At 38.9% G+C, this 144,179-nt stretch overlaps 6 protein-coding genes across 7 annotated transcripts; 1 reads left to right on the top strand and 5 right to left on the bottom strand.

Moving 5' to 3' along the window:
- Positions 1–3,134: 3,134 nt before the first annotated feature.
- LOC134629711 (arachidonate 12-lipoxygenase, 12R-type-like) lies at positions 3,135–12,046 on the bottom strand. Its single transcript, XM_065471216.1, has 18 exons — positions 12,018–12,046; positions 11,846–11,949; positions 11,440–11,606; positions 11,182–11,325; positions 9,224–9,268; positions 8,629–8,833; positions 8,403–8,484; positions 8,016–8,138; positions 7,820–7,923; positions 7,339–7,505; positions 7,071–7,214; positions 6,394–6,597; positions 6,145–6,231; positions 5,862–6,031; positions 4,843–4,964; positions 4,169–4,269; positions 3,487–3,657; positions 3,135–3,314 (listed from the first exon to the last, which is right to left on the bottom strand). Exons 1-18 carry the CDS (start codon positions 12,044–12,046, stop codon positions 3,135–3,137), a joined length of 2,349 nt encoding a protein of 782 aa, XP_065327288.1.
- Positions 12,047–28,161: 16,115 nt separating this feature from the next.
- LOC134628550 (hydroperoxide isomerase ALOXE3-like) lies at positions 28,162–34,661 on the bottom strand. Its single transcript, XM_063475253.1, has 14 exons — positions 34,481–34,661; positions 34,060–34,264; positions 33,835–33,916; positions 33,461–33,583; positions 33,265–33,368; positions 32,863–33,029; positions 32,605–32,748; positions 31,786–31,989; positions 31,553–31,639; positions 30,615–30,784; positions 29,428–29,549; positions 29,204–29,304; positions 28,654–28,824; positions 28,162–28,499 (listed from the first exon to the last, which is right to left on the bottom strand). Exons 1-14 carry the CDS (start codon positions 34,631–34,633, stop codon positions 28,320–28,322), a joined length of 2,013 nt encoding a protein of 670 aa, XP_063331323.1. The 5' UTR covers positions 34,634–34,661; the 3' UTR covers positions 28,162–28,319.
- A 7,216-nt stretch (positions 34,662–41,877) lies between these two features.
- On the bottom strand, positions 41,878–50,004 carry LOC134628549 (hydroperoxide isomerase ALOXE3-like). Its single transcript, XM_063475252.1, has 14 exons — positions 49,846–50,004; positions 49,407–49,611; positions 49,189–49,270; positions 48,841–48,963; positions 48,647–48,750; positions 48,071–48,237; positions 47,799–47,942; positions 47,303–47,506; positions 47,034–47,120; positions 46,759–46,928; positions 43,291–43,412; positions 43,049–43,149; positions 42,229–42,399; positions 41,878–42,057 (listed from the first exon to the last, which is right to left on the bottom strand). Exons 1-14 carry the CDS (start codon positions 49,996–49,998, stop codon positions 41,878–41,880), a joined length of 2,013 nt encoding a protein of 670 aa, XP_063331322.1. The 5' UTR covers positions 49,999–50,004.
- Positions 50,005–58,299: 8,295 nt separating this feature from the next.
- On the bottom strand, positions 58,300–65,354 carry LOC134628548 (hydroperoxide isomerase ALOXE3-like). Its single transcript, XM_063475251.1, has 14 exons — positions 65,202–65,354; positions 64,051–64,255; positions 63,827–63,908; positions 63,453–63,575; positions 63,265–63,368; positions 62,964–63,130; positions 62,439–62,582; positions 61,406–61,609; positions 60,903–60,989; positions 60,628–60,797; positions 59,544–59,665; positions 59,296–59,396; positions 58,732–58,902; positions 58,300–58,568 (listed from the first exon to the last, which is right to left on the bottom strand). Exons 1-14 carry the CDS (start codon positions 65,352–65,354, stop codon positions 58,389–58,391), a joined length of 2,013 nt encoding a protein of 670 aa, XP_063331321.1. The 3' UTR covers positions 58,300–58,388.
- Positions 65,355–66,483: 1,129 nt separating this feature from the next.
- Positions 66,484–112,139, bottom strand: tbck (TBC1 domain containing kinase). Of its 2 annotated transcripts, none has more exons than XM_063475247.1 (26): positions 112,007–112,139; positions 111,497–111,700; positions 110,333–110,405; positions 110,023–110,137; positions 109,839–109,912; positions 109,133–109,274; positions 108,992–109,052; positions 108,833–108,894; positions 106,980–107,041; positions 106,712–106,860; positions 106,027–106,165; positions 105,828–105,927; positions 105,471–105,520; positions 105,210–105,339; positions 104,971–105,069; positions 104,834–104,896; positions 104,608–104,734; positions 104,381–104,431; positions 104,197–104,280; positions 102,734–102,819; positions 99,705–99,741; positions 96,056–96,217; positions 85,458–85,630; positions 73,440–73,603; positions 70,298–70,457; positions 66,484–66,803 (listed from the first exon to the last, which is right to left on the bottom strand). In XM_063475247.1, the coding sequence occupies exons 2-26, from the start codon at positions 111,687–111,689 to the stop codon at positions 66,693–66,695; spliced, it is 2,667 nt and encodes an 888-aa protein (XP_063331317.1). In that variant the 5' UTR covers positions 111,690–111,700; positions 112,007–112,139; the 3' UTR covers positions 66,484–66,692. The 2 variants fall into 2 exon arrangements, with proteins under 2 accessions (XP_063331317.1, XP_063331318.1); XM_063475248.1 differs by having other exon boundaries at positions 111,497–111,696.
- A 303-nt stretch (positions 112,140–112,442) lies between these two features.
- On the top strand, positions 112,443–132,417 carry LOC134628546 (aminoacyl tRNA synthase complex-interacting multifunctional protein 1-like). The gene is made up of 7 exons (XM_063475246.1): positions 112,443–112,570; positions 120,523–120,650; positions 121,320–121,433; positions 123,108–123,275; positions 126,560–126,765; positions 127,940–128,108; positions 132,138–132,417. Coding segments are annotated over exons 1-7 (954 nt in total). The 5' UTR covers positions 112,443–112,568; the 3' UTR covers positions 132,305–132,417.
- The last annotated feature ends 11,762 nt before the right edge of the window (positions 132,418–144,179 follow it).

Raw genomic sequence — 144,179 nt, 5'->3', positions numbered from 1 at the left:
CTCTGGACAGATCCTAAAAGGAGCAGCTGAAAGAAAGTCTCCCTCCAATTCATGTTAATGTCTGCTTCATTTACTGTGATGATAATTTTAGTTAAAACTGTTTAAGACTGAGACAAAGATAGACTCACTGATGAGAATGTATTCATATTAAGTTACTGTATAGATGATGCTTCAGGATGCATGATTTAATATCAGTGGTTGATATCAGTTATCATTAGGTTGCATACTATGAACAGAACTCAGATGTCATCTAATCATGTTACTAACAAAAGATGAACCAAAACCCAAATGACTGAATAAATAACTCAAATATAAAATATTTGACCTGAGTTGTGGAAACAGCTGGTCTGTCGTGTGGATGTCACACTTTGATTCTCCTAGGCGTGAAACAAACCTGCGTGCTTAAGTTGCAGTACCAGCAGGGGGCGATCATTTATTTAAAGCCAACAAGTCACTACTTACCAAGGTGTGGGCTATTCTACAAAGGGCTATTCTAAAGTATGAAGTACTTTCAAGGGTCCTTCTATGCCAGGTAAGATTAAGCTAGATGGTTGATATGTATTTACATATAAATGTATTAGTAATGTTTCCTTAAAGGTTTGCCCATGACTGTTTTCATGTTGGCTTTAAATAAATTATTGCTGTCTTCTGTTACTGCAAGGTATTGCAACTTAAGCATGTCTGTAAGTTCTCAGTCATCCAGGTCATGGTAGTCTAAGGAGCTTATGGTTTATGTTTCTTGAAGTAGTTTTCACCTTATATCCGAGAAGCTTCATCAAGTCAAAAGCCAAATGATGGAGAGACACAGGTAGGAATTAAAGTTTGTTTTAGAACTGAAGAATCAGAGGTGAAATGCCTTCAAGAAATTTAAAGAAGTCAATTTGCTTTCTTTCCAAGCTCCTTAGGTAAGTTAAGCAGCATATCCATATCACGTCTGGAGAGGCAAAGCGTGACATCCACATGATAGCCCAGCGGGTCTATTACATCCTTTTTCGTGATACTGGGTTGGGGTACAACTGCAAATACTCCTGTGCTGCGTCCCAGGTGAAGCAGAATGAATTTAATGTCTTTAAGGTATTGTTTTTAGCATAGCCTAGTTTGGGCTCTGCATAGACGCCTCAAAAACGTAACCTATTTCCAGTACATGCGTGGTGGTGATGCTCAGGGCAGAACAGTCCAACCTCAGACCGTGAATATACCAAATCCATCTGCGATGTTTCCACTTTGGATATTTTCAATATTCCTCTGTAAATAATAACAAGAACTTTACACACAAATTAGTATTCTTTTATGAGCCACAGAGTCATGTCTGATCTTTTTCTTTTTTTTTCCATATCAGGGTGGAGCTGTATCATAAACATGAGTTCTCTGTGAACTGCTGACTTGCACCATGTCAGTTCTGCTGAATAAAAATAAAGTGTTAGATAATCGATTATAGAAAGAACTTAATTTCGCAGTGAGTTAAGCAAAAGGAAATGAGAATTTTAGGATTAAAAATGTAGTTTAAAAGACTATTCAAAAATCATGATCCTAAGAAAAGGGTTTTGAAGCAAAAGGAACTGAATCATACGAAAAACACAAGAATTCAAGACTTTAGTAATGTTATTCTCCTTCAAACGCAGGGATTATGTAATTGGGTCCATTTGTTTGCATGTTTTTAAGGAATCTAGCATCCAGTTTTCAAGATCTTGTGTTCAAATTTTGTGTAATGGTCGATACGAATAACAGCTTGAGCTGCTTTAATTTTGGTGAAAACCAGGTCAAGGTCAAGGTCACACCAAATGTGAAATCAGTGACCCTGATTGTTAGCACCCAAGATCAACATATTGTAATATGTTGATGTAATCATATCATAATAAAAACAGGTTGAGGTCAGCATGTTGTAATGAAACATCATAAAAAGTTTTAGTGCACCCAGGGTATGTTACACTGTCTGAGTGCTCTTGTTTGGTATTTGAAATGTTGCGCGGGATATTTTATTGGCACATTTTGAGCAGCTTAGTCCCAGCTGTTTGAGTGTTGTTGCTGAATATGTCCATCCCATTATAACCACAGTGTATCCATGGCTGCTTCCATTAGGATAACGCACCTCAAAGCTCAAATAATTGCAAACTGATTTGAACGTAACAGCAAGTCCAGTGTACATAGATGGCTTCCAGAGTACCAGATCTCAATCTAATAGAGCACCTTTGGGATGTAGTGAAATGGGAGCTTTGGATCATGCATGCGTGACAAATCGGCAGGAACTGTGTGATGCTATCATGTTAGCATGAATCAAAATCTCTGAGGAATGTTTCCAGCACCTTGTTGAATCTATGCCAGAAATAACTGAGGCAGTAATGAAGGCAAACTTCTGTCCAACCCAGTAATAGTACACCACCACCACCAGTAGTAAGGTGTACCTAATAAAATGTAAGGTAAGTATATATTAAATCGATTCCTCACATTTTCGCCATTGAACTGATTTCAGAACAAAATACAAAGACCTATAAAGATCAGTTTTAAAGAAATATGCTACACATTCCAACAGCAAGTAAGAATAAGGGGTAATGGAGACCCATAGGTTTTAGGCAAGGTGGCCATTTTATTAATGCCTGTGAACGATGTGCGATTGCTCTCTCTATATGCCATACTTTGAAAATGCTTTGTATAGTGCAAAGTCCTGCTAATTTGCAGTAACCAAACTTGACAATTTACAGAATGATCTAAAAAATTAAAAAATTTCTACAGTGGAACATGAAAAGATAAAATTGTAAATTGTTATAGAAGCTCACCCAAACCCCCCCCAAAACAAACAAAGAAAAAAAAAGATAATAAAGGTGTTAAGACATAAAAAAGCAGAAAAACAACACTTTCCGTTTTTAATGTTTTAATGAAATCAAAGTGTCTTTAGATGTGGGAGTAGCACAGCATTTTTCATTCCTCATCAGAACTTAATGAAGATTGTTAGCTCGACTATCTGTCTGGGAGAAACCCCAGATCTGTCTCATTTGTGTTTATTTTTGTTTAATCTGTTAATTGAAGACCTCAAAATAGATTGTTAATTGAATAATTAAACAATGAACATATAAACTATGATTTTTTTTCCCCATCAATGAAACGGCATCATTTTTAGCAATTAACGGGCCTAATATTCAAATGGCCACGCTGTTTTCTATCACTGCTGGATCCATGCAGGTGTATGGGATTTCTAAGCGCTTGTTTCTGGCTTTGATGACTAAACTCAAATCTTCAAGCTCCATCTGGAAATCCTTTATCAGCTTGCGGGGAATCTCCTCAGTGAAATGGTCCTCCGGGTACTGGCCAAGAGGGACCTGATGAGAACAATGATACATTTAGCTTTTCTTCAACAACATTCAAATTTTTATCAAATTAGTTTCATTATTGTATTCATTTGTAGATTTTTTAAATGACATAGTAATGTACTTCACAAAAATTGACTGTAAACATAATTTCTGTCATTCTTAATGAATCTTTGCTGCTTACAAAGTCACTGGACTGCTTGCTGAGCAGCCACATGGTGGCCATGCCCTGAACTGTTACACTGACGTCAGGGAGGGTCGCCAACATCGTAGCCTCGCTTGTCGTCCCCTTTGTGGTCGGTGGTGGACGTTGCAGGGAGAGGGGAGTGTTGGGCATCCAGCCACCATAGTCATACTGCATTTAATCAATAAGTAAAGGATAACTGATTAATAAGAGCAATAATCAATGTGTTTTATTCCTTCTTTGTTTTTCAGTATTGTTGGTACTTTCTTGCTATTGCAGTCTCTTTGCATGAACATCAGTTTGAGATTATTTTATTGTAGGAGTAATCAAACAATTTTTGAACTTGTATTATATTTAGAAAAACTAACTACTTAATGTAACTTTGCTGTTTCTTGAAATAACACCATATTTTTGTCAAAAGTTTAAAATGAATATTTGCAAAACAAATGTAATTCCCCCAGAATCAGCTGTACGTAGTGTTTGCTGCTAATTGGCAACTGTTCACATAAGATTAGGATTATGCTTATAGAAATCATTATATTAATTAAGTATAAGCCCTTTAAAGCATTACAGCACTACAGAGCTGTTCAGTGCCAGTTAACGCTACAGTTCAGTTTAGAAATAACCTAGAATTTTCTGAACATGAAACACTTGAATAACTCCATGAATTACAGGGGCTCACCTGTCCATAGTTCACAGCTGCATGCTGGGCTGTGCAAGTGAAGATCACCATGGTGACAAACTTGACCAGCTCAGTCACACAAGTGAATCTCTGAGGAATTCCTGTTAATAGGAAAGAATTACTTAAAGGTGACCAAATGAAAGTTAGACTTATGCTTGCTTATAATACACCTATAGCATACAGCTGTGGTAAAAACAAAGTAAACCCAGTTTAATTCTTAAATTTAATGTATTAGAATATAATCCAAATAATCTGATTAGTATTCAAGGCAGTTGCAAATCCTCCCAGAATTGGATGTCCCAGCAAACTCACCCTAATGCAATGCTTAGAGAAACTGCAAAAAACCCCAAAGCCCCATCTAACACTCTGAAGGCCTCAACTAGCATATCATGACAGTTCAATTAAAAAAAACCCCACTGAACAAGTTTGGCTGCTTCTTTTAAACTGTGGAGCACGGTGGTGGAGAGGTGATGATTTGAGCTGGTTGTGCAGCCACAGGACCTGGGCACCTTACAGTCTCAGGTTGTATTTACCTACTAAGGATCATTATAATTTTTTATGCCTTTAGAATTGAAAGAGGGTGTATGTTTTTTTTTGTTTGTTTGTTTTTTTACCATGACTGTATATAGTGTGTATATAGTATATTAAGAATTGAGATATTCTTTGAAGCTTACCTGTTTCTGCCCGAGAAAGGAATCCATGTTCAAAAATATCCAAAATCCACTTCTGAAGTTCAGAGTCCTGCTCGACTTCGCTGTCAGTCTTGTAATAGTAGCTGAGAATTCTGTGCACAAACCTTTGAGAAATGGGAATAAACTGAGTAAAATATGTGTTTTATTATAGATGTTATGCACACATTAGGTAGATGAGACACTCTGTGTGTAAAGTGCTTAAAAAATATAAGGTGAAGCTGAAGACATGATTATGCCATAAATAAATCTTTTGTCTGTGTGTAAATTTAAATAGCACCAATGTGACCTTTTAGTGATGACACATTAGGTGATGATTATGTTTATTCTTGTGTGGACTGTGGATGGACTGAGGGATAGCATTGGCCTTTCAGCTGGTTGAGCTAAAAATGACTCTTAGACAAAACACACAACAAATTTCTTTAGTTTTCTTTCTGTTTTTTGTCAAGTTTGACCAATAAAACTAGTGTGAAGAGGCTTTGGTGCACTTTTTTTCATTTGCTTGTTCAATTAAAAAAAAAAAAATTAACAAGTTTTTCATTAATAAAAACTAAGAGCAAAACTACACTGAAAACAGACTTCACACGACAACAAAACCTAGTTATAAATTAAATTTAAAGAAACAAACAAACAAATAAAAAACATATATAAACCCTGAGCCAGTCTCTTCGGTCTATGTCGGCACAGGGAACTTTTTCAGAGGAAGTGAACGCTTTTCAAGAGTTCACTTCCTGGTTGAATAAAGGTTTTAAAAAAAAAAAGTTTAATAATAGTTTATTTTGATCATTAACCTCACATTTTGTGTGCCGCTACAGGGTGGTAGGAGTGAGGTTTGGTTGGTTATTTTTTGAGTTCAGAGTCACAGGCAGTTGTACTTTTCTGTTACCAGTGGCTGCTTTGTAAGTTATTAATTTTGGATTATTTCGATACTTTGACATGCAACATCAATAACATCATAACAGTTAGCAACATAAAGCTGAGAATAATCTGGAACACAATGATACCTGTGGATGATATCCCAAATCTTTAGTCCATCATCCCTGTAGTAGAAGTTTGGCACAGCCTCCAGGCCACGTTCAGCAATGTCATCTGGCATACAGAGGGAGCTGTAGGTCACTGAGGACACTGACCTCTGCAGGATAGTAAACATGCCCTCTCCACCCGATGCTGCAAACTAGAGAATGGGCAGCTCACGGTTAGAGACAAATGCTGTGCATAACACTGAAAATGAAACAATTCTTTAGTGTGCTGGTCATCGCATAAAATATTAATATTTTTACTGCTTACCTGAGTGAAACTGCCAGTCTCAGATATGAGAAGACTTCGAGCTAAGAGGTTGACATGCAGTGAGTAGCGTGTGTGAGGTTTGAGAAGCTGAGGGAAAGAGGAAACGACATTAGCAAGACGATCATTTAATATGTTGTTTGTACACTTTTTATAGAGTGATGAAATTCATAGGCGGTATTAATATGCCACCCGTTATGGACAAATGCTTTCCACACCATTGAAATGAATGGTATAGCAAACGTCAGTTACCTTGTACAGAGGATGCACCATGGGCACGTTGCGCAGCAGTGACACTGCAAAAACCTCAGCCAGCAAGTGCGTGCGCAGAAGGTGAACATTGAGCTGATGCTCATTGAAATCTGCACTTCTTACAAAAATCTTGGCGATCAACCAGTCGTACTCAGAATCAGTAGGAAGAAAGATTGGATTGTCATCTGATGGAGTCTGCTTCAGCTACAGAAGGACAGGGCGGAGTAGTCATTTGATACAGATGATCAAGTATACTCCTATAATCAAGTACTGATCAAGACTGATGAAATTTCAGTTACTGTTCTATGTTTGACAAGTTTATCTTTAAAGTTTGATATTCTGCTGTTCCCTTATGGGGAATTTCCACTGAATCCCTTCTAACAGAGAGCATTTCTTTGAACAGCTTTACATGAAGCTTTTAATTAGTTTTTACTGATGCTATCTCTCCCTGCTCTGTAAATATGTTGCATCTGTTGAATCTGTGTGAGTGTACTGTACAGAATGAACTGTGAAGGCTGTTTGTGATTTTGGCGTCATAAAAGAAACTGACTTGATTTATCTACGTGTCAGACTCTGCAACCTGGAAATCACTATGGGATGACTTTTTCCACAAGGATAAAGCTCGGGCAGAAGGAGAAAGGGTGTATTATTAAATTAAAGCTTACTGTCTGAATTACCTGAATAGCAATTGGCATTAGCTTATCATCAGGAGCTTTGTGGAGCAGGACAAGAGGAGCCATCAAGTACTGAATCTTCCCATTGATGGTGTTTGCTTTCACTCCATCCAGACGCTTGTAGTCACACAGGAATATGTTCCCTTTCTGTTTGAAAGTTCAGGATATTGTAGAAATCTGAATATAATATTTGCTGTAAAAGTGAATTTATTGAAAAGATCTAACTGATACAAGAAAAAATTCTTTCTCCTTTTTCACAAGAGACAGTCACCTTCATTTCATCTGCCAGGCTGCAACGGCCATGGGGAAAGACCATGTCATCAGTGACAAGAAAGTTACTGGGCAGGGCTGTACAAAGCTGAATCAACATGGGGTTGACACCATTTAGAAACTGGTAGCCAAAGAAAGCATCCTCTTTCCAGTGTTCCTGAACATATTCTGTGAAAAAGAAACATTTAAATTCAATTTCTGACTTCATGTCTTAAATGTTATATCAAATATAAAAAAAAGGTAAGACCTTTCCGTAAATGTGTTGATACACATTCTTTACATTTTTAAACACTTATCATTAATGTAAAATAGAGCTTCACATTCTTCCAAGATCAGATTTAAAAAAACAACAACAAATGAAAACATACTGTCATTAGTCGTTATGCTAGCAGCTTATTATAGGAATAATTTTAGAGTAACAGCTAAGTACATATTATTGTTCATGCTGTATAAGGACTCCATTATGCTATGATGTTAATTACCTGATATTTCATTCTTTTTGCAGCAAAACACTCGATCGATGCTGTCAATATTATCCCACTTCTCCTGACAGTTATCCAGTCCCTTCAGCTTCAGCTCAGTCAGTCTGAAACAGAAGAGCACATTTATTTAACTTCATTATGATACTTAATATACTTTTGATAAGTAAAGAGAAAAATATGTATAACAGAACTTCACCCCATGTAAGCAGTGTAGAAAAACTCTGAATTTTTGGTGAAGGAGAACTGAACCTCATACGGGAGTGACGATATGTTTTCTGCCTTCATGGAGTGAGGTATTTTCTCTGCATATGCATCCCAGCTGATGAAACAAAGAAACAGCAGAGTGATGAGGACGTTAATTACAGTAAGACATGATATACTTTTTCTCTGCAACATATGTAATAGTTTAATTTCTTTTAATTAATCCCAGCAGACAAAGAATATGCTGTCATGCTTAATTTTAAGCTTAAATATATTTAAGCTTTAGGCTTAGTTTTAGGATATTCAGCTATAACTGGAGAGGATTTGCGTTCCAGTTTCAGGAGCTGTAAAGCTAAAACGTGTATAAGCTCTGAATTCTCACCGATAGTCTTCCTCTCGCTGCTGAATCTCCTGCTGCCGACTGTACCTGCCAAGATGATGGTTGTCTTCAAAGACTCTCAGAGCTAAATAAGAAAAAAATGGTTTCAAATTCTTCCTGTAAATATGGTATATTGGGAAATTGCTTTAGACTCGTTACAGACTTTGTGTTACATCTTCTGTGGTCTGTAACCAGTAACAAGATTTAAGATGAGCACAGTTTCCCAAACCTTTTCCATTTCTGAAGCGGTGCACCTTGCTATCAGCGATCCAGCGGTAGATGGGAAAGTTGTAGATGTCTCCTTCAGGGGATTTCACTTCCACCTTGGCACAAAACCAACTGTCCTCCGGGAACAGTGGGAGAGACTGTTTGTCTAACTCTATCTGCACAAGATTTCCAAGGGAAGTGGAGCAGGACACCTTAAACTTTGATACCTAAAGAAATGACATAGCAGTTTGCTGTTGCTGTAAGTCACAGTTAGTGTTCCCCTTACTTCCCCCCCCCCAAATAAGTAGGTAAATAAGTAAAGTTTATTTATATAGTGCTTTTATCAGACATAACAGTCACAAAGTGCTAGACAACAATTAAGACACCATGCTAAAAAAACACAGATAAAAAAAAAACAGCGAGCCTAGGGGCCGCAGACTGAAAAGCTCTGTCCCCCCATAGTCTTGATACTTGTACGGGAGTCAACAGCACTGTGTGTAACAGGAAGTTGTGGCAAATAGTGTGGATGATTTTGAAAAAAGAATTTCATGTGTATATAATGTCATATAGGAAACCTGAGAAACATTTAATCATGGAGGTGCATATTTCAGACTTACTGCTCCTCTGATGAAGGATGAAGCCGCTTTCAAGCCCATGAGCCACTTGTAAACATTTACAATTGTGGCACCACAATAAAAAAGGCAATGGGAAAAGAAATTTAAGAGATTATGTCAAACTTCTTTTTTTTTTTTTTACCCATAATTTCTGACTGAAATCCAGTGAAAAGATCTCTTACCTTTACCAATGACAAGAAGAAGTTCTTCAGAATAACTGCTCTGTATCGCCTCCACAACTTCTCTTTTTATTTAATTAGGCGAGGGGGGCGTGTCCAGTCAGCTGCATCAGCCAGGTCTTGTGATAAAATGCTGGACATATATGAACAATTACTAAACCTGAGAAAACACAGGAAGCTGAGATAATAATGAAGTCTGAAGTAAGCACTACTTTATTCATGATGCATCAGCTCTGTTACAGTGAAATGTAGAACCATCAAAGCCAGCATAATTTGGGAGTATTTGCTTCAACCACAAACATATCCACCTTAACAGTTTTGAAGTCATAAATACTTCTACCATGATAAAATGCTAAATACATAGTACTGTGCAAGAGTGTCAACCCTTCAGTTCTTTATATTTTGCTAATGAAATGGGTAATGTGTGCAGTAATTTATTTAAACAAAAACATACATGGACATACAGTACATAAGGCAAAAACAGAGTTTGTACAAGTCCAATAAGCTTGAACATCAACATTTGGTATGACCAGCCTGAACTCTTTTAGTCAAGCTTTCAGGAATAGTTTTCCAGGCCTTTTGAAGGACATTAAAAGCTCTTCTTTGGCTGTTGGCTGCCTTTTCTTCAGTTCTCTGTCACAATGATCCCATACTGCTTCAGTAACGTTGAGAGTTGGGCTCTGGGGAAGCCAATCCATGGCTGGTGCTGTTTTATTGTGTTTTTCTGTCCAGGTATGATTTTACTGCACTGGCAGTGTCTTTGGGATCATTGTCACTCTAAAAAAAAATAAGCTGCTGCCAGTCAGATGCCTCAAAAAGTTGATTCTGTTCACCTGGACATAGCACTAGCACCACTGAAAAACAATGGGCTGTTAGGTCAGCTTCTTGGTCATTAATATGCAAATTGTCGTGACCATTGTTCAACAACCACTGATCAAAGACTATTGATCTATGATGATTAATCAATGGCCATAAGTACCATTCACAGAAGTTGGGGAATAGCTGCAATCAGAGCATTGTAATGGTAAAAGATGTTTTCTTAGGCCCCCCTTCAATTCAGAGATCGGTCTTTCTCTTTTCACATGTACATCCTCATCATTGAAAGCATGGCCACTGACCTCTAGATTTAAATAGACTGCGGTGTCCTGGCCTGACAAGTTAGCTCTTCTGTGTTGTGCTATCTGCTTAGACAGAGGTTATTTGGTTTCCCCGATCGATAAATCAGACTTAACAGCATACACTATATTACTCTGTTTGTGCCGTGGGACCCTATCCTTGGGGTGAACCAAGTTTTGAGCAGTGTGCTTATGGGGAATTTCCACTGAATCAATTCTAACAGAGAGCATTTCTTCTGAACAGCTTTACATGTTGCTTTTAATTAGTTTTTACTGATGCTATCTCTCCCTGCTCAGTAAATATATTGCATATTTTGCATGTCTTTCTGTACTGAAAGAGGGATCTTTTTTGGCAAACTGTACAGAATGAACTCTGATGGCTGTTTGTGATTTTGACGTCATAAATGAAACCGACTTGATTTATGTACGTGTCAGACTCTTGGATACTGCTATGGGATGAACTTTTTTCACAAGGCTAAGGCTCAGCAAAAACACTTCACAGCTGGTGTTCAGATATGGTACTAGCTATGGTTGCAAATAGAATATCCTTTTATTTTGATTTTACAATGACGTTGTACATGAACAATTGCTTTACACATTAACAGGTGTGCTATCTCTACTGATAAGTTGATAAATACACAAACTTTAACCTTACTGTCTGAATTACCTGAATGGCAATCGGCATTAGCTTATCATCAGGAGCTTTGTGGAGCAGGACAAGAGGAACCATCAAGTACTGCTTCTTCCCATTGATGGTGTTTGCTTTCACTCCATCCAGACGCTTGTAGGTACACAGGAATATGTTCCCTTTCTGTTTGAAAGTTCAGGATATTGCAACAGTGTGGATATAACATTTAGTCAGTGACTGTACAAGTACAATTATTTGACAAAAAATCAATTTATTATAAAGAATTCAGATGATCACCTTCATTTCATCTGCCAGGCTGTAACGGCCATGGGGAAAGACCATGTCATCAGTAACAGGGAAGTTACTGGGCAGGGCTGTACAAAGCTGAATCAACATGGGGTTGACACCATTTAGAAACTGGTAGCCAAAGAAAGCATCCTCTTTCCAGTGTTCATGAACATATTCTGTGGAAAAGAAACATTTGACTTATTATTTTTGAAACTGTGGGCTACTAAACTCTGCTCAATTTCTGAATTAATGTCAGAAGTTCAGGGTCTGATTACGTGAAATGTAAAAGAAAAGTCAGATTTCTCTGGTAAGAATATATATGGTTTACAGAACAGGCTGTCCAATATTCAGCTCATTATTGCATAGAGTGCATACTGTATAAGGACTCCATTATGCTATGATATTAGTACAGTACCTGATATTTCAGTCTTTTTGCAGCAAAACACTCGATTGATGCTGTCAATATTATCCCACTTCTTCTTACAGTTATCCAGTCCCTTCAGCTTCAGCTCAGTCAGTCTGAAACAGAAGAGCCCATTAACAGCAATGCTCAGTGGCTAGTGGATCTGAGGGCAGACCATAGCAACCTCCCTGAACAGGGTCCAGTAACCATCATGGTTGCAGACATCCAAGCAAGGGTCTCTAGTATGAAGAGTTGGACAGCACCAGGCCCTGAAATGGTTCACGTCTACTGGCTGAAGAAGCTGACTGCACTCCACGAGCGTCTGGCAGCACAAATGAACCAGCTGCTAGTTGACGAGAGACACCCGGAATGGCTAACCGAAGGCCGGACGGTCCTCATCCTCAAGGACCCCAAGAAAGGACCGGCCCCATCCAACTACCGACCAATAACCTGCCTCAGTACTACATGGAAGCTCCTGTCAGGCATCATATCGGCTAAGATGAACAGGCACATGGGTCAATACATGAGCGGGGCACAGAAAGGGATTGGCAAGAATACCAGAGGCGCAAAACACCAGCTACTGGTAGACAGGACAGTCAGCCGAGACTGCAAGACCAGACGGACCAACCTGTGCACTGCCTGGATTGATTACAAGAAGGCCTATGACTCAATGCCCCACAGCTGGATACTGGAATGCCTAGAATTGTACAAGATCAACAGGACCCTAAGAGCCTTCATCAGGAACTCAATGGGGATGTGGCGTACAACACTAGAGGCCAACTCCAAGCCCATAGCACAAGTCATCATCAAGTGCGGGATCTAACAAGGAGATGCTCTGTCCCCACTGCTGTTCTGCATAGGCCTGAACCCCCTCAGTGAGATCATTAACAAGACTGGCTACGGATACCGACTACGAAACGGAGCGGTTGTCAGCCACCTCCTGTACATGGATGACAACAAGCTGTATGCCAAGAGTGAACGAGACATCGATTCACTGATCCACACTACCAGGCTATACAGCAATGACATTGGAATGTTGTTCGGACTGGAGAAGTGTAGTCGGATGGTAACAAAGAGAGGGAAGGTAGTCAGAACTGAGGGGATTGAACTACCAGAAGGCAACATTGCAGACATAGAGGACAGTTACAAGCAGGGGTGGGTTTTTATAATCGATTTATCGAATAAAATCGATTCTGGCTTGGATAACGTGAAATCGATTCATTAAAATCCTGAATCGATTTTTTAATATAAATTTATTTTGCCCGAAATGCCAGAATCTCTGGTGAATTCTCACAAAATTTCAACAACCACCAAACAGCTAAGACAGTAAATGAGAGCAGGTACACGGATTCTGCACAAAGACTTAAACACACAGCGCGACCCGCGGATCAGAATCAGTGAGATGTCGCCTTTCTCACGGTCGGGGCTGAAAGCCGACAGCTCGCTGATTCTGAACTGTCGGCGGGTCCGTGCTTTGTGTTTACGCCCTTTTTACGCTGATTCTAAAGCTGTTAGTTTTATCTCTCTCCAAACAATATTGACCGAACCAGCGGCAAAGATCCAAACTATGCTTCACATAAACATCGTCATGAATTCACTCTGACTTTTACTGTTTTGCTGCCACCACACACCGCACAGCTCTCTCTCTCTCTCTCTTGCTCTCTCTCTCAAGTCTACCGTTGTTTACAGCGCTGTCGGCCGCTGTTTTTTTTCCCTTTTACATTCTTCAGAAAAGAAAACCTCATTTCTGCTGTTCAATACTGAACCAATTTAAACTTTTTAAAATTATGCAAAATGCAAAACGCTTAGCCGTGTCTCTAATAAAACCGCTGTAACGTCAGAGGTAACGTTCATATGTTGATTAATGGTTTTCTTTCGTTTTTGATGTACTGCAGAATATTTTTTTATAAAATCCCAGGCTAGGAAAATCACCTTCATGTTTTTCTGTGTTTTATCTTCAGCTACTTTGACACAAAGGCATCTGCTGTGACGCTCACACCTTTGATAAAGTTTTGCGTGTGTCATCTTCCTTTTTATTGATAAAAAAATATGTAAATGTACTGATCTGAATTATAATATTTCTGACTGTCAAAATTTCCCAGATTCAAATCGAATTGAATCGAATCGAATTAAATCGAATCGTGGATCGAATCGATTCGGGACCTTGTGAATCGGAATTGAATCGATTCTAGAAATCAGTGACGATACCCAGCCCTAGTTACAAGTACCTGGCGATCCCGCAGGCAAATGGGAACCATGAAGAGGCCGCTAGGAAAGCTGCAACCACCAAGTACCTGCAGAGGGTACTGGTGAGTGTCAGCACCACAGTCCAGGATGAGACAAGAAACATCCACGAATACATCACGAAGATGGCCCCAACTGACAGCGTGCTCAGTGAATACCTCAGGCAGCAGAAACCCAAGAAAGAGGAGGAAGGCGAGGAACCATCATGGAAGGACAGGCCCCTGCACGGTATGTACCACCGGCAGATAGAGGAGGTGGCTGATATCCAGAAATCCTACCAGTGGCTGGACAAAGCTGGACTGAAAGACAGCACGGAGGCACTAATCATGGCAGCACAGGAACAAGCACTGAGCACAAGATCCATAGAGGCTGGGGTCTATCACACCAGGCAAGACCCCAGGTGCAGGCTGTGTAAAGATGCCCCAGAGACAATCCAGCACATAACAGCAGGGTGCAAGATGCTAGCAGGCAGGGCATACATGGAGCGCCATAACCAAGTGGCCGGCATAGTATACAGAAACATCTGTGCCGAGTATGGCCTGGAAGTTCCGAGGTCAAAGTGGGAGATGCCCCCAAGGGTGATGGAGAATGACCGAGCTAAGATCCTGTGGGACTTCCAGATACAGACGGACAAAATGGTGGTGGCTAGCCAACCGGACATAGTGGTGGTAGACAAACAGAAGAAGACGGCTGTAGTGATCGATGTAGCGGTTCCGAATGACAGCAACATCAGAAAGAAGGAACACGAGAAGCTGGAGAAATACCAAGGGCTCAGAGAAGAGCTCGAGAGGATGTGGAGGGTGAAGGTAACGGTGGTCCCCGTGGTAATCGGAGCACTAGGTGCGGTGACTCCCAAGCTAGGCGAGTGGCTCCAGCAGATCCCGGGAACAACATCGGAGATCTCTGTCCAGAAGAGCGCAGTCCTGGGAACAGCTAAGATACTGCGCAGGACCCTCAAGCTCCCAGCTTGGGTCCTTCAAGGACCCAAGCTTGAAGGATAAACCGCCCGCAGGGGCGAGATGGGTGTTTTTTTTTTATATATGTATATATATATTAGGGGTGCAACGATACACAAAATTCACGGTTCGGTTCGGTTCGGTTCGATACTTTGGTGTCACGGTTCGATATTTTTTCGATACAAAAAAATGTTCATGCCTTTTTAATTTGTCATTTATTAAAATTATAAATATATATTTTAACTCAAAAGTACAGTTTTTAAATTTAATGTTGTTGAAACGACAAAGTAATAAAAAAATAAATATCTGATGGAGAAATCCCTCATCTTTGGAAAAGAGAGTTTATTACAGAGAAATGGCTCTTTCCAAAATAAAAGCTATACTATACGCTTCTTCTGGGGTACACTCTCAGCAGCATATTAAACATATCAGGTCCCCATAATACGGTGGCTGGGAAGTGCAAAGCGCAACAAATTAAAAAACCGCAACAAATTAAAAAACCGCAACAAATTAAAAATCCGCAACAAATTAAAAATCCACAACAAATTAAAAATCCTTGACAGAAAGGGATTGTCTGAAATACCGGAAGTGACACAGGGGGCGTGGCCAGGATTTTTGGTTGAGGCGCCATGTTTCTGGGCCGAACAAAGTGCTAGCGAAAGAGGAGCGATAGTACACGGATAACACCAGCTATGGTTCGTACTTGCTGTGCGGTCGGTTGTAAAGTTAGATCGCACGACCGGCAAGGGAATAAGGTTGAAAATGGTTTATCTTTTCATTCTTTCCCCACCTGGAAGCAACATGAGGCAGCTCATGTATCGGATGTTACCAAAAGAAGGCGTCTAGTCTGGATAGCAGCTGTGAGACGAGCTGATATCCAGTTCTCTTCCATCTCCAAATATCTGTTGGTGTGCTCCAGACATTTTCATTCCGGTAAGTTATAGATATGTTCATATCACTCTTTATCCGGTCTTTAAGTCTGACATCACTAGCCTTGTCTGGGCTCAAACTCCACTGCAGGTCCATAAATCACACGATCACTGTGGCATCACTGAGAGTTGAAAAACTATCTAAAGTCTTTCATCTGTAATAAAATGATCAGCGTTCTGCTCTACCGTGTAACAATTGAGTTTATCATCCAAGCATCCATGAAAACGAAATTAGCAGGAAGTTAGCTCGCTAGCTTCCATCTAAATACAATATAGCATGTCCTAACTGAGGGCTTTTGGAAACAAATTCAAACGTACAGCTCTGCTATCACTTCCAACATAAATGAAGACAGAAAACTAAACAGCAGTGACGTTTGTAGGGTTACTGAAGTTTGGCTAGCTGGTGTATAACGATGTGCTACGTGACCGCTAGTGACACAGATATGTGAGCATAATATAAACACTCTAACTTTTTCCACTTGATAAAAGTTATCGTGAGGATTCTCGGTGGTCAGGAACAAATGTAATCTCATGGCAGGATGCTGTAAACGGACCAAACTTCAGCCAGGAGAACAACTGAGATAATCCATCCACAAGGATGAACAGGATTAGTCATTCATATACTGCTGCATGGGCTGGGCTGTAGCTACATCGTAAGGTTTTAAAAACTGAGCTTTCCAATGATTAGTGGTGATAAAAGCCGAGGGAGGCCAACAGTGATCACTGACTGTTTTTAGGAGCTTTTTGAGATTAAATAGAAGACAATACAAAACATTAAACATGTTAACAACACAAAACCCATATTAAACGCAGACTACTTTAGGCCCGGAAGCAGGATTTGTCACGCCATCACTTAAAGACCAGATAGCCTATTAGTTTTCTTTTCGATGCACTCTAAGGTCATAGCAAATTAGAAAAAAAAAACATCCTAATGAGTGATTTTGCAGAACTACGTTCTATTTATAGACTTGCTAATTATTTGGCATTATTGCAGGCAAACCAGCCAATGAAATGGATGAAACATCGTGACTGGGTTCCAGCGCTACACAAGGGACCTGCTTCAAACATACCACCATGCCAATCAGATTACTTCTTCCATGTGAGGGTGAAGAGGTGACCCTTCTGGATAAGACGGTGAAGGTTTGCTGCCGTTTTGGTGAACAGTGTGGTAGTAAAACCAGGGAAAAATGAAACTTGCTCCTGTTAAATATTCTTAAGTCTTGCGCTGTATAGATAGCGGTAATTTTTCAGAAGATAATTTACTATCAATTACTTCAATTTAAGTAGTGTTAGTAGTGGGTGATATTGTGTAAATGCTGTCATGATTTTGTGTAAACATTTTGTCTTTTATAAACTATAAATGACATTGATTCTACATTGTAACTGATGTGATGTTCTATAAAGTGATTTCAATAAAAAAGAGGCAAAAATTAGTTTGTTTCTTTATTGAACTTTTGAACAGTGGTACTCAGTCAGTACATATTCAGTAAATGCAAATTATTTACATGGCAGTGCACTTCAGGCATAAATCTAGATCCCTATATAAAGCATTATGGGTCATTCCCAAGACCCACAGCTTTACTGTGTTCCAGCAAAGTATCCAATAGCAGTGACAACTCCTCCACAGTAGCAGGTGGGATTTTTCTTTTTTGAGGACGGCTCCTTTTACCTTTCAATACGGATGGTCTGTTTATGTTTTGATCCAGAGCCGTTTTTGGGCAGCTGAAGAGGAGAAGTCTATCTTATGGCCAACCTCTGGCTGTATCTTGGTCATATTACCAGGCAAAACCCAGTATGCAGGTTCATCTGTAACAGCCCTTGTGCCACAGATCCACACTGTTGCTTCTACTTTATTTTTTTTTTAAACTCAGTTTTTATTATAGTCTACAACACTGAAACTTGTACTTGTCAATGTTCACAAGTAGGACAGTTACAGGAACCGCAATGCAGAAATACAGATTTAAGTAAGAACTGCAATTAGGAAACACAAAACAAAACTGGGAAGCAAAACAAAACATAAACAAGCAAACAAATAACAACAAAAACAATACAACCCCACCCCCCAAAAAAAAATGTTATGTAATATTAAATAACATGTAACAATCTTAGCCATAAATGAACAAAACAAAACAGACCTATGCTAAATTATTGAAACAGTAAAGCATGTATGGGTCGCCAACGCTCAGTGAACAATTCCCCCTGAATCCGCAGAGCATATGTTATTTCCTCCATCTGGTAAATTTCTCTTACTTTCTCAATCCACATATTATACGAAGGTGGGTCAAGATTCAGCCATTTAATAGTAATACACTTTAGTGCTGCTGTAAGCAAGATTCTTAAGAGATACTTTTTATTGTTTCCCTCAAAACCATTTGGTAATACTCCTAAAATGGCTAGCTGTTGGTCTTTTGTTAATGGTTGTTGGAAAACTGAATTGAGAACTGTAAATATGTCTTTCCAAAATGAACAGATTTTTGGGCATGACCAGAATATATGTGAGTGGGTTCCTAAATAAGTACCACAATTTCGCCAACAGGTGTCAGGATTTGTAGGCTTCATTTTGGCAATTATCTCTGGGGTTCTAAAATATCTCATGACCACCTTCCATTTAAATTCTCTCCACAGCCCAGAATTAGTCACAAGCTGGGCTTCACCGAACACCTCTTCCCAGGTGTCCTCTGAGATTTGAGTGCCAGTCTCAGCTTCCCACCTTGCCTTAATATCCAAAGTTGCACTTGTATTGAAACTCATAAATGCTTTATAAAAATTGCTGATTAATTTTGTGGAGGAATTACTTTGAAATATTTTTAGAAATATTTCCTCAATGGGTGAGGGCTCCAAAACTTGCCTCCATTCTTTGTGTTTTGTCAAGAAACTTCTTAGCTGCAGAAACCTAAAAAAGTCAGAAGAAGGAAGCTGAAACTGACCTCTCAACTGTTCAAATGACCTCAGGTGTCCATTCCTCACAACATGGCAAAGTTTATGAAGCCCGTTATTTGACCATGCTCTGAAGCCAGAGTCTTCCACAATAGGAGAAAAACCCTGGAGGGAGGAAAGGCTTGATAAAATTGAAATTTCTTTTGGAAGACCAAATGATTGTTTAATTCTACGCCAAATCTTTAGTGTGACCCTTGTCCATTCCCCCATATGCAAATTTTTAATTGAAATGTTAGAAAAAAGCAGGGATTCCAATGATCTTTCGCACATTGTCTTCTCAATGTTTAGCCACTGAGTTTCAGACAAATCCCGCACCCATACAGTCAGGGGTCTCATCTGAGCTGCCCAGAAATAATATTTCAGATTTGGAACAGCCAATCCCCCCTGCAGTTGTGACAGTTTTAATGTTTGGAACTTGATCCTTGGGCGTTTGCCTTGCCATATAAATTTGGAAAAAAGTTTATCTAAGTTATCAAATGTAGAGTTGGGAATGTTAATAGGCAGCATTTGAAAAAGGTATAGAAGTCTTGGCAATACATTCATACGTATACTCTCAATCCGACCCAAGAAAGAGAGGCAGGACTGTCCACCTCTCTAAATCTTTTTTTATTTTTGCAACTATAACTTCATAATTTACTTTAAGTCTGATAATGAGTGAGGAATTTGAATTCCTAAATACTTGATACCTTCTTTTGGCCATTTAAAGCCACATCGCTCCTTGAATGATTGTGAAATGTTTCCTCCTATATCCATTGCCAATGTTTTGTCAATATTAACTTTGTAACCAGAGAGGTAACCGTATGTACTAATAATTTCTTTTAAATGAGGTACACTGACTGCAGGATCTGAAATGTATAAAAGTACATCGTCTGCATAGATGGACAATTTATGCTGTTCTCCATTAATTGAAAGGCCCTGAATTTTATGTTCATCTCTAATCAACTGCGCCAGAGGCTCAATACTTATACCGAACAGCAGGGGCGACAGTGGGCATCCTTGTCTACACCCACGTTCCAGTGGAAATCTGGCTGATATTGTTCCATTTACCCGCACAGCCGCCATTGGGTTGGAATAAAGAATCTGTATCCACTTAATTAAGTTTGGCCCAAATTTGAATCTTTCAAGCGTGTGGCCCAGGTACTGCCAGGAAACCCTGTCGAATGCTTTTTGCGCATCCATAGACAGAATCATTGTTTCTTCTTGTTTGGTCTTGTACAAGGACATTAAGTTCAACAATCTACGAACATTGTCCCCATAGTGCCTTCCTGCAATGAACCCCGTTTGATCTGGATTTATGACATGTGTAATGATTTTACTAACTCTTTTGGCTAAAATCGTGGTGAGAATGCGCAAATCAGTATTAAGTAATGAAATTGGCCTATATGATTGACAATTTGTAGGGTCCTTTCCCTCTTTATGGATTACGACAATTGTAGCATCGTTCCAGGACGGCGCCATAGTCCCAGTCTGCAGAGCGCAGTGGTAAGCTTTCAGTAATAAGGGTGCGACTTTATCCTTAAGTTTTTTATAGAATTCGTTAATAAAACCATCAGGGCCAGGACTTTTTTTAGTTTTAAGGTTTGAAATCACCTGTAAAATTTCTTGTTCTCGAATTGGTTCATCTAACTCCTTTGCTACAGATTCTGGCAGTGTTTTTAAATTGATCTTTTCTAAGAAATCAGATAGTGTATTGTCATCTTTACATGTATCAGAATTTTTGTATAATGACTCGAAAAAGTTGGCAAAGCAACTTGCAATTTGATTTGGTTTAGTAATTAGGGTTTGATCTGACTTCAGCTTTTGGACCATATTACAACTTTGCTGTTTCCTGAGTCTTATTGCCAGCAATCTACTAGCCCTACTACCCTGTTCATAGTACTTTTGTTTAATGAATCTTAAATTGCCCTCAATTTTTTCATTTATTAAACTATGAAGCTCACTACGTAACACTTTAAGATCGGAAAGCAAATTGGCTGTCTGTGCTTTTTTGTGTTGTTGCTCTAGGTGTTTTATTTTGGCCTCCAATTCACACCGCCTAGCCTCTTTTCTTTTTTTCCTGGCGCTTGCAAATGATATTATGCGACCTCTAATGTATGCCTTGGCACAATCCCAGAGAGTTACAGGCGATATCTCCGGAGTTGTATTCAACTCCAAGTAAGTATTTAGTTCAGTATGTATGAACTCACAGAACTGGCTATCATTTAGGAGTGAGGCATTTAATCGCCAAAGTTTTAGTTTTGGTTTCAATCCTAAGTCCCATGAGAGTGATAACGGTGCATGGTCAGATAGTGTAATTGGTAAAATTTCAATATTATCAATTCTATGCTCTTCTGTTTTAGAGGTAAAAAAGAAATCTATCCTGGAATAGGATGCATGTCTATGCGAGTAAAAAGTATAATCTCTGACTCTGGGAAACCTATTTCTCCAGACATCAATTAGTCCCAGTTCAGTTGTTAAATGTTTTAGAGCTTTGCTCATCTGCGACGCATGGCTTTTAGAACTTGGTTGTTTATCCATATAAGGTGACAAGACACAATTAAAATCTCCTCCAAGCAATAAAACACCAGAACACTTTTGAAGCACTAGATTGAAAATAGTATGTATGAAATTTGTCTCATCCTCATTAGGGACGTAGATATTGATGAGGGAAACCAGTACTCCATCAATAGAGCCATTGACCATAATGTACCTTCCATGTGGGTCTCTATATGTAGCGAGTGGGGTGAAGTTTATCTGTCTGTGTACTAGGATAGCCACACCTCTTTTCCTGCCAGATTTGTGAGATGAATAAAACACTTGTTGTGCCCACGACCTTTTTAGCTTGTCATGCTCAACGTCGGATAAATGCGTCTCCTGCAAAAAAGCTATATGACAATTGAAACTTTTTAACTGGCCTAGAATTTTTTTCCTTTTAATAGGGCTGTGGAGGCCTTTGACATTATAACTTATGACTTTAAGCAAATCTATCTTGACTGTTTAGCATTAAGTTTGAAAAATATCTGAGAGGCACAAATAATTTTGAACTCCATGATGACCCAAGGTTTTGTTTAGCATAGGGCAATACAAAAAGAACCATCAAACCAACAAACCAGAAACTAACATATAAACCACTTAGTACAAGCTTTTTACCCATCAAATGATCCCCGGGAGAACAAGGGACCTGAACAAGGGTAACAACAGCAGGACAGAAAGTCAAAGGGAACTCAAGTTTAAATGTCTTCATATGGAATGGCGAACTGAAGTTCGGGGAAAAATGCTGGGCGAGCAGTCACAGTACCACTAATAGTTCTCAGTGCTGTCTGCTAAAACAATATTGGGGACTCAGGCCCCTGCACAACGTAGTTACGACCAGGCACAGTGGATGTAGCTTACTGACATAGAGAACTCTGAGTTACCTTCCACCTTGGGACAGAAGATAAGACAGTCATAGTTCACCATCTGCTGGAGAGAGAATATTTTCCTTGACATAATCCATGGCTTTGGCAGCATCCACAAACTCCTTTTCAACGTTGTTGTAGGAGACTCGGAATCTGGCAGGGTACAGGATGCCAAAGCGGACTCCCGGTCTATCGTGGAGTATATTCCTCACGTCAGTGAAAGCCGCCCTGGCTTTCGCCACGCTGGCCGTGTAGGCGGGGAATATGGCGATCGGGTTTCCTTTGAAGTGTAATTTCCCTCTGCGCGCTCTCCTAAGGATGTCCGCCGCGTCTCCTTCGCTGTTTAATTTAGCAATGATGGGCCGTGGAATATCCCCGGGTCTCCGTTGAGTCAGGCTACGATGAGATCTTTCCACGCGGACTTCTCCTTTAAGCTGAAACACCTCTTTGAGGAGCGCAGAGACCGCCGCCGGAGAGCTGGAACCCTGGGTTTCAGTCACACCGATAATCCGGATGTTTCCCCTTCTCATACGTCCCTCGAGGTCTTCACATTTGTGTTTAAGGGCTTTCACCTCTTTTGTGAGGGACTCCATCGTGTCTTGTACAGCCACCATTTCGTCAGACCAATTCGACAGACCCGCTTCGACAGATTTTACGTTAGCTCTCACCTGGTCCAGCTCGGCTCGAATAGCGGTAGTGTTGCTATTGATTTCTGCCTTCACTTCTTGGATATCCCTTTTCAACGAATCAAAGCTGTCAGCCAAAGCAGACCTGACTTCCTGCTGGATTACGGCGGCGATATCTTGTCGCAAGGAGGTAAGAATATCCGTCTTGAGGTCTGCCACATCCATTTTAGCTATCAGTGCCGACTTCAGTGTTTGGCTAGCGGTGTTGTCACAAGTTTTGCCCGCGGCTGCACTGGTCTTAGCTGTCGACGAAGCCTCGTATTTGTATTTCCGCAGATTTGCCGCCATAAAAGCGACTTTCTTGGAATTTTATGCGTAGGAACTTTGTTTAAAAGTTTAAGATTGTATTCGAGAGCAGATTGGTAACTTAAGTGCCTATTTTTGATGCAATTTAAGCTGAAATGTGCAGAAGCTCTGAGAAAAGCGTGTTCACTCCATTGCGCTCGCTACCGCCCCCCCCCGTTAATGTCATTTAAACGAGATTCGTTGCTTCTACTTTAAAAAGAAGATCAGCGACATGCCTGCAGGTCTGTGCAACTCCGGCCATACAGGTGGAGTGGGCGGCTTCAACCTTCCCTGTGATGCTCACAATGACCCATGGCTGCAATGCTGGTTCATTCAGTCTTTGAGAGTGCAGTACCTGAAACATACAAAGTTAATTTAAAGACAAAGACTCTAATGAGCCAAGGCCAACATAAATGTGTTTTACCTATCCATCTATAGAACGCTGCATGTTATATTCCAAATCTGGCTGTTTTCTTTCAGAAACCTGCCTTCAGAAAATGAAACTAAAGTATGTAATCACTTTCAAGATGGAGAAAGCATAAAGTTTGACTTTAGGTGACAATTATGGACATGTAATATGATAAGGAGATTCTGCAGGTCATTAATCAATGTATTATAGTAAAAAATGTATTTTTTGTGATACAGGACAAACATGGAACCAAGATATGTAATTAGGATTATTTCTAATAAATATGAATAAATAATTGCAATTTCTTTAACCACTGAGAATAACTAAATCCTTCAGGACAATGTCACATCAATGCACTGAACTCACTATGGCTACGTTCACACTGCAGGTCTTAATGCTCAATTCCGATTCTTTTATTTAAATCTGATTTTTTGTCTGCTTGTTCACACTACAAATAAAATGCGACAGCAAACGCGCTCCTTTGTGAACCTTCAAAGTGGCCCGCATATGCAAAAGCAGACGTCACACACAACACGCTCTGTTTAGACCCAGACCAAACAGTATTGTTTGACTGATGGCACTTAATATAAAGACTTGTTTCAGACTTTGCTTTAAGTTATTTTGTTATTTACATATGGCCTAATAATTATCCTTATTGCCGTTTTAGAGAGGAGCGGTGCTTCAAAGGATAGTTGCAGATTTCTGTCAGAATCTGCAGATTATACAGTATAAATAAAATGTTCACGTTGTCTTCCCAACAGTTTCACTAACATCTACACGGGATGGACACGAAGCGCTCATGTGTTCTCAATGTCTTCTCGGACGCTTCTCCAGCGCTGATAATTAGCATATGTTTTGTGTCAGTGACATAAAAGATGGATTTAATGCGACATGACCATTCAAACAGCAGTTGCTTTCTAAAACATGTGTGATATGTATCGGATTCAGTACCACATACGAAAGTGACCCAGATCGGATTTGAAAATATCGGATTTGTGCTGTTTTTACACTGTCATACCATGAATGGATATAGGTCGCATACGGTCAAAAAAGTCCGATTTGATGCGCTTTCGCGTGCAGTATGAATGTAGCCAGAGCCTCCACATGCTCTCACTGTAATTTGTCCCTCATGAATGAATTTATGATTGCACTAATTTTTAATGTTCGGGGGAAAATCAAACGCATTTTACTCACAGTACCCTACAAACGTCACTGCTGTTTAGTTTTCTGTCTTCATTTATGTTGGAAGTGATAGCAGAGCTGTACGTTTGAATTGGAATTGGATGAATGGGATGATAAACTCAATTGTTACACGGTAGAGCAGAACGCTGATCATTTTATTACAGATGAAAGACTTTAGATAGTTTTTCAACTCTCAGTGATGCCACAGTGATCGTGTGATTTATTTGGAGATGGAAGAGAACTGGATATCAGCTCGTCTCACAGCTGCTATCCAGACTAGACGCCTTCTTTTGGTAACATCCGATACATGAGCTGCCTCATGTTGCTTCCAGGTGGGGAAAGAATGAAAAGATATACCATTTTCAACCTTATTCCCTTGCCGGTCGTGCGATCTAACTTTACAACCGACCGCACAGCAAGTACGAACCATAGCTGGTGTTATCCGTGTACTTTCGCTCCTCTTTCGCTAGCACTTTGTTCGGCCCAGAAACATGGCGCCTCAACCAAAAATCCTGGCCACGCCCCCTGTGTCACTTCTGGTATTTCAGACAATCCCTTTTCGTCAAGGATTTTTAATTTGTTGTGGATTTTTAATTTGTTGTGGTTTTTTAATTTGTTGCGGATTTTTAATTTGTTGTGGATTTTTAATTTGTTGCGGCTTTTTAATTTGTTGTGGTTTTTTAATTTGTTGTGGATTTTTAATTTGTTGCGTTTTTTAAATTTGTTGCGGATTTTTAATTTGTTGCGGTTTTTTAATTTGTTGCGATTTTTTAATTTGTTGTGGATTTTTAATTTGTTGCGGTTTTTAATTTGTTGCGGTTTTTTAATTTGTTGCGCTTTGCACTTCCCAGCCACCGTACCATAAGGAGAATCATGTGCTAACGGCTGTCTAAATGACACGGGTAAAGTTTGTAGCATGCGTGCTTGTTGTTTTTGTCTGCTTCCACTTGTCTTTGCACTAGGATGATGTCGGAGTAAATGTGCAGTCATATTCATTGTGTTCCCACTAGTGCTGTCAGCGTTAATCTGAAATGACGTTAACGCCACAACACGGCAAATCTCCGTTAACGAGCTACCGCGGATCGCCCCGTGCGTGGGGCTGGACAGCGTCAACACGTTAACGAGCAAACTGCACTAACGCAGTAGTTCCCACCCATGTAATTGAACACTGCGTGGCACATCCGACATACTGTTTTACTTTTGTCCATGACGCGCTTACCTTCAGGGTCATACTTCACATGAAGACCGAAATAGTTCCAAAGGCCAGATCTGAATGAGGGTGGGGGAGGTTCAATTTGCCATGTTGCAACGAGCTAAGCTTCTGTCTTGCTAGCTTGCGCTGCGCTCAGTGGATCTGCGCTCGACAGTGCAGCCTAGGCGGAGTAGTCGAACGCAGATCCACTGAGCTCTCAACACAGACAGCATCGTCAGAAGAAAAGTTGATAAAATAAATTAAAAATCTTGTATTGATCGATACACATGCGTACCGAACAGAAAGCACTGTATCGAACGGTTCAATATCGATACGAGTATCGTTGCACCCCTAATATATATATATATACATAAGCATATGTGCTACAACAGGAGTTGTTACTTTTGTCCTAAAACTGAGACTACATTTGAGCTCACCAAAACTGGACAACTGGAAAAACATTGACCAATCTGATGAGTCTTAGTCTCTGTTGTGGGTAAACGTGAAAGCATGGATCCATCCTGCTTTGAATCAACAATTTCAGCTGCTGGTTGTGTAACAGTATGGAATATATTTATGGAGAGAATTATGCCTCAAAGTCATTGCAAATGCATACGATATGATCCACAAGCATAAAACAAGCTTTATAATTGTGTACAGTGATTCGTTTGTGACTTTTGAGGAATCACAAATGCGTGGTCCAATCCACACACAAATACGAAGCAATTTGGCCACACGTAAAACTATTCTACAAATGTGTATGAATGCCAAGCGTCATGTCTGGAGAAAACCAATGACCCTAAACACTCAGCCAAGATGACAAAGGAGTGGCTTCAAGACCACTCTGTTAATGTCCTTGATTGGCCCAGACAGAGGCCAGACTTGAACCTGATTGATCTCTCTGGGGAGATCTGAAAATGAATGTGCACTGACACTCACAGCCAACCTGAGCTTGGGCAGTTCTGCAAAGAGGAATGGGAGAAACCGCCCACAAATAGGTGGGCAAGCTTGGAGCATCATACTCAAAAAAGAGTTGAGTCACTAAAGCAGTGTTTCCCAACCACCGTGTCTTGGCACATAGATTTCACCTGATTGGTACTCTAAGCAACCTGCCTGAGTAATTGGCAGAACAATTACGTTCTCTTCCACTAGAGGGCAGTACAACTTCTTGCTCCAATTACATGTGTTGCCAACTGCCAATAAAACAGAAGAAGATGAAGAAGAAATTACATAGTTATGTGAAAATGAAGCACGTAATAGCAATAGATTAATATTTGAAAACAAAAAGTAGTCAATCTGACCTGGACAGAATTCTGACACAGATGAAGGCCCTAGCATGAATAGTGGTCAGAAGAAAGCAAAAATGTTATACTGGGGACAAACTGAGCCAATTCCACTATATCTGGTGCATGGGGGAAAATTGTCAATACGCTTTTTGTGACAATGTTGTTTAGTGGTGTGCCACGTGATTTTTCTAATGTGAAATATGTGCCGTGGCTCCAAAAGGTTGGGAAACACTGCACTAAAGCATAGAAAAAAATGTTTGCATGGATGGGTGTGAATGGGTGAATGAAATGTGTTGTTTAAAGCGCTTTGAGGGTTCAGGTAGAGCAGAAAAGCACTATATAAAAACTAGTCCATCTACCATTTAGATGGACTGTATATTGTGAATTACAGCTAATTTATAGCAATTAGAATTAACAATATACGACAAAACTAGAATTTAAAAATGTTTCTACAAAGAAATGTAGAAAGCGCACGTTAGCTAAAATACAGCAGCAGCTTCAGACAGAGTTTACGATGTTAGTATTATACCAGACACCAAATAGCTGTTCCAAAAAATAAATAAATAAATGAACAAAAAACCCTTTATTGTGTTAAGGCATAAAAGCATAAAACAGTGCTTATTTTTGGTGATTAAAACAAAGGTCAAGGACTAATTCAATAATGGAATTACAATGCTTGTTGATTTGGGAGTAATGCAATATATTTTCAATGAATAAAACAAATCTGTGTGGGAGAAACATAACAAAACATTAAAATAATGAAAATATAAGCAATGAAATTTGGTAAAGTTTTAGTAAGACTCTGGCTCAGAGCAGACACTCTCACAGAGTGATGAAAATGTTACCCAGACATATTTCAACAGATAAGTAAAAATCGCAAATCAGCATACAATGATCAGAAGCAGTAAGTTCATTGCGCCATTTCATCAGTAAAACTCAGAACTTACATTTCTTTCCCTGCTTTCGCTTGAAAAGCTAAATTTGTCTTCTTATCTTCTAATATTCAAATGGCCACACTGTTTTCTACCACTGCTGGATCCATGTAGGTGTATGGCACTTTTAAGTGCTTGTTTCTGGCTTTGATGACTCCACTCAAAATTTCAAGCTCCGTCTGAAAATCCTTTAATATCTTGCGAGGAATCTCCTCAGTGAAATGGTCCTCTGGGTACTGGCCAAGAGGGACCTAATGAGAACAGTGATACATTTAGTTTTTCTTCAACAACATTCAAATTTTTGTCAAAATAACTCAACATTCTTGCATGCATATGTAATTTTTTTCACAAAAATTTACTGTAAACATAATTTCTGACATTCTTAATGAAATCTTTGCTCCTTACAAAGTCACTGGACTGCTTGCTGAGGAGCCACACGGTGGCCATGCCCTGAACTGTTACGTTGACATCAGGGAAGGTCGCCAGCATCGTGGCCTCGCTTGTCGTCCCCTTTGTGGTCGGTGGTGGGAGTTGCAGGGAGATGGGAGTGTTGGGCATCCAGCCAGCATAGTCAAACTGTATTTAATGAATAAGTAAAGGATAACTGATTTACTAAGATTAAAAAGCATAGTTTTTAATTCTGTCTTTGTTTTTTAATATTGTTGTTACCTTCCTGCTGTTGTATGGTATTATTCATACAATTATTTACATTTTCCCTTTGCATGACAATGAGTTCATTTGATTTTGGGAGAAATGTTTCATCAGCTACAGCTTGTCAGTAACATGACTGACTATAAAAAGAGCGTCTCAGGGAGGCATGTGATGTTTTTTTATGTTCTATTGTGAATAAAATTAGGGTTTTTGAGATTTGCAGATCATTACATTGATTGTGTTTTTATTGATATTGTAAACTTTGCCATTTTTTTTTCAGAATTGGGATAATATAAGGACTCACCTGTCCACAGTTCACAGCTGCATGCTGGGCTGAGCAGGTGTAGATCACCATGGTGACAAACTTGATCAACTCAGTCACATTGGTAAATGTCTGAGGAATTCCTGAAATAACAGCATCACTTAAATTCATTTAGGTTTAGGTCAGGTTAGGTTTAGGTTGCAATATATAGTATGGAGAAATCACCACTATCATTATAATAATTGAAGTTAATAATTGAAGCCCACCTGTTTCTGCTTGAGAGAGAAATCCATGTTCAAAAATATCCAAAATCCACTTCTGAAGTTCAGAGTCCTCCTCAACTTCGCTGTCACTCTTGTAGTAGTGGCTGAGCATTCCCTGCACAAACCTTCGACAAATGGGAATACACTGTGTAAAACATGTTTTTATTATTTGTACACAAACTGCTCCAGGATTATTTAAATCATAAAAATTTGCCCTAATTCTTTTGTTTCAAAAACTACATAAAAATAAATGGCACAAAGTACCTTGTCCTGATTAAAAATAGGGAGGTTACAGGTTCATGATCAACACACCAAGTGTTTATAATTTAACTTAGCGAAGTTAGGCTTCTGTAAGTATCAGACACATCTCTCAGTTTAGAGGCGATGCTAACGAATTTTAGTTTCAACAGAAATCTAAATGTTGTTTAATAAGATCAAGGCAGGCTGTACATGTGGTGACAGCTACTGGTATACAAAGGGACATAACTTGTTTAAAAATACACTATTAAAGAACAGGCTCAGGATACTCTTGCAAAACAGAGTCTAGATCTCATAAGTTTTACTTGTTGGCCAATGAAGGTTAAAAAACAGACTAACTGAAGAAACTGATGCAAGGAAAATGTTGGCAAAGACTAGAAGAAGAGGTGTTATGCAAGCCACACTCAGATGTGACATCCACAAAAGAAAGCTTTTGCAATAAAACAAAGAAATCTAGTTAAAAAAGGTACATAGAAAAGGTGTAACATATTTCCGTCCTTTTCTGTCCACATTGGAGATTTGAAATAATATTAATGACAATGATAACAAATCAGTTAGCCAGCACAAAGACATCTCTTAATTCAAATTCCTTCACCAATGAAGACCATAAATACAAAAAATACAAAAAACAAAAAGCAAACAGACAATGAGACAAATGCTTTACACCATGTGCTTTACACACTGTGCAAAGAAATTGTCATTGTTGTCTTTTGCAAAGGAAAGTTTGTTATTACTGTGTGCTCAAATATATGACTTTACAGGAGGCTTTTATTTATTGATTTTCATATTTTAACCAGCCAATACTGTGGAGAAAGATCAGTTCAGTTTTTTATGCTGATTTAAGATAGGATGACCCATTATTTACAAACTCTGAATTGTTGCAGCTTGATGGCCTCATTAGGAGAAAATCAAAAGAAAAGAAAGTGTGTTACCTGTGGATGATATCCCAAACCTTTAGTCCATCATCCCTGTAGTAGAAGTTTGGCACAGCCTCCACACCACGTTCAGCAATGTCATCTGGTATGCAGAGGGAGCTGTAGGTTAATGAGGACACTGACCTCTGCAGGATGGTAAACATGCCCTCTCCACCTGATGATGCAAACTAGAGAATGGGTAGCTCACAGTTAGAGACAAATGTTGTACACGACACTGAAAAAAAAAACAATTCTTAAGGTAAAGGTCTAGTGAGTGTGTTTGGTGTTATTTTTGTGCCTCTACTCTGAGTGCACATTACAAAAAGAGAAAAAAAATTCAAGTGTTGTTGCATTTTGAGAAGAAAAATATTTTGATTGAAGAAAAGTTTAATTTGAGTGAACAAAATTCATTGCTGCGTGCAAGAAATGTATTTCAGTGTTCGCTATTATCCATTTACACACACATAACAGCCACGCTCGCTCGGTTGTTGGCATTTGCTCTTGCTCAGATCTCTGCTCTGTGTGCTGACGGACATCTGTAGACCTGCTCTCAGTGCGTAGGGTGCAGAGATGTTGAGAGCACGCTCAACTCTCTGTACACCGTTATAAATGTGCCACAAAACCAACCAATCACAGACTTGGATGCAAAAATTCTGATTGGCTGTTTTGGTCTCCAATCAGCTCGCTAGCTACAGCATTCCGGAAACACTGTCCAAAGTCAAGCTAAATCTAATGGAGTGGTTTGGTTTAAACTAGATTAAAACCAACAATGGACTTAAACATTTTTATATTTTAAAATAAAATAACATACTTACCACACATACTGCATGCAGCAGTTAATTTTGTTTGGTCAAATTAAACTTTTCTTCGCTCAAAGTAATTTTCTCCTCAAAATGCAACATTTGCACTTGCGGAAACATTTTTTACGCCATAAGTGTGCTGGTCTTACTGCATACCTGAGTGAAATTGCCAGTGTCAGAAATTAGAAGACGCCGAGCTAAGTAGTTGATCTGCAGAGTGTAGCGCGTGTGAGGTTTGAGGAGCTGAGGGAAAGAGGGAACTCTGTTAGTGACATGATTGGGGCAACACTTCATTTTATTGTCCACAACCAGCCGTTATGGACAAATGCTTTCCACACCATTGAAATAATGGCATAAAACAAACTGAAGTTTCAGCAAACGTCAGTTACCTTGTACAGAGGATGCACCATGGGCACGTTGCGCAGCAGTGACACTGCAAAAACCTCAGCCAGCAAGTGCGTGCGCAGAAGGTGAACATTGAGCTGATGCTCATTGAAATCTGCACTTCTTACAAAAATCTTGGCGATCAACCAGTCGTACTCAGAATCAGTAGGAAGAAAGATTGGATTGTCATCTGATGGAGTCTGCTTCAGCTACAGGAGGACAGGGCGGAGTAGTCATTTGATACAGATGATCAAGTATACTCCTATAATCAATTACTGATCAAGACTGATGAAATTTCAGTTACTGTTCTATGTTTGACAAGTTTATCTTGTTTGATACTCTGCTGTTCCCTTATGGGGAATTTCCACTGAATCCCTTCTAACAGAGAGCATTTCTTCTGAACAGCTTTACATGTTGCTTTTTAATTAGTTTTTACTGATGCTATCTCTCCCTGCTCAGTAAATATATTGCATATTTTGCATGTCTTTCTGTACTGAAAGAGGGATCTTTTTTGGCAAACTGTACAGAATGAACTCTGATGGCTGTTTGTGATTTTGACGTCATAAATGAAACCGACTTGATTTATGTACGTGTCAGACTCTTGGATACTGCTATGGGATGAACTTTTTTCACAAGGCTAAGGCAAAAACACTTCACAGCTGGTGTTCAGATATGGTACTAGCTATGGTTGCCAATAGAATATCCTTTTATTTTGATTTTACAATGACGTTGTACATGAACAATTGCTTTACACATTAACAGGTGTGCTATCTCTACTGATAAGTTGATAAATACACAAACTTTAACCTTACTGTCTGAATTACCTGAATAGCAATCGGCATTAGCTTATCATCAGGAGCTTTGTGGAGCAGGACAAGAGGAGCCATCAAGTACTGCTTCTTCCCATTGATGGTGTTTGCTTTCACTCCATCCAGACGCTTGTAGTCACACAGGAATATGTTCCCTTTCTGTTTGAAAGTTCAGGATATTGCAACAGTGTGGATATAACATTTAGTCAGTGACTGTACAAGTACAATTATTTGACAAAAAATCAATTTATTATAAAGAATTCAGATGATCACCTTCATTTCATCTGCCAGGCTGTAACGGCCATGGGGAAAGACCATGTCACCAGTAACAGGGAAGTTACTGGGCAGGGCTGTACAAAGCTGAATCAACATGGGGTTGACACCATTTAGAAACTGGTAGCCAAAGAAAGCATCCTCTTTCCAGTGTTCATGAACATATTCTGTGGAAAAGAAACATTTGACTTATTATTTTTGAAACTGTGGGCTACTAAACTCTGCTCAATTTCTGAATTAATGTCAGAAGTTCAGGGTCTGATTATGTGAAATGTAAAAGAAAAGTCAGATTTCTCTGGTAAGAATATATATGGTTTACAGAACAGGCTGCCCAATATTCAGCTCATTATTGCATAGAGTGCATATTGTATAAGGACTCCATTATGCTGTGATGTTAATTACCTGATATTTCAGTCTTTTTGCAGCAAAACACTCGATTGATGCTGTCAATATTATCCCACTTCTTCTTACAGTTATCCAGTCCCTTCAGCTTCAGCTCAGTCAGTCTGAAACAGAAGAGCACATTTATTTAACTTCATTATGATACTTAATATACTTTTGATAAGTAAAGAGAAAAATATGTATAACAGAACTTCACCCTGTGGAAGCAGTGTAGAGAAACTCTGTAGTTTTGGTGAAGGAGAACTGAACCTCATACGGGAGTGAAAATGGGTTTTCTGCCTTCATGGAGTGAGGTATTTTCTCTGCATATGCATCCCAGCTGAGGAAACACAGAAACAGCAGAGTGATGAGGATGTTAATTACAGTAAGACATGATATACTTTTTATCTGCAACATATGCAATAGTTTAATTTCTCTTAATTAATTCCAGCAGACAAAGAATATGCTGTAATGCTTAATTTTAAGCTTAAATATCATTAGTATTAGGATATTCAGCTATAACTGGAGAGGATTTGTATTCCAGTTTCAGGGGCCGTGAAGCTAAAACGTGTATAAGCTCTGAATTCTCACCGATAGTCTTCCTCTCGCTGCTGAATCTCCTGCTGCCGACTGTACCTGCCAAGATGATGGTTGTCTTCAAAGACTCTCAGAGCTAAATAAGAAAAAAATGGTATCAAATTCTTCCTGTGAATTTGGCATATTGGGAAATTGCTTTAGACTCATTACAAATTTTTTGTTGTCCTCACTGGTTTGTAACTACAGAACAAGATTTAAGATGAGCACAGTTTCCCAAACCTTTTCCATCCCTGAAGCGGTGCACCTTGCTATCAGTGATCCAGCGGTAGATGGGAAAGCTGTAGATGTCTCCTTCAGGGGATTTCACTTCCACCTTGGCACAAAACCAAGCGTCCTCCGGGAACAGTGGGAGAGACTGTTTGTCTAACTCTATCAGCACAAGATTTCCAAGGGAAGTGGAGCAGGACACCTTAAACTTTGATACCTAAAGAAATGACATAGCAGTTTGGGCTGTTGCTGTAACACTCCAGCATACAATTCCTCTTATAATTTACTGTGGTCCATGAAGTGATCTGTTTGCTTTGATCATTTTGATGGTGATAGATTCCCCTTATTTCCCCAAAATGATTTCATTTGTGTATCATCTCATACAGGAAACCTGAGAAACATTTAATCATGAAGATGCATATATCAGACATACGGCTCCTCTGACGAAGGATGAAGCCCCTTTCAAGCCCATGAGCCACGTGCGATCACTCTCCCCATCTGTGCCCACCAGCTTAATGAAGACATTGTTAAGAGTAGTGGAATTAAGGAGATCGCCAGTGAATACAGTCACTTTATACTGCACCATTTTTCCTCTTGAATGTGTTCAGATCCTAGTGGAGAAGTTCCTTAGAATAACTACTCTGTCAGAAGTTGCCCCCACAATCGTCTCTTTTTATTTATACATTTCAGTGGGAGTGTCCAGGCAATTGCATCAGGTAGGTGTTGTGTTGAAATGCTGGACATGTATGAGCAACTGCTGTAACCTGAGACACCACAGGAAGCTGAGCTGATGATGAAATAACGAGGCTTTATCTTATTCAAGAGAAATCGCAGCCACTGTGAAATGTAGAAGTATGCAACTATTTGCTAAATACACATACCAAAAACGTTTTGTAGAATTTTAACAAACCTTAAAGTCAATATTTGGTACGACCCTTCTCTTAGATAGGCTTCCTTGTAATTTCTTTCAAGTAACCTTCAGGGATAATCAAAATATGACAGAGCCCCCATTGTGTTTTACAGATGACTGTAACACTCACTGCTGTACCTCTCCTGATCTCTTTCCTCAATACATTGAGGATTTGAACCAGAATTTTTTCAAATTGAATTTTCAATTTGGATTTAGCTCTACATGTGACCTGTTTTCACTGATGTTCTTTCCCATTCTTGTGTAATTTGGCCTACCTCAGCCTTTTCTCCCTGTTTTGCTTCCTTAAGAATGACTTGACAGTCACACTTTCACTGAGACTGTTATGGCTCAACGTGGGGACTCAAGCGCAGGACTCCAGAATCAGCTGTACACAAGAATTTATTTACAGAATCCACCAGGTGTTTATACAGGAAGTGCAGGGCAGTGCTATATACAACAAGTGAGGGACGGGGCTCCAGAGAAATACAAAGGGGTAGTCACTCGTTCTCCAATTCTCCACACTCACGACCGCAGTTCCACTCTCCACACTCAACACAATGATTCACACAGGGAAGGTATTCAGGAGGTCTGTAGACGAGGAAAGGAGAATTAATTACAACATTCACAATAGACTCTTGACTTAACTGAGCTGTAGCTTTGACTCTCTCTGACACGTGGTAGACAACGATCCAGCGAAGACCAGCAGACTCCTCCTGGCTTAAATGCCGATGCCTTGATGGGCATCAGGTGTGTTCCCCTTCCGTGGGCGTGGGCCGAGGGCGTGGACCCACAATGAGTTCCGCCACGGCGACACAGAGTAGGAGAGAGAGAGAGCGAGAGAGAGAAAAAGGTAGAAATGGCCGATCAGCGTCCTGCTGATCCCCCAGGTTGTGACAGAGACCATTTATGATGAAGTTTTGATAAGGTGAATCAGCTGAAGGCCCAGATGCATGTTTCAGGTCCGGTGTCAGGTCTTTGTTGAATTTATTTATATATGTTATACATATATGTTAAAAAGATGACTTTCAGATGTTGATCTGCTGTAGATAGTTTCTTAGGCCTGCTACGTTCTTTTGTCTTCCACTTGTTCAATTACCTCAATGTTTTGGAGGATACACTGCATACCATATGCCAGATTTTTGGCTAAGAGCTAAGGCATTTTCTATAAATTCAGTGAAAGATATTGGAATAAACTGTATTTTACAAGAGGCTACCAGTAATAAAATGTAAAGAAAAAGTTAATAGTTAAAATACCCTCTTTGCTAAGTTGTGTGTATGTAAATGACCACGGCTGACCCAACGACATGAAGATGCTTTCAAGTATCTTTATTCTTTTATTTACTGGTTGCTGTCATGTTACATACACAGCTTGCAGCTGAACACTTCTACAACAACAACAAACAGCAGGCAGAGAACTAGTGATGTGCGGATCGATACTGAAATATCGATTCCTCCGATACCAGTCATTTATGTTCTAGAATCGATTCTCACATTAAAATATCGATATTATAGTAATTTAGGGTAAATTTGTAGTTTATCATTAACAGGAACACAGTGGAAAGAAACTATATCATTCGGATTGTCTACATTGGAAGGAACTACTTCGTCTTCCGCCTTTCATAGTCATGTGCGAAATACGGCTGTATAAATGTGTAGCAGCCCCTTGGCGTGCGCACTCACAACAATGGCTGAGCGTAATTGGAGTTATGTGCGGACACATTTTACATCTACAAACAGCCGAGACGCGGTTTGCGATACATGTGGCAAGAAAGTGAGGTGTTGTGGCAACACCACTAACCTTGTCAAACACCTATGATGAGCGTATGTTGAGGCGAACTGAAGAGGAGTGGACAGGGACAGGTGATGCTAGGGCGAGACGTCTCACCCTAGCAAGTCCTGAGCAAGTCCTTTAGTGCTGCAGACAGGCAAGGCGTTCAAATAGCGCACAACTTCAGTTTTTTTATTTCTATATGATGAATTCTGCATTATTAAGTGATAAGAACAAGTAAAAGGGGAGTTTCCTTACACGAGAAAAAATATGCTTGCACAATCATCAGTCAACACTCACTTTGCTGTAATGTGTGCAGCACAATAGTTTCTGTGTTAAATATCAGTAGAGTTAAAGAGAAAAGGATTTTAAATGTGTCTGCACATGCATAATCCTCAGGTAAAACCAAAACTTTCCTACTAATACTTATCACTCTAGTTTTCTTTAGTAACTATTGGCACATGCTCTGTTAAAAGGCACTTCAGTGCAGTAACAACACTAAATTGGTTCAACAACCACCCTGAGACAACCTAAACATTAGACCAAAGGATTAAAAATACACTGATTCGGGTACCACTTCCTGCTACAGTGTAAGGTTAGAGCAGGGGTGTCGAACTCCAGGCCTCGAGGGCCGGTGTCCTGCAGATTTTGATATCACCCTGGGTCAACACACCTGAATCAAATGATTAGTTCATTACCAGGCCTCTGGAGAACTGCAAGACATGTTGAGTAGGTAATTTAGCCATTTAAATCAACTGTGTTGGATCAAGGACACGTCTAAAACCTGCAGGACACCGGCCCTCGACGTCTGGAGTTCCACACCTGTGGGTTAGAGTGAAAAGGTGTTTGTTTGATTGTGGCTTTCACTGAATTTGTGTTTTAGAAGGTGAAACGAAGTGTGAGAATAGGATTACAAAACCTGCCTCTGTTAGTCATGCAGAACAGGTATGAAGTGACTCGTATTCACGGAACTGCTGTTCTCTCAATTCCAGTAAAAGGTTAGAAATTAGGATCAAATCAATAGCAAGAACAGACTCGCTTTAAAGTATGAAGTATAAAGTTATTTCATGACCTGCATGATTCAACGGTCTTAGAGATTTCTGATGTGTAGAACTGGTTAGAGTGTTACGTCTCTGACATTAAATCCACAAATCTAAACAGCTCATTTTAAAATCTCCTAATTAAATTTTTTCATTGATTTTGTCTCATGTTTAATTGTCAGCACACTTATATGATAACAATAACAAAAAATCATTACGCTTTAATATTTGCCTTAAGATGAAAGCACACAATGATTATAATGCAAAGCACGAGAGTCACGAAGCCACTGTTTTTTCGAACTATAACAATGTGGTGATTATGTCGACCATTGAAGGGTTTAATGTATATTTATATAGATACACGACACTCTGAATCCTTCCAACATCATAACAGAATTCTGATGCTCCCTTTAAAAAAAGAAGAAAAAAGGCAGGATTGTCTCCTTAGTTAACAAGAAATATTATATTTCACTTTCCAACATTTGGTAGGGGGGCATCTTTTCTAATTTGGGATTTTGCCCGAAGCGCTATCCCTGCTGAGTTTATAAATGCCAGTTTGGCTAATTTATTCCAAGAGGAGCACAAAAGAAGAGTTTATAATGATCAGTGTAGTTCTCTGTTGTGCTTTGCTGAAGTGAGCAAAGTTACTTTTGTACACTAAAATATCAGATGGTCATTTATGTAAAATATAATCTTCTAATATTCTGATTGTGCCAATGAAGTTTTTATTACACTGTACATACAACAGAATAATAACTTGTCAAAATAGCTTCCATTAGTTGCAGAAAAAAACAAAACTAGTTTACCTAAACTTTAGTTTACCTAAAATAAAGTTTACCTAAACTTTAGGTAAGCTAAACTATGGATCAGAGCGTCAGGAATGTAGTAGGTTAACTGTAGCTCAGGAGCCAGAGCAGCCAGTATTCTTGGGTAAGATACTGAACAATAAGTTGCTTTTTAATGCATTCATCAGAGTGTGAAGGTGGGTGAATGCTAGCTAGAAACCACTTAGGGTGGCTGTAGTTCAGGAGGTAGAGCAGGATCTGGCTCCCCCAGTCTGCATGTTGGGCAAGATACTAACCCTAAGTTGCTCTCTGATGCATCCAGGAGTATGAATGAGTAGTAGTTAGTTAGTGAGAACTTAAAAGCACAGAAGAAAGTGTTTGTGTGATTGGGTGAATGCTGTGTAAAGCGCTTTGAGTGCTTTGAGTAGAAAAGCGCTATATAAGAATGAGTCCATTTACCACTTACCATTTACTTAGGCACAGAAAGAAAGTGCTTGTATGAATCTGAGTGACTAGATGAATGAGGTATGCTGTAAAGTGCTATAAGTGCTCAAGTTGAGTAACAAAGTGCCATGTAAGAACCAGTCCATTAGTCATTTACCAATGTGTGAAGGGCAGAAAGTAACACATTTTGTCACTTGTTAGCTGGATTGCAAAAACAAATGAGAATTAAAATTCACTAAGAAGTTGAGGAGGCCTGCAAACAGTCAAGGACAAATTAAGTTCATTCAGCACTAAATGTGTGATTAGGTGAGAGATTAGCTGAGTTCAGGAGTATTATGACTACATGGTCAGCAGCAACCTCGAAAAGCAATAAAATTGGTATCATAAAAATATCTCACTTTTTTGCAAGAGCAACACCGCTACCGGTCTGTGCCCAACATAGACAGCAAAATCTATAATAGTGACAGCCATTGAAATGTTTTGCTTCTGAGTTATTCAGATTCTAAATACTGCGCATACTGAGGTGCTGAACAAACAGTACAATACATGGTAATAGTCCTGTTTGTAATCTGAACAAGTTTATTACTGTGCTACACGGGAAAGTTCCAGATGTCTCCTTGCAGGGACCGCAAATTTCAGGGAAATTTCAGCTTTCCAGAAGAGATAAGGCAGCGTAAAATGTTGCATCCTACAAACAGACAGAGGAAGTGAGAGAGTCTGTATGTGAACAGATCCACAGACTGTTGAAACTTCAGCACAGTTACAAATTGCAAATACTCTTCTGTTAAAATGAAGACAATTTCCTTCCCCCCAAAGGGGTGCTTCAGGTTTAGATTTTGCTGCACGTGTCACAGACCACAAGTGAACAGAGCAATTTTAGTCTCTTATTTAGCAAAACAGATCTTGCATATATTACACAGAACTCAGAGGGCATCTATTCATTTATGCATTGATTAATGAATACCTTTATTCATTATTAAATGAATAAAGGTATTAATTTAATAATAAATATCATTCAAAAACCTTATTCTGAGAAAAGATATAACAGATTTTTAAGAACAAAACAAGAAATTAAGAATTTAGTCCCAAGATTCTTATTATTTTTTTTAAAACATTTTATTATTATAACTGCTTTTCCCTCCCTATATCCTTTATAAGGATAGCATAACACATGTAGGTAAACTACTGTATACACTGGCCAGCCACTTTGTTGTGTGCAACTGTTCAGCTTCTCTTTAACATAAATATATATATATATTTAAAAAAACATATGGCAACAAAGCAACCTGCAACCTGAAGTTCAAACCAAGCATCAGAAAGGGGAAGAAAGCTGATTTAAACTTTAGACTTGGCATGGTTGTTGGTGCCAGGCAGAGTATTAGAAATCAGAGGGAAAATGCCAGACTACTACAAATAATTCAAGTTAGGACTCATTTCAAGCAACACTTGTAATGAGTCATGTCTAATCTTGAAGCAGATGGGCTACCACACCAGGTGCCGTTCCTGTCAAGACAGGAAAATGGGGCTTTATTTGACATGAGCTCACTCAACTGGACAGTAGGAGATTGGAAAAACACTGCCTGGTTTTGGTTTCTCTGCTCCAGTATTTAGATGGTGCAAACAACATAAAAGCATAGATCCATACAGCTTTGTATCAGTGACTATAATGGTATGGGAGGATATTTTCTTGTCAGACGTTGGTCTGCTCCTTGGTACCAATTGAGCCTTGTTTAAACACAGCGACCTACTTGAGTGTTGTTGCAGATGATGTCAAGCCCTTAATTATCATAGTGTACCCATCTTCTGATGGCTGCTTCCAATAGAAGTCAGCCAGCAGTGCTGGTTTGACACCAGATCCCGGCCAGACCTGTCTGCTATGTGGGCAGTAGGATAATGTTTCATATCACAAAACTCAGTTCATCTCAAACAGGTTTCTTGAGATGACAATGAGCTGTACTCACAGTCATTGGATCTCAAGCTTTGATTCACATCATGGATGTGTAGCTGACAAATCTGCAGCAACTGAAGAATATTTCCAACACCTTGTTCTAGCTTTGTACTAGCAAGGTGTACCTAATAATGTGCCCAGTGAGTATAAAGTAAATTGATATTATCACATTCTGGCCACTGAATTGAGATGACTGTTGTTGGGATTTGGTGCTATATAAATTCAACTGAATTGAATATAATCACATTTTTGCCACTGAGATGGTATCTACACAAAATACAGTGGCCTATGTAAACATCACTCTATTTTGCAGTGTTAAATAAATATGCTACACATTTCAACAGTATAAGCAGGCTAATGTGGATAATGCAGACCCATCTTGTTAATGTCTGTGAGTCATGTGTGTTTAATCTGTGCCATGCATTAAATGAGGCTTTAGAGAACTGATAATTTAGAGCATGATGATAAACTACAATCACAAAAGATTTCTGCAAAGAAACCAAGTGCACATTGGTGGCTGAGATGAAATAACAGTCTCAGACGAAGTTTAGGGTGTTCATGTTGTCTAACTCACCAAAAAGCTGTTTGTGTTTAGCTCAAGAAAATTGAAACATTAAAATAATGAAAATATAAACAATGAAATGCAGTAAATGTTTTCTAAGAATAAAATACATCATGTTCAGGAGATCAACTGTCTCAGAACAGACACCCCAAAAAATCAAACATTTTTCATTTCAAATCAGAAGATGATTCAAGATTGTAATGCAAAAAAAAAAAATCACATTTTAACACAGATGAAAAGAATTTACAGTTTAGTATATAAGTAGTAAGTTCTTTGTTCTATTTCATCAGTAAAAGTCAGAACTTAGAGGTCTTTCCCTGCTGTTGTTTGAAGAGGGAACTGAATTTTGTCTCACAGCTGAGTCTTCTAATATTCAAATGGCCACACTGTTTTCTAGCTCTGCTGGATCCATGTAGGTGTATGGCACTTCTAAACGCTTGTTTCTGGCTTTAATAACTAAACTTAAATCTTCAAGCTCCATCTGAAAATCCTTTAGTATTTTGCGAGGAATTTCCTCAATGAAATGCTCCTCCGGGTACTGGCCAAGAGGGACCTGATGAGAACAATGATACATTTAAGTTTTCTTCAACAAAATTCAATTAAAAAATTCTTTGTTTTTAATCAAAATAGGCTCTTGGAATTATTGTTTACAGTTGTAATGTGTTTACAAAAATTAAATTCAGACATAATTTCTGTCATTCTTAATGAAATCTTTGCTGCTTACAAAGTCACTGGACTGCTTGCTGAGTAACCACATGGTGGCCATGCCCTGAACTGTTACGTTGACATCAGGGAAGGTCGCCAGCATCGTGGCCTCGCTTGTTGTCCCCTTTGTGGTTGGTGGCGGGAGTTGCAGGGAGATGGGAGTGTTGGGCATCCAGCCACCATAGTCATACTGCATTTGAACAAGAAGTAAAAGATAACTGATTAAAAAGTAAAATGATGGTGTAATAATGAAATTTAATGTATAATTCCTTCTTTGTTTTTTTAATATTGGTGATGCCTCGCTGTAGTTTTATGGTATTATTTATATAATTATTCACATTTTCTCTTTGCATGACCAGTTTAGTTTAACTTCACTGATTTTGGGAGAAATGCCTCAACAACTGCAGCTTGTCAGTACCATGACTGGGTATAAACAGAGTATGTTAGAGAGTCAGAGTTTCTCAGATGTAAATATACATAAATACAGGTTTGGTTTTAGAGCAACACATGCTCCCATCCAGATGACATCTTTTTCAGAGAAGGACTTACATATTTCAGCAAGACAGTGCTGAACCCCATATTGCATCTATCACATCATGGCTTCATTATGGAAAAGTCTGGGTGCTGAACTTGCCTTGCTGCAGACTAGACCATTCACCAGTTGAAAACATTTGATACATCATGAAATGAAGAACAGGATAAAGACCCAGGACTGTTGAGCAGCTAGAATCCTAAATGAGATGGATCATCATTGCTCTCCCAAAGGTCTCCTAGGTTCTCAGATGTTCATGCACTGTTGTTTAAAAAAAATGTAAAACTGTGTTTATACAAGGACTCACCTGTCCAGAGTTCACGGCTGCATGCTGGGCTGAGCAAGTGAAGATCACCACGGTGACAAACTTGACCAACTCAGTCACACAAGTAAATGTCTGAGGAATTCCTGTTGAGCAGAAAACCCCCCAGCATCAATTGCATTGAGGTGAACAAACAAAGATTGGATTTATGTTTGGATTATAATCATATATACTAAGGATCAATCAACTTTATCATAATAAGAACTGAACATTTCTTTGAAGCCAACCTGTTTCTGCTTGAGAAAAGAAACCATGTTCAAAAATGTCCAAAATCCACTTCTGAAGTTCAGAGTCCTGCTGGACCTCACTGTCACTCTTGTAGTAGTAGCCGAGCATTCCCTGCACAAACCTTTGAGAAATTGGATGAAATGTGCTTTCATTATTTATTTCATTCATTTTACTTAGGGATGGTAGATATCTGTAAGTAATAGACACACCTTTCATTTTAAGAGAAGTACTAACATCTTCTGAGAAACTTTAATTAAAAAAATTGAACAATGTTTAACATTAGTCTGTACTTAATATACTAATCTCTCATCTGAGTGTCTACGGGAACCACAGAACTTCCTGTGGTACTTGCTTAGCTTGATCATTCTCAACCATCCTAGGCGGCGCCTCGGGACCTCGGGACTTCCAGGCCATACTCCGCACTGGCCACTTGATTATGGCGCTCCATGCCCCTGCCTGCTAGCATCTTGCAGTCTGCTCTTATGTGCTGGATTGTCTCAGGGGCATTTTTACACAGCATGCAACTGGGGTCTTGCCTGATGTGATAGACCCCAGCCTCTATGGAGCTTGTTCCTGTGCTGCCAAGATTAGTGCCTCTGTGTTGTCTTTCACTCCAGCTTTGTCCAGTCACTGGTAGGATTTCTGGATGTCAGCCACTTCCTCTATCTGCCGGTGGTACATTCCATGCAGGGGCCTATCCTACTATGATGGTTCCTCCTCTTGCTCCTCTTTCTTTGGTTTTTGCTGCTGAAGTATTTACTGAGCAGTTGGTTGGGGCCATTTTCCTGATGTACTCCTGCATGTCCGTTGTCTCATCCTGGACTGTGCTACTGACACTCACCAGTCCCCGGCCTCCTTCCTTCCGCTTAGCATACAGCCTCAGGGTCCTTGACTTGGGGTGCATGCATGGTAAGGAGCTTCCTTGTCTTGATGTCAGTGGCTTCTATCTGTTCCTTTGGTCAGCTTATTATCCCAGCAGGGTACCTAATCACAGGCAGGTTCTAAGTGTTGACAGCCCGGATCTTGTTTTTACTGTTCAGCTGACTCCTCAGGACTTGCCTGACCCTCTGCAGGTATTTGGTGGTTGCATCTTTCCTAGTGGCCTCTTTGTGGTTTCCTGTTGGATTCCCTGGTATTTGTAGCTGTCCTCGGTGTCTGTAATGTTGCCTTCTGATAGTTCGATCCCCTCAGTTCTGACTATTTTCCCTCTCTTTGTTATCATCCGACTACACTTCTTCAATCCGAACGACATTCCAATGTCGTTGGTGTACATCCTGGTTGTGTGGATCAGTGAATCGATGTCTTGTTCACTCTTGGCATACAGCTTAATGTCATCCATGTAGAAGAGGTGGCTGCAATTGCTCTATTCCGTAGTCGCTATCTGTAGCCAGTTTTGGCAATGATCTGAGAGAATTCTGCCCTATTCAGAACAGTAGTGGAGACAGAGCATGTCCCGCACATGATAGTGAATTGTGCTATTGGCTTGAAGTTGGCCTCTAGTGTTGTTCGCCAGATCCCCATTGACGAAGGCTTTTAGGGTCCTGTCGATCTTGTACAGTTCTAGGCATTCCAGGATCCAGGTGTGGGGCATTGAGTCATAGGCCTTCTTGTAACCAATCCAGGCAGTGCACAGGTTGGTCAGCCTAGTGTTGCAGTTTTAAGCGACTGCTCTGTCTACCAGTAGCTGGTGTTTTGCTCTTCTGGTATTTCCATTTTGAGTGTCTCTCATCGACTAGAAGCTGGTTCATTTGTGCTGTCAGACACTCATGGAGTGCAGTCAGCTTCTTCAGCCAGTAGGCATGAATCATGTCAGGGCCTGGTGCTGTCCAACTCTTCATACTGGAGACCCTTTCTTGAATGACTCTGTTCACGGAGGTTGCTGTGGTCTGCTCTTAGATCCACTAGCCACTGAGCATTGATGCTATGGGTTGGGTCCTTCTCCCATATGCTCTTCCACTATTGCTCTGTTTCCAGCCTTGGTGCTGCTGTTCTCATATTGTTTCCCTGCCATTAAGAGTACACCATGGCTGGTTCTGTGGAGAACAGCTGGTTTATTCTCCTGCTTTCTATCTCTCTGGTGTACCTCTTCAAGTTTGCCAAGGCTGTGAGTCTTTGCTTGGCTGTAGCACCTTTTTCATTGCACCTTTCTGCAGCTCCGATAGTTGGCTAACCTCCCTATGTGCTACCTTTATCTTGGCCTCTAGTCTCCTTCTCCATGGAGGGCACTGCTCCTTGTGGCTGTTGAACTTGTATCGAAGTATCTCACTGATCAATGTTGCCGTGGTGTAGATCAGCTGGTTAGTCTCAGTTTTGTCCATAGTGCAGCATTCACATCATCTAGTATAGGGGTGTCAAACTCCAGGCCTCGAGGGCAGGTGTCCTACAGGTTTTAGATATCACGCATGTGAATCGAATGATTAGTTCATAACCAGACCTCTGGAGAACTTCAAGACATGTTGAGGAGGTAATCTATCCATTTAAATCAGCTGTGATGGATCAAGGACACATATAAAACCTGCAGGACACCGGCCCTCGAGGCTTGGAGTTCAACACCCCTGATCTAGTAGATCTTCTGAGGGTACTTCACATAGTCTTAGTAACCAGCCATGAAGGATCCAGGTTTCCAGCTTTGCCATGATCTTATCTCTCAGGTCAGTTCCTCTCGTGCTCAATGATCCTTCTTCCATCGCACTTAGGGCCCCCACCTAATCTCAGGTGGAGGTGATGATATCTCCCCCTTGACCTGTCATCCTGGCTTCCCCTTGCCGTAGCATTTGTGTTGTACCTCGTCAATCTCTAGCTGTGTGAGCAGTTCCATCTTCTGAATGTTGGAAAACATTCCCCAAGTTGTTTCACCATCAATCTGGATGCTGGGTATCGAAAATTCCATAGGTCCCTCATCCTAGTCATGTAACCCTTCCACTGGGGTTACTTGCTTAGTAGCATTCCAACACGCCTGTTTTCATCTCTTTCTTGTGTGTTAATTTTGTGTTCATTTTTTCAATGATCTTTTATTGGGGGAAAAATGGACTGAAAGTATTTTTTCAACGAAATAAATTAAAAGGAGCAATCAGAAAGCTAAATGAGTTAAACCAAATTGAAAACAGAATGTTCCCGATCCTGGGCCAACTCCCAGAATCCGGGAGGAGGCCCAGGGGCAGACCCAGGACACGCTGGAGAGATTATATCTCTTGGCTGGCCTGGGAACACCTTGGTGTTCCCCCAGACAAGCTGGAGGAGGTAGCTGGGGAGAGGGAGGTCTGGGCTTCTCTGCTTAGGATGCTGCCCCCGTGACCCGGCCCCCGATAAGAAGAAGAAGATGGATAGATGGAAGGATGGATGGAAAACAGAATTGTAAAATGACATAAATAAAATAAAAATAATAAACTAAAAAACAATAAAATATTATTATTATAACAGAACTGCAGCAGCTTGGTGGCGTCATTAAGAGGTCAAAACTACCATACCTGTGGATGATATCCCAAACCTTTAGGCCATCATCCCTGTAGTAGAAGTTTGGCACATCCTCTAGGCCACGTTCAGCAATGTCATCTGTTATACAGAGGGAGCTGTAGGTCATTGAGGACACTGACCTCTTCAGGATTGTAAACATGCCCTCTCCACCTGATGCTGCAAACTACACAATAAGAAACTCACAGTTAGAGACAAATGTTGTACATTACACTGAAAAAGAAACAGTTCTTTAGGTAAAGATCTAGTGAGTGTGCTGTTTTTTGCATACCTGAGTGAAAGCGCCAACCTCAGAAATGAGAAGGCGTCGAGCTAAGAAGTTGATCTGCAGAGTGTAGCGTGTGTGAAGTTTGAGGAGCTGAGGGAAAGAGGGAACTCTGTTAGTGCTAGATTGGGGCAAAACTTTAGTATTTATTATGCTGAGGTACACTGTTGCACAATAAATGTCCTTTGTGGACACAGTGATAAACTCAAATGCTTTCAACATTATTTAAAATTATTTACAAACCAAAACACTGAGTTTCAGCAAACTTCAGTTACCTTGTACAGAGGATGCACCATGGGCACGTTGCGCAGCAGTGACACTGCAAAAACCTCAGCCAGCAAATGTGTGCGCAGCAGGTGAGCATTGAGCTGATGGTGATTGAAATCTGCACTTCTCACAAAAGTCTTGGCGATCAACCAGTCGTACTCAGAATCAGTAGGAAGAAAGATTGGATTGTCATCTGATGGATTCTGCTTCAGCTACAGAAGGACAGGGTTAAGTGATAAGTCAAATTATTAGTTATTTTTAATATCTGGCTTTCTTCTACAGCATGTCTTTTGTCCTTCTCCCTCTCCCCTCACTCCCAACCGGTCGTGGCAGGTGGCTTCTGACAGAGGTTTCTTCCTGTTAAAAAGGGAGTTTTTCCTTTCCAGTATTGCCAAAGTGCTTGCTCACAAAGAATTGCCTGATTGTTGGGATTTTCCTGTCATATTTACCCTAGAAAATATATATATTTTGCTATGTAAATAAAGCTCATCTGAACTGAATTACCTGAATAGCAATCGGCAATAGTTTATTGTCAGGAGCTTTGTGGAGCAGGACGAGAGGAGCCATCAAATACTGCTTCTTCCCATTGATGGTGTTTGCTTTTACTCCATCCAGAAGCTTGTAGTCACACAGGAATATGTTCCCTTTCTGTTTGAAAGTTCAGGATATTTCAACAGTGTATATTCAGTGAATGTGTAAGTGCATTTATTGCAATGACCAAGTAGCTGATTTAAGAAACATTTCTTTCTCCTTTTTTTGTGTCTTTCTACAGTCACCTTCATTTCATCTGCAAGGTTGCAACGACTGCGGGGAAAGACCATGTCATCAGTTACAGGGAAGTTACTGGGCAGGGTTGTACAACACTGGATCAAAATGGGGTTGACACCATTTAGAAACTGGTAGCCAAAGAAAGCATCCTCTTTCCAGTGTTTCTGAACATATTCTGCAAAAAAAAGAAAAAGAAAAACTTTTTTAAACTAGCCTACAAATTTTGCTCCATTTCTGACTTTGTGTCAGAAGTTCAGTGTCTGAGAGTCTTGATTATGTGAAATGTATAAAAAGTCATAAGCTCTCTCTGGTGAGCTTTATTAGATATTGGAACCGTATCCTACTTGTTAGATCACCTGTCATAAGATAAAATGAGACTTTATATTCTCAGTTTTAAACATCAATCAATAGCTATAAACATATATAATATATATGTTTTTACAGAACAGGCTGTCTAATGTTCTTATTATTCAGGAAAATCGACTATCTATACTGATATAGTAATACTTCAAAGGTAACAGTTAAGTACATATTATTATGCACACAGTATAAGTACTTGATACTCCAACTATGATGTTAGTTACCTGATATGTCAGTCTTTTTGCAGCAAAACACTCGATTGATGCTGTCAATATTATCCCACTTCTCCTTACGGTTATCCAGTCCCTTCAGCTTCAGCTCAGTCAGTCTGAAACAGAAGAGCACATTCATCTTATTTCTTTATTATATTTAACATAGTTATAGTTTTGATAGGTAAAGAGAAAAAAAAGAACTTCACCCTGTGGAAGCAGTGTAGAGAAACTCTGTAGTTTTGGTGAAGGAGAACTGAACCTCAGATGGCAGAAAAATTGGGTTTTGTGCCTTCAAGGAGTGAGGTATTCCCTCTGCATATGCATCCCAGCTGAGAAAAAGAAATTGCAGTTTCAATTCACAAAACATAATTTATGAATAATATAGTTTGCAATGCATTTTTAAATTAATCTCAGCAGACAAGCAATATAATGTAATGCTTCATTTTAAGGTTAAATATCATTAGTTTTAGGATATTCAGCTATAACTGGAGAGCATTTGTATTCCAGTTTCAGGGGCCGTAAAGCTAAAATGTGTATAAGCTCTGAATTCTCACCGATAGTCTTCCTCTCGCTGCTGAATCTCCTGCTGCCGACTGTACCTGCCAAGATGATGGTTGTCTTCAAAGACTCTCAGAGCTAAATAAGAAAAAAATGGTTTCAAGTTGTTCTTGTAAATACGGTATATTGGGAAACTGCTTCAGCCTCATTACAAACTTTGTTTTACATCTTCAATGGTTTGAACAAGATTTAAGATGAGCACAGTTTCCCAAACCTTTTCCATCTTTAAAGCGGTACACCTTGCTATCAGCAATCCAGCGGTAGACGGGAAAGATGTAGATGTCTCCTTCAGGGGATTTCACTTCCACCTTGGCACAAAACCAATCATCCTCTGGGAACAGTGGGAGAGACTGTTTGTCTAACTCTATCAGTAGAAGCTTTCCAAGGGAAGTGGAGCAGGACACCTTAAACTTTGATACCTAAAGAAATGACATAGCAGTTTGCGCTGAGCTGTAACACTCCAGCATACAAATCCTCTTATAATTTACTGTGGTCCATGAAGTGAACTGTTTGCTTTGACCATCTTCATGGTGATAGATTTCAACTTTACATAATTCACAGTTAATAATTCCCTTATTTCCCCTAAAAGTTTGCATGTATAATGTCATATAGGGAACCTGAAAAAATCATGGAGGTGGCCATCCCAGACTTACGGCTCCTCTGACGAAGGATGAAGCCCCTTTCAAGCCCATGAGCCACTTGCGATCACTCTCCCCATCTGTGCCCACCAGCTTAATGTAGACATTGTTAAGAGTAGTGGAATTAAGGCGATCACCAGTGAATACAGTCACTTTATACTGCACCATTTTTCCTCTTGAATGTGGTCAAATCCTGGTAGGGGGAGAATTATAATCACTCTTAGCACTGATTTGGAAATGTAAGCAGTTAAAATTGTGACATCACAATTAAAAATTTTTGAAGAGATTATCTAAATGCCTTTTTTGACCCACAATTTCTGACTGAAATCCTGTGAAAACATCTCTTACCTTTTTCAATGAGACGAGGAAGTTTCTTAGAATAACTGTTCTGTCAGAACTTGCCCCTACAATTTCTCTTTTTATTTATTCAGTTTAGTGGGGGTGTCCAGTCAGTTGCATCAATCAGGTATAGTGATGAAATGCCAGATAAGGTTATCCAAATAATAAAATCTGAAGGAAGTGTTATCTTATTCATGGTAAATTAGCTCTGCCGCTGTGAAATGTTGACTATAAACTGCACCACTCTTTTTATTGAGCTGTCAAAGCCCTTGACACTGCTGACTTGTCATTTTCCTAGAAGTTATTGGAACTAGGCCTTTCAGATGAAGGCTGGTTTACTAATTACCTTTCTGACTGTAAGCAGTGCACGCAGTTTAACGGTCTCTCTTCGAGTTTTTAAAATGTCACTAATGGAGTGATCTGTCTTACATTATTTGATATTAATGTTAAGGGTGTGGGACAAAAGCTAAATATATTTTACAATTTATATGTAGATGACACAATTATTTTTGTGCTCATACCACCAACATGGTTTTCCAACAATTACAATTAGCTTTTGATGAGCTCAGGCTCATTTTAAATGGAAAAAAGTCATGGTGTTTCAAGTACACAGAGTATGGGCAGTATTTCCCTCTACTGTACCTTTTCAAGGTTTTTCTATTGAAACTCATAAAAATACTCTTTACTCCTCCTTGACAATGGTGATTTTGTTTGCATAAATAACCCTGCTCCTTCTCTCTATCTCTTGGACTCTCTTTATCATGGGGCATTTAGGATCTAGAAGTGGCTGTAAACCTTTAAGACACCGCTGTACTTTACAATCTCTAGCTGATTTGTCTTCATTGGAATCACAAAGGATGTTCCCTCACTCTTTATGACTATTCACTGGGATTGTATCTATAAATATATGGTTGACTTATACCATGTTATCTTTAAATCTATTCCTGGTTCATACAGTTCTTGTCAGATTACATATTCAGTTATAGTCTGTGTTCTCAAGATTTTTTTACACTCACAACTCCATCAGTTCATACAGAAGGATTTGCAGCTCTTTCACTTGATTTTGTTTGCAGAGTTTAAAAGATGTATAAGTGATTTTGTGAATTCCTCAATGGGAACTTGTTCTTGATTTTAATATAATTCTTAAACGGACAGTTTTCGCTATTTGATTCTGTTGTTCTGGATCCTGATGTTTCTTTTTTATTGCTTCTACTTTATTGCTTGAATTTTATTATGCCTATCTGAAAAAGGTTTCTCTTGTAAACAAAGAATGAGTGTTAATAGGATTACCTGTTTAAATACAGGTTAAAAAAATATTTAGGTCAGTGGTGATTTCTTGGACATGACGATGAGTATGAAAATTATCATAGTTATCAGATTCAGCTATGCGAGGTAAAGACTGAGGACCCAAGTGCAGGACGGGGTAATTGAAGGTTGAACTTAAAATCCTTCAAATATTCCATGAAAAAAAACAGCACAACTAGTGGGATGAGTTAACCAAGGGTAATACACAAGGTAACGTGTCAAGAGGATTCATGCTGGAAACCCACTGGAGACTGGTCTGTGTACGTTCTCAGTCATCTGGGTCATGATAGTCTAAGGAGCTTGGAAAGAAAGTAACTTTAAGTTTCTTGAATGAAGGATAAAAGTCTCAGCTACCTCCTCCAGTGCAAAAATTTCTGTGTCTGACTTCATAATGCAAGAAAAGAAGGCCGTCAGATCCCTGAGCAAAGACCAAAACATCACCATATTACCAACAGATAAGGCAAGGTGCACTTTTGTTCTTATTATACCAAGATTACTACACTCCTCAGTGACAATAATACCCATGAAGCCTTAAGGAGAGATCCCACAAACAACTACAAAAAGAAAGTCGTCAGTTGGGTGCGACAACTTGAAAAGAAAACGCCATTGTCCACTCTACATATCACCGTCTGTACCCTGGGGATACTATACCCTGTATATATTGACTTCCATCATATCAAAAACTTTACTGTGTTCACCAAAAAGGTCCCAAAACGTACACTAGATTCAAATAAAATAATAGTGTTCTTTGATGTGGCTTCCCTTTTCACTTGTATCCCTAGAACTGAGGTATTGTCAGAAAAGCAACACAGCTCCTTAGAAAACAGATACAGCTTTACCCCCTATCAGATTTGCACGCTGTTAGACTTCTGCCTTACCACCATCTATTTTTAATTAAACAAGTGTTTCCAAAGACAAAAATATGGAAGCGCAGCGGACTACACAATGTCACCCTTTGCATCGAAGAAGTAAAAGTAAAGCTCTTTGCTCTTTCAAACGGACAGCACCTTGCCACTGGGTCAGATACTATGGATGACATCTTATCTTTGGCCTTTGAACTTCTGCAGGGAGCCACCATATTATCGACACTAGCTCTCCGCAATGTCAAATACCTTGTTTTTGCACACATTTTTGAAAATTATATCCAACTTTACATAAAAATGCCTCAGCCAATGCCTCAGGTGTTGTTGGGTTTTTTTGTACAACTATTTAAAACTATTTACAGAATAATCAGCTATCATGCATTCAATACAATTCAATTCTACTTATATAGAACCACATCACAACAGCAGTTGCATCGAGGCCCTTTATATTGTAAGGAAAAGACCCCAAAATAATACAGATAATACATTTGCCTTATCATATCTCTTCTCTGCAGAGGAATCCTGTGTGCTCTGAATGAGTTACAAACTGTTTTCCCCTGGAGCTCAGGATCTGTAGCTCACAATTCCCATTGTTGGCATTATTGAATTTTGCTTCAGAAATAAATGCAGTGTCAGTGCACCAGTGCTGCATATTGAGTCTGCCCCAAAAAACTATGACAGACTGATTGTCGTGATGAGTTCCGGTGTATTTGGTTTCACTTAATTCATTTAGCTTACTCATCAGTTGAAAGAAATAAGTACAGCATGGAAAAGTCTTCGAAACATTCAGTGTCATTATTCACAACTCTGTGTTGAGGTCTTTTAGTAAAGCTAAAATAAAAAGTAGACATGAAATATTTGAATGTCTTGAAGTAAAATGACACTTAGATAAAACTTATAATAAATGCACTTAGGTTTGGCCTTTTTGTTCAGGTTTGATCTATAAATGAGTTTGAAGCTTTGGTACATTTGTCTGAGGCTGGGATGTCTACATGACTGATTCAACAGCTTTCACAATTTTATAAACTGAACTAAAACTAGTTTTTCAATAAAAAAAACAAAAACAAAACTTAAAGAAGAAATCTGGAAACTAACTGAATCCAATACAATTTTATTTGTAAAGCACTTTAAAATACCCAGCACAGGACCAAAGTGCTGTACAGAAAATAAGTTAAAAACAATAGAATAACAGAAAACAGCAAAAATAAATAAATAAAACACATAATACATAAAAATTAAAATAGCCCTATATTAAAAAAGAAAACAAGATAAAACAGCATAGAATCAACTAAAAACAACTAAAATAAAACAAAAAAATAAAAACCAACATCTCACATGGTGTCAGAGGCCAGGGTAAAGAGGTGGGTTTTCAGGAGTGACTTAAAAACAGGTATGGAAGTGGCCTGTCTAATCTCTAAAGGGAGGTCGTTTCACAGTTTGGGAGCTGCTACAGCAAAAGCACGATCTCCTCTAAGTTTACGCTCAGTCCTGGGTACATTCAGGAGCAGCTGATCAGCTGACCTGAGAGAGCAGGTGGGTGCATAAGGCTGTGGCAGCTCAGAGAGATAAGATGGGGCTAGGCCATGGAGAGCTTTAAAAGCAAATAAAAGAATTTTAAAATGAATCCTAAAAGAAATGGGCAGCCAGTGAAGTGAAGCTAAAATAGTGGAAATGTGCTCAAACTTTAGAGTGCCAGTTAAAAGACGAGCTGCGGCATTTTGCACCCTCTGTAGATGGGTAATATATGATGCGCTGACCCCTATATATAAAGTGCATTAGGTGGTTAGGTTTAACTGAAGTTAAACCAAAGTGAATTTTTTTTTTTTTAATAAAAATTAATAAACTGAACTAATAATAATAAACTTATGACCCAGTATTGTAGGCCTCTTTTTGTTAAAAGGGAGTTTTTCCTTCCTACCATCGCCAAGTGCTTACTCACAGGGGATCTTAATATCAGATCAATATTGTAGGCTTTTTACAACAGAAAGTAAAGTACATTGAAATGTGTGTTGCTGTGAATTGGTGCTATATAAATAGCTCACGTGAACTGAATTACCTGATCAGCAATTAGCATTAGTTTATCATCAGGAGCTCTGTGGTGTAGTATTTGTGGAACAAGTACTGCTTCTTGTAATTGGTGGTTTGCTTTAGTCACACAGGAATGTGCTCCCTTTCTGTCTGGAAGTTCAGAATATTGCAACAGTGTAGATACAACATTAGCTCAGTGAATGTGTACGTTATTGCTAAGATCAAGTACTTGATACAAGAAAATGTTTTCTACTTTTTTCAAGTGTGAGACGATCGCTTTCATTTAATCTGCCAGGCTGCAGAATTTAAAACATTATATATACATAATATACTCTGCAATGTCTTGAATTATAATTAGTTAACCCTAACCCAGCCAATAATTATTGCAATGTTTCATTTAAACCGTAAGTATACATAATATTAGCAGATTCAGCTGTAGCTGGAGGGCATTTGCATGTTAGTTTCAGGGGCCATAAAGCTAAAATGTGTGCATGCTCTGAGCTCTCTTCCTGTTGCTGCTTAAGCTCCTGCTGTACCTGACTGAACCTGCCTAGATGAGGGATGTCTTCAAAGAGTCTCAGAGCAAAAAAGAAAAAAGGTTCTTGTAAATACGGTATACCTGGAACTTGCATTAACCTCCTTTTTACAATGCTCCAGGAGGGGTAAAAAGGAGGCCACATGATTGAATGAATGAATTGCATGTATGACCCTGCTCATTCTCTCTATCAGTTGGACTCTGCTTATCACAGAGCTTTGAAATTTATAACTCACAGTAAACCATTAAAACACTGCTGCACTTTATATTCTCTAGCTGACTTGTCTTCACTAGAACTACACAGAATGGTTCACTGGTATTTTATCTATAAAAATAAGGTTTACTCACCTCTTATCAGATTACATGTTTAGTCATGCCGTGGCCTCAAGACTTCATGACATTCATTGTCAACAGTTCGTACAGAGTTTAGAAAGAGGGCTTTCCCCTTACCCTGCAGAAGGATTTACAGCTCTCTTAACTGATTTTTGTAAATATTATACAATTTTCATTATTTTACTCTTTCCATTTTATTGCTGTAATTATGCTAAAACATCTCTCCTGTAAATGAAACATTGAGTCTTAAGTGTCATGGCTGCGGCGGCAGTTGTGTGGGGTTGAAGGGAAAAGGACCCAAAAGCAGGCACTGATGTAGATGTGATGAGTGAGCTTTATTTATATAAGGTGATAATACAGACAGAAACAGAGGTGGCGAGGATAGAAACTAAGATAAAGCTAAACTAGGAAAACTACACAAACTTGAAACCATGACTCGCAGAATGATATGCAGGATAACACACAGGATGACACGCGGAGGTAAAACAGAGTGGAACATGGGAAGATGCACGGAGGTAATACAGAGTGACTCAGGGAGTCAAACACAAAACACTGGGTCACTCCCAGGACCTTGACAGAAACCTGGGTGGGCGGTGGGGGACCCAGGATTTGAAACAAAATCAGAGCTCACAAAAACAGTTCAAACACAGTTCAGGGGGTCGGCCTGGGGGCCGATGGCTCAATAGCTCATAACAGAGCAGGTCTGGAGGCCAGCCATGTGGAAGGCAGCGACGGTGAAGGCCATTACCTGTATAAATACGTTTTTGTTTTGTTTTTTAAATTCAGCAATTTAGCCTGGTGGTGGTGTAACATTTTGGGCCCAACTTAGTACCAACTGAGCCTTGTAGCCACAAGTTACTTGAATATTGTTGCTGGCTATGTCGTTTCCTTTACAACTGCAGTGCACCCATCTTTTGATGGCTGCCTTCAGCAGATACAACAAAGAGTTTAAAAAAAAATATGACAATGACTTCACAGTATGAAAATGGTCACAGTTATCAGATTCAGCTATGATGAATGGTGAAAGATTGAGAACCCAAATGTAGGACAGGGTAGATGAAGGTTGAACTTAAAGTTAAGCATTTTTTCCAGGAAAACAGCCGACGGTCCAGACACTGGTTGCCAAAATAAAACAGGAAGGAGAAAATCAGTGGTGGAGACTTGACCCATAAATGTAGGAAAAAATATAATATACAAGACTAAGGACTGAGAACAGAACTAACCACTAAGTTAGCACTAAGGGAACATGAATATAAAGCCAAGAAAAACCAAGAATCAGAGATTTACTAGATATTTACTAAGAAAAGTCCAAAAAACTCAACATCGCTGAATAACATAACAAGAACCATAACTATTGTCACCAGTGAATTTGGGAGTGAATGTGAGTGCTGTGAGATTATTATACTACCTTATGACACATTATACCTCTAATTAAAGATTGTGAAATCATTATGTAGTTTTAGGTTGCATTATTCTCCTGACTTAGAAGAAGGTGATAACTATTACATTTATTAGACTGATTTGTATTACATTAGACTGCTGATTTATTGTGAACATTGTTTATGATGCATTATAGTGCTGATTTATAAGAAACACTGTTTTCAGAGAATCATGGCCTTATTTGTCTGATTAGAAAGAACAGAACATACTGCACAGGAAGCCAAGGTCATAACTTACGCTCACTGAGAGAGAGAAAGAATGTGGATGTCTAAGTTTTATGACTTTGGAGGGGGCTAAAGCAATAAGAATGTGAGAAACAGTCAGACACTTCGAGATCTGGCGGACACCCTCCTGTCCACAGCTCACGTCTAGACGTTCTTCAATGCTCAAAGTGTTGTATGGAATAATGAAAATTGTATGGAATAAAGAGATTGTTGATTGAGCATTTATACACCGAGTGTTGTTCTTCCTTCAGCCCAAAGATCAAAGAATTGAGAATTTAACAGTGCGAATGGCTGTATGTCTCTGTGCGTTAGCCCTGCGACAGACTGGCAACCCGTGCAGGGTGTACCCTGCCTCTCGCCCTTTGACAGCTGGGATAGGCTCCAGCGCCCCCCGCGACCCTAAAAAAACAGGATATGCGGAAGTAAAAGGATGGATGGTGTTAAATGATGCTCTGTATAATGCAAAGTCATAATATAGTAATGAGAGCTGACAAGATACCATACACCCCCCCCCCCCCCCCCCCCCAAAAAGAAAAAACAAAACAAACAAACAAAAAACTAGAAAATGATTTCTACAAAGGAAACCAGAAGTGTAGGATGGCCAACATTAAACAACAGCCACCGTAGAGCGGGAAAAGATTAACACAGATTTATTTACAGGATGTGAGAAATGAGTAAGAAAAAACTGTGTCTGTAATGCTATGAATTCCATCTGTGGGCACACACACACACACACACACACACACACATACACACACACACACACACACACACACACACACGAAGGAAATCCAAATACAGTGAGAGGTCTTCACAGAAACAGAGCTTAGCTCCAAAAAATAAACTAAGGGCCAGAGGGCAGAGCACAATCTAATGATGGCTGAGTATTTACTTTAGCCTTAAGAAGCCAGCTTGATAACCAGATGAGGAACAGGTGAGCTTTGGCAGGTGAGCCTTTTTACAGGGAGACAGACAAACACAGATTGATCAACTCTGAGGTAAACAGAACATGCCCTCCAACATACACATGCATTCAAGACAGAAGAGAGATATATTTCTTAAATTAAATAAGTGTCTATATGGGAGAAATGCAGTGGTTCTCTCAATTGTTTTAGCTAAAACAAATTGAAAATAAAAACAATAAAATTTGGTAAATGTTTTCAAACACTGGCTCAGAGGCTGAGACTTCTTTAAGACAGACTTTAACAAAAATCAATCACTAAAAAGGGTCATGATTTGTTCACAATAATATCAGTTTTCTTTGACATGTTTTTGAAAGGATGGGACACTTTATTGAAAATCAGAAGAGGTTTTAAGTTTCTAATCTACAACACATCACAGCAGATGGATAAAATTCACAAACCAGCATACAATAATTAGAAGCATTAAGTTCTGTTTCAGCTATTTCATCAGTAAAAGTCAGAACTTTCTTTGGCTGCTTTTATTTGAAGAGGGAACTGAATTTTATCTCACAGCTGAGTTTTTTAATATTCAAATGGCCACACTGTTTTCTACCACTGCTGGATCCATGTAGGTGTATGGCACTTCTAAACGCTTGTTTCTGGCTTTGATGACTAAACTTAAATCTTCAAGCTCCATCTGAAAATCCTTTAATATCTTGCGGGGAATCTCCTCAGTGAAATGGTCCTCTGGGTACTGGCCAAGGGGAACCTGATGAGAACAATGATACATTCAGTTTTTCTTCAACAGCATTCAAATTTTTTTTATGAAATTAGCCCCCAAAAATGATTGCATACATATGTATTTTTTTTTTTCACAAAACTTGAATTTAAACATAATTCCTGTCATTCTTAATGAAAACTTTGCTCCTTACAAAATCACTGGACTGCTTGCTGAGCAGCCACATGGTGGCCATGCCCTGAACTGTTACATTGACATCAGGGAAGGTAGTCAACATCGTGGCCTCGCTTGTCGTCCCTTTTGTGGTCGGTGGTGGGAGTTGCAGGGAGATGGGAGTGTTGGGCATCCAGCCACCATAGTCATACTGCATTTAATCAATAAGTAAAAGATAACTCATTAAAAAGTGCAATAATCGTGATGTTTCATCTATCAGAAGATCATGGCTTCATAGTGCAGGCCTTTCAACAGCTGAAAACACATTTGATGCATCATGATAGGAAAAACTAACACAGCAGACCCTGGACTGTTTAGCAGCTAGAATCATATATCAGACAAGAATGGGACACTCTTCTCTCAGATCTCCTCAGTTCCCAGATGTTTATGGACTGTTGGTAAAAGAAGAGGGGATGCTATAATGTGTCAGAGTTGTACACAAAGCCTTGTCCTAGCTTTTTTTAATATATTTTTCTACAAATCAATGAATGATTCTGTTTTTATTTACATTTTAAATATTTCAATCAGAATTAGGTTTATATACCTGCCCACTGTTCACAGCTGCATGCTGGGCTGAGCAGGTGAAGATCACCATGGTGACAAACTTCACCAACTCAGTCACACTGGTAAATGTCTGAGGAATTCCTGTTAAACACAGAAAAATAACTGCGTCACTTAAATATATTTAGGCGAACAAACAAAAGTTACGTATTTTTGCAGTATAATCATAATGGATAAATCACCATTATCATCATCATCATCGTAAATATTGAAATATTGTTTAAAGCCCACCTGTTTCTGCTTGAGAAAGGAACCCGTGTTCAAAAATGTCCAAAATCCACTTCTGAAGTTCAGAGTCCTCCTGGACCTCACGGTCACTCTTGTAGTAGTAGCCGAGCATTCCCTGCACAAACCTTTGAGAAATGGGAATACACTGAGTAAAATATATTTTCATTATAGATTTGTATAAAAACTGTATGCTCCAGATTTTTTCTTTTTAAAATTTTGCTTTTTTTCTTTGCCCAACCTCTTTGCTTAATCCCCCCAATATAACAAAAAGCTCTAATTAAAAGATTTATCTCTTATTTTCCTGTAAACTGTATTTTTCATAATGGAATATTGGATTGAAGAAACTGAATTGAGGTGCATCAATCTTATCACTGATATTTATGGCCTTTTTCTGTTGAGTACAGAAAATAACATTCCAGTGATTTTATCGGAAGTGACACATTTGAAGTGATTTTAATGAGTATGAAACCAATCAACTAGTCATCATAATGATATATGAAATAAATTACTTCACCAAAGAAGAACAAAAAGCTGACAGATGTAGAAATCTGATATAAACGTGTGTGTATATATATATATATATATACACCAATATAAGTCTATTGACATAAATATTTATATAGATATATTTTTTTATATATAACTAAAACTAAACCAAAAAATAGGCATGCAAAACATTTTGGTGAACTCACATAGAATAAACATGAAAGAAAAAAATCTATTTAGGCTTAGTATTTGTCTGCTATTGATCTGACTTAATGAATACAATAGTTTGAGAAGGCACTGGTGCATTTTGGTGCATTGATACTGGGATGCTTACATTACTGTGATTCAGCTGCTTTCAATACTGAAATAAAAATCTAAAACTAGTTCTTCAACAAAATAAACTGAAAGGAGCAATTTGGAAACAAAAAGAAGCTACACCAAACTGAAAAGAAAATTTTAGATTAAAGTAACTAAAATAAAAATAATATGTAAAATTTTGACCCAGTATCATAGGTAAAGTAACAGATGCATTTGCATTATTTACAAACTTTGAATTGCAGCAGCTTGATGGGAAATAAAAAGAAAAATATATTAATGGTACCTGTGGATGATATCCCAAATTTTTAGGCCATCATCCCTGTAGAAGAAGTTTGGCACAGCCTCTAGGCCACGTTCAGCAATGTCATCTGGCATACAGAGGGAGCTGTAGGTTAATGAGGACACAGACCTCTGCAGGATTGTAAACATGCCCTCTCCACCTGACCCTGCAAACTACACAATAAGCAGCTCCTGGTTAGAGACAAATGTTAAACATGAAATAAAAAAACAAACCATTCTTTAAGTAAAGGTCTAGTGAGTGTGCTGTTCTTTGCATACCTGAGTGAAAGCGCCAATCTTAGAAATGAGAAGGCGTCGAGCTAAGAAGTTGATCTGCAGAGTGTAGCGTGTGTGAGGTTTGAGGAGCTGAGGGAAAACAGGAACTCTGTTAGTGACATGATTGGGGCAACACTTTAGTATTTATTATGCTGAGGTACGCTGTTGCACAATCAATGGTCCTCTGTGGACACATTGATAAGAGAGTCATATGCTTTCAACATTATTTAAATCCATTTTTAAATTCAAATTTTATTCATCACACACATAATCATACAAGTTACAACATGTAGCGAAATACTTATTGCTGTGCAATGACCAACCATTAAACTACAATAAAGAAATTTACAAAATTTACAGATTTTAAATTTAAAAATCTACGGTTAAAAAAAAGAATGTTTAAATAATAATTTAAGAAAGAAATTATAGGAAGAGTTCAAGTAAACAGTGCGTGTGGTGACGTGATGTATGAGAGAAAACACTGAGTTTCAGCAAACTTCAGTTACCTTGTACAGAGGATGCACCATGGGCATGTTGCGCAGCAGTGACACTGCAAAAACCTCGGCCAGCAAATGCGTGCGCAGCAGGTGAGCATTGAGCTGATGGTGATTGAAATCTGCACTTCTCACAAAAGTCTTGGCGATCAACCAGTCGTACTCAGAATCAGTAGGAAGAAAGATTGGATTGTCATCTGATGGATTCTGCTTCAGCTACAGAAGGACAGGGCGGAGTAGGCCATATTAGCGTGTTTTGAGTTGTATTATCTCTGTATGCTACGTAAATATGACACCTACTGCTTGGCTGTTGTGACTTTTGGGGTTTATAAATTAAACCTATTTGATATATTTATATGTCAGACTCTGGTCTCAGCAATGTGGGTTAAACATTTCCACAAGGTTATGACTCAGGAAGGGGAAAAAATTAGGTTGCACAGTAACCTACACAGTAGTGTAATCATATGAGTGTTTTTAGCAATGCAGTAATGTTACACGTTAATGTTATAATTATGTAATTATTTGAATTACAAAAGTTATTAAGGTAGAAAGAACAAAAACATCAAATGAACGTGTGTTTTTAATTCTCCCTGCACTCATGCTACAATTTCCCTCCCTGTGAGGGAGGAGTAAAATGGTGGAGCGGTACAGCGACACAGCTTTTGAGGAGTGGCGATATGGATCAGGGGCGTAATTTCCAGGGGGGTTATGATCCCCCCAATAATCAGACCCAACCAATATAACCCCCCCAATAATATTATGAATTATCTTGCATAAATAGGCTGTTGATTTTCTTTACTCATTTCAGGTATTACCAGGAAAATAGTTGCATGTTTAATCATCTGGGAATTTACCCAGATGTATTTATTTATTTAGACAGAGATCTCGACACCCCCCCCCCCCCCCCCCCCCCCCCCCAATGTTAAGCACAAAGTTACGCCGATGATATGGATATTAGGTATTTTTCTGCACAAAAGTGAAGAGTGCAATGGTAAAGTGGAGACTATCAAGGACAGAAACAACCGTGTTAATTATTATGAATTACCTGAATTGCAATCGGCATTAGCTTATTATCAGGAGCTTTGTGGAGCAGGACGAGAGGAGCCATCAAGTACTGCTTCTTCCCATTGATGGTGTTTGTTTTCACCCCATCCAGATGCTTGTAGTCACACAGGAATATGTTCCCTTTCTGTTTAAAAGTTCAGGATATTGCATCAGTGTGGATATAACATTTAGTCAGTGACTGTACAAGTACAATTATTTGAAAAAACATCAAGTCAATCTAAGTCGGGTGGCTTCATTGTCATTTCAGCCACGTGCAGTGGTAGAGTACACAGTAAAACGAGATAACGTTCTTTCAAGACCACGGTGCTACATAAAACATACAACAGACAAGCAACACAGGACTACATAAAGTACAAGTTTGCAAAAATTGCCAAAAAACCCCAAAAACAAAACAAAGAAAGACCAGACACAAGACAGTGCAGACACAACAGTGCAGTAAAAAGTGCAACAATGACAGTGGGTTGTGGAAAAATGTGCATTTATTATAAAGAATTCAGATGATCACCTTCATTTCATCTGCCAGGCTGCACTGGCCATGGGGAAAGACCATGTCATCAGTTACAGGGAAGTTACTGGGCAGGGTTGTACAACACTGGATCAAAATGGGGTTGACACCATTTAGAAACTGGTAGCCAAAGAAAGCATCCTCTTTCCAGTGTTCCTGAACATATTCTGTTTAAAAGAAACATTTACCTTCATGATTTACAGTTCATCATTCAGTAAAATCTACCTGGTATACTGGTATAGGGAAAATTTTAGGGTAAGAGTTAAGTACACATTACTATGATATGATGTTAGTACAGTACCTGATATTTCAGTCTTTTTGCAGCAAAACACTCGATTGATGCTGTCAATATTATCCCATTTCTTCTTACAGTTATCCAGTCCCTTCAGCTTCAGCTCAGTCAGTCTGAAACACATTCATCTTACTTCATTATGATATTTAATATACTTTTGATAAGTAAAGAGAAAAATATGTATAACAGAACTTCACCCTGTGGAAGCAGTGTAGAGAAACTCTGTAGTTTTGGTGAAGGAGAACTGAACCTCATACGGGAGTGAAAATGGGTTTTCTGCCTTCATGGAGTGAGGTATTTTCTCTGCATATGCATCCCAGCTGAGGAAACACAGAAACAGCAGAGTGATGAGGATGTTAATTACAGTAAGACATGATATACTTTTTATGTGCAACATATGCAATAGTTTAATTTCTTTTCATTAATTCCAGCAGACAAAGAATATGCTGTCATGCTTAATTTTAAGCTTAAATATCATTAGTATTAGGATATTCAGCTATAACTGGAGAGGATTTGTATTCCAGTTTCAGGAGCTGTAAAGCTAAAACGTGTATAAGCTCTGAATTCTCACCGATAGTCTTCCTCTCGCTGCTGAATCTCCTGCTGCCGACTGTACCTGCCAAGATGATGGTTGTCTTCAAAGACTCTCAGAGCTAAATAAGAAAAAATGGTTTCAAGTTGTTCTTGTAAATATGGTATATACTGTATTAGGAAATTGCTTCAGCCTCATTACAAACTTTGTTTTACATCTTCAATGGTTTGAACAAGATTTAAGATGAGCACAGTTTCCCAAACCTTTTCCATCCCTGAAGCGGTGCACCTTGCTATCAGTGATCCAGCAGTAGATGGGAAAGCTGTAGATGTCTCCTTCAGGGGATTTCACTTCCACCTTGGCACAAAACCAAGCGTCCTCCGGGAACAGTGGGAGAGACTTTTTGTCTAACTCTATCAGCACAAGATTTCCAAGGGAAGTGGAGCAGAACACCTTAAACTTTGATACCTAAAGAAATGATATAGCAGTTTGTGCTGAGCTTCAACACTCCAGCATACAATTCCTCTTATAATTTACTGTGGTCCATGAAGTGAACTGTTTGCTTTGACCATCTTCATGGTGATAGATGAACTTATAGCTGTTGTTGTAAGTCACAGTTAGTGATCCCCTTATTTCCACAAAAACGATTTAGGGGGCCTCTGGATGTCTGGAGTTTTGATCTCCTCCATACCTGCTTCATGCCCTGGAGGACGGGGCTATGGCCCCCCACACCCTCTAGCAGATCATTACATGATGGAACCTTTTAAAAACAAGCGCGTCCATGCTCACAGGTGTACACACAGGTGATCACACACACAAACTACACCCTTTTTGGCTCCTACCTCAAAGCACACTGTGCGCTGTCGATCTTACGTGCTGCACAATAATGTTTAATATTTAGTATTTACTGTCATATTCCCATATATCATTGTGATGTTGTTTATTCTGTTACTCTTGTTTTCTTCTGCTTGTTTTCTTTTTTCTTTCTCAACAGGTGATCCAGGTGATCAATATATGTATTTTTTGTCTGCTTATTTTGTTGGTTTTTGTTTTTTGCCCATTTTCCCCCTCCCTCTTGTTTTGTTTGTTGTTTTTCTTTCCCCCTTTCTTTCTCCCCTTTCTTTCCCCCAATCAAGTCTGTCCTGGATTCAGCAAGTGAAAATAAAATAAATAATAAAAGGTGAATCAAATGGACCATTACGGCAAGGCTGGGATGGTCAATTTGGTAAAGTAAATCCGTTGGGCATCTTTCTTCGCCTTTAGACAACAATTCTGATGGCAAAAGAGCCAAACGGGACTGGCAAAAAAAAACCCCAAAAAAAACAAACAAAAAAAAACAACGATTTTGTTTGTGTATCATCTCATATAGAAAACCTGAAAAACATAATCATGAAGATGCATATATCAGACATACGGCTCCTCTGACGAAGGATGAAGCCCCTTTCAAGCCCATGAGCCACTTGCGATCACTCTCCCCATCTGTGCCCACCAGCTTAATGAAGACATTGTTAAGAGTAGTGGAATTAAGGCAATTTCCAGTGAATACGGTCACTTTATACCGCACCATTTTCCCTCTTGAATGTGTTCAAATCCTGGTAGGGGGAGAATTATAATTATTCTTAGCACTGATTTGTAAATGTAAACATTTAAAATTATTGCATTATAGTGAAAAGGACAATGTAAACAATTATTTTAACTCATTATGCTAAATGACCCATAATTTCTGACTGAAATCCTGTGAAAACATCTCTTACCTTGAGATGAAGAAATTAGGTTAGAGAAACTACTCTGTCAGAATTTGTCCCTCAAATTTTTCTTTTTATTCACACAAATCAGTGGGAGTGTCCAGTCAGTTGCATCAATCATGTGTTGTGATGAAATTCTAGATAAAGTTGTGCAAATAATGACGTCTATCTTATTCAGGATAAATCAGATACTGGTAACTGTTGTGTTTTTTTTGGCCAGTCACTTCTGTTTTTGTTCTCCAGTTTCCTGAAGGGCTTTTGGAAACACGTCACACCATGCTGATATCTGCCAAATGTTTTGCTAATTTGAAGCCATTTGGAAACACCTTTGTTGGTATTAAATGCGATTTTCTGTCTGTAAAACTTTAAGTTAGGTGCCTTTTTCAGTTTAAATGGCTTAACAAACAAAAAACATTCTTCTGAAATTTATCAGGTACAAGAATTGCACTGAAAATGAGTGGAAAACCAGTCAATGGCCAAAGAAAAACTTTAAAATGACCTTCAGAAAGCATAGAGAACTATTGCTCATCACTTAAAAACATTAGAAGTCTTGCTGTTTGGTTGCAAAATACAAATAAATAAGGGGGGGGCTCAAGGCTTTTGCACAGCACCGGTCAAATGAACGTAGAAAAATATGAAGAAAATTCATTAATAAGTAACTGCAAAACTGTTGTGTGTGTCTTTTTATTGTTTCTCACACAAACACAGTGATCACAGGCAGCTGAATTATTAGTGTAAACTACTACACTACATACTGTAGCAGCTGCTCTAAAAAAGCAAGTTTTGATAAAGGCTGGTTTAGGGCGCCAGCACATTTTTAAGCACATTTTTTCAGTCTGTGTAATGCACTTCTACATGGGATCATGACCTTGTTAGTCAGTTATTCTTGTTTAATAAGCCAGAACAATAACCAAATAATGGCTCTGTGAGCATGATCATGAAACCAAAATGAGAGAAAAAAAAAAAAAAAAAAAAAAAAGCAGATCATTTCAATACAGTTAGTCATTTTGCAACAATTAACAATTAGATTATATAAAAAAGTCCAAATGCAATGGTGATGCTTGTTCACAGATTTCCTTTTTTACTTCAGTGTCAGCTCAAAGTACTATTTACAATCTTTTCATTTTCCCTTTATTTTAAAGTCAAGCTAAGGCAGAGGCTCAGATCTGCGGGGAAGGGACAGTCAGGAGCCCGGTGGGCTTCAGCTTGTTGATCCCTCCGTCCAGGATACAAACACGTGGAAAACTCATCTTCACTAGATGTGCAGCAAACTGCAGAAAAAAAGAGAAAGTTCCCATCAAAAACTGTGAATACTAAACACTTCAGATTTATTGGTTTTGTTCAACTTTTTCTGTCTGCTGTATTACTAATATTTAGGATTTAAGTAGTTCTAGTTTCTCTGTAGCTATAAAAGGCAAATCCACTACATTAAGATACTCCAATGTAAAATTGGTTTACCAACCTCTCTGAGACAAGCTCAGCATAAATTTACACATCAGACTGCAGGATTACGCCTTAACATAAAAATGGACTAATTCAGTACATTTTTAAGTTAGGCAGTTAGAATAAAACATTTCTTACTGCTCTGTGACTTCTCATTGAACCCCTGTTGTGTAAGTTACATGGTGAAACCAAGGAGGGGAATATGATTGCAAAACCTCTTCCTCTGCTACTCATGCAATTATTAAAAAAAACCTGATACCCGCTGAACTGGGGTTGACCTTATTCTAACCAAATTATTAACCACAGTAAAATGGTAAATAAATAAAATTTTGATAATTTCATTTCATGACCTAGGTGATTCAAAGGCCTTATGGTTTTCTTATGTCTAGGATTGACTGGAGTAGTGTGTCTCTGACATTAAATCATTAAATTCTTCGAAAACAGCTCTTCTTAAAACCTCCTACTTAAAATTTTCAGGTGATCCTGTCACATGAATAATTGTCAAATCATATATATGATGATAATGACAAAAAAACATTATGTTTGATACTTGGCTTGAAATGAAAGAACATGATTATCACCATGTAAAACACGACAGGGATAAAGCCACAGCCACATGACTGTTTACTGATTATGTGGACCATTAAAAGGTTAAACGCAGCAGCCTCTGTCTCTGGATGAATTCTTTCCACTTTGTAACAAAGTTCTGATGCTTCCCTTTAATAAAGAAAATGCAGGATTGTCTTCTCAGTTAATAAGAACTATTTCTTTTTCACTTTCTAACATATGGAAGGGGGACATCTTTTCTAAATTGGGATTTTGCCTGAAGCACTATCCCTGCTGAGTTTATAAATGCCAGCTTGGCTAATTTATTCCAAGAAGAGCATGAAAGGAGAATGTACAATGATCAGTGTAGTTCTCTCTTGTGTTATGCTGAAGTGAGCAAATTTATTTTTGTTCACTGAAATATCAGATGGTGATTTATGTAAAATATAATCTGCTAATGTTCAAAATGTTCCAATGAACTATTTATTACACTGTACGCCAGACCAATAAACTCAGTGTGGCTTTATATAACAGATGGCTGAGTTTTACAAGACAGAGACCTGAATTTAAAGATTATTGCCTTCACAAAATATTTAATATCGACAAGACTAAGTATACATTTTTAGTAGTCATGAAACAGAAGATTGATTGTTTTATCTTATTAAATATATGCTCAATTAAATGCTCCTATGAATAAAAACAAGTTGTCAAAATGCTTGCATCAGTTCCAGAAAGCAGTTTTTAAAAAAATAAAAACTGGACCATAATGTTAGCGATGTAGTAGCTCATCTCACTCACAATCCATCACAATTCACAGGTTATTGTAATGTGTGAAGGACAGAAAGAAATTGATAAATGTTGTAATTGGTTACCTTTATTGCACAAACTAATGAGAAATTAGATCCACTTAGAAGTCAAGGAGGGTCGCAAACAGTTAAGGACAAATTAATTTCATCCACCACTAAATTAAAGTTTAAGCTCAGGACTTTTTCTGACTCCTGGTGATAGCCATTTTCATGGCCATGAAAACCATGAATATAGTTAGTTACCTTTTTGTTTGTTTGTTTATTTGTTTTTGTTGCAAGGACAAGACCGTTACTAGTCTATCCCCATTATAACCTAACAGTTATACATAAGGATCTATACACTTTTACCTCAAAACTTCTTAAAAGAATAGTTAGAAAACCACTAACTGATCATCTGCAGAGGAACGATTTATTTGAAGGGTTTCAGTCGGGATCCAGAGCTCATCACAGTATAGAAACAGCTTTAGTGAAAGTTACAAATGATCATCTTATAGTCTCTGACAGTGGACTCATCTCTGTGGTTTTTCTACTAGACCTCAGTGCAGCATTTGACATTGCTGACTATAACATTTTATTACAGCAATTAGAGCACGCTGTAGATATCAAAGCTACTGTGCTGCAGTGGTTTGAATCCATCTATCCATCCATTCTCTTTTGTTTATCCTTATCTGGGTCACGGAGGGCTGGAGCCTATCCCAGCTAGGTTAGGGTGAGATGTGGGGTGCACCTTGGACAGGTTCTGAGTCTGTCACAAGGGCTAATACAGAGGGACAGACCAACCATTTGCAGTCACATTTGCACCTGCAGTGGTTTGCATATTTGTCACACTTACATGTTTCAGATCATCAAACAAATTGACATATTATTGAAAATACTCTCTGGACTGACGAGACAAAAGTTAAACTTTTTGAATGTTTTTTTGGATGGACCAGTTCTGTTTACATTTTACCTGCTTCCCCTAGGCGGTACCATTAGAAGGCATAGCATACATTTTCACTGCTATGCAGATCATACCCAGTGTTATCTTTCTATAAAGCCAGAGACACACACACAGACATAAAGACCTGGATGACCTCTAATTTTCTGCTTCTAAATTGAGATAAAACAGACATGATTGTACTCAGCCCCCAAAATCTTAGATATATGGTGTTTAACCAAATACCTACTCTGGATGATATTACCTTGGCCTCCAATAACACTGTGAGGAATCTTAGAGATGTTTTTGACCAAGATCAGACCCCATCTTATCTTAAAGAACTCATAATAACATATCATACCAATAGAGCTCTTCGTAGCATGAGAGGCAGAGCCTACAGCTTTCAGGCCCATCTTCTGTGGAGCCAGCTCCCAACTTGGATTCAGGAGTCAGATGTCCTCTCTGCTTTTAACATTAGGCGTAAGACTTTTCTTTTTGACAAAGCATATAGTTAGGGCTGGGTCAGATGACCCTCCTTAGTTACACTGCAATAGACTTAGGCTGCTGGGGCTTCCCATGATGCACTCTTTCTCTCATCCCTTTTCACTTGCCATGTGTTATTCACCACTCTGCATTTAATTATGAGTTATAATTTATCTCTGGCTCTCTTCCACAGCATGTCTTCTGTCTTGTCTCCCTCCCCTCACCTCAAACCAGTCACGGTAGATGGCCGCCCCTCCCTGAGCCTGGTTTTGCTGGAGGTTTCTTTCTGTTAAAAGGGAGTTTTTCCTTCCCACTGTCACCAAGGTGGTTGCTCACAGGGGTCATCTGATTATTGGGGTTTCTCTGTATTATTGTATTGTAAGCGCCTTGAGGTGACTGTTGTTGTGATTTGGCACTGTACAAATAAAACTGAATTGAATAACCAGAAAAGTCAATAGTGATTTCAGCCCTTGAAACATTATGCTTCTGTGTTAATTCATATTTTCTTCATGTAAAAATACTTCACATACTGAGGTGCTGCACACATATACGTGGATGACTGCTTTCTCACCATAGCTGCACTCTTCATGTTGTGGCTGATGACCACAATGACACGCCCTCTATAGCTCTGGAGGCCTCCTGCAGCGGGACACTGCACCACCTCATTTTCCGGACCAAAAGTCGTGTTGAAGGGAATGTTGATGCTTCCAGAAATGTGGCCTCTGTTGAAGCTGAATTTAGAGGAGTTAAGGAATAATGGCGAAGAAGCAAGGCCAAAAATGTGTTTGTGTGTAGTGTGTGTGCTTGTGTGTCATTTCATGGGAGTCGCTGTATTACTGAAAAACAGCAGATACACCAGTACATAACAATATTGCGTAAGTTCAGTGAGTGCTTGTTATAATTCTGATCAGGCTGACTTTTAGTACAAATCATATGTAAGACAAACTTTAATGGAGAGGTGTGGAAAAGCGAAGAGGATGTGAAGAATACAGAGGGCGAAAAATGAGAGAAATAAAAAAGAAACGTAATAATAAGGATATAAAAAGAAGAAAAAAAAAAACAGAGGAAAGGTCCCTCAGTGAGAGTCTTTGGCAAAGTGATATTGAACAACCCCAGATTGATATACTGAATAACTTCTTGAAAACCAGAGAACGACCTATTTCTGAGTGCATTAGCTTTGTTGCAATACGTTACTACGTTTACCAAATCAAACCGTACCAGGACTGTCTAATGCTTAACACACTTCTTTTTGCAACTACAAAAACACACAAAAAGGGTTTGCCAAAGACCATAACAGAGGTGAAAAAGGTTTGCCAAATCCTGTAAAGTGGCCAAATCCCTTTTGACCATGTGAGCTGGGCTGTGGAGCCTATCAGTATGCTCCAGAGAAGACATTTTGTCACAGAAACTGCCATTTCAAAATCTCTAATCTTGCCACTAATCCTTATTGATTAATGGCTCTTTAACCCCTTAGCCAATCAGCCATTCCACTGATGAGCTGAACCTTTGAGCCTCACTCTTTCTGGTGCTTTGAATTTTCTGTGTTTAAGGATTTCTGTGTCTATTGTACTGCATCCTGTAACAGCAAAATGAATGCCTTTATGCAATTCTGTAATTATATTCAGAGCAAAAAAAACAAAACAAAACAAAAAAATAGAAAAAGAGGGTATTGATTGTGACAAGCTTCATTTTTAATCTACCGGGGATGTTTTATATAGACGACTGCGCGCATTTATGCACATCAAGGCCATGGATACGGCTGCTGTTCTGGGAAAAGGCTGCATCTCTAAAACATCAACTTTTCATGAAAGAAACAACCCAGGTTTCAGCTTTCTTTTCCATTTAGCCCAGTGGGTCTGTAAAATGATTATAGCTTAAGAAGGAAGAGAATTTTCACATAAAATGTGACATACAACATTAACCAGAGTAAACAATCTATTGTGCAAAATACCTAAAATATCTTCTGCTGCTCCCCTTAGGGTACGGCACAGCAGATCATCTGCCTCCATCTTACCCTATCCCTTCTAAATTCTTTTGTCAGACTTCTCTGTGGTCTTCCTCTTTCCGTGTTGCCTGACAGCTCAATATTCAACATCTTTTGTCCACTGTATTCACTACCCTCCTCCGTGTAAACCATTCTTCACCCTCTTCATACCTAGCCTCACTTCCTCCTTACTAATCCTCTGCACTTCCTGTGCTTCATCTGTCCTCCTCTCTCTGTAATGTTCTTTATTCATGAGCTCCTTAAAGTACTCCTTCAATCTTATCAATACACCTACTTCACTTGTTAACAAATTTCCATCTCTATCCTTAATCATTCTAGCTGCTGCACATCCTTTCAGGAAAAAAAAAATCAAATCTACTACTTAAGTAAGAACTTCAGGGAACATCTGAATGTCAGTAGGTCATCCAGCTCACAATCCATCATTGTTCCGTATTGCTCCTCAAGGCTGCTAACAAGGCTTTGACTACAATTCAGGTGAAGACTTAATGGATGATCACTGCATGTGAGTTTAACTCAATTATGATCAACAGTATAGGAGTAGTGATTGTCGTGAAATGTGGACTGATGGAGAGAGGCCTTGCCATGGCATAAACCCATCAGTGCTTAGGCCAGATGAGCTAATAAAGTGGAAATGATCATGTAGCCAAAAGGCCAGATGAATGCATTTTACTTAAACTAAACTCTGCTGCTTTAATAGCTCGTCACTTCTGGATATGGTGGGGCAGTTTGGAGGAATTTCAGGGGGCCAGCTGAATGTTGCAGAGCCTGGATGAACTCCAACTGATGGAGACCAAGCTGTTTTAATCTCTTTGCCTGTGGTTTCATTAAAAAAAGGAAAAGCAAAGCACTGCCACCACATAAATAGGTAACCAAAATATCCAAGTCACTGAACAGAGAAAGACAAAATGTTTCTTTATGTCACAAATTCAAAGTCTTTTGCATATCATTCACGTAGGAACTGAATCTTACATTTATCAACATGGCACAGAAAGCAGGTCACTGTTCGAGGTACAGGTATTAAATAATTTGAAATTACACCCTGTGTAAATTCAAAGATGCTGTCACACTGGGCTCTGCCAAACCCTCCGACTCCCCCTCAACATCACATTCTGGGTCAGGCTGAACTATCATGACTCCTGGATTTGCACTTTCTTTCTTTTCTTCCCCTGTGTATTGTGCTGAGTGTCTTCATCATTGTAGAGAAGCACAGACAGGTGTGATGAAAACCGCCCTAACCAGCTGCACCTTATGTCATCATGCCTTTGAAAATACCTGGCATCTCTGGCACTCTACCAGATCGCAGACCCTGCTAACTCTCAGTGTTTTTACATTTCCAAGACAACCCCATCTCCAGTCACCCAAGCTTCCTGCACACCCTCTCCCACGGCTCTTCAGCTGCCAGCGGGAAGTATTCTCCAATCACCTTGCCACTCTCAGTTGCCAATAAACCAACTTTTGCTTTTAATTTGCATCAGCTTATTTGTGGTTGCTTTTGAGTTCATTTATTCAGTGTGTGGTGTTAAACAGATGCATGAATCAGAGCTTTTGCAGGAGTCAGCCATGAACTAAAGTACTTGAAATCTGCCTTTACTAGAACCAGTGTGGTATACGTTTGACACTGAATAACAGCAGTGGAATATTTACATGTTAAAACTGTTGAGAGACAGCACCGACTGATTTCCCAGCTGCACAAAAATGGTAAGGATACTCTTCCGCAGTGCGGATATCGACTGCAACAATTTTGGGCTTGCCAGTTTTGTTCCTTTTGGAGGACCCGGACAATGACAGCTCACAAAGGTCAATTAAGTCCTCCGCTGAGATCCTGGGAGATACTTCTGCTTTCAGGTCAACCAGTGACAGAGGCTCCCGAGACTATAAGAGGAGATGAGATAAAGAGTGAGAAAACAGCAGTGTATGCGGTCAGAGAATTTATGGAATAATGATTTTGCAAAAGTTACTGTAATGAAATAACACAAGAGAAAGAAAAACAATTGTGTCAAGTTGGATATTTATTTAAATCGCACCAACAAGCTTTCATTAAATAAATCCCCTCTCGATTAGTGCTTAATGTCTTCCTATAAAATGAGCCCAAACTACCATTATGAATTTCCATATAAACTATATTACAGCGCCACAGATGAGCAGCAGTAGTGGCCAGAATCTGGTCCTTTGCCAGTTTCTACCTGAACTGCCAAATAGGTTCATTAAAGCACCCAGCCTGAGGCATGGCTGCAGGAGGCTGAACTCTGCTCTGCAACAGTGACCAAATGTTATACAATTCCCAGAATCCCTGAAATACATTTTAAGTATAAAGTGGGGAAAACTGAGGGTGCCAAGAGTTTTGACCAACTCCTTTAAAAAGACTAACAAACAAAAATATTGTCTTGATGATGAGAGTTCATTTGTAGTCTGCTACTTCTGTTCACTGATATGCAAATTAAACTGAGGAGAAATACTAACCACATTATCTAGGAATTTCAGCACACTGTGCAGGATAAAAAGAGCCAACTGCATGACCAGTAGGTTAAATGCCAAAGTGCTGCCAACCATGAAATAAAATGCTTGAAAGCAGCTCACTAAAACTGGTCAGATGAACAATCTATGGCCCACCCCAGAGTAATAACTCAGGGCTGCAGACTATGGGTGTTCTGTTAGCTCAGAAGCGATTTAAAAGATTTTTTTATTCTCCTGGTTTTTTTCTTTGTAAAAGGACAATGCAAAAACTTTGCGGTTTACCTACTGTTGGTAAATTACAGCGTTATTATTTAAACAGTGAATATTAACTAAGTGCTTCTGCTTAACATCCTAAGAACTTGCAATTTTCAAGTATGTGTGCTACAGTTTAATAATTTCTATTTTATGCTCATTTACATGGTAATTATTACACTTTTACTTCACAGAGACAAAGAAATGGTCCACCACAGATTGTAGAATTAAATATGAGGACAAACTTATTAGCCCCCCCAATGGAAGTTTCTGTCAAACATTTCCCCAAGTACTTTTTTAACGAGGAAGGAATTTTTAACATAGCAATTATAAACATACAAGTTTTCTTTAGAAAGCATAAATGATTTCTATATGCACACAATAACAGATTTATTTCAGAAAAAAAATCCCTGGGTCAATTTTAGCCCCCTGAAAAACTGACCACTGACCAAACCATAAACCACTGTTATTCAATAATGTGCTAACTGGTCAAAAACTTATAAAATTAAGTGAAAACTGAGGGTTACCTTTGAATTTGCACACAGTATAAAAACCTCAACAGAAGAAATCAGTTTAGATTTGAGAAAAAGAATTGTTGATGCTCACAAAGCCGGAGATGGATATACATAGTTATCACAGCGCTTTCAAGTGTCAAGAACTGGAGTCAGAGCTGTCATCAAGAAATTCAAAGAAAGCCACACAGTACAGAACACGCCTGGCAGAGGTAGGAAGTGAAAGATTTCAAAGACTTTGGAAAAAAGAAACTAGTGAGAGATGTGTCTAAAGACCCTAGAACAACTGCCAAGACAGCAGTGAGTGACTCAGCCAAGTTGTATTGTAGTCTCAAAGAAGACAATCACTAGAATACAGCACAGGATTGGACTGCCAGGTTGCAGACCAAAAAAACCCCATCCATATCTGCAAAAGGAGACAGCTTTAGGTCAGAATGACCAAGTATGCTAAAGACAGCCTGAAGAAAGATACTGGAAGTGTGTCCTTTGGTCAGATGAGAGGAAACTAGATCTCTTAGGCCGCAGAGATGTTGTTTATATTTGGAGAAAGAAGGGAGAGGCATACAACCCAAAGAACACCGTCCCCACAGTGAAACACGGTGGTGGGAGTATTATGCCGTGGGAATGTGTCAATACGTGTGGAACTGGGAATCTCATCAAGGTGGAAGGGATCATGGATAAAGGAGGTTATGTGAAGATTTGAAAAGAAAATGTTGAGGAGTCAGCAGCAAAACCGGGTCTGGGTTTCTCCTTTGCCTCCTAAAATGATGGCGACCCAAAACAAATGTCCCTCCTGGTAAAGAACTACCTCCAGAAGACAAAAGTGACTAACATGTCTGTACAAAGCCTGACTTGAATCCCCCTGAAAATATGTGGGGTCAAAGCCAGAAAACCATCAAATTTTGTTTATTTTTCTACTTTCCTAGGCTATTTTGGATTTTAGCTAATTTTGCTTTGATTTTAGCTTCTAACTTTTGATGGAAAGACATCAGTTTATTAATGTAGTATTTCTGCTTCTATCTCAGCAAATGATTTGGATTCAGGAATATGCAAAACAAACAAAGAATGTATCTGTTCTAGCTATCTGTCAGTTGATATGTATGTATATCAATCAGTCAGACAGGAATATGGACGACTGCCTGACAACTACTGGTTGCTAGGGAAAAACAAGTATTCCTCCTGTTGAATCAACCTGCTGTGAGTGGTCGTTTGAGGGTACTGGGAGTCACTGTGAAATCAATCGTTAGGCCACAGCAACCAATTGGTTTCTAGACCTATGTGACTGAGGCTTTGAGACAAAACAGTGAGCTGCCACAAAGTAAATAATTTATCATACAAAGCAAATTAGTAATCAGTAAAACATCCTCATAAATTCTGCCCAGTGAATTATAACAAGGTGTAAACATTTTGGCTCTACAGTCTCATTGTGGGGTGTAACAGGAGACATTCAAAGCTTTTCTACTTCAACTTTTTAATATTTCTGATGCAAGTGGACTGTTTTTGTTCTTAATAAATACTCATAGTTTGATTATTTCAATAAGGTACCTGATTTCAAATATAATAAAGGCTAGTGTAACAATACCTATTTGTTTGGAGTTTTCAAAAGGTGCATACTCACTGTGTTGCATCAACACATGATGAGGACTGGGAAAGTGGGAGAGATTTGGGGAGATGTGCATTGTTTTCAATAAATAACTTTGTTCTGCTCTTTTAAATTATCTAACAAGAGCCTGACAGCTGCAATTCGAAGAAACATACAATAAGAGAGTCTCAGCAGGTAGGAATCTACATACTAATGAAATCTCGCACCATTTTGATTTGCTGCAAAGAAAACATGACTAACACTCTGGATTAAAAAAACAAAACAAAAAAACTTTCAATCTGATATCCACCACCAACAAATAATGTACAGAGAAAAAACGCCATGGCAATGAATGCTATAGTAATAGGTAAATACTTTTGACCAAGTAAATAATGCATTTTGTGTGAATTGCTGTATTGAAATATATACAAAAGTACTGTGGCAGACAACCTCAAGAAAAGGGTTGTTGTGACCTAACAAGCCATCCAGATTCTGATCCATGTTATTGCAGTAGTAACTCTATTATTAGATCCACAGCTTCAACAACGGCCACTGATTGAATATATATATTCATATTTTCCCCTGATAATTTAATTACCAAATACCCCCAAGCCAGGTACATTTTCCATGCCTGCCACAAAACACAGTCAATCTTAGTCAATACGATGCAAGGAAATGATATACAAACGGCCACACAATGGGACTCGATCAAAATCTCTAAGTGATAGTGACAACATGTCCCAACTAAGCAAAGTTCATCCTGTACCTGAATTTGAGGTTTTAGCTCTGCAGAGATGAGAACTGCAATGACTCACGGTGGTAGTGCTACGATCAAGTTTAAAAGTCGGCTTGGCCGGCAGCAAAATGATCGTAAAAGGATGAACAAGGTTGGAGTCAACTATGCTACTCTTGAGAGTAAACAATGACTGAACACACCTGCTCGGTAAACAACCTGTGCAGGCTGAGCTTACAGATATAATCATTTCAGCACTAATATCATACATCTTTGACTTTACTGGTTTATATCATTGTAAAGAAAATAGAGCAGTGCGGCGACCAAAGAAAATCCTGAATTATTCGAATTAAACTTTAAAAAAAAAGAGTGAAGAAAGTAAGATTAGTGTAATCTGTGTGAACCACTGTAAACAATATAATATTATATATATACACATACACACAATGATGCATATGAACTAATGACCCATAAATTACAGTCTTTATCATAGTGTATGAATCAGTGCGATATTCATAGTGTAGGCTGCAAAAAGTATCTGCATTTTGCTATTCACAAGAAGCGTCTGCTCATGTAAATCAGATCTCAGGACAAAAAACTGTTGATTTGCATAAAGCTGGAAATTTTTTAGACAGTCACCTCAAAGAGGTCAGGTATTTGTCAGTGTAGAGTTTAACAAATTCTCCTAATGGAAATGATTGAGTGCTGTGCCAGGCAGCCAATGCCCAGCTAAGGTGACCCAAAGGCACTGGCAGAATGCTAAATCAGAGGGAGAAAGGAAGAAAAATGAAAATGCGAGAAACAAAAACAACAAAAAGAACAAACAAAACCAGAGAGTAACTGCTAAAGGCTAAAATGAATCTTTGGAGCTGGTTAAAATCTCTGTTCATGAAGTTATTGAACTGGCATGTTGCCCATGACTTTAGAAAACTGGCACACTCTAAAAACAAACAACACTGCATGCCTAAGGTTTACCAAAGAGCACCTTGGCAGCTCACACACAGCAGTACTGAGAAAATATTTTGTAGATAAGGTTGAAAGTTGAAAACACAGCACCACATAAATGGTGTAAACGGGCCAATGTATACCAAAATGATAACATCATCCCAGAGGGAAGGGAGAAAGGACTTTGAGTTGTTTTTGCTACCTCTGGGTATGGAGGGGTTGCCAATAGATGGCAGGAGGGAATTAACTGTGCCTTTTGGAGATGTTGTGGAATGACCTCAAGTCAGCCATTCACACCAGAGAGTGTGGCTGAGCTGAGGCAGTTTGGCAAGGAAAAGTGGTCCAAAATTCCCCCTGAATGTTGGACATGTCTGATCTGCTTTTGCCTGTTTGAGGTTACTGCTGCCTGACCAGTTTTCAGTTGCAAATCGTGACCTATACTCCCCAAAAGCACTGTGAATGTTTGATAGGTATGCTTAATAAGGAGCTTAAGCAGACTGTGTTTGTCTATACTTCTAAGGTCAAAATCTGATGACACTGTATGAGCAGACCCTGCAGGAAATCAGGTGCAATGAAAATGATATCTGCATGACCAAAGTGCAGTAGACGCACTGTGTTCACACACACACACACACACACACACACACACACACACACACACACACACACACACACACACACACACACACACAAAGACAGTTTGCTTCTTTTCCAATGCAGACAGTAACTAGAAAGAAAAAAAAAACAGTAAAAGAAGAAGAAACAAAATACACTGCCTACGTTTTTGGATAATGAAAGACTTTTGTAGTATTCCCTCTGTACACCACCACAGAGGATTTTAAATCAAACAATCAAGATGTGATTTAAGTGGATACTTTTGAGGATTTTAACTGTTTATGAATTACAGTCAGAACTATAGTTGGACAAAGTAATATTATTTTAAGTATTACAATTTTTTATTATTTAGACAGAAATCCTTTTCAGGCTACAATCTCCATGTTTCTGTGTTTCCTCCCTTGAGATTCTCTGCTAGGTCTGTGGCTGCCTTCAGGTTTTCAGTAACTGAAAAGGATGCTCTGCTAGGCTGAGATCAGATGACTGACTTGGGCATTTCTTTGCTTTGAGAAAGTTTCTGTTGTAGTTTCCTCTGCAGTATTCTTTCGGTGTAGTATTTTTCCAAATCTGAGCAATACAGCTTCAGAATTTATCCTGATTTATACATTTATAAATACATTTATCCTAGGCAACTATCCCTTAATACTGCCTACTCCATGTCAGACAGATAATGTGGTACACCACATTTCTTCATTTGTTTTTCTCCTTCTTACTTTTCTTTTCCCATCATTCTGCGGATGCTGATCTTGGCTTCATCTGTTAAAAGATTTATTTCTTTTCAGGCTATTTTGTTCAGCAAAGTTTAATCTGACCTTCTTATTTTTGAGTGTAACCAGTGGTTTGCAACTTGATGTCAACCCTCTGTATATTCAATCAAATTTTATACAGCGCCAAATCACATACTGTAAGGTGGACCCTACAATAGTACATATAGAGAAAAACCCAACAATCATATGACCCCTATGAGCAAGCACTTTGGCGACAGTGGGAAGGAAAAACTCCCTTTTAACAGGAAGAAACCTCTGGCAGAACCAGGCTCAGGGAGGGGCAGCCATCTGATGTGACCGGTTCGGGGGAGAGAAGGAAGACAGGACAATATAGAGTGCAGATGTTAATGTTATGTTTAACTCCTCAACAGTTTTCTTAACTCAGATGTTGTGAAGTTGTTATTCTTAATCATGGAAATAATTCTGCCATCATGCACTATAGTGATTTTTTGTGGTCTTTCAGTGGTTTTGATGTCTCTCTCTAGTGTATTCATTCTTTTTAATAATGGCCCACATTTTTCATTTGATCACTCTTAGTTTTTGGTATCTCTCTGATAGGTTTATTTGAGGTTTTCAGCCTAATAATGGTTTTCTTTACTTTTATCAACATCTCTTTGGATCTCAGCTTATGAGTTCCAGTAAAAAGGAATCAAATGCAAGGTCAGCATCTGGAATCAACAATCTTTAATCTGCTTAATTTGTAATGAAATGCCAAGGGAAGATGCCTCACCTGCTATGACCATGAAACTGCTTGCCAGTCAACTTTCCAATAATATTTGAGCATCTACAAATGGGGTCTATGTACAAAAATGGCTGTAATCCCTAAACAGTTAATCCAGAACGTTTGTTAAACCCCTTAAATTCAAGCTGAAAGTCTTGCTGACAGCTGAAAATTCACTGCCCTGGTGTACAGAGGCAAGATTACAAAAGAGCAAAACTGTCTAAAAACATAATAAACAAAAAGTACAGAAAAAAAGTAGTGAAAGGACAGAGTCTGCTTTTAAGGAATGATTTTTAAAGATTACTCACTGGATTAAAATGCCCTTTAAGCATAGGCTTTATAATTCAGAGAAGATTGCAGACCTGTAGCTATGACAACCCAACAATGCCAAACTCTCCTGTGCACGTCACAATGAGCGCTGTGTATCGTAACAAGACATTTTCTGTTCTTCAAAGAGGGTTGGAGTTTACTTTAGAAAATGTGGTTTGGTCTTCTATAATCATCACCCCCCCCCCCCCCCCCCCCAAAAAAAAAAAAAAAATAGAAGCGACTGAATGAAACCTTAGGAAAGCCTGACAATACTGCTGTATATCCAGACATACAGACATACAATACAGTGGCAGAAATAGAAATTAATATGAAGCCTGTCTTTGGTTTGGGCTGATGAAAAACCACACTGTGAGTTAAATGTCACAGTGAGCAATGTGAGGCATCCAAGAATGGCTTAATGACACTTTGGCATTTCACTGGCCTGGCAGTGATGAGCCTAAACCTGAGCCACAGGAAAGCAGACACAAATCTTCAGCACTGGATTTTCATGCTCATCTATCCTCTAACACTTATGGTACAAGGCTGGAGAAAACAAACAAACAAGGAAACGCCAACGCCCACCCCACCCTCGCACCGCCGCTTAATATACTCACTTCAGAACAGCAGCGTTGTACATCTTGGAGAAAGCTTGATGACAAGGTCAGTGAATGCCTTGACTGAACATGATTATTACTGTGCTGGGATGCTCACATATCAACCGACAGTCTGTGGTGTTTGAGCATAATTTCTAAAAGAGAATCTCATTTCATCTGCAAAGTCTGCACTCAGACAAAGAAAAGACAGGCATAATTGAGGTCATGATCTGAGAAAAACGCTGACAACAAATACCCAACAGAGCAGACACACACATACACACACACTCTCTTCCACAGAAGATTTTAAAACGGAAACTTTCCAGCTCCTCACGTAATTCCTGTTTGAATTTTGGCGACACAGCAGTTGCCATCATTACTATTGCGCTATTTGTGCTGACACATCTAGATGTGCACTTTAACAACTGACCCGACCAGGCATGATGCATTATGACCACCTGCCTAACAACTACCAACTTAGTTTATGTGCTAATGCTGCTGTTGTGTTATTCAAGCAGCATTGAAGGTCAAAATTTAGACATAACATAATTTGTCAACAACTGATTGCAACATCCACATTTCTAATTGTTTCATAATCTAAACTTAAAAAAAAAAAGTCCTTAAAGTTGTTAAGTGCACAGCAAATTTTTCCCATGACAGAGGTTTGACTTTTGTGAAGTTCTGAGTCTGCAGTGACATTCACTGTATTAATGAAACTTATGATTAGTCCAATAATAATAATAATAATAATGATAATAATAATAATAGTACCAATAAAAATTTAATTTTCCTCAGCTTGTGAGAAGTTGAAAAGTATGTGTCAACAGTGGCCCAGTTAGAAAGTAACCTCAGGAAACTGTGTGAGAAGAGAAGCAGAGCTTGTTTTCCCCTATTCAGTCACTCAGACCAAGCTGACTGGACAGCAGCTGTCGAGTGAGATGGATGTCTGTTCACTATGAGGGCTGAGAAACTGCTGACAGAGCCTCCTGCTCTCTTACTAAAAAAAAAAAAAAAAAGAGGGCGACAGAGAAAATCATATTTGGAACTGCAGGTTACAACCAGGAAACAGCCGAACTGACTGCATGCATCATTTTTTATTACATTTTAAGAGTTTTACTTGGATTTGGAACATTAAAAGAGATTTGGGTTTGGTTTTCCCTCCATTCAGACTGTAAACTTGGTTTGGCATGTACTCAAAGTGTTAGCAGTCCCTTCATTTATGAGAGTGACATTTCAACACAATGCACTCACGCCTGAATGTTTTCAGAGCAAGAGGTGGGGTACGCGTAGATGCGGCCACAGATCAATGCCACCACCCATACAAATGAGCCTGGGCTGAATGAGAAAGATTAGAGCAATCACTTGGGCACACAGCAGATAGGACTGACAAGAGTGTTTGTGAGCTTTCTGGACATGATGCATTCAGGTGTGAAAGGCAAACAGGATTGCTCCACAAATACTAAACAAAGACAAAAGACCCACGTGAAACACAGGATCACATCAATGAACACTCGTCAAAGAAAAGCATCAACACTTTTTATGGTGAATTGTTTGAATACATGACTGGTATACGCTCACTGGCCACTTTGTTAGGAACACTGTTCTAGTACCAAGTTGGATTCTCTTTTGCCTTCAGAACATGATGGAGCCATCCTTGGATGTTGTTTACACCATATTCTGACCCTACCATCCTAATGTGGCAGCAGAAATTGGCAAAATGTTGCCTAATCCGCTGAGTCAATCTTTTAATTTATTATTTATTCAGTTTGGTGAACATGTGTGAATTGTAGCCTTAGCTTCCTGTTCTGACAGGAATTGCACTTGATGTGGTCTTCTGCTACTGTAACCCATCTGTTTCAAGGTTTGATGTGTTGTATTTTCAGAGATGCTCTTCTGGTTGTAACGAGTGCTTAGTTGCATTATCAGCTGGAAGTAGTCTGCCTATTTTCCTCTGGCCTCTAGCTGATAGTAGGCAAGGCATTTTTGCCCAGAGAACTGCTGCTAGCTGGATATTTTCTCTTTCTCAGAACAGCCTGTCAGACTTCAACAACTATGCCATGCTTAAAATCACTTAAGCCACTTTTCTTCCCCATTCTGATCTTCATTTTGAACTCCAGCAGGTTGACCTTGTCTACATGTCTAAATGCACATGTGATTGACTAATTAGAAACTTCTATTAACAAGCAATCAGACAACTGTAATAAAATATTAAAGTGTATATGTTTCATGTTAATTATCCATACCTGTGTTTTCCTATATCCAAGAAGAAAAATAACATATAACACATGCTCCTGGGTAAAGTGAAAGAGTTTAGTTTGAGCCTAATATTGTGTTGGTCTCTCTTTTGCTTCCCAAACAACCTTGTTTCATCGAGGAATGGACTACATTAGACCCCTGAAGGTGTGTGGTGGTATCTGGCACTAAGATGTTAGCAACAGAACTTTTAAGTTGTGTTGCGAGTTGGGACCTCCATGGATCAGAGTTGTTTGTCCAGCACATTTCTCAGATCCTTGATTGCGGTTTCACCACTGTTCCTTCCTTGGAACACTTTTGATAGATTCTGACCACTGCAAACTGGTAAGACCCCAAAACAGCCATAGTTTTGAAGATGCACCAGTAGTCTAGCCATCCCAGTTTGGCCCTTTTCCAGTTTGGTCAAATCCTTCCATTTGCCCTTTTTCCTGCTTCTAACACGTGAATTTTTGACAAAATCTTTACCTACTACCTAATATATTCCACTCACAAACAGGTGCCATAATGCAGAGATAATCAGTGTTGTTCACTTCACCCATCAATGGTCATGTTTTGCCCAATAAGTGAATACTGCAAGGCAGTTTGTAACAACATTTTAAAAGGAATCCTATAAATAAGGTGTTGTGAATTATGCATCAAAATGTATTCATAACTTTGGGAGAATCTGGATATCAAAGATTGGGTTGTCATGCACTCTTTCTGATCTTAAAATAATTCCAGAGGGGCTTCTGGTTGATATGAATAATCACACCAAAGGCAAGAGCTCCAACTTCATGTCCAAGGTGTAGAGGCAACAAAGAATGGACATGACTGAAAGTTCAGGCTCAGTGTCAAACTGCTTTACTGCTGTTTGAGTCACTGTAGCCAAAATGTTACTATTTGTCAGTGTTGGTAAGATAAGTTCATGTCGGGAACCAAGTTGCTTAAAATGATGTGCAAAATATAAAGAAAACCTGTATCCTATGACTGTCTCACAATAAAGCAAAATGAAAGAACAACAAAATAAAGAAAAAAACAACAGCTGAAAAGAGTAAAGAAATATACCAGTTATTTAATCTTAGTCTGGGAAATAGAAAGATTTAAACATTATTATAATGTCTTTTATATTTCACAGGATAACCTTTACTGTCACAGAGTGGACAGTAATGGCTAAAAAAGGATGGTTCTCTGGTCTGCAACTTAAACACAACATGGGCTACAAAGTATGCCAGTGTGTGGGTGAGGGTGGGGTGAACAATTTCCCCAACTCTTGTTAAAAGGTCAGCTGGAGTCATTTTGCTTCTCTATTATCACATCCTGATTAGTTAAGACAACTGATGTTGAGTAAGTGAGTCAGTTTAGTTTCTCATGCAGTGTGGAAGTAGCAAGAATCATAGAAACATAGAAAAGTTTTTCACAAGTAAAATCTAACTCACAGCCTAATTACACTGCAGATAAAAGTATGAGTCATACACTGATTTTGACCTATTACTACAAAAATAATATTACTCAATATATCACTGAAGCAGATTGTTAGTCTGTATTTTCTTATATAATTACATTTACATAATTTTTACCATGAGCCATTTTCTGTATTATTAGTATTTTATTACAAAATTAACTTACCAAGGCAGCAAATGAGCAGACACAGGGGATGTGATTAATTTAATTAATTAGTACATGCCCTTTGTTTTGCCTGTTCATGCTGTTGGCAGACTGATGTACTTTATCACACTGAGAACAGTATAAAAATAGGAGCATGAGATGTTTTTTGTATGCTAAAAATTTATCATTTTAGCCCATTGCTGGGTCGTTGCTGGGTTTGCATAATACAACTTTTGTGGATATAAATGAAATGTTACTATATCATGGCTGGATGATTCCTTAAGGTATTGTAGGTACATCAAGGCTAAAAACATTTAAGTTAGTCAATTGCTAGGCAGTTGCTAGGCAACTTTAAATTTAGACCTTTTTTTCCCTTGCAATTTATGTGTATGAGAGTAAAACTCACCAGGTCTGTTTTGGGCATGTCCTGGTAGTCGGACGAGTAGTATGTTGACGTTTTCACAAAGCCATTGTCGCCCGCAACCTTTGGAGGCTGAGCATGTTGTCGGTATGTTGCGCTCTTTGGGGTCCAGCAGAACAGGCTGATGGACTCACGGACACAGCGCTCAATGTCAATTTCTGCACACCACAAATAACAGGAGACAAACAATAATAAAAAAATGTTGTCCCAGTCAAAGAGTAATATACTTTTGAACAACAGAGTACTCTTCATATATTTTCTGATGGATTTTGTATAAGAAAAATCATATATTCTTTATGCTCACCCAGCTAGCCAAAAAATTGCTTATGTATACATGCAGCCTAATCATGATCAATGCATTTTTTTTGTACAGTACTTAGCTACTAAGCTGCTCTGTCAGGCTCTAGGACACACTCAACATGGTGTCACGATGCTAACATAAATAACACGTATCATAGTAAATTATTCATTATTTTACTCTAATGTTGTCCTGCCCTGTGGAAAAAGGTTCAGATCCATCAGGTGCAAAACCAATAAACTAAAGAACAGCTTCTACCTATGGCCTGTCAGAACCATTAATGCAAATTAAGAGTGTGAACAGACTTTATTCTGTTGCTGCTATTGACTCTGTTGCTGCCATTCCCTGTGAAATATTTTGGTCCTTCCTTTTTCTGTGCAATATTTTGGTTTCTGTGCAATATTCTAGCAGATGTGCAATTACCATCCCCATCCTTAATGGCCATAGCCCTTCCACCCTATTTATTATATTATATTATTGCCCTTGTACACACCCCCAGAATGTTTCTGTAACTCATACACTGTGTATATAGTGTACTTCTATTGTTGTACTTAAATTGTTTTTCTTCTTTGTATATTGTTTTCTGTACTTTCACACTTTTGTGGTCTTGGTACCTAGTTTCCCTGTGCAAGCAACTGCACAATGACAATAAAAAAGTTCTAAGTTCTATTTAGCTTATTATTATAGAATCAGTATATTTGGCACTATTGGAAATTCTGTGTAGTTCTGCAGGTCTTAAACTGGGTAATTGCCAAAAAAACATTTAGAATATAAAATAGCACTGCTAAATAAAATGCCAAAGCTTTACTATACTCAGCCTGAGAAAACATGAATGTTTGTAGCACTTGCCTTATTAATAGTAGTAATTTAAGCATTACATGTAAAACAAATCAAAGAACTGCTAATTTCTGCATTCTAAGTTAACACCAACATCTTATTTAAGCAAACTGTTTAACTCCTTTGTAAGAATATGAATGAATTATTTAAAAAAATAAGTGGTTCTTTCTCTCAACTCACATATAAAGCCTGAGAGATTATGTAAATGTAGTGTGGGAGGTTTAGTCAAAGAAGTGAGCAGTTTGACCTTGGCATTTTGCTGCCATTAATAGTCTTAAGTAGTCATCCAGCAGCGCCAGTGGCTCCTTCAGATAATAACTGCCCATCGTTTAGCAGCCGCCTCTCATCTGAGCTCTTGTCTAGCAAAATTTCTACTCTTCCTCCCGATGCCTCTGTACTATTATAAACCCTTTCTGCTTCTTGTGGTGAGAATAGAGAGGATTAGGGAACAGGGAGTCACTGGATTAGCCAAGGATTTGGGTAAATTAGGAATTCTTTCCCTTGCAATCTTTTACACTGACAGCCTCTCTTTTTCACCCCGCTTTTCCGTGGCTAATAAGCAAGACTGGCTAATGAGCACTCCTTGGTATGACCTGCACCTGGCCAAGGCTCAAGTGCAACTATATAGAAGATATATCTTTTCCCCTCATCTGTCCCGCCGCAGTGTCAAGGTTAGGGGGTTGTTAGCTCTCATGGGCTAGCACCTCAGAAACTCAGTTACAAGGTCCATTCTGGTGAAAAAAAAATGCTCGAGGTCTGAGATTCCTCACCGACAGGCTTGCAGGCAGTTCTGGGAAACGCATTTTCCCTCCCTAGAGCTATGAATGCTGCATGCAATCACTCCTGCTACTAAAAGAGGCAGAAATGAAGAAGAGGAGATTGATAGCCGCTTTAACAAGCCCTGGGCTCAGCTGGGGCATTTTCACACAGCCAATTTTGTTAAGAAGCCAATTTTTCTTTTTTGTCAGATAAAATTACATTTACGTAATTATGTATAGGTGTTGATTGTGGGCTGTGACTTGTTGCCACAAATGGAAGAGTAGCATGATTAGTTAAGAGCAACTCAAAGGCCTTTTGGAATTGGACGATAGCTAATGTAAGATGGAACTTACAAGCATGAAGATGAGAGACCAGTCATTTCAAATAAGTATAGAGCATTTGTTTCAACCCATTATGTTGTAACGAACACACTATGAAATTTTTAAAAAATTATCCTTCAGTGACCTGTACATAATAAAATCAAATAGTGAGGCTTGTGACAAACCCTTTGTCACTTTTTGAGTAGTGCACTTTTTTAACTGTAATCCATGATGACACTGCAGTTATTCTAGCTACTGTGGGTCATCTGTGGGAAGCTGCAACTTACTGAGGATAACTTCTAGCAAAATACTAGTGCATGATGCTGCTTTTTTACAATTGAAGAATATCAAAACTATTGGCAGATGAAGTGAATAAGATTCAATGCAAAGTTCTGCTGTGAAGTCTCAGGATTCATGTGGATGTTTCTTCAACACGTTAACATTGTAGTTCAAGCACACTGCTTTAATCACAACACACTTCCCCATGGCAGTGGTCTCCTAAAAAAAGAACAGCATTCTCCAACACTCCTCGTGAATGAAGGTAAAAAAAAACAGCCCAAGGTGTTGACCTGGTTTCTACAATCTCCAGATCCAGATACCATGAAGCATCAAGGTGACATTCACATGGATGACAGGACCCAAGGTTTCCCAGCAAAACATTCCCCAACGCATCACACTGCTTCTGATGCGTTGCCTTCTTGCCATGATGAATCCCAGTGCATCCCAGGTAGTCCCCAAGTAAGCAATGCACACACATCCAGCCGTCCAACTTGATGTCTTCGCTCCCCACGTTCACCAATGATTCTTAGCCACCTATGACCCTGTTGCTAGTTCACCACTGTTCCTTTCTCGGATCACTTTTGATAGATGCTGACCCAGTCAACTAGCCATCACAATTAGGCCCTTGCAAAACTCACTCAAATCCTTATACTTGCCCATTTTTCCTGTTTCTAACACATCAAAAGGTTCACTTGCTCGTTAATATCAGAAACCAATATCTCAGTATATAATTTAAACTGAGATATTGGTTGACTGTATCTGTGAATCCTGCATCAAAACTTATAATGTTTGCAGAATACAGTGGGGCGATCGTGGCTCAAGAGTTGGCAGTTCGTCTTGTAATCGGAAGGTTGCCGGTTCGAGCCCCGTTGTGTCCTTGGGCCCTCTGACCACTGGTGGTCAGAGGGTCCGGTGGTGCCAGTGTCTGGCAGCCTCGCCTCTGTCAGTGCGCCCCAGGGCAGCTGTGGCTACAGTGTAGCTTGCCATCACCAGTGTGTGAATGGGTGGATGACTGAATGTAGTGTAAAGCGCTTTGGGGTCCATAGGGACTAAGTAAAAGCGCTATACAAATACAGGCCATTTACCATTTACAGAAATCAAAGATTGGGTTGTCATGAACTATTTTTGTTCTTAAAATGTAACATGATTCCAGAGGGCCTCATGCTCATATAAATAATCACACCAAAGGCAAGCCTCCAGAGGCTTTCTGTTTATGCCTGATGGGTCAGAGCTCTTCTGGTAGTGCAATGACATCTACACAATAGTGAAGTAGTGTAGTTTATTATTGTGATTACTTAATGTACACTTATAGTAGTTGCTTAGGTCCATGATTTACACTGTGAGTATATAGCTTTAAGTTGTTCAGGTATCATTATTGGAAAGTTTGCATAATTATTTCTTTACCCAGTCAATATATGTCACTACTTACCCACCATCTCGCACTAAGAAATCAATCCTAGCTGATCTGAAGTGTTCAGTATTACTGGTATTATTCAGTATTAGATTTAGAAGAGTTATAGAAATGCCTATCTTGTAAAGACAGCTTGGGACTGACAATAATATCCTGCAAACAAGCGAGCTCACTCCAAGTTGTGTCACAAGAATGAGAAGGATTCTTCAAATGGTTTGATTGCACTGTTGCTTCTTGTGAATCAATCTGTCTGAGATATTTGGCTGAAAACAGAAGAAATACTTTTGAGAAGTAAAGCCTTGATTTCTTTTCTTAGACTTTTAGAAGTCTAGAAAATTAGAAAATCAAATCTAAACAAGGTATAAAAATGTTTAGTTTTGAATGAATCAATTGCAATTGTGGCTACAAAGTCAGGCTACACTTGACACACAGAAATATTGAGACAAAAGAAAAGCAGTGAAAGACAGTGGCTCAGATATTGCTGATTGGTCACTTCATTAGGTACATTCAACTGTTTATTAACGCAACTATCAAATTAGCCAATTACATGGCACCAACTCAATTTCATCATGTAGACATGGTCGAGCTGACCTGCAGAAGTTCATAGTGAGCATCAGAATAGGGAACAAAGGTGGTTTAAGTCACTTCAAATGTAGCATTGTTGTTGTTCCTAGACGTGCTGGTCTGAGTATTTCAGAAACTGCTGGTCTGCTGCATTTTCCCACACAATCATCTCTAGTGTTTACAGAGCATAGTCCAAAAAATAAAAAAATATCCAGTGAGCAGCAGTTCTCTGGCTTTATGGTACCAGAGGCCAGATGAGAATGAGCAGACAACTTCCAGCTGGGAAGGCAAAAATAACTCAAATAACCACTTGTTACCTGCCACCTGAGTGGTGTTGATGATCATGTTCATCCCTTAATGACCACAGTCTAACCAACTTCTGATGGTTGCTCCCAGGAGGATACTATGCCATGTCACAAAGCCCAAATCATCTCAAACTGGTTTCTTGATCATGACAATGAGTTCACTGTACTCAAATGACCTCCACTGTCACCAGATTCTGTCCAATAGAGCACCTTTGGGATGTGGTGGAACGGGCAGTTCACATTATGGATGTGCAGCTGATAAATCTGCAGCAACGGTGTGATCCTTTCACGTCAATATGCACCAAAATCTACAAGGAATGTTTACAACACCTTGTTGAATCTATGTCATGAAGATTTAGGGCAGTTTTGAATTTTAAAAATGGAGTCCAACTACCAAAGTGTACCGGTAAATATAGCCAAAGCATGTTCACATAAGCTACAATGCAGCATATTCTTTAATGTTGTTTTTGTTTATGTTTTAAATATACTATAATCTATGTTTTCTGAGAAGTCACAGCCTTCAAAATTATCCAGCTAGTTAATCATATAAGTGGGACAATTTTTTAATTTTTATTTTAAATCTGACTTATTTTTACAGCATGAAGTTTTTACACAAACCGACTAGCTGCCCACAGCCTGTCAGTCTGTGGGCTGCTAATTGCATACTGGTACCAGTTGGAACAAAATTATATAACAGCATTATTTATTTTATTTTTGGTTCTAAAATTAAATAAGTAGTGTTGGTAACTCACATAGAAACTTATCCATGCTGAAAGTACGTCTAGGAAACTTAACTTTCAGCAGGATTCCTCATCCATAAATACAGATGTACATCCATTAAGATACTTTACTTACTATCCAGTACCACCTTTTCATTTTTTTATACTATTTTAAATAGCTCCACATCAGGCGATTGGACTCATCCTAAAATGTAAATGAAAATGTAATTTGTAACATGGCAAATTTGTCCTAGAGACATTGTTTTTTCCATCCTCTACATATCCTTCTACTAACGTTCAAGGTGTCTGTCTGTGCTGTGTTTCCATAAGCAGTTTCAGTAAGTCATGGTTGTTTTTCTTAGAGCTAAACATCTATAAGTAGAGCTCATCAGTTCTGTGCCCATCTCGGCTCATTGAAGCAAATGCTAATGTTCCGTGAAGGCAAATGCCTCTACATCATCAGTAGACACACGGTTCCCCCTTCAGCTGGGGAGCCTCTCTGGTCCATTGTGAATCAATGATGTCTCCAAACAGGACAGAGTTTTATAGATTACCCGAGGATACGAGACTAATCAAATGGGAATCACAGAATCCGATTAATTGCAAACAAATGGGAAGCTGAGATGAATGTCTCGCTCCGAGTCTAAATGTTGCACAGCAGGTCACCTACTTCACATGTTATGTTATACTCTGATATATACCGACTCAGTTAAATCATTCACAACACTTAAAAGTAAACTATTCAGGGTCCTTTATCCCTTTGTCTTTTTTTAATCTGGAGAGTCAAACAGGCGTTTTGTGGAGATAAGTCTGTATTTGCATGTATGAAGATGGCTTACAATACACACCACATGATTTAACTGACATAATGAATACTTGGAAACATGACAGATTTTTCTTTGAATCTAGACCTCCCTTCTTTGTTGGAAAATTTGCAACTACAGACTTCCTGGTGTCATGCATAATAGGCTTGTCACTGAGAATTAATGTCTCTACTCCTATTTACTACCAAGAAAGAGGAAAAGAGAGGAGTGTGTCTGAACCATTTAAGGGCTACTGTCTTGCAATATTATCTTGACTGTTAATTTTTATTCTGGTAGCTGCGTATTTGAACAGAAAGGCAGAAGACGTTTTTTTTTAAATTTCACAACTAAATGTCAAGTCTGCTTATAGATCTCTCCAATGTTCATCCAACTCACTGAATCTCAGAATAAGTCATATGTGTAATGTAAGCTCTCTGGATTCACAGTCATAGTCACGACCACTAAGTATAGGCTTCCATCATGCACAAGCTAAAATTAACAAAATGAACAGAAATCAGTGAAGTGGAGATTACACGAATGCTGCAAAGTAGCTTTCAGTAAACTGCATGATGGTTCAGCCTGAAGTTATTTAAATTAATCTAATATCTAAGAGAGTTTAAACATACGCAGTAAAATATGTAATATTCGATATTTTTGCATCCAAACGATTCTGTAATTTATCCTTCCGTGTGTGCTGCAGAAGCTGGACAGACTATTTGTCTTCTTTTATAATATCCAGCCAGCAGCATGGTATATATTTTCTGCCTCCATACATGCAGCTCCTGTAGTTACAAAAATGTGACGCATGTGGACTCTGCTCTGAAACAAATGAATGTGAGCTTCAGTTGTATGAGGACATCAATTCTGCACGCCTGATGGCAGAATGGAGCAGGTGCAGTACACAAATCACAGGATGTCTACCATAACTCACTATGTGTGCGTGTGTGTGCGTGTGTGTGCGTGTGTGTGCGTGCACGTGTGTGTGCGTGTGCACTTTCATGAACATGAATGTGGTGAGGGAAAGCACACACTGACCTTCAAAACCATATTTTTTTCATCAATTGCTGAGAAGCACTATTAAAAAGTTTAAGAACTTCAAACATGACACTAAGCCTTTGTTTCTGTTCATGTTCTCTGCATTTCCCTGTATGTTATTTACTATATTTTACACGTTCATAAAATGTATGATTTAAATGCTCACATCTATAAATCACTTGTTATTGTATTTCTGAAGTAAAAACTAAAACCTCCTTTGATGTTGTGATGATTTATCATAACAATTATTTAGCTGCAGTTTTCATTCTTACAAAACAGGAAGCTCAATGTGTCCTGCACTGTGTCATCACTTGCTGTCAGAGCTGATAGCAGTCGAATTTTCAACCTGCTAACACACTCTAAACCAGGGAATAGACCTTCATATTCGGCACTATTCTGAATCACATTTATGAATCATAGTGCATATTCTGCACTATGATTCATAAATGTTAAGAATTCAGTTTTTGTTGCTCAAGAGACTAAATTTTGAATTTATTGTAGCTTCCTCTGAAATAATACTGCAGTCTTTGTACAAATACTTAAGTTTGCAGCAGCCTAAAATGCTGGACTTGCTTTGAATTAAATGCTAACATGCTAAGGTGTTTTGGTACACTACTGTGGCTTTTTAGGCCTGACACTTCTGCTTTTAAAGACACACTGTACACAGGTCAGCAGACCAGATGCTTTTACTTGTTCCAAAGATGCACAGCAAATTAAGAGGTGAAAGAGTTTTTGCAGCTGTGAAACGACTTGCTTTTGCACATCAGGCAAGCTCCTTCACTTCTGTCTTTAAATCTCGCTTACAAACACACTTCTATTTCTTGCCTTTCGACCCATTGTGAGATGTTGACTGTGACTTTATTTCACTTTTTATGTACGCTTTTATTGTTAACGTCTACAGTTCTTATATGTCCCCGTATCTTTTTACTGTCTGGTCTGTATTTGTCTTTTATGTTGTGTTTTGGGTTTTGTTTTTTTTTAGTCAGTCCTGCTGTTGTTTACTTTGAGTGCTTTTTAAATAAGGTGGTGTGGTATGGTAAAATATAAAGATGTGATTGCTGGCTTTTGCACTGGACTGCACTAACATTTGATAACCTCCCCCTAAAAGCACAGACAAGTTTAATGGGGATTTTTCACAAATGAGAGGTTTGAAGCTTTAAAGCAGTGAAATTTTAACCTGATAGTGGGGTTAGTAGAGATGAAGCACCAAAGTTAGAAGGATTCATCATGTTGAAATATCACAGTCTTGACCATTACGGTGGACTGACAGACCCACAATGGGATCTCAAAAGCCACACTACTGTGGGGCTAAAGAAAGAACAATAAATCCATTGAAGATAGACCCATGCTGTCTTAGCGGTGATAAATATTGTGCTGAAGTGTGCAGAACTTAGGAGTCTGTCTTTGTAAGGTATATAAAACTATTGTGAGTAGGGACCAGATTGTGGCTCGAAGCTTAAGTAAACAAGTCCTGTTTGAGGTCATGCAGCAGCCTAGATTTCAGTCCTAATATAGTTTAGAGTGAGTGCCAGATACTACACTGTAACTACCTAGGTATACACAGGCTGTGCTAATGGGGCTGGCAGTGATATACAGAAACAAGCTGGCAGGAGAAACAACTCCAAGGAAATCTTGCCAGAGAAGCTGCCTGCAGCTCTAGGCCAACATATTTTACCTTTATAAGGAGAACTGGATCTCCTTTTGCCTTCTGCCTCAATCACATGAATCTCCTGGACTCGGGCAGTAAAACAATGACGTATTGCCACCACTAAAGTTTGTAGAAGATGGGGCTCAGTTTACAGTCAGCTCCAGTGTCCCTTTTGGACAAATTGTTCCTGTCTCTATTGGTTTTTTTTTTTTAAATCCCAAAGTCATTTTGCCTTTCAGCAAGAAAAAAAGGGGCTAAGCACCATTTGGAAATATAGTTTTAAAGGAAATTGTTTGAGCTATCCCCCAGGTGAAACTTATATTCTGAAGACATGCATTAAGAATGCCGCTTGCCGACTTTATGTCACCGATACTTTGCTAAATAATCGCTTTGTGAAAGTGAAAAGGAGCAGTAAAGTGGATGCATAATCAGAGACACTGTTAGGACTCGTCACTGTACGGCAACATGCAGTCAACGGAAACAGCAAAATCCCGAATGCACTCTGTCACTGTCTGCCCATAACACATTTATAACTCTGACCTGGAGTGAGTCTGTGAAAAGAATTTAATGAATACATTTAACCAACACAGTTAATAAGTATGCGTATCCATTAAGCCTGTATGAACAGAACAAACCCGCTGAATTCCTCCCTGATTTGTCGGCCCTCCTCCTGTTTTGTACAAGAAAGGAGTCGGAATTGCTTCTTTTGTCTGTAAAACACTGAAATCTGCAGGGATTAACAACGATACTGCAAAGTTAAAAGACTAAGTATTTGCCATCCCAACTTTTCAATATTTCCTCCTCCTACGTCTCATTCTTGCTGCTGCACTGACAATGGTGCTTAGGTGGTGTAATGAGGTATTAACAAATTTGAAATGTCTGTCCACGTGCAGGTGTACGCGATGCTTCCTATAGTGGTTCACATTCATTTCATTCTTCTTTTGCCTTTTGCATTTCAGTAAATATGTCTGTATTTTTGCATTTTCAAAGAAGGAAGGGGCCTCAGGCAACTTGCTACTCTCACATCGCTATGCCGTCCGCTGACTTTATTTGTTTGTATCTACCTGGAATTTTGTAATTGCTCATTTAATGATATCATACAAGAGATGCTAAGACGGAAAGAGTTTAAACTCTGAATGAAGACGATGTAAATGATGAAGAAGCAAACAGGTTGCGAGCAGACTAATTCCAGGGCGCAGCGATTGACTGTTCAGTAGATGCAGAGCAGAGCGTGGCAGCGCCGGGAGCACATCAAGCAGCGAGTATGTCTGTATAAGAGTGCAGAGCTGTCTGCTTTGAGGATATCATTAACTCAGACACATGAGCGCACATAAGTACTCTGAGAAACGGAACACTGCCTCCTAGAAATGCACGCTGCTTTAAGATGGAAACCCTTCGAGTGAGATTTTAAAAAAGGCAGAAAAAAAGTATTTTTGTTTGACTTTTCTTTGCTTACATGAGAGATTTTAAAGCTTTTAGGAAACTCTCATATATACTGTTTGGCTGTAGGTAATTAAGTAACACTTGTATGGAACAGAATTGTAAAGAGGGAATAGGGAAAGTCTGTGTAAATACACAGATGTACATACCAGATGACATTCTTACCTGGCAGGTCAGAGAAGAGCAGGATGCATTCATTGAAGCCATTAGCCAATAGGCGGTCCCTGAGTTGCTGCAATATAGCTACGCCAATACAGAATGGGAATGAGGAGTTACCCAGGAGCAACGTGTCCCACAGGTGGAAGATCTTGTGCAGTGGAAAAACATCTGTATTGTGGGTATATAAAAAAAAAAAACACAACAAAGACAAGATTTTACAAAGTAAGTGAATATGAGAGTGCCTGAAAAGAAACATGCCTCCAGAGATGCTCAATGGGATCCTGCAAATGGGAGAATACCATGCAGCATGCACACAGTGAGAAATAGATAATCAGTTTGTGTATAATGAGGATAATTTGCATGTGCACAGTGCGTTTACTTAACATGGCTTTATGGGTTTAAAACGGGGAGCTCACTAAACAAAACTGTGCACTGTCAATGTTGCCTGGAGGGATATTTGATGTGGGGGAGGCAGCTGGGAAAATGTTTCGAGGTGGGTGTTGTTGTGGAAAAATGACAGGAAGAACATCAGGGGGCTGAGGAGCTTTAGAGCAAGAAACCTGCACAGGTTATTCCAAGCCAAATAAAACCACATCCTGATAATACGTCTCAGAGCAGTTATTATTTCAGTCACATTACTCTCAGTGTTTTAAAATTTAAGGTTTTCCTTCTGTATAGATTAATTCATGCGAACCAGCATTGTCCACCTGTTTATATCATCCCGGGGGTTTGTTAAGTTGGATACTAGGCAAGCTGATGTGCGTGCATGTGTGTGTGTGTGGGCAAAATGTGACTGTGGTGAGTGCTGTGAAAATGCCTCGGAGGATCTGCACCGCATTAGCAGTCAGCCAAGTTGGCCGGTGCATGTGAGTGACAGTCAGTGTGTCTGTGTGTGAATGGAAGATGACCCTCCAACCTTGTCTCATATTGGATCGGGGACATTAGCAGTCAGAAGGGCACACCTCGTGAATACTGGACTCACACACAGCCTCAGGGGGAGGATAAGGGTTAAAAGGGTCACAACTCACACTCCCCACACCAGAACTGGTCTCTGTGTGTGTGGGTTTAACTGAAGATGCATCACCGAGTAAGGTGAAGGGTTCAAAAACATCAGTGGATAGTGCACATGCAGACTAATCTGGCTTCAATTAGTGTAAATTACAAGTTGTGTAATGTCTGTAACAGTCTGCACACTACCACAGCTCTAGTGTAACGATCAAAATTTATATCGACAAGGTAGCAAGTTATTAAAACAGTTGCTGTAAATGATAGGGCTGCCTAGAGGGAAACAGGTTAATTGCATATCATTTAATTTTGGGCCCCTGTTAATATGATCTTTTTTCTGCGCTATACCTGCACTCAGTGAAAGGATCAAAGTGTAATGCTGCCATCCGCTGACAAACTTCATGCTGGGAGCATGCCAAATCCCCATCCCGCACAAAAATGTTTGAAAAAATGTCCCTTTAATAATAATGATGATAATAATATATATGTTTGATGCTACACGGGTAAAGGAAGCATACATATCACAACTTTTTGAATTCACTAAAACACAAAGATATCTGCCAACCTGCATCACTGTGAAGACTGCAACCTGCTAATTTTACACTAAAAAGGATTTTTATGAACATTTTCTTTTCCTTTTAATCTAATGCTTAATATTGCTGATCTAAATATCTACATCTAGATCATCCCAAAAGGCTAATAAGACTCCAATCATTTGGCAGTAGTTCACTGATTGATAAGTTATGCATTTCTTTTGAAGAACATCAAAAAGTGAGTTTTCACCTTCTCTGTACTTGCTGAAGTTTGCTGAAGTTTTACAAAGCCCCCTTTATCATGAGGCCAACTTCAAAAACATCCAGATCAGCACTATCAAAAATTTTAAGACTATAATAACTTTCCAACCCTCTTGAAGTACAAGTTTATAAGGCCACATCTGCAGTAATATGACTTTCATATTAAATTTAAACGATCTCGGTCCAAATTAGCACTTGAGGACCCTTTTCTGAAATAATGCCTATACATACTAATGCATACAGTATCACACATCTTTGGGCATGTGTGAGTTGGTCTGAACAGGAAGTGGACGATTAGTTGCTTTGTTTTTCAGGGAAGCGCGTGTAGTGACTGACAAGGGTTTGACCTTAAAGAAAGTGACTTAATCTTGTGTTTGTGTGTAAAGAAGGGCCAGATGTGTTAAAAGCATTAGCAAACTATTAGCAAATAACTTTTCTTAGGTGGTGTCCTTTGCATATTTATCCATGCTTACAGAGTATGCACAGTAAGTACACACCCTTGTCATAGTGAACAGATGAGACAGTAGATGCCCCCAAGCTCCTCAGGCATTGTTTCTGATGTTTTTGATTCTTTAGGGAGGTTATATTATTATTTTTTTTTTTTTTACTCTACCACCTGCATCCTCAGTGCCCTTAAAACTGGAAGAAACTCAGAGGTAAGATGGATTATACAAAATCCAAATCCAGGGCACCAAAACAACATAGAGATACCATTAATAAATATAGAGGAGTTTTTAAAAAAGGCATCACGCTCTCCTCAAGGTTCTCCTGAGGGAGGCAAGCTTGCCGATAACTGTTAATGCATTTTTATCATTTTTCAAATCCATATTCATTAAAGACTTTTTATTTTTATCATCCTGGAGTCGAGCGCCTGGGATTGATTTTGTTTGCCACATCCTACCCGTGTTCTACCACATACTGTATTCTTTCCTCTGTTTCATATCACCTCTAAAATATTTTCAAGGCCTTCATGTACAAATGTATTATTGATCGCTTTAAATTCATGCACTCTAATCAATAGTTTTCCAAACAGTCGTCACTCTAACTGGCTATTTTATCTTTATTTCATGAAATACATCAAGCAAAGCTGGATGTTTATTTAGCAAGTTTGTATTCTTTACACAGACAGGCAGAATTGCAGTTGTAACTTCAGATCGTTATTATGGATTTTATACATTCTGGACAATTACTTTATTATTTATTCCAACATTCTATTTCATTATTAAATGACTTTACTTTGTGCAGGCTGAAAAAATGTACTCAAGTAAATCAGGTCCTTTCTCTGGCAGATTTTATAGATTCACTGCAAACCCAGCTCAGCAAAACAACTGCACCTGAACTGTGAGCTGTCATATTTCATGTTATAAATTACTAAGTAATAACTGAGCTCCCCTCATGTGAGATGAAATTGAAAGTTCTGAATAAAGCCAGCAGCGGTTGATAGTTTTCATCAGAATATGTGTTTTTTGTTCTTTTCTCGCATTGAATACAACACGCCTTTGAGCAGCTGTTTTATCTTGTTGATCACAAGTTGGATTTTTTACTATTTATCTGGATAAATACAAAATTTTTTAAAAAAGAAGCTGTGTCGGTCAACATCTCAGCTGATGCCGGACTGGGCGACTCTGTCCTTTCCCTTCAGGACTGGAATTAATTAGCAGCTATAGTAAAGGTCACCATGACCAAAATAAATTAAAAAAAACCTACAGAACTCGAAATTTGAGCCAATGACCTTTTCAGTCCTTTTTATTTGCACTCAGACTAAAACCTGACTTGAAATATCCTGTGGAAGTTTTTGATTACACTCAGTGCCACATCAAGCCAGGGCATTGTGGGTGAAAAAAAAGAGTACTTACGTGTAAACATTGTTAGGAACCAGGGAATAGCATAAAGCTGTGCGGAAAAAGAAAAGAGAAAAAAAGATGATGACATAAGACTACATAAAACTACAAGCACAACTTATACATTGGGAAAAATAATGATATGATCCCCTCCTGAATTTCTAAGTTTGCTCACACACACAAGGTGATAAACAATCTTTAAGTTTTCATGGAGAGAAACAGACTGCCAACTAAAAATCCAGAAATAACACATCACAGCATGAATTTTGGCTGCCACAGGCTGTATGCCCACATCGCACACAGATTACAATCAGTTGATCGAATATTCAATTACAGATACTCTTCAATTACAGTTATGTATATGTTGTTATATGTAAATACACTGGTCCAAAGAATCAATTTCATCCATTCCAACATCTCCACCACCGTGGGTAAGACCAAAAAACTGTCAAAGGACGTCAGGGACAAGACTGTGAACCTGCACAAAGACCATCAGCAAGAAGCTTGGAGAGAAGCTGACAAATGCTGGTCCAATTATTCAGAAATGGAAGAAATTTAAATGATTTACAGAAGACTTGAGAGAATAGGGCTGGGACAAGATGAAACCAAAATCGAGCTCTTTTGCATCAACTCATCCTGCCTTGTCGGGAGGAAGAAAAATGCTGAGTATGACCCAAAAAACATAATCCCCACGGTCAAACACAGAGGTGGAAACATTACTCTTGGACTTTTTTCTGCTAAGGTTACAGGATGACATCACCACACTGAGGGGCCAAAGGACAGGGCCATCCTCTGTACCACAAAAAGAAGAGGCAAAAAAGAAAAGCTGAAGCTTTGAGCTGCCAAGCAGCAAGTAAGAAAAGGATTTAGAGAGTCTCTGTAAAGAGGGGTGGGCTAGAATCCCTCCTGAGATGTGTGCAAACCTGGTGACCAGCTAAAAGAAACGTCTTACCGCTGAGCTTGCCAACAAGGGACTCTCCACCAGTTGCTATGTTTTGCTTGGGGATAAAATACTTATTTGACTCTCATTCCATTAAAATGAAACTAGCACAAAAATTAAACACTGTTCATTTCTTTGGAAGTGAACAAACTTACCAATTCAGCAGGGGATCACATAAATTCCCCCACTGTACAGCATTCATGTGTGCGTAGTATTCAACACATCAACTCAAAATAACACGCTAAGACTCAAATGAAATGAATCAATCTCTGAGAAAAGCAGCACACATGGCTGTGTATCTCCACAGCTAAGAAACCCTAACAGCAATAAAGAGCAAACTGCTGAGTTTGGTTATAAGTCGACGGGAAAAACGCTAACAATGAAAATGAATCTCACTATACTGATCTTGTCATTTGTCATTCGTCCTTTCTTTCTCTCTTATTTTACTCTCTGCACTTCCCCGGGAGGAAAAGCGTAAAATTGAAATGAAATAAGGCACACAGACTGATACAGACCTAGACACACACACACACATTACGCCATTAACCAACTGTTCTAGCAACTGCCAATTGCTGGCCACTGTCACCAAGGCTTTGTAAATTTCAGCGGCAAAAGCTCTGGAGCGGCAGCAGCGGAGTTATCTCAGCCAGTTTACTGATTGCTAATTGCGAGGGAGCTGGTGACTGTTCAGTGGACCTCTTGTGTGCCTAAGTGTGACGAGACGGCCACTGCACTCAGAGTCTCATCCTCAGCCGCAACAGCCCAGCAGCAGGACTGCGAGTGCAGCCAGATTGGATTAGTGTAGGTGTAAATGGCAGACTTAGGAGAGGCGATGTAGCCAAAATTGAAAGTGGCCCTGAATTAAACCACTGGCAACATGCAATTTGACTCTGCTGGAGCGGAGTCCAGGAACTCTGCAGCATTTCCAAAGATTACTTGTGGTTTCTGCATGTTCGCACAACATTTTTGGGTTTTTTTTTTTTCTTTCTGAAAGACAAAGTGTGTTGAACTAGCCATGTTCCGGTTCGCATGTATGAGAAATCCATTCATACTGCAGTGACATTCGGCCTTTTAGTGCAGATGGATTTACTGCCTCAGTAAAACAACAGCTCAGAGTGTGCTCTGCAGTTCACAAAGGGAAAAGGGATTTATTATATATAAAGTCTGATTACTGGGACTGAAATCAAGCATGAAAGCTGTATCAACAAAGAGTGTTCCAGTATTGCCCTGGCCTAACAACAAAAGCAAGCATACAAAGTCCCCTTTGAAATGGTAGTACTGTACATGCTCTAAATGACAACCCAGAATGATAAGCAGTTTTTGGAAGGCCCAAGTCTGAACAATGAAGGCGCAAAAGACTAAAAGAATTACAACAGGGCATCTGTTCAGCGTAAAACCATGTTTAAAAAGCCAAAAAAAAAGCAAAATCACCTGCAGGCTACATTTTTTTCCCATACACTTTCATATTCTGACAATCAACAAGCACAGTTTGGTGCTTCACTTGCTCCATTTTACAGCTGCAATATCACACACTGAGGAAAAAGAGACTTAAATCCCTGACTCCTCTGTGATAAAGACCCCACTTTTCATTGGGTAACGTCTCAGAGGCCGGGCTGTGGATGACACACATTCATCAGCACACAAACTGAAACCCTGGAGAGACGGTGGAGACTTTAACCTTGTCACTGTCTGAGCAGAGCCGTAAGAAGGAAAGCAAAGGGCGAGAAGAGGTGTCGCAAAGTAAGAGAAATAAGGTAAGCCTGACAGAGGACAATCATTAAGTGTGCCTTGCAGACATTAGCCGCTGTATAAATCATTACCAGCAGACTATGGGGAAAACTTGACCCTGGCCACAAATTCTGGAAATGGGGATGTGGAACAAAAAATGTCATTGACTATGAAAAGATATACGTAACAATCTATGGATGGTCATTTTCTTTGTCCCCTGGCAATGAGACACTAAGAATATTTTTGTACTATTTTTGACTTGCCATTAAATATAAATTTGCAATAACAAAAAAAATGTTAATAACCAGGCATGTCCTACACTGCTGACTTTTATTTTCATCACTCTGCCAGAACACTTGCACTCTTGGTAACTTACATCTGGGATGAAGCCAATCTCATTTAGATGGTTGCTTAGCTCTGGGTCATGGAAGGCAATCATTTGAGAGAAGACAGTCAAGTACTCTGAAAAAGAGGCAAAAGGTCCATAAAGAGTGTACTGAGTAGTTTGAGTGTTCAGGCGTGAAGAACAGTAGGCCTGACCAAACAAAGCTCTATAGTAACCAGCAGAAAATACAACCAACAGTGTTGAGCCACCTCTCGTTTCTTTATATTTTGCAAGAAAAATGAAACATAGGTGCAGCAATTTATTGAAACATATGCAAACATAAATGAAATAAAGTATATAAGGTGATTCTTTACCATTTTAATGAGCTTAAAAGTCAATATTCCCCTCAATAGCCTCCCCAGAGTCAAAACCTCAACATTACTGAAGCAGTGTGGGCTCATCTTGACAAAGAAGAGAGGAAAAGGCAGCCAACATCCAAAGAAGAGCTTTGAATGTCCTTCAAGAAGACTGGAGAACTATTCCCGACGACTACTTAAGGAAATGACAAGAAATCAGACTAAGAGAGTTCAGGCTGTGCTGAAGAATAAATGTGGTCATACCAAATGTTGACTATTGACTCAGTTTTTTCCTTATATACTGCATTGCTATGTATATTTGTACACGTTTCAATAAACTGCTGAACCTATTTCTCTTTTTTCAAGCAAAATATAAAGAAATGAGGGGTGGTGCAGTATTGTTCATCAAAGAAAAACATACACAAACGTGACTCAGAAAAGCTTGAGTGTAGTAATTCCATCAAGTGAATAAATTTTATTGAAATTTAGTCAACTCTTATGTGTTTAAAAAAAAGGAAAACCCAATGTTGCTCGTACTCTCCTGATCCACTTTTCAGCCCTTCTCAACCTCTGTACATAGTGAATGTAAACTCATGCTGCACAAAGCTGTGCAAGCCCCGTTTCTTCACACAGTTCATCTACAAAGGAGCTCTGACCAGAAAGATAAACATTAGACAGCTCTCTCCAGGGCATCTAGCAGGGGAAGAAATGATAATAGTCACATTCCCCATGGAGTTCAAGAGGTGTATGGTGCAGCTGTTTATCAGTCACGTACGAATTGCCTGTGACATTTCTCTGCAGGCACTTGCAGTTTCATTTGTTTCCCTATCTCTAAATGATGTGACTCAGCTGCAAACTCCATTAAGAAAGACTGAAATTAGTTTTCAGAGCTTAGAAGCAACATGGAGCCAAAATTTAATCAACATTGAGCTGACGGGCTGATGCTCAGTGCCAGCCGATGATAATTTGCTTTTGAACTTAACTGAATGCTCAGACCACGTTTAATGCTTATTACTTAACTTGCAGTTGACTACATATGATAACAACAAGTAATAAAATAATATGGAACAGCGTCTGCTCGAAGAATGAAAACTGATTATTTCATTAGTGCGTAAGTAACTCTCTGAGTTGTGCGAAGATTACTCAAGTATAGCTTACCTTGGATCACATGAGAGTTGTCCTTCAGAAAAAAGTTGTACAAGTACTTGGGGATGAAGGCAGACATGCAGGCATATGCCAAAGCTGGGAAGAGAATCAGATAAAAATGAAAGTATGAAAAGTATGAAAATAAAATGGAGATAAAATACTAGTTGGCTACTTGAGTTCACATTAAAAGTCTTGCCTTCATTGTTGAAATTCAGATATAGGAAGGGGGCACAAAGCGAATCCAAACCTGAAGTGAAAATCAAATCAGAACAGCTCATGATCTTCGCACAAATTCAACTGTAGGGTCAAGAAATTTAACAAGGAATTTGAAAAGTGTGGCATGACCACCACCTAGTGTCTATTTATGTACAGTACAATAATAAACAGTGCGAGTTACAAGAGAAGGAAATCCAAGTGACTGACCCTGCCAGTAGACCAGATCAGGGTGAGACACCACCCACGCTTTCAACACACGTCTGAACTTGATGTGGCCCTGGGGAGATGACAGCAGCTCATCATATTGGTGGCACCGTGGGATGTCCACTTCAATCTGTAAGCATTTGCACAAAAAGACAAAAGAGACTGAATGAAGCAAGTTTAAATCCACTTGTATACACGACGTAACATGCATTTTTAAACAGCTGTGTACCTGTCTGTCAGTTGGTATGGGAGTATCCTTGTCTATACCTTCATATTTAGCTTGAATGTCACCCTGTGCAAAAGAAGGAGAGTAAGCGGTCCCACAAACAAATATAAAAATGCAACTTTTCATGATTTATTTTGTACCTCAATGCCCAGCAGGCCAGCCCACGCCAGCCCTCGTACAAGCGGGGGAATGTCCACTCTGGCTTCTTTCCACACTAGGGTCTTCTTGTACGGGTACGCCTAAAGTCAAAGCAATACATTATTGAGTCCCAGTCTAACAATAACACGTTTAAACAACAAATACTACAAATACAGGACAGAAACTGAGGAAATGCTTTTGCGTGCCGAGTGCTGCATATGAATTTGTATGGAGCCCAGACCTTGAGCAATCTGTCAAAGAGGATGATGCGGATGAGCTGGTACTCGGTGTCTCTTTCACGGATGATGAGTGGCAGCGTGACGGCGGCCGACAGTTCATTGCTGCTGTTGGACTGGGGCAAACTCGACTGTCTGGAGGAGGGAGAAATAAGCAGAGGGGGGGTATGACATTTCTCAAGCTAAAATAAATGATGAAGTAAGGTGTAAAATACTAAAGGGGAGGAGAGGATGACAAGAGCAACTTCAGGATTGAGAGCACTTACTCGTCTTCGAGGAGAGGGTAATAGGCTTCTCTGGCTACATCTTTCAACCTCTGGGGGAAAAAAAGACCACTTATGGTAAAAACAGTAACAGAGGTTTATAGTTTCTATAAATATCTAGTCTCTATAGTAATTTATAGTTTCTATTGCAAGTGCAATTTGACTGCAGTTGCAATACAGCAAGGCAACATTAAAAGATTTTGTCAACTAATAAAAACACACAAAATACAAATATACAAAAGTAAGAGTGGCATAATGACTGCAATTTAAGTGTTGTTTTCAGTATATCAAAGGAAGCCCAGAAGGCTTCAGATAGTGCAGGAGTGTTCATAAAGAAATGTACACATTTTACGGTCTTACATTTCTGAGTTGGCACAGAGACAGCATCACTGTCGTGTCATCGAGCAAGAAACTCCGATCCCTGCCCTGGCCAAACGTCTCCCCATCTTCCAAGACGAAACTGAAAATGAGATGCAATTAAGATGCAGACAGGCTCAAAATTTAAATGAAAACTGCCAACCGCTCAGTCTTTTGTGTTTGTGCATATGTTGTTTTATACTTGGGCAGTGTGGAGATCGGTGGTTTGGACTGAATGATTTCCTGGTTGGTGAGCTCCTTTTCTAGGTCTCCACCTGCCAGACACCACAGATGATAAACCTCATCTATGGCCCGCTCCGACAGGTAATCCTCATCGTCGTCTAATAGCACACACACAAACATACACACACACACAAAAAGAGTAAAAACCCAACCGGCACAGGTGGCTCTACAACACATGAAAATAAATGGTGAAAGTAGTGACTGTTTGAAAAGGAAATGACACTAATAAAGTCTTTTTTTTAATTATTTCATCTGGCCTGCAACAAATAAAATAAACAGCGTAAATCTAAGGAAATCGCTTCCAGAACTAGAAAGCAGGAAAAAACAAAACTTTCTCATTTCTACTGTCAAGATGTTCTCGACAGTGGAAAGCTGTTGGCGTGGTGAAGAGAAAAGAGATTTTGGAATTAAATACAGGACAGTATGGTATGTGAAAAGGAGGATAAAACAATGCTACGACTTTATTAGTAAAGGAACACTTAATTAAAGCAATTTCTGGATAATCTGTTCTGCTTTAAGAGTGTTTTTAAGGTTTTTAATCAAAGGAAAGTAGTTTGACATATGGCTTGTGTCTGTCCGACGTTGTTGTGTGTTTCAGTGTCTGTGTAAGTCTGCATATTTGTTTGTGTGTAAGTGGGTAAGACCTTTGCAAAGGTCACTGATGTCGTCTGGGAGCACCAGATGTGCACAGCGCAGGGATGAGGAGAACAGGCTGACAGGCTTCTGGAAGGGTGTGTAGTGGCAGGAAATGCCATTAAAAACAGGGTCTTGCAGTAGTTCTGCAGGGGTTGGCCTATATTATGTATAAAATTCAAAAGACATGATTATCATGACACCAAAAAAGATTTTCTTTTTAACTTAATGTCTAATGACCTGCAATAGGATATGAAATCCAACAGAAACTGGATTTACCTTTTAGATGGAAGAAAGGTCAAGCACTTCCTTAATAACTCAAGAACACTGTCAGGCAGCTCCTGTAAATATTATACAAATATGATCAACTCTGTCATAAATGGAACAGACACACCGCATTGATGCTTCCAAATAAGAGTCAATAAAAAATATTAGTGAGCATTTGCACAGTTGTTTAATTATACACATCAAAAATTAAAATTGTTTCTTTTTTTTTTTGCTTTTCAAGAGTGTCCATAGCCAAGACAACCTGGTTAACCTAGCAGTGTTTTCCATGGTGGAAGAAACCAGAACTCCAGGATGACGTGTACAAGCACTGAGAGAACATGCAAACTTCACACAAAAAGGCCCTGGCCATGTTGAAACTGCTGCCCAACTTACATCATGTCACATTTTCAAATATAATAATGCATGAAATCTCTTTCTGTTTCTTTGTCCATAAACTCTTCCTCTATCATCAGGAACTGTGTAACCACAATTTCCACAAAGCCTTATCTGTGGACCATGAAGGTCTTTAGCTACACTAGATTTTATGATGTTATCAAGTTGCTTAGCAAGCACTTAGCAACAGCTTAAAATTACATATTTTTAGCATATTTGTAACACCTTACAATAGAATCAGACTGTTGTAATTTTATGAAAATAACATCCCATTTACAGTCACTCAAGCTGAGTTATGTATATATCTTGACACCACCACATTGCTTAGCTTTGAATGCTAAAAATGACCCATTTTTGACTTAAAAAAAATCTACTACCCTTTCAAAAAAAAATTTTTGTGACATTAAGTACAAGCCAAACAAAATCGTAGCATGAGCATGTACTAGTTACAATAACTTCTAGGGATTTGCATGTGACAGACAGTGCTTAAATAAGCCACAGAGTGTGCAGAAGACATCAATAATGACATCTGCAGAAAAGACCATTTATGCTAACTTGCCCTCAATTCAGGATTTGTACAAATCCAGAATCAGGAAACGAACAGGCAATATCACTGCAGACCCATCACACCCCGCACAAAACCTGTTCTAACTCCCCTCCTCTGGTAGGCGCTACAGAGCACTGTACGACTAAACAAGCAGACATCTGTACAGTATCTTTCCACAGTCCGTCACTCTGATGAACACTTAGAATGGTCACATAGTGTCGGTACATAAACATCCACCATACCTGCTGCTGGATGAAAGCATACTGTATATACTGTATTTGTTTGTCTTTTATATCCATTCATCATCATACATACCTATATAAGATATTTTTGTTTGAATCACAAACTCCACCATTTATGTAAAAAATATTCAATAATTATTTGAGTGAAATCAACCACCCAAATAACTAAAATAATTTAGGTGAGTAAACAACAATATTTTTAGACTGAATATATGTACAATCTGGTTCATGCTGTTTTGATTTCAGAACCTACATTTAGGTATCCAATTAGCATGAAGATCAAAGACATCAAAACACACCAACCTAGAGATAAATGTAGGTTTTACATGTGACTATAATACTGTGATGATAAATCCAACTTTAATGACTCTGTATTTTTATCAGAAAACAAAAACCTAACTGCCTATCATCACAACATTTGTCAGCATGACTCATAAGTAGGCTTATTCACGTCGTACTCAGATCACACCTATATTTAAACTTCTCTTTGATTTCATCTGCAAACGCTGAAAGTATATCTTGAATAGTTGTGACTTTAATATGTTGACAAAATCTTGCCATAGACAGACAGAAAGCATTCAAACTGTCTTTTATGGAGTTTCTGTTATAGTAGGTTTCACACACACACATGCAGACAACACCAGCTATGACATTGCTGCCAGTACAACAGACATTAGGTTTACCTTAATGGTATCCAAGCAACCATGTTCCTCAGCAAGGACAGTGACAATGTCATCCATGCAACCTGAGGAGGACAAACAACATCGCCACTTAAGCCTAAATGAGACTAGAGGCACAATTTTTTCTGTACTCTGAATAACCCGGACGGCCTTTGTACTCACCCAGGGTTAAAATGAATTTCAGCCTCTCGCTTATATCAATATTCTGCAGGAGTCTTCTGCCCTGCAATTGATTCGATTTTAAGGTGGAATTTCTAAACAAAAATCCAAAATCTTGCATGAATGTTTATTAAGAATTCTTACCGCACACAATTCAAAGAGCAAAATGCCAAGCGACCAGACATCAGACTTTGGTCCCGAGGGCAGAGGAGCTTCATCACGGGAAGGGTCACTGGGGTGGAAGGAGCCCTGAGCGATCACCTCTGGAGCAAGGTATGATGGGTACCTGAGGCAAAAATGACAGAGCAGATAAGTATTGCACTTTTATAAGCCTCTGAATAAGACAAATTATAAACAGCAAGTTAACTAAAGCTTTAAAACCCACAGGGCGTTTGCTGAATTTCTGTTTTATATCTAATATGACATCTTCATTATTACTCTATGTAAAGTGTTGTTATTGTTCTTGTTAATAAATGATGTCCAAACAGCTGTTCCTCAAAGCGAAAGCTGTTTGTCAGTTACATTTATTGAACTTTCAACGCCAAATGTTTCATGAAAGTCACAGGAATGTGCCATCATTTCTCTTCTCAGTCTGCAAAAGGATATTACACAGATACTTGGTAGAACATGAAGACCTTTGGATTGGGATCAAAGCCCAAAGATCTGTTACAGTTCCTTAATCAGGATGCCCTAAAAGCTGGTTTCTGTGAAAAAGGATATGAGCCAATTATGCATCATTTTTACGGTCAATTGCCTGTTTTTTGTTGACTAACAGAAACCAGATATGCATGAAGACTTGACCCTTTACACTGAGCTAACTGAAGGAAAAAAAGAGAAGAAAAGGACATACCCAATGGGAAAATCCACATCTGCCCCGTGATCAGTCATGTGATAAAGGCCGAACTTTGCCAGCTTGACGTTCCCCTGCAAAGACAAGCTCGACATTAGAGTGCAAGACCTTTTTTTTCAATTTCTTTAAAACTAGACAGTAACTCAGGCTAGCATAAACATGATGACTTTGATAGAAACGGTACCTTGCAGTCCATGAGCACATTGTTTGGGCCGAGGGCTCGGTGCACCAAACCATTTTTGTTCATAAACTCCAGGCCTTCAAGAACCTCATAGGCTATTTGCAGCACCTTTTCTGCACTAGCACAAACAGAAACCTTTTTTATTGTTAATGCGCTGAAAAGTGTACATCACATAAAAAACCTTATGAACAATAAAGTTTAAAGGGAACTGTTCAAAAGTGAAAGTAAAGAAAGGTAAAATAACAATGAATCATTCACATGTCACATTCACATGTTTTATGTATTGCTGTCTGGTTAATTTTGGTCGTTTTACCTGGGTGTGTTTTCTGGTTTTTGGAAAATGCTTAAACAGTTCTCATAGTGTTCAGCAACAACGATCAGCCGTTCTGAAGAGCAAGAAAAAAAAGATAATGATTATTAAAACCAGCAATAGGGTCACTATTGATAATATACCTGGACTTAATCGAAATCTAGCAACAAAGATAAAAGGTTGAGATGCAAATACATTCAAGACTTTTGCTGTCGGAAAGGCAAATTTCAGAAAGAAAAACAAAAAACTTCTGGATTAGTATTTTCCAAATGTTCACAACCATTATGTAAGGATGGTGTTTGAAGGACTCCTTAATGACATACTATGTAGTACATGTCATGTTTCCCACTTGTAAATACATAGATATACATTCAGTGGCCACTTTGTTAGGTACACCTAATTAGAAAAATCATATAGCAGCAAATCAACACATTTAGGCATGTAGACATGGTCAAGCCCTGCTGAAGTTCAAACTGAGCGTCAGAATGGGGTAGAAAGGTGACCTCAGTGACTTTGAACATGACAATGGTTGTTGGCGCCAGATGGGCTGGTTTGAGTGAGTGGCAATTCTCTGGGAGAAAATTCTTTGTTGATGTCTAATAACAACTTGGAGCAGCGCTGAATACGCAACATGTGGAACCTTGAAGCAGATGGGCTTACAGCAGCAGAAAACACCAGGTGCTAATACTGTCATCAAAGAACAGGAAACAGGCTACACTTCGCACAGGATAAGCAAAACTGGAAACAAGAAAACTGGAAAAACGCTGCCTGATCTGATGAGTCTCAACCTTCAGATGGCAGGCTCAAAATCTGACATAAACAACATGAAAGCATGGATCCATCCTGCCTTGTATCAACAGTTCTGCCTGGCAGGTGTATTGGTGGTGGTGTGGGTGATATTTCCTTGGCACACTTTGAACCCCTTTGCTTACAGCAGAGTCATGTGCTTTATAGGTATTCCCAAAATCCATAAATCATAGCAAACATGTATCCAACACAAGCGTGCCATTAAACATGTTATGTGTCACCACTTTAGTAAGTTCTGTACTGAAAGCCCAAATTAATAGCTTCAATTTAGATAAGTTGTTTAAGTGCTTAATATGAAATGTGATGACAGGTTACACATTTTTATTTTAGCACTACAAGAGACAAGACAGAAAGCCATACCGTGCTTCCCTCTGGAAATGTCCACATACTGGCAGAGTCTGGGGTGAGTGATGGTTTTGAGAATCTGGAAACGTCCCAGGATTTTGATGGAGTTGGGAGTCAGAGGGAGTCCATTGCTTCCACAGACATCATGTGGAAGAGCTGAGGCAAAGAAGGTAAAGGCTCCTAGCTGGGCGTCTTTAAGGGAGCGCATTGTGCCACTGGCTTGAAAAACAGATAAAGGGAAAGAGCAAGGGGAAAATATGCGTAAAACATGAATGAAAGAAACATTAATCAATACGGTGGTGTGGTATATTATCCAACTTCACCCTTAATGTAATTCAACACAAAACTCATTGGAGCTAAAGGGTTAACACTGACTTTGTTATTACAACACACTTACACCAGTTAGTTAACAGAAATATCGTTTCGGAAGCAAAAGACAGAGTGCGAGAGGGCATCGATGCTACTGAATGTATGAAGTTATGAAAATAGCTGTCAGATGTGGAGCCGTCGTTTAGTATGCATTACCTCAAAAAAATACGTCCTCTCTAAAGACGAAGCTGCATGACCATGTAAACGAGTAACCTGAAATTATTATTAAAATGTCTTTTGAAATGAATTATTTTTCCTGTTTCTGCGACGCGATGAAAACAGCTGAGCGAACGTGATCGACGACGCTTATTTCGTGCGACAAGGGGGGGGGGTGCACAGAAAATACTTTGCACGAGCGAGACAACGGTGTTAAAATTTCATCAATGAAAAAAAACACAGAAAAGTCACTGAAGAGTAGTTTTATATGTACTTTTCTTGTTTGTGGTCTATTTATTTTTTAAATCTGTTAATTATACACAGGCAATTGCCGAGACGACTTTAAGGCTTCCCTAATATCCGAGCCATAGAACATATGGCTAGCGAAAGCAAACGGCTAACTGCACCTGCTTCCTATCCGTATGCTGCTGCGATCTACACAGTGGGGCCTGAACTGGCGAATCTGCGGCTGCCTGTTTGCTAGCTCCGTTAGCAAGGAGGGATAGCAGCTGTCAAGCTCCCCCAGCTGAAAACGTGCTGGGTTTGCTGCCGCTCAGAGTTCATGTAAGTTTAAAAAGGCTCTGTGCTATATTTTCTGTTTCAACCCACCATTGTTGTATTTTTATTGTCAATGATGTCTAACCCGCGCTCATACTAAGTAGCTTAGCTACACGAGAGCTAGCCTAAAGTGGAGTTTATTCCCAAGTTGGTCGAGAAAACTGGAGCTGAACCGGCTAATATTGTAGCTTACCTCTAACTGATGCAACGTTAGCTCATGTTAAGCGCACAATAGTGAGCTGTCACGAATACACAGTTAATCCAAATATAGGAATAAACACACCAAAGTGTATTAACATTTTCATTTTGTTGTGATACTGGTGACCTTTACTGTTCTAACACGGCAGCCATGGTTTTATTTTCATTATTCATTTAACCCTTTTCTTAAATCTGTAAAGTGAATTTAACTTCATATATATATATATATATATATATATATATATATATATATATATATATATATATATATATATATATATATATATATATATATATATGTGTGTGTGTGTGTATGTATGTATGTGTATATATATATATATATATATATAACATACATACATACATACAGTGGGATTAAAAAATCCTCACAATAAGAAAAATAATTTTTCAGTTATCATATTAAACCCTTAAATGTATGGGACATTTGAGATATATGGAACTTTTAAAATTCAGATCATTGCTTGTATTACATCGTTATTTTCTGTAGCATATTAATAGTAACAAAACCAAAGCAATACAGGATTAGTTTATGATCATGTTACAATGTTATGGTCTTGATTTTGATTAGTTTTGTAATTCTTGAATATTAATGTGAGCTAAATTTACTCTTAGCCTATCACAGTTTGCCGGCCTTTATCATACCCATGCTTAGACAACTGCTGCAGGATAACTGTCATTGTTCACATACTTTCATGCATACTTTTTTGTATGTGAAAGGCTTAAAATGTGCATCTGTGAATGTTCTCGAGGGCAAATTTAACACATTGTTGTAGTCATGAAACCGGGGTATTACAACATATACATTTATCACCTGATGTACGCTGGCCCAAAGACACATTTTCCCCAGAATTTAAGCCATTTAGTCAATTAAGAATGGAAAGTCTTGAACCCCCATATGTTTTCTGTTATTATTCATATTCATTTGTCTCTGGGTCTAGCCACTGGGAATTAAGCTGGCAGAAATCTTTGTTACGTGCTCAGCTCAGTGGGACCCCAACGTGCATGCTCTATGAGCCAAAATTGCAGAAATGTGGAGAACATCTGGGTACCTCATGGAGGAAGCTTGGATGCCTTTTTGGATCACTGAGCAACTTTTATTCAAATTTAAGAACCGTGAACTGTGTTGTCTCTGGTATCCAATTCTCATTTAGGCCTGTATGATACAGAAAAATATCTTATAACTATCATTTTTTTCATATCAGTTGTATATTAATGTGTAAATATGTAAAATTTAACAAACTTTTAAATATAAACAAAAGAAAACATAACAAAAGACATATTCACTCTGTTGTAGTCCACTTTGTCTCACACAAAGAAATGCAGTAGTGTCCCACTGAAGTGGGAAGTGAGGCTCATGCATGGATCAGATATGTGACTTGACTACAAATTTGATGTGGTAGTGAAGTATAACACCGCTGTCTCTCTACACTCTATGTACAGCTGGGAAAGTGTCGCTTGAGAGAGATGTTATGTCCATGAATTTGGATGTTGGACGGGTCAGTTAGCTGCTTAAATCCGATGTTTTTAAATATTCTTACTGACATCATGTCTTGTCATGGTGTTATCTGCCTTTGTGGGAGCATGTTTTTGACACAGTTTGCAGTGCACCCAGTTCTGCTTCTTTGTCAGACTTTTAATGGCCAAAATATCTCCACACTATCAAGTTACTTTGATGTTTTAGCCATGTCATCTTGCTTTGAACCTCTGGCTGTGTCCATTGGGTTGTCACTCGAGTTTTCCCTTAACGTTATCTCCCTCTTGCTTAATTTATGGTGCTGCGATTATGTCCGTTTGTGTACATATTTTCGTACGGAAAGCCAGTAGAGAAGGGCTTTCAACCAATGCAAATGTGCTCCAGTGCCGTCGATTGAATGCTGAGTGGTTGACAAGTCTGCAGGAACAGGCGAGGGAGTGACACTGTCTAAGACAGCACGAAAACTAAAGACAGTGGCTGGAGTGGACACTTTTCATTGTCTTTAACACTCTGTTTGTCTTCAGCTCTGGCTCAAGGACCAACAACACGAACAAGAGTAGGCTATAGACTAGTTGTACCACATATTTTCGACACTGCACCATTTGACAACAGATGCTCTCTGCAGGTAAATGGACAGCCCGTAGCTGCATACGGACTGCCAACGTAGTAACACTGCTGGACCATAATTTCTTTTTCACACTCCTAACATACTGGTGTGCACGACTCCAGTAACCTAAACATTAGTACATGTGCTGCTGCGAGGAGCTTCTCCCACTGGCATTGGCTTTTTGTGTTGTCTGTCAAATTATAGAATGAGTTCTGTTGACTATTTATTGGCCATGTCCCATATTGCTATTGAGAAAAGTTATTTCACAATTTTCTATTTTTATCATTTTATCGCCCAGGCCTGTTCAACTTAATACATCCATGGTGGAAATACAGCCTAATCAGATGACACCAGGGAACATGATGCACTCACAGTATATAGACAAGCTCCATTATATCTTTTCTAACAATGTGATTGTCAGTGTCCAGAGAAGCAGTTCTATGCCAGCATGTTTCTAGTGGTGCAGAAGTTTATCTTTAAACTTTTCTGCGAATGTTGCTCCAACTTGTGATGCACTGATGCATCGAGAAATGTAGTGTTAGGGCATTTGGAATGTCAGAAGAGCAGTTTTGGGTGACTCTGGTTTCTAAGTTAGAGTTTTAAAAAAGTCGCTTAAAGTAGCTTAAAGTTGGAGCGCTTTTGTATTACTTCTGCCAGCCTAGATTGGTATGGCATACTTCTTTTTCAAGATAACTTTAACCGTTTCCACACATAAACAGCAACTCGTAAATTTATTATTATTTTTTTTATTTCCACTGCTTAGAGCAATGGTCTGTGAGAAGACAAATGTCCACATCGGTTTGCTCTGCCCTTCCAGCTGCAGTGCGTGGAGAATTTACATTACTGTGGACATCATATCTTAGACATGCCATAATAAAAGCCACTTAGTGTACTCCTAGTGCCAGTCCCAAGCCCAGATAATTGGAAAGGGTTGAGTCAGGAAGGGGTGATAAAGGGCACCATTAGAAATGAGCGTATATATTTCTAATCATGTCCTTTCCAATAATAATAATAATAATGATAATAATAATAATGTATATAAACTATACATTATTATTATTTTTATAAAGGAAAGGATTAGAAATGAGTATATCTGAGGGACAACTCAACATCACCCACTGTCTCAGATCTTTCTTTTAAAGGGACATTTTCATAAAATCATCCAATATAAAAGAAAATGCTGTTCTGGAATAAACCATCAAATTTGTGCATATTTTAGTAAATGAGATTCATTCTAAACTGACAGGTTTGTGCAATCTGCATATCATCTGCATACTGCCACGCCTCGATTACTCTATATAAGGAAAGTTGTTTGCCTCCAGGTATAGTGGAGAAACTGGTCATGATATTACAAGATAGAAACCTGCACCTATAAGGCAGGAAAAAGTCAGATTTAAGAAACTCAGGCTGAAATAATGGAGCTTCTGAATATTGCAACACTCAGTGTGGCTTAAGTGAGAAAAAGTTTGGGCATCAAATATGATATAAAAAAAGACTAACACACTACAAGAACACAATATCATATTTGGCATAATACCAAGAAAGTAAACATAGTACACGTATTGTCTGATTGATGTTGTACCCAAATAGATTCATATCACATACGCAGGGGAATGATGAAATTAACATAAACACTCGTACGAATGATTTATGTACAGATCTTTGAGTACCCATTGTTAGTAAATGGGGACCAATGGATCTGCATTGATTAAAAACCAATAGTGTGAGAGAATACACAGAATTTTTATTTTCTTTATGTAATCAGTTAATTAATCAGTCTTTTTTAATTATCTCATAAGATGTAAAGCTTTTGACAAAATTTATATTTGAAAATGCATAATCTGATATAATATACAATGATTGAAGCATTGATAATAGTGGAAAGCCTTAGTATTTCTGTATTGCCATGCTTTCAGTTGATCTCTTCTTCTGGGCAAAATTCATTTCAAACTTTCTCACAATACAATTATTGCAGAGATTTTTTGTGTTAAAAAAATACATAGAAATCACTATTTATGGCAAATATGAGGAAGATGATTGCATTTGTCTTCATAACCAGTAGCTGCATCTGGTGCTAAAGAGTTTTACATCTTCATGGTGTCTTTTAATCTAAAATCTGTAGGGCCTTCCAGTTCCTTCAGATGGTGCTGCCACACTGCACTCTTCTTTTAATCACAATGTTCAGGTTGGCAGACAGGTAAGGAAATATCCTCCCACAGTCAATTTCAACTGTGAGAATGAACCATGAAAAGAAGAAACGTTTGTATCCAGACTGGTGTGCTCACACACCAACACCATACCACAGAAAAATGGTGGTTAAAAGATAGATTTACATATGTGATTCAAACCACCTGTGCTGCCTGTGTCTGTGCAGTAATAGCTTTGATATTTTCATTAAAGAGTGGGTGTACAAGCAATATGTGCATCTTTAATAAGATACAAGTGCACATAGCTGGAAGTGCTTGTAACTTGTTAAATACATGCATTTGCGAAACAGAAGGAGAATTGAAGCTTTTGTAATTAGGTCAGGTGGATAAGTGAGACTGCATTGCAGATAATAGCTCACTTCACTCTTTTTCTTTTTTTGTTTTTTTTTCTAAATCGATAACGCATTTCAGTGTAATATCCGTCGCTCCAGCGGATTGATGCTGCATGTGGTACCTCGGCCTCAGGATACATTTTCAGAGGTTATCCAAATGAGATCTGCCTTTTTGTGGCTCTTGTTATTACTCTACCACTGGTCCTGTTTAAATCAGTTCAGTTTCTCAAAAAAACAATGCTTTGATCCTTGATTTTATCAACTCCAGCTTTTTAGTGTTTCTAATTTCCTCATCCCCCAACATTTTGTTTTCATCCTGGGCCAGCTGTTGTTTTCCAGTGCCTCCCTGTAATATGTGTAAGACGTTTTCTTCTTCATGCCTCAGCCTTGTAAAAATCCTTCTTTTCCTCTTTCTTCAAGAAGTAATTTGCCAAGCGCAACATTATAAAGGAACATTAGGATAAACAAGCTTAGTATCATTTTATCCAGTCTGGCTTGGAACGTGTCAAGTATTTATTACTTGTTCCTCTCTCTCGGTCAGCATACCTTGTGGATAGAGCTCAAAGACTGTCACTCTAGACAACAGAGTAAAAAGCCCATCAAAATCACATTAGGACTTGGTTTATACTCATTGACGCTGTACTTTATAGAAAACATGTGAAAGTGATTGTTCTTTTTGACATATTGCTATCAGGCAATCAGCACATTATATAAGATTTATGCATTATTTTTAATTCTTAATAAACATGTTCTAACTCTGCCACAGCATTATATTATGATACATTACACAGTACAATTTGGTGCCCTTTTGTCCTGCGCAGAAGATCTGCGGCACAAACCACCTTTGAAATTGCAATGTTCTGTTTTTGTTGAGACTGTCTGAGACCTGTTGACTTAACTCTGTGGTCATTTTGGAAGCTGTAGTTTGCGGTAAAGTTGTACTGGAATGCAAACCAGTAATTCAAACAGGTCTTTGTTGATGTTTAGCATGGTACTACTACTACTTTAAGGGTGTACTCACACTGGACACTTTTGATTTGCTCCCTGCCTGAGCATCAATGTCCCCTTGTACCACTCCAATACTGGCTTGTGCTATATTTGCCATTAATCTGTGCCTGATTGCACTTCAGTTTATCTTCATTTGTTTTCATACTCATCCTGTTCAATACCTTTAAATCGAGCTCTGGTTTGTTTTTCTTCTTTGTGCAGTTCGTTTTTTCTAAGGTGCACTCTATATTTGCAATCAGACCAGAGCAATATCGCCAGACTTTTTGGGCGAAGTGGTCTTAGTTCAGTTCCAAACAAACTCTAGAGTGGTTCATTTATGGTGAGATTGTGATTCAGCCTCGAGCCAAACCAACTACCAGGTGTATGTTACAGACTTGAGCTAAACGCCTTTCCATACCCATGTATGCTTTGCATTTGGGGTGACTGTGACTCAGGAGTTAGAGCAGGTCATTTACTTATTGCAAGGTCGATGGTTCAATCTCTGGCTGCTCCAGTTTGCCCAGAGTTTTCTTGCACGGTGCATTCACTGGCGTTTAAATTTGTATGAATGTGTTCCTGAATGGGTAAATGAGACATATCGTGTATAGCACTTGGAGTGTGGGTGCTATGTAAGAATCAGTCCATTAACCATTGGGAGATGCAGCAAAGTACCATAAACCGCTTATGTGGCAGAGCTTCTGAGATCGTATCACTTGTGCTGACCTTTCCAACCCTCTAACAGAGTCTCTAAACTGTCCCACATTCTAATTTAAAAACAAGAGGCTTTTGTAATTTTTAAGTTATGCCAACCAAATTCTGCTCTTCCACAGCCTATCAAGTTGACGGAGTCTGTGATCTGTTTTAAAGTAGATTTTTAGGCTAGCTTTCCCTTTATATTTTCCCCTTATTTTGGGCCACAATTTGCTAATTTTTGCATGTATGGAAGTGTGTATGTTGGAACCGTGTGGTTATGTGTCTGCATGTCTGTATGTTTGACCATGTATAGTTATCTTTAATGTGTGGCTGTTATTCAAGCTGTGAAGCAATTTACAAATCTTTGTTTTGAAAAGTGCTATACAATTAAAGTTTTTGCCCTGTCTCAGTGTTGTCAATAAGTGGGCTGAACATTCTTATGTGGTTTGTAGAAATGCAGGAAAATCGGTTTACTTGCAGTTTCTTCTGTGTGAAAAGAAACCAAGGCACTTAAAACAGTTAAGTTTACAAATATATCAATTGATTGAGAGCAGAGTAAACGAACTATAGGTGTGCAAACTCTTCCCTCTTTCATACATTTATGCTTTTGAGAATTGCACTTGCACAACGCAATGAGATCCATTATTTTATGACATTTTGCAGCCTAATTAAAGCAGTTTTTGGAAGTAGTGGCACGCTGTCCTGTCCTGTCCTTATGGGTGTGGCTAGCAGGACACTACATGCGTCTCAGGGCCAAGTTACACTTGTCAAACAAACTGGAATTTAGGAGTCAAATGTGCTCAGTCACAGTGTTATGAGTACACCGTGATATACCTGTATTCTTACTTTGTTCACACTGTAGAAGTTAGTGGGTCAATGGTGGTTAACACATTTGCCTAACATGCAAAAGACCCCTGATTTTAGACCAGAAGGAGGCAGAAACCCAGCCTCGGGGTGTCACAAGCTAGTGTACTCACAGAGTTGGTTCCAAGCCTGGATAAAAGGGAGGGTTGACTCAGGAAGGGCATCCGACATAAAATCTGGGCCACGTCAAATTTGCGTTTCCAGCTGGTGTAGCAACCCCTTAAAAATAAAGGAGTAGCCAAAAAATTGAGGTACTTGACCCTAAGTTACTCAGCAGTGCGTCCATGCAGTCTGAATGTGTGTGAAAACACTTGGGTAGAAAAAGCACAGAAAAAATTGCTTGTATGAATTGGTGTGAATGGGTGAATAAGGCAAGTTGTATAAAGTCCTTTGAGTGCTCAGAGTAGAAAAGAGCAATATAAGAACCATTTATTGATCACTTCCTGCAGAACTAACATGTATAATATTTGAATTACAGCAATCTCAGGATGCTGGCTGCCCTCAGTATTCACCAGAAGTCTTCATATTGCATTTGTGTTTTTGACTGTATGTTTGTTGTTTTGGTTTTGTTTTAGGTTTTTAGCCCGCTCATTGATCAAAATGAGTCACAACCCTTTGTTGAGGCTGGAGCAGCGGGCAGCTGAGGCCGATCAGCTCATTGAGTACCTCAAACAGCAAGTCCAGCTACTGAAGGAGAAAGCCAGTAAGATACGCTCATACACTTTTGTATAAAAACATTTGTCAGCTACCTTAAGTATGTAGGGATTTATGTTTATGTTTGTTTTACATTCAGTTTTTGTCGTTATTTATAACCAGTTACTTGCAATAAAAAAACAAAAAACAAAACAAAACAAAAAAGCTTTTAAATAGTTTCAGCTTTTTAGGGAAATATATTTCCACATTTAGCATCTCCAACAATGATGTTCTGGGCAAACAAAAACATTGGGCACTGCCACGCCTAAATGCTAATACCAGTATTTGGGGTGGTAAATTATTGCATACTGGTTTATAATGAAGTTTGTTTGATTTTTCTAATTTGTTTAGATTGGCTACATGCAAAAAGTCCCTATACATGCCACTCCAGTGCCATTAACCTGTAATAAATAATAAAATGTTGCATTTCTTTTTTTGTATTTCTCCTTTGTTATTCTCATGAAATAAACAAAGTTTTGGGGGAAAAAAGCAGATGTTTACAAGAAACGTCGAATGAGCATTTACATTTTTTCACTTCTGTTAACTCATAGGCGTTGCATTTATTTATAAGGTTTACCATAAATGTACAGTCTCAAAACTGTGAAACTCTATGTTAATTTTGTGGGGATTTTATATTCAATTGTGTGCTGACTAGTAACAAGAATTTGCCTTACTGCAGGTCTCCAGGCCAGCGTCAGAGAGGAGAAGAAACTGATGGTGGAAAATGCCAGATTAAAGAACGACATAGAGGAACTTAAAAAGCAGCTGCTGGAGAAAGAAAAGAGAAGAGGAGGTATGTTGACTTTTTGTTCCCGGCAAGGCTTCCATCACAGATTAAATGTTTGTCTTCAAAAAGACCTTGATGTTGTTATCCTTTATATCTAGTTTTTGAAGCAATTGTGAGCACCCGCCTGAGGACCATTTGATGTTAGTTGTTGCTCATTAGAGCGTTTGTTTGGTTTGTGCTATCAATGATAACATCTTGTGCATTCTCGCCTTAGTCTATTATAACAATACTGCTTCGAAAAATTCCCAGTTATATTGTGGGAATAACATGTGTGTCAGCTATTGCACTTATGACATATATTGACATTGAGGGGTACACAGCTGAGGCCATTTAATGCTTTCCAGAAAGAAGATGCAGGAATAAAAGAGGGCTGGAAGAAATAAGTAATTTATCCTTGCTCAAAAAGCTGGATATGTTTTGGAGAGTCGAAGGAATGTGTTCCAATAAACTCAAGACAATGTTTTTCCACACAGTATATATGATTGTGATGTTTAGCTTTGCGGTTTCTTGTCGATGGTTTTAAGGTGACTCAAAATGGCTCAATCAAAACGTGGATAAATATAAAGGTTTTTGAAAGTCAAAGAAATTCCTCCGCTTTGGATATCTGCCTGCAGCGGAGGTATGTTTTCAGTGCCTTTTGTCTGTTTGTTTTGTTCTGTCAATGAGATTACACAAAATCTACCAAGCTAACTTTAATGAAGCTCAGTGCAGAAGGTAGGAATGACCAAAGGAAGAACGTGTTCAATCCTAATGAAGATCCAGATCATTTTTTTAGACAACTGGAAAACTGGGCATTGGCATTGATTGAAAATGCTCATGTGAATAAGGATTTCAATGAGAAACTCTGTATATTGCAGAAAAATTAATGTCAGCCTGAAAACCAGATTTCTAAAATTTATCATGAAATGTGAATGATATGCAGATAATTGCCAAGGTGTCTAGAAAGGTTACATTTCAGGTAATCGCACACACATTTTTTTCTTGGTATTGATATTTCACTCAGGGATTGTATCTTATATAATATTTTGATAGAGAGAGGAAAAATTGGTTTAAATGTGGAAAAAACCTCGAGAGGAAACTTAATGGGAATGTTAAGAGTTTTAGAGGTTGTTGTCTGTAATTCCAAGGTAAACCGGAAAGGTCCTGATCTCAGGTCCCAACATAGAATTAAGGTAATTAAAAGCATTATGGTGACGGTGGTGTGCCTGCAGACCGATGTTTGTCAGACATAGACACTGGATTTTGTAGGAATTCAAACATCAGGCGCCTGAAATGAGGGGTTACTTGTTCCTACAGAGTTATTGTCGGACATTGTTCCCTGCTTTATGGTTCCTTTTCCTTGTTTCCATCAACTTGGACACTGTGATTTTCCCATCAAAACAGTTTGCATCAGGAGAGCAATCCTCCCACTGGGTGTGTAAATAAAGCACCCCCCTATATCATTTCATCATATTATGTTGATGCAACCAGCTCTGTGCATGAAAAGGGTCAACCAAGAAGTTGTGTATGTGAAATTTGAATATTCTCCATTTTGTTCCAGTGTAGCTTTGTGTTCGTTCATTCATTCACATCCGATTTGGGAAACATAGAGTGCGTTCAGATGATATCAGCCACAGAAAAAATTAGTAAATTATTAATCATGTACATTTTACTAATATTTTGCATCTGTTCTTTCTGTAGTGCTTGATGTTCCCATGCCATCAAGTGCCACCACTGTCGAGTGCAATTCAAAGCCCACTCCTCCTAAACCCTCTGGTCCAGCGCCTTCTGGTTCAGCACCATCTGTTGCTGCCGTCAAGGACATCTCTCCTAGAGATGAGGCTAAAAAGAAGAAGCCTGAGAAAAAAGGTAAAAGGAAAAAGAACATGTTACATGATGAGGTGTTCCTATGAATCCACTGATGTTTTCATATGTTCTAAAATCATAAAAGAAGCTGTTCAACTTTTTCAGATCTTCCACATGGTGGTATTTATTTCTTGTATGCAGTTTCATTTTGGTCATTTGTTAACATACAGTTCAGGCAGACCATGAAGCCAAGCTCAACCGCAATCCTGGCAGATCAGCAGATGCCAAGCTGGCTCAACTATTTAAATTGCTTTAGCTCATCTGCAGTTGCTGGACATCTGCAAGCTGCTTTGCAGCCCACCTCCACCCTAGCGTCTCCATTCATACTGACTTAATCAGTGCTGCATTTGCTGTGACTGATAACTGCTTAGTTCTCTATAGGGGGTCTTGCACCTGTTCACCATCCATCCATTTTCTTTCACGTGTCTAATTCAGGGGCTGGAACCTATACCAGCTGTCATTGGGCGAAAAGCCAGGTACACCTGCACAGATCACTAGTCTATCTCAGGGCTAACATAGACAGACTCATCATATAAAAAAAACCTCATATTGTTCACCCTCATATTCAAATCTATGGCCAATTTGTAATCACCAATTAACTTTACGCCATGCATACGTTTTTGGACCGTGGGAGGAAGCTGGAGTACCTGGAGAGAACCCACGCAGGTGGGATTTGAACCTAGGACCTTGTGGCTGCGAGGCAAACCTGGTAACCAACAAACATCTTTCTCTATGTAAATGTCTAATATCAAGTGAAAATGAGAATTATCTGGACATATGGTCTGTTTTTATTCCTTAATGGTTCCACAAAGCACTTTACAGTATGTTCCTTACTGGCCCGTTCACGCACACACTGACACGTCAGGTACAATTGGATGCAAACCAACTTGTCAAAGGACTTTTATTATGTAGTTGGGTCTGGGATCACTCCCATTAGTGAACAACCCACTCTACCACCTGTTCCATGGCTGCCTCATAGCCACAGCCTGTTAATGGATCCAAGATTTCAGGCTCCGCAGGACAATATCCAATGAAGTTTGATTTGTTTGGAATTTGTAAACCACATATATGACAAGATGTCTTTGTGCAATGTCACAGCTAATTGGATCTAATTTGAGCGTACTTTAATGTTAATGTTTCATGGATGTGCGTCATTTGTGTACTTTATTATGAAGTTAAACCGTTTTACATTTATGACAGGTTTACAGTACAAAACAAGAAAATCCGTGCCATAAACCTGGATTAATTAGCAGTAAAACAAATATTTATTCCTGTTTCAGGAAATCTTGTTTGACCTAATTGCGAGGGCTGCAGCATACACACAGGCAAGAGTCAGCTCTGGGTGTGTTCATGAGGTTACTATTTAAAAAGACACTGACAAATTCATTGGAGCTTCTGGCTTTTCTCACATCCAGATGCCAGAACTGTTCATAAAAATTGTGACTTGGTCTTTACTTAATTCAAACACTTATCACTAGCTAAACTATATAAGCTCATGTGCAGCTTCAGAGGAGTTTAAGTAATGTTACGTGACTGTCCTGTCATCACAGTAGAGAAACAATAACATGGTGTAAAAGCGATGAATTAAAATTAAATGCAAGTTGCAATTTCTATGCTTTAGAGCTAGTTTGGCCTTTGAGGAATGATAGAAGACTGAGATGATTTCATCACAGCATGGTGAAGGAAAGCTGCTTGACCTCTAGAGAGTAGCATTCAGTGGCACTTTTCTTAAACCAAACTTGGGTATTGATATTGTCAGTAGGTCGAAATATGTCCTCTGTAATCCTGCGAGTATGTGAAAAATATCCCCTCACCAAAATTATTTCCGAAGTAAAGGAATTTGCAACACAGCTTTTCCAAACATCTTAGTTTTATTTTGGATGCTTACATTATTTTACTTTTCACACAGAAACAAAATGATTTCAGCCTACAGTTGTCTGTTGTAGTTTTAAACTAGTCTCACACACGTCTCCTGAGCAATGCTTGCCCATTCTTCTTATCTTCGAATCTCTTAAACTCCTCCAGATTTGATGTTCCTTTGGCATGGACCTTGATCTTCAGTTCACCCCACAGCTTTTCAATGAGATTCAAGCCAGGGCTTTGTGCAGGCCTGTTAATACCATTCACTTTGGTCTTCTGGAGGCAGTTCTTCACCAGGAACCACATTTGTTTTGGGTTGTTGTCGTATTGGAAGACCAAGTACAACCCAGACATAGTTTTGCTGCTGACTGCTCAAGGTTTTCTTTGAAAATCTTCACATATCCTTCTTTCTTAATGATTCCTCCGAGTTTGACAAGATTCCCAGATCCAGACATGTGAAGTGTCACCACAGCATAATATTCCCACCACTGTGTCACAGTGTGGAGACGGTGTTTTTTCTATGCCTTTTCCTTTTTTTCTATATAAACCTAAACTGATTCCTTTTGTTTTTGGCATGATGTTTCATCAAATGACAGCTTGATCCCTTGAAGTTTATTATACTGTATGTTATTGGAGGATAACCCTCAGTTTTAACTTGATTTTTAAGGCTTTAAGTATCACAAAGTTAAAGTTCATCGCTGCACAGCAGTTTGTTATTCTATGGCTAAATATATTGTCTGTTTTACCTTTTTGTGACTTGTTATCTTATGTGCAGCACTTTGTGTTTCTGTCTAGAAATGTGCTATATAAATAAAATTTTATTTATTTATTTATTTATTTACTTAATAAAAAGGTCTGTTTTTCAGCGCGGTAAATAATATCGGCACCGGTCATTTTTGGGTTTTTTTAATAAAATTATTCTGTTTTTGTGTGCAAATAGAAACTATTTATGCTTTGTAAAGAAAACTGCTATGTTTAGAAATGTTATTTCATTGGGGGGCTAATAATTTTGTCCTCATCTATATGGTTCACATGAGGCACACGCCAGACACGCCACCCCTGAGGCCTGTCATTGGTGGACTTTGTGGAGTCTGTCTTAATTTCCTTCTATGGAAATGGAAACATACATTGATGATATTGTTTCAGCTATGGTTTGTTTTCTGCAAGATTCCATGGGAAGTCACCAGTTGGCTGAAAATATTCTCAATGCTTTTAAATAAATATTTCCTGTAATATTATTCACATTTATTATAATACCATGAAAACTGTGACAGATGTGTTTCTTCGGCAGATGTTTCTTTTAATACATGATGAATAGCTACTGACTGACTTTCCTTTTAAAAGCATTTTTGGCACTGAAATGTGCAGTTTTAAATTAAACCATGTTCCTGTACACTCTTAGCGTGAATTTTTTTTAATTTCTGCAGGAGAGAAAGCCGAGAAGAAACAGGCTGCCCCCAGCCAAGAGGATGCCAAGGTGGATGTGTCTCGTCTGGACCTGCGTATCGGCCGTATAATCACTGCAGAGAAGCACCCGGACGCTGACAGTCTGTATGTGGAGCAGGTTGATGTGGGAGAGGCTGCCCCCAGAACAGTGGTCAGCGGACTGGTCAAGCACATACCTCTGGACCAGGTACAGTATTACTCCTTCAGACAAGATAAAAGTTTTCCTGTTATAAATAAGATTAGAGAAAATACGCGTTTACGATAAAGTTTAAGGGGTTTTATTTGCTTACAAATTATTTAGATTTGTTTCATTACAGATCCTAAAGTAAAATGTTTATTAGAATTTTATTAGATAAACAAAGGTACGACAAACAACAAAACCCAACATATCGAAATACCTTATTACGCTAAAAGTAGAACATGATGGAAAAATTTCAAATTAATTTTGCATAATGTGTTGTGTTAGTTACACTAAAATAAAAACAAGTATTGAAAAACGGAAACAGACTAACGGGCTCATCGGCTGCATTTTAAATTGACCTCACAGCTCGCTACAGCAAAATAATGTATTAAAATCTCTTTTTTATTATTGCAAAAGTACAACAGTGAAAGTTTCTGTGTGCACTTCACTGGACCTGCAGCCTCTCGTCCACACTGCTCCACCTCAGTTTGCAGCCATTCACGTACTAAACTTTGTTTGATTCAGCCTCTGTGCTCCAGATTTGACTCCTTATTTGCTCGGATTAGCTCTCCACACTCTGGATTCTCTTCTCAGCTCAGCTACAATTGACCAGTCTTTTATGGAAATGCTGTTTTATAACATTTCTGTACTTTCTCCAGCTTTCTAAAACTCCAGAGACATGAATCAAAAAACTAAATGCAACAGCACAATGAGTGATTTTTAGGTTCATATAGCAGACCTTATTATTGTACGATCTTTACCTTATAATGTAAAGCAGATTGAGGCAACTGCTGCTATGATAAATAAAGTTGAATTGAATTTACTAAAAGGTGTCCTACATTTTTTAGAAAAAAGGCCTTATTTTGTTAGATCTGGGAAGCATCATCTCATCAAAATCCTTATTTTTTTCTTCTTAGCTTTTAGGGAAACTGTCTTTTGTCTTCTTTTAAATCGTGGTAAACCTCAGAGGTCTCCTGGGTTTTTGCTTCCTTCGGTTATTGAAATGAGGCAAAGAGACCATAAAGCCTTGGATGCAGTCATTTCGAATTAGAGCATTGGAATTAGCATTATTGTTTCTGATGTATTATGAAATTCTCAGTCCTGTCCTCAAACAAATCAAATTCTTTTTAACCAAAGGAATTGGATATAATTTGTTGTTCCCCTTTCTCTTTGTATGCAGATGCAGAACCGCATGGCAGTCCTGCTGTGCAACCTGAAGCCAGCCAAGATGAGAGGAGTAGTGTCCCAGGCTATGGTCATGTGCGCCAGTTCGCCGAATAAGGTTGAAATTCTTGATCCTCCTAGCGGAGCAGTGCCGGGTGACAGAGTTACTTTCCAGGGCTTCCCAGGTACGGTTACTCTCGTCACTTTAATTTACCTGCACAAAAGAATATGCTGACCCATGAGAATTGAGAATTTTATCTTAAAACTATTTCCAGACAAGCAAGCACTACGGATGCCTCCTCCATCACTCGCTGACTACCGCTGATAGTCACTGACTTCAGTTTGAAAAAATTTCCCAGACTCGTATCCACAAAATGACTCTGTGTTTGGGAATTGAAGGGTGTCGCTGAACCCTTTCACTGCCAGAAACAACATGGCGGTTTGAGCATTCATTGCCATGAAGACACCAATCACCCCACTGAAAGCTCTCATTAGCTGACCCCTCGTTTCTGTTTGGTGGTGGCTAAATGGCCTGTGACTGCTGCTTCGACAGGCTAATCAACACTCCCTGCTAGCAGCGTAACATGATCTTTTTTATTGTCAGTTGAAAAGGTAATTACCTTGTTAAGCCCAAACGATATAAATGAGTTTAGAGAAAAGAACACACGACCCCCAGTTCCTATCTATTAACTAATCAGCAAGACCATGTAGGAGTCAGGTTCCTTTCCTCTGAAGTTTCACAAACACTTTTGTGTATATGACCTGATATATGACCTGAAACGGCAAAAAACCCCAAAAAACATCACAAAATAAATTTGCAAAGCTGAATATGATGAAGGGGTTCACCATAACAATATTGGGAGTTCACTTTTTTTGAAAGGATATATAATCAGCTTCAGTCTATGGTCCAAGAAAGGGTATTAGGCTACGTTCACACTGCAGGTCTTAATGCTCAATTCTGATTTTTTTGATCAAATCTGATTTTTTTTTGTCTGCTTGTTCACACTACAAATAAAATGTGACAGCAAACGCACTCTAGTGTGAACCCTCAAAGCGGCCCGCATGCGCAAAAGAAGACGTCACACACAACGCGCTCTGTTTAGACCCAGACCAAACAGTACTGTTTGACTGATGGCCCTTAATATAAAGACTTGTTTCGGACTTTACGTTTCCCAATTTTGCTTTAAGTTATTTTGTTATTTACATATGGCCTAATAATGATCCTTATTGCTGTTTTAGAGAGGAGCGGTGCTTCAAAGGATAGTTGCAGATTTCTGTCAGAATCTGCAGATTATACAGTACAAATAAAATGTTCACGTTTCTCCAACATTGTCTTCCCAACAGTTTCACTAACATCTACACTGGATGGCCAGGAAGCGTTCGCGATGTCTCGGCGCTTCTCCGGCGCTGATAATTGGCGTCTGTCTTGTGTCAGTGACATAAAAGACGGATTTAATGCGACATGACCATTCAAACAGCAGTCGCTTTCTAAAACATCAGATATGTATCGGATTCAGTACCACATACGAAAGTGACCCAGATCAGTCAAAAAAGTCGGATTTGATGTGCTTTCGCCTGCAGTGTGAACGTAGCCTTAGAGTTAACGGACACTAAATACTGCAACATGCATGGGATGTGAACATGAATGGGTGTCTTTCGCTGTGCGTTAGCGCTGTAACAGACTGGCGTCCTGAAGGGAGGGGCAGGACCTCAAATGAGCACTGACAAAAAAATTAAAAAAAAGGAAATGTATATACAAGAAACATCTTTAGTTTTTCATCTTTGGTGAGTTTAAAATCGCAAAGTCATTGGTGCATATTCACAACTCACTTGTCTGCTTGACTAGTGCAAACGGGTTTGTGTTGTTTTGAACTTCTTTAATTGAAACTAAACTGAAACATGCAGACACTCTCCGGAAATAAAATTACACAAAATTGAAAAGAAGAAATATTATTTAAAAATCTGAGACTTTAAAAAAATAAATCAATAAAACTAAGAAAAAAGAAAAAAAAGAAAATATAAAGAACTATAATAACTCTTGCCTCAAGTGCAGCAGGCCACATGCATCCGCACAGGCTTTCAGCTGTGCCACTTGAAAAGCGTTCTTATTCATCGTGTCCTCTTTTTAACCAGAACATTTTTATGGATACTACATTAAAAAAGTCCTGTTCTAACCATCCTCTAAAATGTGGTTAATGAGAAAACAAAAGGAGTGTAATAACATTTTGTTAAAAAAGTCAGGGAAGTTTTTAAAATACAGTGAAACGAAGGTGAAAAATAAAGCTGTCCTTTATTTTCCTCCTATCAAAACTCTTATAGCAGAGTTTCAGTTGAAGACAAACGACTGCTGGTGTTGGTAGATGGTTGGCAATTGTTCACATTTCCCCCAACTAATGGGGCCCAGTACTTCTGCTTGAACTTAAGAATGTACACAAGTGGCTCATCAAAACCTCTTTCACGCTTCTGATCAAAAACTGATTGTTGCCACTCTTGGGTTGTAAACCAACAGAAATTGCTGCCCTGAGAAATGAAACACATTTGTGTCCTCATAGCCCAAAATGATTGTGTAGAGTGGAAAAAGTCAACACCAGACAGAAGTCAGCCAGTACCGACTATAAATTTTCTTCAAATGCCAAGCAACATCAAAAACAAGGGCATCATAAAATGAGAACCTCACCTAATTGTTTCCCTTGGATTCATATTTTGATTCTGAGAAATTCGGTTTAGATGTTTTGAATTACAAGACCAAATGGCCTTTTTCAAAAAGCGGATGCTCTAATAGCACATGACATAAAGTCAAACCATTCACAATTCATGTGGTAGACATAAAATAAGGATTAGCTGGATAAATGATGAAATTACGTATTGTTGGTCAGTTGCTCACACTTTCATGGTTTCAAGTTCTCCAGGGCCCGTTTTTATATTCATAAACGACCCTCATAATCTCAGAGAAATGTGCTTGCTTATTATTTGTATATGCAACCACAGAAACCCTGTATTTTGTATTAGCAAAAGTAGACTTACTTTAATAACAGAACCCTCTGTATGTTTCAGTAAAAGTGTCAGCTGAATGATAATAGCTTTTGAAAAAAACAACATTGTAATTATGAAGTTCTTTGTTTTGTTTTGTTTTCGTGTCATCATTGCCGTCTTCAAGGCCAATCTGGCATCTTTTGAGTAACAGCTGGTGTATTATGCCACATAGGAGACAGTATAAAAGATGGATTATACCACAGCAACTTGGTGAAGTCCCATTTAAAGGCCTCAAGCTGAGCGTTTTTGCTGTAGCTTTCTTGATGTTTTGAGACGTGATGAAAGAGGGGTGGATCCAATTGTTAAACCACAGATTCATTTGGTAACTTTCTAACTTGTGACTTCTAATGGCTTGTGATTGACAAGCCACTCAGCATATCCGCTTCTTTTTCTCTGGCTTTAATAATGACCAAACTTAAGACTCAGTCACATTTATTCATTATTTATTATTCATATTTATTCTCAGTCAAAGCTCTGCACAAGATTCTCTATGTACTCAGACATAGTGTATGCATACGAATGGAAAACATAAAAGATTTTATTTTTATCCATCTTTATTTAGCATTTCTGGAGGTCACAAGGATTTCAGAGTGTTACATGATCTCTTGCCAGACTATATTCCTGGATGACTGGGGCTTGAAAAAATGGAAATAGCAGTTTAGCCCATAATGTTTTCCGAGTTCTCAGAACACGGGAATCAAGTGGCCTTTTTTCATGGACTCCTGTATTCATTTTTTTGCAATCAGAGAGGGTTGCTTCAAGTTCGCCTTTACAAAAGATGCAGATTTAAGCCAATTCTGATTTGTCTTCATCATTCCTCAAGCTACATTCATGTTTTATACTTTATATGTGCTCATTAAGCAGTGCAGAGGCCAACATGTTCTTACTTGGATACAATAAAGCTCCCGGATAATGGGTTCTGACAGAAAGTGTGGGTCTTTACACATTTTTCTCCCGTTTTGGATCAACCTTTAAAGCTGACATGAGCAATCACGTTTAGAAATGAATAGATAGGTCACAGTTTGCAACAGCTTTAACCCATCTAGTTATAAGGGATACCTAAAAATTAAATGCAAAGACATGGACCATCACAATAAAAACGTAAACTCGTAGTCTTTGAGAATGTCCTTCACATGAGCAGAGAATAAAAGATGAAGTCTAATATTTTCTTTTGATTGCAGGTGAACCTGATAAAGAGCTAAACCCCAAGAAGAAGGTGTGGGAGCAGGTTCAGCCAGACCTGCGCACTGACGACCAGTGCGTCGCAACCTACAAGGGAGCTGCGTTTGAAGTCGCTGGCAAAGGAGTGTGCAAAGCTCAAACAATGAGCAACAGTGGAATCAAGTAAACTAACTGAGCTGCTAGAGGAAAAAAACCTCAGTGTTTACTTTGCAATCATCTTCAGTGATGGATGGTGGAAATGGAAGTAAATGCTTTGAAGATGTTCAATAAAGGGTTTTGAAAAGTCTTACGAGTCTGTCCTTTGACTTTCAGGTCTTTTCTTTTTTAATGTCTGGAATAGACACAGTCATGGTCTATAAAGTGTAATCAATATTCTTGTGTTTATGGTTTAATTCTCCAGGTTTTGTCTTCCCCCAGGCACATTAGCTTGATTGTGCTTTGATTTTGCAGATGTAACTCTACCAAACTGGACTCCAACTAGTTTTGAGCATTTTAATGAGCTGGAAAGGAAATGGGGATGTTATACTGCAAAACCTCAACATATATCAGCTGCTTAAGCGTCTTTCAGAGGCTACCTAAATGGCTCTCAGCCCTGGCATTTTAATCTAATGGTCCACTATTATTAGCTCCACCGTTGCCGGTGCCCTGTGCTTTGTTTATTGTCGTCTTGAAAGTCTACCTTCCGCCAGAAGTATCCGTCTTCCCAAAAGAAACCGAGCTCTGCACCAGAGCCTTTAATGTTACATCAACAGTAATTAAGGCCATCCACACTACAGAAACATCTGTCATGTTTTTAATGCAGGCCATCACAGTCTGAGTCCTATTCTCAAGCACTCCAGAAAGTATGTGCTCAATTTCAAGCACAATTTTCCAAGGTTTGTTTTGCTGTATGGTTAGTGAGTTGTGATGGAGTCAAGAATTAAAAATCAACAACAACTGGATACCAGTGGTTATTTTTTTTTTTTTTTTCATAACAGTGAATCAAACAGAGACGGCATGATTCACACTGAAACTACGGTAAGATATTACATAAATCTGGAGCTTGGCTCTAGCTAACAAACTTATTCTGTGGAGGGATGTTTGTAGTTCAGTTAGTTTATCTGCTGATTGTAAAGGGATAATTTTCATCTGTTGCCAGTGGCCAAAAAAGTCACCTAAACTTAAAATGACATTTAATTATAACAAGGAAAGCGACTGGGATCAACAGCAACTCAGCCATGAAGTGCACAGAGGTTGAGGACTTATCCAGAGTCAGTTGCTACAGACCTTCAAAATTCACGTGGTCATCAGATTACCTCAAGAACAGTGGCCGAGCAGCTGCACCCAAGCCTTAAATCACCAAGCGCAATGGTGATGTAGTGCTATAAAGCATGCTGCCACTGGACTCTCAACCAGTGGTCCTGGTGATCTTATCAGAAATGATGAATGCAGAAAAGTACCATCAGATTTTGACCCACCATGCAATGTCACCCCGAAAATATCTGAGTAGCAGCGGCTTAATTTTGCAACATAACAATGATCCCACTGCCAATGCAGTAAAAGCATCCTGCATAGAAAAACAGTGGAACACCGCCAGACATGGATTGTCCTCCACAGAGCACGCACCTCAACATTAATGAAGCAGTGTGGGATCGTAATGACAGAGAACAGAACAAAAGGCAGCCAAGATCCAAAGAAAAGCTTTGAATGTCCTTTAAGAAGACTGGAGAACTATTCCTGAAGACTACTTAAAAAATTACAAGAAAGCCTGCCTAAGAGAGTTCAAGCTGTTCGAATTATAAAAACTGTATTTTTAACTGAAATAAAGGGTCTTTTAAAATCCTGAAGTCCTTTTCCCTATTTTCCTGGGAAATGAAATAAGCAGGATTCTTGCACAGGATTTTAGAGAGTGTAATCTTTGCAGCAGGTAAATTTTACCACAGTATGAGTGGTACCTCACAGCTTATGGACTTTAATGGCTGGACCTAGTTATAGATGCTTCACATTTTCTTTTTTGAGATCCAGAACATATATTTTTGTTGAAGCAAACATCTCAGCTATTAGACAGTGTGGCATGGCGGTCATATGCTTATAAATGGTTTTGCTTGTCATATTCAGAACCCTTGTATGCCTCAAGTAAAATAACTGTTTGGAAATCCTCAAGGAGAAAAACCTGTCATTTGGGTTTAGGTGACATAGACAGCTCTACAAAGTGACCCCTGCTAAAATGTACACTCACTTAAACCACAGTGTTCTATTTGGGTTTTGTGCAGCCGCAAGGAGTGTTGCAATCTGAAGGAAAACTCTCTCCGTGTTTGTTTTCAGGCACATGTTTGCACATTTCCTGACAAAATCTTCACCTTCTTCATGAAACAGTTTATTTATTCCAACAGATTATCATGTGTCTATCATACCTCATTATTAGAGTTTACCAGATTGTTCTGTGTTGAGTGCATATGGGTAACCAAGGCCTGGATGAGCAGGAATAACAGGGGAGTATTGTGTAGTTATAACTGTTGATATCAGAAATAGTTGGCTCACTCTGAAATTGCTTTGTGATACCTTAGCAGTAGATGTTGATGTTTTATTCTTTATCTTCTAATGTCCTCAACCTGACCTGAGCAAAGAAAAATAATTCTTCTGGCACCTTCAGAAATCACTGAATATGGATAAAAACACACAAATAGCTCATTGATGTGTTTATGTTGAACTCATTTATGTGAACAGACAGATAACAATAACTATTCGTGCCAATCTGATGCAATTTTTCTCTAAACTTTGTGGTTCTAAGCTTCACAAAGAGGTTCTCTACATCACAAGGCAACAGGGCCATGAGGACGATATTTCTCATTTCTGTGGCCAAGTATTTATTATTTCACCAAAGTGTCAAATTGTTACAGGTCTTTACAGAGGAATGCAAACCTTTTGGGATAAAAATCATGATTTGCTTTTGACGTGTGATTTGTATTTATGTATGATTCGATCGAAAAGGCGCTGTGTGTTTCTTGATTACTTCAAGACCCTTTGGGTGTGTATGGTGTTCTGTCAAGTTGATAAATGTGAGTGTGAGAGTGTGTGTGTATTTTAACAGCACTTTTTTACTTGCAAAAATGATGTGTTCACTGATGATCCAATTTATTGTTTGTGTGGCAAAAAAAATTTCCCATGCATTCTTGAACTGCTTGATCAACAGTTGCCTCGTGTCTACAGCATAGAGCAAGTCTATAACAGGAATCAACTTAGTAAGAAAAAAAAATCACTATTGTACAGTAGCTGCTTACTGTAGCCTTGCTTGATCTTACCCACATAATATATTTAGAACAAACTGCTTATGCTTATGTAACTGTCTAGACTCTAGATGATGGCACTGGGGCAACAGGCACAGTTTGCCATGAAGAAGGTGGCCAGACTTTTAGAGAGGGAGGGAGGCTGTAGTTCCATCCCTGGCTACTCCAGTCTGCATGCTGCATGCTAGCTGCTTTCCAATGTGTAAGTAAATTGGAAAGCAATTTGTAAGCATGTAAGCATAGAACAAAAAACAACCAGCTGGCTGAATGAGGCATGCTGTATAAAGTGCAGCATGCGTCATTCAGGCAGTAGAAAATGGCTATTTAAGAATTAGTCCAGATTTCTGGCCCTGCTCACATCTACACCTACAGAGAAAAAGAAAGTACAAGTACACCCTGACTGCTTCCACAGGAAATAACAGGCTAACTAGTGGCCTGTTGTTAATAATTATATGCACTCAATCAACTGATCATCAGAAAGTCTGAGCACCTCTATAAAAGCAGAGCTTTTGGCATTTTGCAGGTCTTGGACAATAATCCCACAATAATGAAACAATGTCCCCAAGGCCAGACAATGCAGTGCTCAGAAAAATAACCCAAGAGTTACTGCTCAGACGCTACATCCCTCCATTAGCATGCTGAATATTACATTTCATGACAGTACAATTAACAAAAGAGTGTGTTTCCAAGTGTTTCCTTCTTCTGTCTGAAAAAGAACATGGCAGCACAGCTTAGGTTTGCAAAGATGCATCTGAAAGAAAACCACAAGACTGCTGAAACAATGTCCTTTGGAAAGACAAGATGAAACTAGATGTGTTTAGCCATTATTGTGCAGCATCATATTTGACAAAAATCAGCATATAATCACAAAACACCTCATAGCAGGTGCTAAACATGGTGTTGGAGGGGTTGTTCTGAAACCAAGGGAGCTGAGTATAAAAAGTATTCTAGAGTCAAATGTCAGGCCTTATGTCTGCTAGCTAAAGCTTGGCTCAAATTGGGTCATCCAGCAGGACAGTAGTCATAAGCACAGCTGCATATCTTTAAAAGAAAAGAATCAAGGTGTTGTAATGATCCAGTCACGGTCTAGGTGTCGGTATAATTGAAATGTGGAGGGACTTTAAAAGAGCTGTGCATAAACGAACGCCCACAACGCTGACATTGTGTCTCACTAACCATTGTTGATGACATTAACAATGGCCATCAGTATTTCCAAACAGCTGATTTATGTATTACCTCCAGAGGTTGTAAAAGTAAAAATCTTAAGTAAACTAAAGTAAAAATTTGTAGATTTGGGTAAAAAAGAAATTACAAGGGCAGTTATATTTTCTTGCTGATTTAACCTGTGCTTCTTTTATGCCTTTCTTTTGTTGTTAATGTTTTGTGGAAACTGTTTGAAACCAGGTTTATATGTGAAAGAAGTTCACGTATATCTATTTCTTATATAGAAGTAGCAAGTGTGATCGAGGAGACACATGTAAAGCCAACGTTCAGTTCACATTCATTCATTCTCCTGCATGATAATCACTGAATACAAGACATATATGTGGCAGGTCGTCCAAGGGAGAAAGGGTATGTACAACCACACAGCGTCTTTTTCCTTAACTAAGAAAAGAGGAGATCCTGAGTCATTACATTCTTCCCTCTAGGAGACCCATCATCTGAGTGACAACCCTGACTAAAGACATATTTCTCCAAACTGATTTAAGAAGTTTTGAGCAATCGTATATTTGGAAGAATTCAGCCGATGGAGCCTTCGCTGTATGACTGTCACACTTAAGCCTCTGAATATTCATATCTTCTTTTCTTCTTCATCCTTCCGCACTACATCACAGTTTAAGTAGTATTTACAAAATGGCAAGTAAAATGGGACCAGTCAGAATGTGGTTCAGATCAGGGATAAACAAACAACCTACAAATTAACATAATCAACAGCTTTTTCTTCTTCTTCTTTTTTTCTCAATAATGACAATAGATGGGCAGAACTGTGTTTTGAGTGGAAAATACTTCTGAGTGTGCTGAGGGAAAGACAAACCTCCATGGACATATTTTGGCTGCAGTTGAAAGAGCAGCTTTTGCATGCTCCTCAGTGTGTGGTTTCATGCTTCACTAAGGTTCACAACGAACAAAATTATCCGAGCTTCTCTTTCAACTGGAGGAAATCTATTATCCATATGATGGGCCCCGCTGGACATTTTAAAGTACTGATTACGTATATGAAAACATGTCTGCATCTGACATGAGTGAAGGGATTTTTTGGTAGAGAGCCGGCGTTCCCAGACGATTTCGGCTGTCGTTTTTGCCCAAGCTCCTGCGCTCCTGTCTCTTCACTTGTCACATAAGTGCTGCGACTCTACTGTCATGAGACTTAAACTCATCAGTCAACACTAAAATCAATGCAGAAATCACAAAAGTAGCGCACAGTAATTCAAAACGTGGATCCAAAGATAACAGCTGGAGGCTGTAGCACCGGCTTGGCTAACGCTGTCTGACAAGTCCGACTAAAAGGAAGAAAGTGATACCAGTTATTCTGTGGACACATGCAACTGATGAACACAACACAGAAAATTCAAATGGTTAAAAAAAATATATCGGTTATTAAAAAACATGAATGCAAATGAGACATAAGAAACACTGCTGTGATTTAAGACTTCATTCTCGACCTTGGAAAAACCAGTTGACAAAATACAATCTCTACTGAATGGTCCATTTAGTAGCTGTTTTGGACCACTGAGACATATCACATGATCTTCAGCAAGCTAATCTGCCTGTTTTCATAAAGTGTAGATGTTGTGATAAAGATAGCATGTAACAAAATAGTCAAACCTCTAAGGTCCGCAGAGTTTTCAACTGGAGCTTGCAGTCTTCATCTCATGTGTGGAGCTGTTATTACTAAACGGAAGCCCACGTTTAGAGTAGATCAAGCTTTTGGTCAAAAGCCAGTTAAATTAATCTTCAGGACTGCTGCTAATGGTCAAATAATAAAGGCCCATTCCTAAATAAACATGACGACTGGAGAAAGATGTATCAAATGCAAGTAAACTGAGTATTTTATTTCTCATCAATGTCATTTTACTTGATTAAAAGTACAAAAAGCATGAGCATCAAAATGCATCAATTGGCAAAGGACAGTACAGTTATAAACCGTAATCTCACCCTAACCTGCAAAGTAAAAGAAACTGAAGTTATGAGATAAAAGAAAAGGAGAGTTTTTAATATAATGGATAAATATCCGTCCGTCCGTCCATTCTTTTCTGCTTTAGGGTTTAGGGTTGTGGTTGGGCTGAAACCTATCCCCGCTGTCACAGGACAAGACTTGTAATTATAAGACTTATAAACAATGAATTGTAATACTTCTAATACTATTTACCTCAGACCTGTACTGAAGTACAGCAGGATGTAAAAACAAATACTTTGTTGTGATAAAAAGACGACAATAAAAGAGTGTATTCTGATGTCCAGACTTTGTCTGGTGGATTTCGCTGTCTGCGTCCATGTTAAATTGTTGCTCACATGTCTTCTCAGGATGTTTATTGTGGCTTTTTCTATCGCCTACATATAAGACTACATAATTACACCGCTGCAAAATGCACTGTTACACCTGTTTACACCTGTCTTTACCTGCTGCTACAATCCAATGACTCCTACATACAAGATACATACTTGTGCTTAGACATCCGAAAACAAAGAGAAGACTTAAGGACATTATGTCATCGGACATATTAGTCACAGTATACAACAGTAACAACAAAAATCACTGAACAAGTAAATGTATTGTACTTCCGAGACACCTTGAGAGTTGCTTTGCTGACCACAGGAGGGCAGAGCCCCACCACAAAAAATTGCCACCCTCACTGCACAACGAATAGGCTTTGTGCGCTTCACTGAACAAATAAATGTGCCTGATTGAGCTGACCTTTTAGTATGGTAAATTGCCTTTTTTTTTTTTTTTGCTCTGTTGACATTTAAGCCGATTTGAAGTGGTATAAGGAAAGTCCTGCTCATGTGGAATCATTCATTCCTGCTGCAAAGTGTAAGAGGATGCAGGGGAGGAGGAAGTATTATATGACTGTATAATTACCTTTCTGAACAAAATGCTTTGTTTGTGCTTATCTGATCCATTTGTGATACTGATCCATACAGGGCTGGTACATCTAGACATCCATTTCTTATCAGTGAGCTGAGTGATGAAAGAATATTAGGGACAGAAATTTGACTTAAAAAAAAAAAAAATCGAAGTAAATAAGGATGTGGTTAGCATTGCTAATTACTGGATCTGATGCCAAAGAATGAAAAAGGAAAAGGCTGCTGAGACATGTGTTTTGAGTTGCAACCTTCATGGCTATTCCCTCATTTGTCTTAGGAGATGGCTGAGAAACAACCCAACTGAAAACATTTTGTTAGGGCTATATGTGTTAGTGCTGACCTGTAACATCACACACAGAAGAGCACTCGCGGCAGCAACATCAAAACCGAGCTCGAGGTTTTGATGCCGTCTCGATGACCTCATTCGTCTTTCAGCAGTCAGCTGGCCCGCAGAGACACTACGACATGCCAGAGGAGATAAGACAATTGACAGAAAGCGTCTCCAGTGAGACTCCAGCGGAGCTTCACCTCCTTTTCAAACAGCTTGGGCTTGTCTTCATTTTCCTTTACACTTACTGAGTCAGTCTGAGTGTGTCTTTAGACCTCTTGGAGGAGAGAGAGGAGGGGAGTTCCCAGGGGGGAACTTTTGAGGTGAGGACCATAATTAGAATCAAACAAGGACACCACTGTCCCCCTGCATCCACAAGTGAAACCCAAGATAACAAGGAGGGGAAATGTGAATGGGAGCTTTTTTGGACAAATTAAGACTTGAAGTTGAGACCCTTACCTGTTTTGGTTTATGGCTTCTTGCCTGTTAAAGGCTGATTTGTATGCCAGTGTTCCTGAGCTTGACGGCAGATGACAGTCAGAAGTGTAGGGTAAGGGTAATTTGATACCTGGCAAATCAGTGAACACAGTTGTTTGATTTACAGAGTGAGAGTTGGACAAGGGGCTCTTGTTTCGCTGTGGTTGTTGTGTTATAAAGTATTATTATTCAGAGGATGAGATCGGTTTACCTTTCTAAGCGCTGTCAAGTCCAACTCACATGAAAGCAGATGGCACGTAGCTGCAGTCAATTACCATATGCGGACAAGTGATATTGCGATATTAATGAAAGGCACCATGTAATTCCACGTTGTCTTGAATAACATGCGGTACGCTGAGCAGAGCAGCTGTTTTAGGTATAAACAATGAAGACAGGCATTGGCGGTGCCCACAGTCCTTACTGCATTCGCCACATTGGATATAATGTTCTTGTTTCAATGCTTGTTGAGTTCGCTTATTTACCCATAGCATTTTGGGGAAAACCCCTCATTTACTGACGAGAGAGGAAGTGCTGATGCGGGCTTTTGACATCCTGGTGCTGAATCACTAAATAGCCACATATGCGCACAATCAAACTGCAAACTAAACTAAGAACAGGCTAAGCAGTTCCGCTGTAAATTTTTGACACTGGGAATATGACATTGATTCATAGTGCCAGGCAGAATTATCAGTTGAATAACCCATCTGGCTATTCAGCATCAATGTTATTGATGCTATCATGCCGTTGATCTATTTAGATGTGGAGCAGGTGACTGCATTTTGCACATCATTGCCTCTAACTCTGTGTAGTGTAGGAGCCAAATATAAATAAACTTGCAATGCCAGAGAATTTGTGTCACTCCAGTAACACAACATCAGATGGTGGAAAAAGTAAGAGGGATGACTTCAGCGTCTCCTATTAGTCAAACCAAAGTCTGAACTCCAGATCCCTCCAAACACACCTGAAGCATGGAGTTGACTCATCCCTTTATGTGTGTGTGTCTGTCTGAGCAGCCTCGGCAGCCAAGAGGTGCATGGTGGGCTTTGATGACATCCCTGAGTGGAAAATCAGCTATGACTGTGCCTGAATTGTGCTCAATTGAGAAGCAACACTCATTTTAAAAGAATCGCTGGCTGTTAAACAGTCATTTAATCCCTAATATGGATTTTAATGCACTGTAGCAGGATTACAGATGTTTTTCCTAATGCTACTCCAATGGAAGGTCCAGACATATCTTAACAAGCATTTAGTTAAAATTATTTTTTTTCTGTAATTTTTTTTCCTGTAATATCACTACAAGTCTTACTTTTTGGGGGTATTTAGTGTGATTTTGATTGGTGTTCTTGCCAGGGTATCTCCTGCCTTGAACCGTGTCAACTGTAATAGGCTTCAAACTTCTTACTTAAGGATAAAGGCTTAAGAGAACTGATAAATATATGAAATGTTTTGTGTAAATACTCATGGTTTCTTGATATAGTGCCACAATCATGGCAGCAGTCGCCTCAAGGCACTAAAGTAAAGTAGAGACACTACATTAATCCAGAAAAAACCTCAGCAATCATATGACTGCCTTTACGACTGGCTGGGCATGAGAAAGACAGGACAAAAGACACACATACTGTATATCTTACATAATATATGGACAAATGTTGCACTGCACTGCATAATCTCTGAATTCAGATGTTTTTACTCCCATTCCCACAGGTAAATAAAATGGGTAATTCTCAAGGTCTGACTTAATTTGAGCGTGGTGCTGTAATAGGACACCACTGCAACAGGTCAGTTCATGAAATTTCTTCCCTCTTAGATATTCCACAATTAGCTCTAAGTGGTATTATTGCAAAGTGCTACAGCGAACTACAGGAACTCAGACAAAAAGTAAAAGCCCACATAAAGGAGGTCTCAGAGTGTTGAGGTGCACAGAATAAAAGTTGCAAACGGTCTGCTGATTCAGTAACTGCAGTTCCAAACCTCCTCTGCCATTAACATCAGCACAAAAACTGTGCGCCAGGAGCTTCAAGTCATAATTTTCCACAGCCAAGGAACGTGTAGGTGTAACATGTAGCTGGCTAGTTATTTCTGACCATTTAGGGTCTTCATAAGTTATCATATGTTCTGGGCATTAAGCTCAGAGCACCATTGAGCCCAAGTACATCTTTACAAAGCTGATAGCACTGCTATAGACTTACTCTTTTTCTCCTCACAGAGAGGCCTGCCAAAGTGGCATACATAACTAGCACAGCACCTCAGCCACCTTCACAGCCCAAGTGCAATGATGTAATGTGAGTGTGTGATGTAATGATAAATCTTGAGGCCAGAATACAACACAGTGACCTTCAGTTTAAGACCTGTCGATCAATGATGCCTTATCACGCAGTAGTTGATTGAGAGATATGCTCGGTGTCACGTAGGAGTATAAAGCCTGTCTTTCCACTGATCTTATCAAACGGAAGGCCTCAGATTATGTTACAGGAGTAAACAAAAAAAAAGTCACAGAGATAAATGGAGCTCTATGCTGGCTGATTCCTCCATATAGTGATAAAGACATGAAAATCATTTCCCCCAGTAAACATGCTAGCAAGACCTTCTTCTTTCAGATGTAGATCAGTCATGCTTACAGAATAATTTCAGCATCAAATACACCACAAAGTTGTGGCTAATATGTCTGGAAGCTTTTTCTTTTGAACTTTTAAAAAAAATAAATAAATAAGAATATCTACAGGAAGACTTTGAGTTCACTTTAAGGGAAATTACTCACATATAATCTGACTTTTTCTTGTGTGAACAAATGTTTGGGATTATGTCACTTAAAAACTGAGCTGTCCAACGTGCTGAATTTCATGACAAAAGTATTACCAAACACAAAACCTAAAAAAAATAAAATAAAAAAAAATCACTCTTTTGGGGTTTTCAGAATTTTCATCTTTTTAAAAATTTTATATTTAGTATATTCAAACATTAGTACTAGCTCTATATTATTCACCTGTGAGGGGATGTGTTTGTGTGCATAGACCAGCTGTTGGTTGTGTAAGAAGAAAAGATTGCATGGGAATTCAACCTTTTTTTTTTCATAGTGGAACGCTGAAGGAAGAGTCACATCAAGCCCGTCCCATGGAGACGCTTAGATAAACACACAGCTAAAAGAGAGGGGGAGTCAGGTTTCACCATGAGGTACTCGTAAGAGAAAGGAGAAGCAAAAAGCATTGTGACAGTATTGTAGTTGCTCTATTTTCTATCCCCCGTAATCCCCCCACCCCATTGTAGACCGGACATCTACATTTTTCAGAAACAAACACGAAGCAGCTCAAGCCTCGAAACATTGGCCTGGAGACCCGATATAATAATGTGAGTTGGTCGTAGGACTCACTTCTGACTTGAAGAGACAGTTAACTGAAGAGACTTATGGAAGGGACATATGGCCAAGTGTATCATTAGATGGTCAGTGAGCCACCTCCAACCACTGTCATTACTTACCATCACCCATTTCACCTCAGACTTAGACAAACGGCTGAATCAGTGTTTGAATCACCAAGGAGCCTTGCTTTGCAACACTTTAACATCTGGGCTCTGATTTATTATTGTTTTTTGGGTTTGTTTTAAGATGACAGCCAAGTAACTGCCACAAAAACAAAACAAAAAAACTTGTATTTTTTCGAGAATCATCTCTAGTGTTGATAAATCAAAAGTGGGAATCAAGAAGTTTAATGGTTTTGATTTGGCTCCACCTTACAGTTAATATGAAAGGCTTGTGAAAACACTAGGATCTAAAATAAAATTCCCCCCTCTGAATCACCAACTAATATTTGGAAACTACCAATAGCTGCAGTCAAATAATTTTGGTGGTCCTGACATGTACGCTTTATCCTTTTGAACCTCAAAACCAT

This window comes from Pelmatolapia mariae, linkage group LG6, assembly GCF_036321145.2.
Source record: "Pelmatolapia mariae isolate MD_Pm_ZW linkage group LG6, Pm_UMD_F_2, whole genome shotgun sequence".
NCBI lineage: Eukaryota > Metazoa > Chordata > Actinopteri > Cichliformes > Cichlidae > Pelmatolapia > Pelmatolapia mariae.
This window is presented reverse-complemented; position numbering and strand designations above follow the sequence as displayed.

Coding starts and splice junctions, on each gene's coding strand:
- LOC134629711 (XM_065471216.1), bottom strand. CDS start 12,046: ATGATGGTTACTGGACCCTGTTCAGGGAG. Junction 11,950..12,017: donor ACTGGACCCTGTTCAGGGAG/GTTGCTATGGTC, acceptor CTTCTGTTTCAG/ACTGACTGAGCTGAAGCTGA. Junction 4,270..4,842: donor CCTTTCTCGGGCAGAAACAG/GTAAGCTTCAAA, acceptor TCCTATTAACAG/GAATTCCTCAGAGATTCACT.
- LOC134628550 (XM_063475253.1), bottom strand. CDS start 34,633: ATGGTGCAGTATAAAGTGACTGTATTCACTGGCGATCTCCTTAATTCC. Junction 33,584..33,834: donor CAGCGAGAGGAAGACTATCG/GTGAGAATTCAG, acceptor GTGTTTCCTCAG/CTGGGATGCATATGCAGAGA. Junction 28,500..28,653: donor GCAAGCAGTCCAGTGACTTT/GTAAGGAGCAAA, acceptor TGTTCTCATTAG/GTCCCTCTTGGCCAGTACCC.
- LOC134628549 (XM_063475252.1), bottom strand. CDS start 49,998: ATGGTGCAGTATAAAGTGACTGTATTCACTGGTGATCGCCTTAATTCC. Junction 47,121..47,302: donor TGGTGCATCCTCTGTACAAG/GTAACTGAAGTT, acceptor TCTTTCCCTCAG/CTCCTCAAACTTCACACACG. Junction 43,413..46,758: donor GTTTGGGATATCATCCACAG/GTATGGTAGTTT, acceptor AATTTCTCAAAG/GTTTGTGCAGGGAATGCTCG.
- LOC134628548 (XM_063475251.1), bottom strand. CDS start 65,354: ATGGTGCGGTATAAAGTGACCGTATTCACTGGAAATTGCCTTAATTCC. Junction 63,131..63,264: donor CAAAAAGACTGAAATATCAG/GTACTGTACTAA, acceptor TCTTTTAAACAG/AATATGTTCAGGAACACTGG. Junction 60,798..60,902: donor AGATTGGCGCTTTCACTCAG/GTATGCAAAGAA, acceptor CTTATTGTGTAG/TTTGCAGGGTCAGGTGGAGA.
- tbck (XM_063475247.1), bottom strand. CDS start 111,689: ATGCGCTCCCTTAAAGACGCCCAGCTAGGAGCCTTTACCTTCTTTGCC. Junction 105,340..105,470: donor TACCCTCTCCTCGAAGACGA/GTAAGTGCTCTC, acceptor TCCCTCCTCCAG/ACAGTCGAGTTTGCCCCAGT. Junction 104,281..104,380: donor TCTGAATTTCAACAATGAAG/GCAAGACTTTTA, acceptor TTCTCTTCCCAG/CTTTGGCATATGCCTGCATG.
- LOC134628546 (XM_063475246.1), top strand. Junction 121,434..123,107: donor GAAAGAAAAGAGAAGAGGAG/GTATGTTGACTT, acceptor TTCTTTCTGTAG/TGCTTGATGTTCCCATGCCA. Junction 126,766..127,939: donor AGCACATACCTCTGGACCAG/GTACAGTATTAC, acceptor CTTTGTATGCAG/ATGCAGAACCGCATGGCAGT.